The sequence below is a fragment of the Solanum dulcamara genome, chromosome 8 (genome assembly GCF_947179165.1).
Source record: "Solanum dulcamara chromosome 8, daSolDulc1.2, whole genome shotgun sequence".
NCBI lineage: Eukaryota > Viridiplantae > Streptophyta > Magnoliopsida > Solanales > Solanaceae > Solanum > Solanum dulcamara.
Genome location: NC_077244.1, coordinates 75,352,844 through 75,497,022, shown reverse-complemented (window position 1 = coordinate 75,497,022; position 144,179 = coordinate 75,352,844). Strand labels below are relative to the sequence as shown.

The 144,179-nt window shown below is 31.5% G+C and overlaps 13 protein-coding genes, 1 non-coding gene and 1 pseudogene across 15 annotated transcripts; 4 read left to right on the top strand and 11 right to left on the bottom strand.

Annotated features, from left to right (window-relative positions):
* Nucleotides 1-4,114: 4,114 nt before the first annotated feature.
* LOC129900188 (uncharacterized) lies at nucleotides 4,115-4,685 on the top strand. Its single transcript, XM_055975117.1, has 2 exons — nucleotides 4,115-4,372; nucleotides 4,491-4,685. Exons 1-2 carry the CDS (start codon nucleotides 4,115-4,117, stop codon nucleotides 4,683-4,685), a joined length of 453 nt encoding a protein of 150 aa, XP_055831092.1.
* Nucleotides 4,686-4,703: 18 nt separating this feature from the next.
* LOC129900187 (uncharacterized) lies at nucleotides 4,704-5,300 on the top strand. Its single transcript, XM_055975116.1, has one exon. The coding sequence runs from the start codon at nucleotides 4,704-4,706 to the stop codon at nucleotides 5,298-5,300; it is 597 nt and encodes a 198-aa protein (XP_055831091.1).
* A 1,562-nt stretch (nucleotides 5,301-6,862) lies between these two features.
* LOC129899464 (ABC transporter F family member 1-like) lies at nucleotides 6,863-12,156 on the bottom strand. Its single transcript, XM_055974442.1, has 6 exons — nucleotides 11,970-12,156; nucleotides 11,633-11,863; nucleotides 9,766-9,839; nucleotides 9,478-9,688; nucleotides 9,146-9,380; nucleotides 6,863-8,429 (listed from the first exon to the last, which is right to left on the bottom strand). Exons 2-6 carry the CDS (start codon nucleotides 11,861-11,863, stop codon nucleotides 7,369-7,371), a joined length of 1,812 nt encoding a protein of 603 aa, XP_055830417.1. The 5' UTR covers nucleotides 11,970-12,156; the 3' UTR covers nucleotides 6,863-7,368.
* Nucleotides 12,157-14,136: 1,980 nt separating this feature from the next.
* Nucleotides 14,137-15,777, bottom strand: LOC129901346 (heavy metal-associated isoprenylated plant protein 3). The gene is made up of 5 exons (XM_055976494.1): nucleotides 15,686-15,777; nucleotides 15,445-15,610; nucleotides 15,094-15,299; nucleotides 14,765-14,852; nucleotides 14,137-14,687 (listed from the first exon to the last, which is right to left on the bottom strand). The coding sequence occupies exons 1-5, from the start codon at nucleotides 15,692-15,694 to the stop codon at nucleotides 14,395-14,397; spliced, it is 762 nt and encodes a 253-aa protein (XP_055832469.1). The 5' UTR covers nucleotides 15,695-15,777; the 3' UTR covers nucleotides 14,137-14,394.
* A 15,783-nt stretch (nucleotides 15,778-31,560) lies between these two features.
* Nucleotides 31,561-33,961, bottom strand: LOC129900475 (transcription factor RAX1-like). Its single transcript, XM_055975459.1, has 3 exons — nucleotides 33,714-33,961; nucleotides 33,110-33,239; nucleotides 31,561-32,272 (listed from the first exon to the last, which is right to left on the bottom strand). The coding sequence occupies exons 1-3, from the start codon at nucleotides 33,847-33,849 to the stop codon at nucleotides 31,645-31,647; spliced, it is 894 nt and encodes a 297-aa protein (XP_055831434.1). The 5' UTR covers nucleotides 33,850-33,961; the 3' UTR covers nucleotides 31,561-31,644.
* Nucleotides 33,962-52,818: 18,857 nt separating this feature from the next.
* LOC129901013 (uncharacterized) lies at nucleotides 52,819-53,965 on the bottom strand. Its single transcript, XM_055976118.1, has one exon. It carries the CDS (start codon nucleotides 53,849-53,851, stop codon nucleotides 53,189-53,191), a length of 663 nt encoding a protein of 220 aa, XP_055832093.1. The 5' UTR covers nucleotides 53,852-53,965; the 3' UTR covers nucleotides 52,819-53,188.
* A 2,687-nt stretch (nucleotides 53,966-56,652) lies between these two features.
* LOC129899539 (uncharacterized) lies at nucleotides 56,653-57,673 on the bottom strand. The gene has a single exon (XM_055974541.1). The coding sequence runs from the start codon at nucleotides 57,569-57,571 to the stop codon at nucleotides 56,918-56,920; it is 654 nt and encodes a 217-aa protein (XP_055830516.1). The 5' UTR covers nucleotides 57,572-57,673; the 3' UTR covers nucleotides 56,653-56,917.
* A 1,342-nt stretch (nucleotides 57,674-59,015) lies between these two features.
* LOC129900186 (T-complex protein 1 subunit beta-like) lies at nucleotides 59,016-70,165 on the top strand (annotated as a pseudogene).
* A 235-nt stretch (nucleotides 70,166-70,400) lies between these two features.
* Nucleotides 70,401-76,628, bottom strand: LOC129900734 (sister chromatid cohesion 1 protein 1). Its single transcript, XM_055975756.1, has 20 exons — nucleotides 76,486-76,628; nucleotides 75,456-75,524; nucleotides 75,308-75,366; nucleotides 75,184-75,228; nucleotides 75,048-75,067; nucleotides 74,846-74,922; nucleotides 74,343-74,463; nucleotides 73,820-73,889; nucleotides 73,601-73,673; nucleotides 73,303-73,412; nucleotides 72,862-72,935; nucleotides 72,614-72,775; nucleotides 72,209-72,374; nucleotides 72,049-72,131; nucleotides 71,768-71,969; nucleotides 71,600-71,678; nucleotides 71,238-71,389; nucleotides 71,058-71,142; nucleotides 70,850-70,962; nucleotides 70,401-70,738 (listed from the first exon to the last, which is right to left on the bottom strand). Exons 1-20 carry the CDS (start codon nucleotides 76,536-76,538, stop codon nucleotides 70,656-70,658), a joined length of 1,896 nt encoding a protein of 631 aa, XP_055831731.1. The 5' UTR covers nucleotides 76,539-76,628; the 3' UTR covers nucleotides 70,401-70,655.
* An 886-nt stretch (nucleotides 76,629-77,514) lies between these two features.
* Nucleotides 77,515-81,370, bottom strand: LOC129901160 (serine carboxypeptidase-like). Its single transcript, XM_055976284.1, has 8 exons — nucleotides 80,884-81,370; nucleotides 80,196-80,364; nucleotides 79,688-79,807; nucleotides 79,421-79,564; nucleotides 78,685-78,835; nucleotides 78,490-78,578; nucleotides 78,024-78,282; nucleotides 77,515-77,947 (listed from the first exon to the last, which is right to left on the bottom strand). Exons 1-8 carry the CDS (start codon nucleotides 81,201-81,203, stop codon nucleotides 77,700-77,702), a joined length of 1,500 nt encoding a protein of 499 aa, XP_055832259.1. The 5' UTR covers nucleotides 81,204-81,370; the 3' UTR covers nucleotides 77,515-77,699.
* Nucleotides 81,371-89,291: 7,921 nt separating this feature from the next.
* LOC129899703 (vacuolar protein sorting-associated protein 24 homolog 1-like) lies at nucleotides 89,292-94,911 on the bottom strand. Its single transcript, XM_055974730.1, has 6 exons — nucleotides 94,527-94,911; nucleotides 94,293-94,369; nucleotides 92,766-92,868; nucleotides 90,384-90,505; nucleotides 89,826-90,017; nucleotides 89,292-89,743 (listed from the first exon to the last, which is right to left on the bottom strand). Exons 1-6 carry the CDS (start codon nucleotides 94,636-94,638, stop codon nucleotides 89,681-89,683), a joined length of 669 nt encoding a protein of 222 aa, XP_055830705.1. The 5' UTR covers nucleotides 94,639-94,911; the 3' UTR covers nucleotides 89,292-89,680.
* A 1,619-nt stretch (nucleotides 94,912-96,530) lies between these two features.
* TRNAY-GUA (transfer RNA tyrosine (anticodon GUA)) lies at nucleotides 96,531-96,625 on the bottom strand. Its single transcript has 2 exons — nucleotides 96,589-96,625; nucleotides 96,531-96,566 (listed from the first exon to the last, which is right to left on the bottom strand). It is a non-coding gene; the product is annotated as a tRNA-Tyr (tRNA).
* Nucleotides 96,626-108,757: 12,132 nt separating this feature from the next.
* Nucleotides 108,758-111,578, bottom strand: LOC129901207 (probable aquaporin TIP1-1). The gene is made up of 2 exons (XM_055976334.1): nucleotides 111,036-111,578; nucleotides 108,758-109,320 (listed from the first exon to the last, which is right to left on the bottom strand). The coding sequence occupies exons 1-2, from the start codon at nucleotides 111,516-111,518 to the stop codon at nucleotides 108,949-108,951; spliced, it is 855 nt and encodes a 284-aa protein (XP_055832309.1). The 5' UTR covers nucleotides 111,519-111,578; the 3' UTR covers nucleotides 108,758-108,948.
* A 6,070-nt stretch (nucleotides 111,579-117,648) lies between these two features.
* Nucleotides 117,649-129,253, bottom strand: LOC129898947 (uncharacterized). 2 transcript variants are annotated; one of them, XM_055973661.1, is made up of 7 exons: nucleotides 128,485-129,253; nucleotides 124,748-127,612; nucleotides 123,858-123,911; nucleotides 121,045-121,388; nucleotides 120,322-120,419; nucleotides 120,119-120,223; nucleotides 117,649-118,151 (listed from the first exon to the last, which is right to left on the bottom strand). In XM_055973661.1, the coding sequence occupies exons 1-4, from the start codon at nucleotides 129,019-129,021 to the stop codon at nucleotides 121,134-121,136; spliced, it is 3,711 nt and encodes a 1,236-aa protein (XP_055829636.1). In that variant the 5' UTR covers nucleotides 129,022-129,253; the 3' UTR covers nucleotides 117,649-118,151; nucleotides 120,119-120,223; nucleotides 120,322-120,419; nucleotides 121,045-121,133. The 2 variants fall into 2 exon arrangements, with proteins under 2 accessions (XP_055829636.1, XP_055829635.1); XM_055973660.1 differs by having other exon boundaries at nucleotides 120,144-120,223.
* Nucleotides 129,254-141,859: 12,606 nt separating this feature from the next.
* On the top strand, nucleotides 141,860-143,105 carry LOC129899353 (zinc finger protein ZAT5-like). The gene has a single exon (XM_055974293.1). The coding sequence runs from the start codon at nucleotides 141,972-141,974 to the stop codon at nucleotides 142,959-142,961; it is 990 nt and encodes a 329-aa protein (XP_055830268.1). The 5' UTR covers nucleotides 141,860-141,971; the 3' UTR covers nucleotides 142,962-143,105.
* Nucleotides 143,106-144,179: the final 1,074 nt, after the last annotated feature.

The window sequence follows — 144,179 nt, the reverse complement described above, 5'->3', positions numbered from 1 at the left end:
GGCTTAACTGCTCAAGGTACAGTCACTGTAAATATGTGAGGGATCCACTTATGTGTTTGGTTGTTGACATTCTTTATCACAGTCGATAAATATGATAAAATAGATGAAGTTAGTATTATTTTAATTAGAAATTTCGATTTTGAGTTTTGAATATGAAAAAAAATTAATAGCAGCGTTATTTTTGAATGAATCTTATTCGACATAAATTTAAATTAATCAGATTCCAATATGAATTTCGAAGAAAAACAAAAAAAACATATCTTTTACTTCTACACCAGTAATTGTTCCTATGACTATTTGACTTCATTCATTTAAGACATCTATAATTGTTGGCTCCGACATATTGGACTCTTGAAATTGTAGATCTAGTTTACGGATTTGATAAAAATTCAGTAATATTATTTTAAATTTTATATTTGTCTTAAGAAATTTATATATATATGCACGTGTTATTAATTTAAAATAGACACTAACATAAAAAAAATTAAAATTCTGAATTTATAAACTTCAAATCCTATACACAGTCTCCAGAGACTAGACAGACAATGTAAGAAGACAATTTGGCTCCAAATAGTTTTTGGGAAAAACTTGTGAACTAGTCTTTGACCATAAAATTTGCCATTACTTAACAAATTTATTTGGCAAATATCCCAAGTTTCCAACTTCTAGAAAAAAAAACTAGAACTTGAGCACTTTTAAAAATTTAAAAATTACCCCAAATTTTTATATTTTATAAAAATATCCATCATTTATTGTCGAGAAGAGATTGTTTGTAGAATGTGGGAAGATTTTATAAAAGAATAGTTTGTTATTACCTCCTATGGAAAATAATAGTTTAAGTGACAAGATTGAAAAAAAAGAATAATTTATTTTTAATTCGATTAATGTATTGCTATTTTTCGTAATGTTATTTTGTTATTGTTGATTATTATCAATTATGTTATAAGTTTTTTTTAACGGAACATGTTCATTATAAAATAATAATACAAATTTATGAATATTTTTAATATTCTTGAAAAAATTCATGGTCAAACACATGATAAAACTTTACCTCAAAATTATTTATCAAGAATATTTAAAAACTTAGGCCAAACGCTAGCTAAAATGTGGCTATTTGAAAAAGGGGGAAAAGGAGGAAGACATCATATATATTTTTTTCATATGAAGACATTTTCTGTACACGTTAGATTTTGAGTAGACAACACATATTTTGTCCTATCAGCATTATAGGATCCAATAAATATGTATTTGACCACTTTAATACTAGACCCGAGTGAAATATTAGGGTTTATTAGATTGGTGTAATAAAGATAATAATTTTAAAGTAAATAAATTAATTTACATTCTATATTGGTCATGATATTAATTAGTTTCAAAAGTTATTTTTTATTAAAATATTGAAATTAGCTATCTTATAAAAGGTATAATAGTTAATCCATGAAATTTCCTTATTTATCTTAGAGCAAACAATAAAAAATATGCCTAGTTCAAAAGTTGGTTGATGCATTTACTCTTGTTGATCACATAAAATCTAAAATGTGAACTCAAAATTCAACACTTCTTTCATTGACCACATCACATGTTGTCTTATCTCGTTATTTGGTACCCCTCTCCTATTTTATGGTACTATTATTATTTGAAGATTCAAACACATTTTATACTATTTTCTCCGTTCTTATTTATATGTCATTATTTTAAATTTTACGTGTATTAAAAAATTAAGTAAGTTTACTATTCTATCTTTATTTAACATTTTTAAGTCAAGCTTTCAATCAATAAACATAAATTAATTTATTTTGATTAATTAATTTCACCAATGAACATGAATTATTTATTTAATTTTTCTGTATTGGTCAAATATAAATTTTTAAGGCAGGCTTCTTATGTATGAACTTCTTAAGCATAATGTTTTAAAATTGAACTTATGTCCCAAGGCACAAGTTATACCTTACTATACATAAGTTCAGTTTAGAATTTTATACTTTAAAAAACCCGTCAATGAAATAATGAAATGAAGAGAAGGACTTTTCCCATTCTATGAGCCCTGCGAGCTCACGAGTCGTAGTCGTTCAAAGCGAAAGAAGTTTCGATCACAGACAGCTTTTAAAAGAAGAGAAAAGAGAAGAGGGGCAAGGGCGGATCGATCTGTTCCACCTGGCCACTAGAGTCGCCAGTTATGAGCGGTTGCTGAAAGAAAAGAAACAGAGAAGGACTTCATCCAAGGGCCGAATCAGTCGAACTCGAAGCCTTCGCTCTTATATTAATGGTTGGGATAGCTGGCTTACCTTCTTAGTTAGGACATTCAAGACTGTAAGAAGTTCATATTAGTAAATTTTTGCCCAAAGCACAAGTTATGCCTAAGATAAAATAAATTCAGAAGGCCTAGATTATGCCTTATTAGGCATAAGTCCAATGTATGAACTTTACCTTAAAGAAGTTCACGCACTAAACTTATATCTCATAAGGCATAACTTATGACGTCCGATTATTTTTTGCCTTGGCAAATTTTATTTGCCTTTCAATTTTTTTTAATTTTATATTAAAAGTATTTTTATTTGCATTTTTATTACTTAAAATATTGAAGAACAACAACAACAACAATCCAGTGAAATTCCACAACGTGAGGTCTGGAGAGGGTAGAGTGTACGCAGACCTTACTCCTATCAAGATAGGACGACTGTTTCCGAGAGACTCCCGGCTCAAAAAAAGCATAAAAAGGGGTCAGATATGGTTAAGAAATTCAAAACGATATAGGAAAATAAATAACGAAAGCGTCGCAGATAAAATAGAGTAATCAAAGTACAGAAAGTAATAAATAATAACAGAAATACCCTAATTAAGAGTTTTCTACCATATATTGAAGAAGATACACCTAGATACAAGTATTTTTGCTACTAGATACACTAAAAATAGGGAGAGAGGCGAGCGAGATAGTCATGTATCCTAGATACATGCAAATCACACTAGATACATTTATATGTATGTACCTGGTGTGATTTGCATGTATTTGTGATACCAGATACATAGGAGAGTGGCGAACGAGATTTGTTTGTATATCCAAATACATGCGAATCCACTTGGATGCAGTGTATCTATAGCAAATTACACCTAATTTTGACCTCATATATCCCGAGATACATGTATCTGGACACATCAAAATCTAGTAAGATTCGTAATATTACAAGTTAGAGTGTATCTAAATAATTAGTTTCTAAACTAGTGAGATTTCTGTAAATTTTCCTTTTTTTCTAGCATTTCCATCTTTTAGGAAGCAAGGCCCATATATAATGTATTGTAGGAGTAGTTTTCGTGGTTACAAGTTGGTTTTTTCAACGTACCATCTTAATTAGAAAACGAAGTTTAAAGCTTGTCATTTTGCAATAAAAGCTACTTCAGTCCTTCTCACGCAATCTTTCATTCTTCCCATTCCCAATACAGTAAACAAAATACTAATTTGTTAGTTTCAAATTTCATTTTCCAAATTCAGTACTTTTTCGTTCGTGGCCGGTGGCTCTGTTTCCTTTACTTGTTCAGTTTATACTTCGTACTACTTTTCTTAAAAAATACTATAACAACAATAACATATTCAATAAATTTCACAAACGCGATATGAACCATCAGCTCAGATGTAACAATTACATATGCCAAGACAAAATATAGCAAGTCACAAGGAAACAATGCAAAGTCTACGAACAACTACAACAAAATAACAGAGCGGAGACAACATAAAAACTGTGTGGCTCAATTTGAAGGCACTCAAACCTGTTTTGAAGCAACTGAACAACAGTAACTTTAGAGGGCTTACTGGAAAAATTGTTGGGATTAGAAATGAATTGATTGACAATCAGGAAAAGCTGACAGCGCAATACTCAGATAGTATGGCAGAAACGGAGAAATATTTATTACAACAGCTCGAGAAATGGCCTCTTATAGAAGAAAGCATATATCATCAGAAGTCTATAGCCATGTGGATAAAACTTGGTGATGCTAATACCAAGTATTTCACAGCTGTAATGAAGGAAAGGAGACAAAAAACAAATTGTCACATTAAAAGCATTGAGAGAAGGTGTATTAGGCAATCCAACGTGAGATAATCAGTTTTTACAAGTCTTTGATGGGTACTGCAGCTCCTCATATCACCACAGTCAATAAGCTTACTATGAGAAATGGTCCGATTATAAGTCATGAGCAACAGATTGCTCTTTGCGCAAAAGTGACTGATATTGAAATATTTGATGGATTAAGATCAATTGGTGATGACAAGGCACCGGGAGTAGATGGATTTAATGCCATGTTTTTCAAAAAGACATGCATAGTTATCCAACAAGATGTGTGTGCAGCTGTTGGGGAGTTTTTTTGCTATAGAGAAAATGTATAAAGCCATAAACTGTACTGCAGTCACTTTACTACCTAAAGTACCTAACCCTTCTAGCATCAAAGAACATAGGCCGATAGCTTAATGTTCAGTCCTATATAAATTGATAGCTAAGGTGTTAGCTAACAGGATAGAGACATTTATAGCCTCAGTGATTTCAGACATTCCAGCTGGATTTATACCTGGACGAAAAGGGACTGATAACATTATCCTTGCTCATGAGCTAGTTAAAGCAAATAGCAGGAAAAATATATCTCCCAGATGCATGATTAAGATAGATATCCAGAAAGCTTATGACAGAGTTGACTAGAAATACCTTGAGCAGGTGATGGATTGCATGGTATTTCCCACTAGATTTGTCAGATGGGTGATTGAGTGTGTCTACCCTGTATCCTATTCTTTGATGATTAATGGAGAGCTTACTCCATGCTTTGATGCTGCTAGGGGATTACAAGGGGACCCCATGTCTCCATTTCTCTATGTTATTGTGATGGAGTACCTCAGTAGAAATCTGAAAGAACTCGGCACAGATACACAATTTAAACATCATCCCAAATGTCAAAAATTGGACATCACATATCTCAGCTTTGTAGATGATTTATTGATGTTTGTCAAAGGGGATCTTGCATCAGTGTCACTACTTCATGAGAAGTTTGCAATCTTCACAGCAGCCTCACGACTTCAGGCAAATTTAACAAGAAGTGCAATCTATTACGGAGGAGTTGAATCAAATACAAAAAGCTTAATTCAAAATGTCGTAGGGTCCACTCAAGGTGCTTTGCCTTTTAAGTACTTTGGTATACCGCTAGATACCAAGAAGCTTAGCTTATTGCAATGGCAACCTTTGAATGATACTGTGGTGGCCAAAATAACATCTTGGACTGCAAAGAAACTGTCTTATGCAGGCAGAATTCAATTAGTCTAGACTATTATTTTTGGAGTGCAAACCTATTAAGGCGTAAATGTTTATCATTCCACCTAAAGTTATGAAAGCCATATAATCTTACTGCAGGAGCTACATATGATCGGGTACTAATGTCATTACCAGAAAGCCTTAGTGTCATGGAAAAAGATGTGTCTCCCTAAGGAAGGAGGAGGATATAATCTCATTAATCTCAAAATATGGAACAAGGCAGCTATACTAAAAATATGTTGGGATGTGGCTACCAAGCAAGACAAACTATAGATTAAGTGGATCTATAGTTACTATATCAAGGGGATAACCATGGAGGAACTAAGGGTGCCTCAACAGACAAGTTGGATGGTGAGAAAATTTCTGGACGCCAAAAACAATCTAAATCTTTTCCAAATACCAATTGACGGTAAAAAAATTATTATTGGGCAGCTTCAAGTTGCTAGGGGATCACCTCAAAGTACCTTGGAGAGGACTAATGTTCCACAATTTAGCAACTCCAAAGGCCACTTTCACTTTATGATTGCAAGTGCAAGGTCGACTACTTACCTTGGATAGGATGCTCGAATGGGGCTTGGTGAAGGATCCTAACTGTATTCTGTGCAAACATGAATTAGAAACTAGAAATTTCCTATTTGCAGAATATTCGTACTCATGGGATGTATGGACTAGACTACTACAATGGCTGCAAATCGCAATTCCACCACCTCAGACTTGGGATGCAATACACCATTGGATCCTACAGCATATTAAAGGCAAAACTCGGGAGGCCAAAGCTCTACAGATGGTATACACTGAATTCATTCATGCTTTATGGAAGGAGAAAAATATTCGAATATTTGAGAAGAAGGAGACCTCTGGAAACAACATAGCATGAAGTGTGGCGTGTGTCTGCAATATGCGAGCATCAACAACAGTTAGACATATGCTAGATAATTACAGATTTTAGAAGTTTTGGGTAGATAGGAGTTATAGCAGTAGTAATGTGTAAGGAAAAGTGGGTTGTGGTAGCCTGACTTCACTTTGTAAATACACACTTAGGTGATTAATAAAAAATTGAATAATTATCACAAAAAAAATACAACAAAATAGTGCAATAATTGAAACAAAATACAAAGATAGAGTATTGAAAACAATAATAAATAATGATGAACATTTAAAACAAGAACTACACTAATATAACTAGTATAATGGCAAACAACAACCACCTTAAGCAAGACAACACTACACTACCTACTAACCTTCTACCCTAATATGCGTCCGCCACAAGATTATGTATTAATTTGGTTTTTGTTGACTTAATACTCCTTAAGAGACTACTTACTTTTTCAAAATAAGTGATATTTTTAGTTTGAAAATATCTCTCCTTTTTGTCTGGTGAGTTTCCGAGTAAAAAGCGAAAAATACTTCCCCTTTTCATAGCCGTTTGCCTTCTCATAGTGTAGAAATCTACGCAAAATACCTCCATGGGCTGGTGTGCAAGAATATTCAGCAGAAACTACTATATATACTGTCTCTGCAGGTAAACATATATTGTAAACACCACTTCAATGACATAACTTGGCAAACATATGTAGTACTCTTAAAATGAAAAGGTAAATCTATAACAACAGTGAAATTCCAAATTCTTAAGAACATACAATAGTACAACATAGAAAACAACAAATAGTGATGTTTATGTAATGCATCAAGCTGGCTGCTGCTAGCTTGCTACTCCTCTCGCTTCATGAACTATGATAATGGAGAAAGGCCAGAATGAATTGGACCACAAAAACATTGCACCAAACAAAACATCAGCCAGTCCAGTCATATGGTGACCACGATCACTTCTTCTCTAAAGGGCAGCCCGGTGCACTTAGGCTTCCACTATGCGCAGGGTCCAGGGAAGGGCCCAACCACAAGGGTCTATTGTACGCAGTCTTCTCTATGGCATACAAAACTAGGCATGGTGTCACTAGAACTGTAGTTGCTGCTGGCCTGCTGCTGCTGATGACCTATTTCTCTTCGGCCTAAACTGTTAGCCAGGAGAAGCAGCCATATTATCACTTGTTAGTAGTACTAAAACTTTGGAATGCCGGCTTCACTCATCACCTAATCCAGCCCTCGCCTTCAAATGTAGCTTGAAGTCCATAATGTCACCCTCCCACCGTGTCACAGTTTGATTTTCACATACCCATATCTCGTGGGCAACCTGGTTTATGAGCCTGAAATCATGACTAACAAGAACCATGCCACCGTCCCACTCATTCAAAGCCTCAGCAAGTGAGTCGATTGTCTCAAGATCGAGATGGTTGGTTGGCTCATCGAGAAGCAGCATGTGAGGTTGCCTAAAAGCTAACCACGCAAATATTACTCGACTACGTTGACCGTCTGACAAGTTCTTCATAGGCATTACTTGAGCTTTACCAGTAAGGCCAAACCTTCCAATTGATGCCCTCATCTTCTCCTCCTCATTCCCAGGATACTCTTTTATCATGAATTGAAGAGCAGACAATTCCATGTCAAGTTTCTCAGCCAAGTGTTGGTGGAACTGTGCAATCCGTAAGTGATTATGCCGCCTAACCATGCCATCAAGGGGAACTAAATCCCCTGTCATCAGCTTAAGTAGAGTGCTCTTTCCAGCCCCATTAGGTCCCACCAGTGCTACCCTTGAATCAAGGTCCACGCCAAAATCTAGGTTCTTGTAAATGAGATTATCGGATGTGTAGCCAAATGTCACTTCCACAAACTGCAGAACAGGAGGGGGAAGTTTGCCAACATTAGGAAAACGGAAGACCAGGACCTTGTCCTTCGCCACCTTCTCTGTAAGCCCTCCACGCTCCATCTTAGCCAGTGTTTTCTCTTTACTTTGTGCTTGACGGGCTAGTTTGGCAGATCCGTGTCCAAAACGAGCAATGTACTCCTTCATTGAAGCAATCTGCTCCTGCTCCCATCTGTACTGTTTCATCTGATTTTCTTCCAGCTCCTCACGGGTTTGGACATATTGGTCATAATTACCGCTGTAGAGCTTCAACTTCTTATTTTGCATATGGATGATGTTAGTACACACACCATTTAGAAAATCTTGAGAGTGTGAAACAACAACCAGAATACGGTCAAACTTCTTCAAGGTTTCTTCTAACCAAACGCAAGCCTCCAGGTCTGCATTCAGGAGAAGATTATCATAAGCATGTCAAATTAAAAAAATCTGTGATTGAAGAATTTAACAACCCTTCCGTTAGATCCATTAATGTGAAGAGACAACATATATTATAGCATCCCTGTATTCCCTTTCAGTTAAGAGGGAACTTCGCATAACTACTTAGCAGAGTGAAACACAATGACACACCAGGAGAAATGCTGCAACCAGAGTGAAATAACACGTCTAAGGACCCATATTAAATACTGTAATGTCAGCTGTCATCATATTTATTTTTCCAGGATGAAATGTAACAATGAAATTCATTCGTCCACTTGGACCATTTAGAAGACGGAAGAGAAGATTCTGGGTGTGGGATATGCTCCATTAGCTCTAATGCAGGTGGTTTGAAGGGTGATGAAGAGGAAAGCTTTTGATGGAAATGAAATTAATATTGTACAGTTGAGGTTCTTATTTGTATTAAATTACCTTCGATGCTAGATTTATTTTTGGTGCACCCATGAAGTTTCTATTTTTATTGAAGGATTGGAGTCTTTTGTAGAGAACCATTCAGTTTTGTAGGCATACCTCTTGTATTATAAGTGAGTCTTCCCCCATTATTAATGAATATATTCCTTGCTTGATTGAAAGAAAAGCCAATGTAGGGATACACCAGACCAAGTATGTCACATATCGCGACACATCTTACATACCAGAAAAAAATGAAACAGAAGATTACCAAGATGATTGGTGGGTTCATCAAGCAGTAAAATGGTCGGATTCATGAACAGGGCCCTAGCAAGAGCAATCCTCATCCTCCAGCCACCAGAAAAATCTCGCGTTTTCTGTTCTTGCATTTTCTTGTTAAATCCAAGACCAAACAAGATTTCAGCTGCTCGCTTCTCAGCAGTTGATGCATCCAAAGCTTCCAAACGCTCATAAATGCGTTCAAGTTGCTCTCCACCACCATCATCCTAAACATAACACAAAACAAGTCATCACATTCGCCCAAAAAGTTAGAAGATAAAGCCCATGGAATGGAATGTCAATTTCTTGTTCATGGCACAATACCTGTGCAGCCAAGACTTCAACTTCTTTTTCCAATCTCAACCTCTCTTCATCGCAACTAATAACAGCTTGAAGTGAGGGCATGTCAGATGCTTCAATCTCTCGCGTTAGATGAAAGATATCCATATGATCTGGGATGGGAAGTTCACGACATCCTATAGCAGAAAGAAGAGTAGACTTTCCACAGCCATTAAGCCCAAGCAAACCATAACGTCTGCGAAATTAAAATCCCAGAATTTGAGCATCAGCTATACCAAGGAAACAGTCGTACAAAGAGATGACAAACCTTACCTTCCATAGTTGAGCTCCAGATCAGAATCAACTATAAGATCATGTCCGTGGAAAGTAAGTGATAAAGATTCTATCTGCAAACAAAGAGTACGAGAATAAATAATACTTTAGGTCATGCAAGAAAAAGAGAATTCCTGTATAATAATCTTTTTAATCCAAAAGCATGAACAGGGTGCTGCTAATATATTCATGAGAAATGAGAGCCATATGCAACTTCACCAATCAAGACCGCTGTTTTTTAACTCTGAAATCTCCAGGGCTAGTGGGGCATAGTTCGAAATTCAGCGAGGGCTCACTCCACTACTCTTTTCCACTTAAATACCTTGATTTTCTCTGAAGTAGACAAGGGCAGACCGATATATACTATAGTGGCTGCTTAAGCACCCATTGTTCTTCACCAAACATTGTGTATTTACATAGGAAACTAGTAAAAGAAAATGACAAATAGGTGCAGTGAGCACCACCCAATTTATAGAAATAGTATCGAGTGTTTTGGTTAAGCAGACAAAAGAGCTTTGCAATTCTGCAATAGGGTTTGAATCTGCTGGAACAAATTTTCCTATTGGCTTGTTGATTATTGCTTCTTCCTTTTCTTTTCTTTTTTCCTACAGAGACTTTATGCTTTTCCTTCTTCAACCTTTTGTTTTCCTTTTAAAAGAATTTCCCAGTTCCCCTGAGCTCACTAACCAAAAGCACAAGTAAAAGTAGTTGAGCACCTACAGTTCTAAAATTTTGGGTTCGCCACTAGATGCAAAGTTTGAACCCGTGGCGTGCCTCTAATCCACATAACATGTGCTGCACTCTTATCACTAGACCAATCCCTTGAGGCTTCGGTCATTGACTGATCGATGCACCACGATTTGGAATATCACACTACGCAATAAGACCCAAGTGAAGCAATTGTTCTAGTGCAAAGGAAATCAAAGAAACAAACAATCAAAGGATTGGAAGTGTAACTCGTTCGCAGTGAGGAGTACGGACACAAACCCATGAATGAAAAAAGATATCCCTGTTACAAGACATTATTATATCTATGCACAGACTAGTTATCAGGATTAACAAAATCCATATAAACTCTGTAAACACAGAACCAGAGCATGAACGAGCAAATATACAGTTCCACTTGATATTGACTTCTCATTTTGTAACAAAGCCACAACAATCACTAAAATTACCGGTCATCTCTTGCAGAGTAGGACCATAATTTCATTTATTTGCAAAAAAAATCCAAACCAGGCACTGGGGTCTCATAATTCAAGTTGGTTGTTAGATTTTTTGGGTGTTTCAGCCAGTCTTGCACCTCATTTTTTCAAAATTTTGGTTTTTCCATTTCTTTTTCTCATTTTTAAAATATCTTGTTTAAAATCTCTTTTTTTGATTTATAAATATTGAAGATGATATTTTATTGGCAATAAGATGACAGTTTCTACAAATTTAGTGCAAAATATTGTTAACTTGAAGGAATCAATTAGCAGACCGGGAAAAGTGGAAGCAACAAAACCAAACTGAAAGTACTACAAATCAAAGTTATTTAAAGTTAACATGATTTTTTAAAAAAAAAATTAAAATCAGCAGTGAAAGAAAAAAGAAACAGTTTTAGACTTTCCAAATAAGATAGCCATAGTGCCAAATAGAGAGAGACAGATAGCATCTTATTTTCAGAAATTGATTGAAAAGTCCGATTCATATATTTTCAATTCCCAACCTTCTTATTTTGGATTACTCTTAATTCCTGTACATATTTTCTACCATTTCATAAGCTCTTCCCCTACGAAAAATTCAAAGTCGAATTTTCCAGTACTTAAAAGGTTAAAAAATAAAAGATTACAATTATGAATTTCGGAACCTCAATTCCAGAAAAACTAACCCGAATATCTCTGGAAAGTGGATGTGAACACAAAACACCAGTACAAGTCCGATCAGACAACTGAATTTCTCCTATACCATTCGTCAATTCATCAATGCTATTACTCTCCGCCGGAGTAGCTGTTGCAGCCGCTGCCGCCTTCATCGCCGCCGCCTTAGACTTCCCTCCTCTCTTGGCGGCTGCTGCTGCCTTCTTCTGAGCCTCTCTCTTCTTACTGGCATCCGACACCATCTATCAATTTTCAGAAATAAATAAATACTTCCGATCAGAAAAAAAAACACAAAATATACCCAAAAAACTACAATAATATGTAATTCAATCGGAAAAAAAAAGTTACCTTGAAAAAGGTTAAGTTAATCAGAAGATCTAGCAATAATTAGATGTATAATAACCTCTTTTTTTTCTCTGATAATAGTTCTGAGGATGAGGGCTTCCGAGTGTAGAAGTAAATGTTGGATGAATATTTATATGGAAAGTGTGGGAAGAAGATGATACACGTGTCAGTTTTATTGTTGAGGTTCAGGAGAATTTGATCGGTGATGCTTTGAGAATTACGACTTCTCTTCTTATTTAAGTTGCGTAAATTGACTAGGGACTCCAAATGTCACACTGATTATTGACAAAAATGTCACGTGTCGCTCCATTTTTTTAAAAAAAAAATCATTGTGGGAGTAAAAATATTAAAAATTGAGATCATCGATAATTTAGGAGAATTAAAGCAAAATTTGCCAAATTTAAAATGGTCTTTTGGGTTTTCTGTCATTTTTATTTAGTTCGTGTTATTTTCCACCTTTCTACGGTAGTTTAGCATAATATATAGTTTTAAATATTTAAATAATAAAAAGAAAAACAAAAAAAAATAAGATTTGAGATAGTTATAAATTCCATTCAATCTCCTTTACCTGATCAAACAATCTCCAATTCAGTTATTTGAATTATATTAAATGATTTTTTAAATTGATCAAGATACTAACGCTTTATTAATATAATGAAAAGTTAAAAGCTCTTCTTTTGTTCTACGAATCTAACTAATCTATACTACTAACTATAACCAGGCTAAATTTCTCTTTTTTATGCTACTGCCTACTAGAATCATATTAGGGGTTCAACTAAAATACATAAAAACACATAATCGCATCATGTTGAAAATTTAATTCAAACTGATTCAATAATTGATATTTTCGCCAATTGTATATGATTTTATATCTAAAAATGATTATATTTGATTTCATTATAAAAAAGAAAAAGAAAAAACTAAAATTCAATCAACTGTATAGTATTCTCTCTATTTTATTTTTTAACTAGATACGAAAGGTAAGAACATAACATGTCGTTCGTTAATGAAAAAAAGAGAATGTTTGGATTAAAATTTGTTAAATAAGAAAACATTATCAAATATATTTGTTTAAGAAATTATATTTGCAACTTAGTTTCGAGTGCTGAAAATTAACTGAAACATAAATTGTTAATCTTTTCATAAAAAGGAAAATGCAATTTTATTGATAAATTTTGTTAGTACAATTTTGATGTTCTCTTGATTCCTTTCTCTGAAATTTTTTCTAAGTTTGAAAATTTATCAATAGCGTATTTTTCGAGTAGTATGATTTGAATCTCCTAGACATGTTAAACAGAACTTGACAGTTTCAGGTTGATCGCCTCCGTGACAGGTAAATTCGTAGAGAAAATAACAGATAAAAAATTTGGTGATTCAATTCCTGTGTACATTGAGAGAGTGGGACCATGAAAGGAATGCACAAAAAGAGGCCAAAGGAAAGTGGAAAGAGTCCGTCAGTCTGTCGTCTGTCTGAACCTATAGTCTGCAATGCATCTCAGTGTCTCCCAATTTTTGTCTACACAAAAGCAATTGCCTTCACTCTTAAAGGAGATTTCGGCTCAGGGTTATTTTTTTCTCTTTTCTATTAGGTGTAGTAATTCCAAAAATTTGATGGCTGCAATATGATAGTTATAGTCCTTCTCTCGTCACTTGATAATAACATCTCTGTTTTAATGTGAAGCAAAGCTTAAAGAAACTTGATGGGCAGAAATTTTTAAAAAGGTAAAAAGGACAGTCTGGTACACTAAAGCTTCTGCTATGCGCGGGATTCAGGAAAGAAGCTGACCGCAAGAGTCTATTGTACACAGTCTTACCTTGCATTTTTGCCAGAGGCAGTATTCGGAAAAAAATAATTGAAAATGATAGTATTTAAAAATTGAAGTTTTGTTTGGAGTTGTTTTTGAATTTTTGTGAGTGATTTGAAGTGAAATTATGAAACAAAATTATAAGAATTTTACGTCCAAGCAGTTTTTCAAAATAATGTTCCGGGAAAAAAAATAAAAAATATCTATAGCCAAACAGGCACCTTAATTACTTTAATTTGTATTATCCATAAGATGGAAAAAGAACTAATCCATCACCTTCTACCAAATGAATGGACCAATATACACCAATGACACCATAAGCAGACAACAAAACAGCAGTACTCTGTATATATATAATAATAATATAAAATATCTTCCAGTAGCCTCAATGACACTCACTAATTTTCATACACAAGTTTTACTAGCATAAAAGGGAATGGTACTGTTCATAGTTAAGCCAATTCAACAATAATTAATTAGCATCCCATAGGCTAATCACATATACGGACTATAGATAATTGATCAATATTCATCTCCAGCCTTCCTATTGTTTATGTACAATTTTCATCTTCATTTTTTTTCTTTCTAAAACTGTAAATTTTCCAGTATATTCTACTCCCTGATCACATAATAGTGCAAGCATTAACATTCTCATCACTGAAAAGCTGAGTAGCATGAATTGCAGTTGCATCCAACTCCGGATACTCATATTGGTCCTTCTTGTCTCCGCCGCCTGGCCCATCCTTCCCTTTTCCGTTTCCCTTCCCATCGCCGCCGCCGCCTTCTTTCTTCGGCGGGACAATTTGTACGTCTTTCTTCAGCTGTTTCTTCAGCACCTCCACCAATTCCTTTATGTCCATTGAACCTGTCACTGTCACCAAATCCTTTTCTTGGTCTATTTTCATCGCCTTGTAACCTGCAATGGCCGTGAATATTCCATTCAGGAATCGACTTACGATCGAATAAGAAGAATGTTGAATAATCAATCTCTACCTTTGTTCTTAGTGATAATTTTGTGAATCTTCTGGATACATCCTTCACAATGTAGATGCAATTTCAGTACCGCAGTGGTAACCGGAGGCTACATGGATAATTTATCAGTAAGTATATTTATCGGAAAACCACCATTAGCTATGTTTCACTAAAATACGCAGCAAGTGCACGTAAATTTTGAATAAATCCTGAAATAAAAGGCTAAACTGAAATAAATGCATTAAAAGACAGAAGAAGAAGAAAACAGAAACAGCATGCAACAGAACGAAAACGACGTAAACAGATAGGTGCAGAAAAGTGGGCAGAGAATATGCAGCGGGTAGCATTACCTCTTTCGCTTTGGTTTTCTTTTCGTCTCCGTTGGTACCCTTTGAGTCATTTTCATTCTGCTTCTTCTCTTTGTTTGGTAAAGGAGAGATAAGTTGTACGGGCCTGTTCGTCTTTCGCTCCACCTTCTCCTTTAGCTTCAACGCATCCACTACTCCGATTGCCGTCACCTTATTGGTATCGTTATCACAGGTCACCTTCTCCACGTCTTTTCAGTCGCAATAAACCAGATATTAAGAAAACAAATACTGACTCACAATAATATGTCTAAAATCTCTTGGAAGCAAAAAGAAGGAAGAAAACAGAGCAACATTATGATGAAGAAATCAAAAGGGCATAGTGATGGATTTTACCTTTAAAGCTTCGAACGGCTTTGAGAATCTTACGGACGCAACCCTTGCAATGAAATTCCACTTTCAAAACCACACTATGGTTGTGTTGTTCTTTCTTTCCTCCTTCCTTCTCCTGCTGTTGTTCTTCGCTCTTCGTCTCGCCTTCAAAATTCTTGCTGCTCTTATTCTGCAAACCCCACACAATGACAGTTAGCCTCAAATCATAGATACCAAACAATGAGAAACATCATCAAATCCTTACCTTCCCCATTGTATTCCACCAAAATCACTCATGGGAATCGGATGTTGAAGTGTATTTATATGGGGGGGGGGGGGCTAGGTATCGTGAGGACGAAACGGCGCAGTTGTGCGGGATGAGAGTGGAGAGTGGAGAAGTGGAACGGCAATGTACGGAGTAGTCATAGGCCATGTAATCATATGGTATACATATGCATATTATTTGTCACAGTTTATACCAAATTCAAAGGGCTAAAACAGGGATTTTGAACAATCAAAAGAATTTAAACATAATTATTTCAAAATTATTATAAAATAAATGAAATAATAACATTAAAAATAAGATAAATTACTTGTTAATTATTATACATATTAGAACTAAATCACCAACACTAAAATAATTCTCCTACTTCTCAATTTATATTACTCACTTTTTTTAGTCAATTCAAAAATGAATGACATATTTTTATATTTAATAATAATTTAACTTTAAAATGTCTATTTTACCTTTAATAAAATTATTTACAGTCATCCAAATATTTACGACTTATATTAGACCATAAATTTTCAAAAGTCTTTCTTTCTTAAACTCCATATTAAGTCAAACTACATCACTGAAATTAGGACGAACGGAGTACATAAAATGGGCTAGCTCTCATCTCTATTCGTGCCTCGATGAAATGTCACATTTTCATCTTGCATTAGTTATACACTCTATTGTGCATTAATATGTGTATTACTAAATACCATGGATTTCTAGGTATTAGTAATGCAAGAGGATCCGCGGATAAAAATTCAATTATCACGCAAAACTCTTTTTGCATCTTTTTCACATGTTAAAGAATATATTTGTAAATAAATAATTTTATGCAATGCATGTTATTTTTATGCTAAATCAAACAATCCATAAGAAATAATTTATGTATAATTAATGCAAGCATAACTTATATAAGTATTATTAATAGACTCTATTTAGCATATTTTTTTTTACACTCTACCAAATGACTATCATGAAGTTCGTTCCATTTTGCTCTATGTTCATCCTGAATTCATACCTTCTCCATCTTATATAATATAAAATAGAGTGAAAGTTTTTTAGTAGGTTACGTTGTTAAGTGATTCATATATTTATGAAATCTACTTTAATAGTTAATGGCGCATACAAAAGAACCAAGATCGCAAATCATTCATCGATATATGCATGGTCGGTAAGCGATCGATTCTTTAAATTATTATTTTTTAAATATCGATATGAACGGTAAACTTTTAAGGTACATAATAATAAAATGCCCTATCCGAAGGTCTTATCCATGAAATATTGTGAATCATCCTCGATGCGTGAGCCATTGAACTTCGGTGGATTTATGTTCAGATAGTGCTTAAGCCTTCCTCTAACTGCACACGCAGTTTCGAATCTTGCATGTTGATGTTGGTCCGCCATCCGGAGTAGTGAGCAATATCTGAATGACACTTCAATATATTTTTAAAAAAAAATGTGTATTGTTAAAAGGTCTTAGAAGATGAATTATATTTGAATTTGAAGCTAGACTTGGTAATTCAAATTTGAAGCATCTTAAAGTTTAACATTTTCGACTCAAACTTCAGACAAAAATATCTAAATAATAAAGCAAATTTTAGAATCAAGTTTTTTTTTCCTTTAGTCTCGCTAGTCTAAAATTGATTCTGAAGCAATTATATTTACAAAAATCTAAAAACTTTGATTATTCCTCGAGTCGACTATGTGACACTTCTCCCATAAAAATCCCAAACCAATATAGTTTGGTGTGAAATGGGCTGAGCTGAAGTAGGCCGTAAATAAACTGCTGGAAGAAAATCCAGTCTAAGAGGGGCATAATTGAAGTTGTTGGGCTGAACTGTTCATAAATTTGCACAAATAGGATTTTTCTGGTCATTATTTAATTTTTATCACCATTTGCACATTTTCAAAAGTAAATGTTAAGAAAAATCAAAACATCAATTTCATAATTTTTATATTGCATCATTTCTTACAAATGTTTTGGCTGTGCGTTAATTTAAAATGCTAAAGCATATAAAAAAGCGTTAAATCATATACAATTTATTATTAACCTACGTACGGCTTTTCTTCACATAAATTTTCCCTTTTTGAAAAATAAAATAAAATTTTATTTTAGTGCATCGAACTGTCCTTTTAAAAAAAATAAAAAAAAAATATTTAGTTATATATCAAAAAGATTTTTTTGGTTAATTTTTGCATATAGATTTTTAGAATTTGAAAAACTGCTTCTAACATGTTTTTCAAGTGTGTGTTAATTGTATATCCAAACACAATTTTAACTTTCAAATTTCATTTATAAATCATGTCGTATGTTGTTATAGTATCATTGATCGATTAGAAGTTTCACATTAAGGATTGAGGATTAGCTTTGTGAAATAGTGATTGTAGGCGATCATCAATGGATATGAAGTAATTTCAGGCTTATTCTTCTTCAACAATTTTGATTTGATTTGAGATTTGTGTAGAATCAAATGTTGATTTGAATTGGAGAAAAGAAAACATTGGGGAAGACAATGAACTGGAGAAGAGAAGAACTGGGAAGAGGAAATTTGGGAAAGAAGAAATGAACTAGAGAAGAACAAGAAGAATTGCGGAAGGAGCAAACTGCAAAAGAAGAAGAACTGGGATATAAATTGTAAAAGGGATATTTTATCTGTAATTAGTTTGCTTTTATGAGTACGTGCTTAATTTTTCCAAATATATATATACTAAATTTGGAGTCTGTGTTAGCACGAGCCCAACATATATTATTTTTTTATTTAATTTATATGACATATATAAATTTTAGAGTTAATTGAAATTTTAATATGATTTTTAGTACTTTTTACCTAATTTTTAGATAATATATATTACTCCCTTTGCCCTAATTTATGTGGTGTTGATAGAATTCAAAAGTCACACTTTTTTCATATGTTTTCTAAATTACTAGTTGTTAATTATTGTTATTTATAATACTTTTATGTTATTTTTAAATAATATATATTACTTTCTCTGTTCCAATTTATGTAACATCGATAAAATTTGAAGATCAATCAAATTTTTTGTATATCTTTTAATATTTTAAATCATTAATTGTTGTTACCTTTTACATAATTTTCAAATAATATATTTTACTCTCTTTGTCCCAATTTATGGGTTGCACCCACTTATTTTTTTAACTTATAAATTATTTTTAACTATTTAAAATAAGTTTATCCAAATAAGCTTTTATAGTAGTCTTTATGATATTTCAAATAATGTATATTACTTTTTTGTAAAGTTGCTGGTAAAGTTGCTGCCATGTGACCAGGAGGTCACGGGTTCAAGCCTTGGAAACAGCCTCTGGCAGAAATGCAAGGTAAGGCTGCGTACAACAGACCCTTGTGGTCGGGCCCTTCCCCGGACCCTGCGCATAGCGGGAGCTTAAGTGCACCGGGCTGCCCTTTTTTTTTTTTATATTACTTTTTTGTCTTTATTTATCTGATACTAATAAAATTTTAAAAGTCAATCAAATTTTTATATATTTTAACTTGCTAATTATTGTAATTAATAAAAATTAGTTTTTACGTAATTGTTAGATATATAATAAATAATTTGAAATGACAAAAATAACCCTCGAAAAGCAAGTTGTCGAGACAACCGCCAGCTACTTCCCTGGCCACTTGTATATATGGAGAATATAGACTATACAAAGGGCGTTTGAAATGTAAGAAGACGTTGGTGGTGGGCCTTCATCCAATTTATCCACATCTCTCTCTTTCTGTCAAAAACGAGTTAAAAGGTCTTATTGGACTTCCAAAAGGGACCCGGAATCCATAAGACCACGAGGTTCATCAGTACTTCTATCCACGTGTCAATATCTGGTTAGCTGAATCATCAAATCCCCACGAGGAGAGATGATATATATCACGTGGCTGCTGCATGCTTGATTGGACCCATATGTATGCCATGGATAAGGTGCACACTTGTTGTACTACTCTATTTTTTTTTCCTTAAAATAATAATGATATACTAGCTAGTAAAATGAAAGAAAATACGACTTTATGGGAATATCGAAAAAGGATCAAAATTATTCTCGAACAATGAAATTTGGACGCATATATCTTGTGTTCCATTTTGATAGTAAAACTATCCTTGATATATATATATATATATATATATATATATATATATATAGTGTCCTGACGAAGGGGAGCCTTGGAGTAACTGATAAAGTTGTTGTCATGTGACCAGGAGGTCACGGGTTCAAGCCTTGGAAACAGCCTCTGGCAGAAATGCAAGATAAGGCTGCGTACAATAGACCCTTGTGGTCGGGCCCTTCTCCGGACCCTGCGCATAGCGGGAGCTTTAGTACACCGGACTGCCCTTTTTTATATATAGTGTCCTGACACAAGTTGAAAGTTTGAAAAAATTATTTTAGTTTGTGTGCTTTACAACTGCTAGTGGTATATATTTTTTTATTTTATTTTTTGATATTATTTAATAAAAATTTTGATTCCGCGATTAAACATAAGATACCACAAATGCCAATAGGTCCTTCTATTGTGCTGATATGCGACCCCTAGTGCTAACGGGAAGAATAGTTTTGCTACCAAATTAAACGAAGGGTATATGTAGTCTAAATTCCATAATTTAAGGATAATTTTGACTCTTTCACCGGGGATAGCTACTATGTCTTTCCAATCATATCATTCCATATCCTTTATACTTTTACGAGGATAAGTTTGAAAATTTTTAATATTTGAAAACTGTACATAAAAAATAAGTATTATATATTGTCATCTTTTTCATATTTGTAATAAAAAATACAACTTAAAATGTTGACCAAAATTTATATAATTAGATTCTCGATAAATGAAACATGACAAATAAATGAAGAAAATAACTTTGTATCACACCTAAATTCGTTTTTACATCTTTCGAAATGACTTAATTGATTTGGAGGGTGATCATCTACACGGATGACCCGGGATCGATCTCTCCTCAAAGCTTTTTGAGTCAAGCCTGTCGCATGGGGCTTGCCTAGTGCATTTTACATCCTCTGTGTGGTTTGCAGGCTATTACACAGAGGGGAGTTTACCCAATGAGTACAAAATTCTCACCCGAAGGACAGAGGTTATAACGGCTGTGGATTATTCTGAAATTCTAAAAAATATAATTTAAAAATTGCTTTTACATGTGCATCATCTTATTTAAGGATAATTAAATCAACACGTGTGAATTTAAGGGTGACATCAAATTGAAAAAGTTGGAGAAAAAGATTTACATATCCTTTTCACAACTAATTAAGAGCCAAGAGGATGTCTTAATGGATGCCATCGATTCGATGGTGCGAAAATAATCGTTACGTCGTTTTGACCTATCTTAGGACAAAGCGAAGAATCCACGCAATTTAATTTTCAAAAACTCATTTATCTTACTAGACACACTAATTATTTATCCATATCATATATCGTACGTATAAGGATGTAATAAATATCTTAAGTAAATAGAGCAAAAATTTATATTCGCATATTAAATTATACTAATAACGTTGAAAAGAAACACCTGCAGTGTTTATGGTACTGATATGTAATATATATTTTTCTTTCATCTTCCTTACTCATCGATCCCTGCAATTAATTTTAAAATGGTCTTTCGAAGCATTTTTTATTTTTAGTTAGAGTTGTTTTCTTTGTTGCAGTTGACATGCTAAAGAGTTTTTCTTGCTTATTTGGTAAATTTAAGGTTTTGATCTTATTTTACATTCTAATAAATATTGGTAGATGATTGTGTAAAGATTTTTTATTATTTATATATTTCAATCTCTTATAATAAATAACTTATTTTATTTTTGAAGTTACTAATTATACTTATTATGAACAACACAAAAAATAATACTACATGTTCATGGCAGATTTACAAATAATGAGATGTGGAGATGGTAGAATGTACTCAAATTGTCTTTTCAATTGTGTTAAGGATGTGCAAAATTAAAGATATATTCGTAATAGCTAAAATTTAACCTTTGTATATCACATAATTTTTTTGACAAAGTGTTTTCACTAGACCATCCTTCGATTAAGGTGGCTCCGTCCATGTTTATGGCAGTAGGGACGGAGGCAAATTCACTGGCAACTTGTGGTGCACGTGTACCCATGATCTTTTGGCCAAATTAAAGAGCAAATGATATATGCACTTGATTAAATACTGAGTTATTTAATCAAAAAAAATTGTAATTCCCACAAAATATATTAAATATATTCCCCCCCCCCTCTTCTTTATTTAATGGTGCACCCATAACTTAAAAATTCTAAATTTATCCTTGAGACTGATTTAGATATACCCTCTATCCAGAAACATCATAATCAAAGCAGCGAATACTCAATAATACATTATCTAAAACATATCTTCTGATTGATTAGCATTTAATGGACTTTAATTATTTTTTAAAAAACAGCATTATTATTTAAAGTTAAACCTTTTATTTATTGAGTGGTCTAAAAAAAGGAAGACAGCTGGATAAGATATGACTATGAATCTTTCTACTCCTATATATAGCACCTGGCTCAGAGAGACCAAAGAATATACCGAGGTCTTTGAGGGAAAAAAATACTAAAAAAATGGAAAAGAAACCAAAATGTTTCCTTTATCTGCATTTGCACCTGCACCTGTTATATCTCTGCACTCTTTCTCTCTTGTTTTTTCTATATTCTTTTATATCTTAGTTTATGAAAAAATGAAAGTAACAAAGCTTGAATATTCCATTACATCTATAGTATTGTCGTTTGAGTCAATTGACATCCTTTCGTCAATTTTTATTGTTTATATTGATTTTTTATATATATTGAATTTCCTTGAAAAGCAAATTATATTTCAACTCTTTCTTTTTTCGTGTACAAATCTTGATCTCGCCATGAATTCCATCAAATCAAGAAAGGGAAGTTAGTTGGAGAAAAGAGGTGCAGGTCCAATTGCAGGCGAATGCCATTTTGGATGACCTTGAAATATTAACAGTGACGAAGCTAGAAATTGTAACAGGAGCAAGAAAAATGTTTGAGCGTCATACTTTGGACTACATGAGGTAATTCTTGAGCCACCTTTATGAATTATGCTTCACTAAAAAGGGGATTCAATCATTTTTATATGCATAGGAAGATTATTTTTAAAAAATCTATATGCATTACATGATTTTTCAGCGAATGAGATTTAATTAAACCCTATTCAAACCATACAGTTATGTCTTTCCTTGAAGTGAGTGGTGTGCCCTATATATGTCTTCAGCTTATGATATTTTTAGCAGGTTTCAATAAAAATATTTTTAGGCTGTTATAGCGAAAGATGGGTGATTTTGATGGCAGATTCTTGTAGATCGATCAAGCAAATACAATAATATATCCAATGTATCCCGAGATCAAACAAATGTAAGTACTAATTAAGGTTTTCACTATTTATAAGTAATTTAAAACAATTGATTTAAATTTTCCTTTGAAGAGTTAATTTCATGCTGAAAATTTGTCAGGGTTTCAAACAAAATTAAGGAGATCGACAATCAATCAGTATGTTTGATTTGTTTCTATAATGTCAGATAATTAAATTAGGGCAGAAATGTATTAGATCTGATTTCTCCTTTGAGGGATTGGGACCTAAAGTCATTAGGGATTTAGAGATCTAAAAGACTACTAAAACCCTCTTCTTTATTTTGCAACCATGTACAAGATCTCTTTATAATAACTATATCCTGTAATAATATTTCATCATAATGATCAGAAAAAAGAATTGAATCGACTTTTTATGTTTATATTATATATGTTTTCTATACGTAATAACATTTCACAAAAGCTAAAATATATCTGAACAAAATGATATTGTTATAGAGATTTTTGGTTCTATACAGGAATAGAATTTTTTTTGCAAAAAATGCTGAAGACCAAGAAAAGATATTTTGATCTTTGACAAATCTGCAAAAAAAGTTCAGTAAGTTGAGTAAATTCTTTTTTTTATCGCACAATATTTATGATTGATTCTTGTCTTTAATTATACATTTGCTTGATAGAATTAAATAAACCCTTTTTTATGTGATTAGATTAGTAGTATAAACTAGCTGCCGTTCATGTAAATTATTATGACATTAATCGAATCTGCACAATTTTATTGTTGATCTATTGCAGTGGTTAATTGTTGGGAGTTGTGGCAGATCTAAGATTTTTATTTAAGGTGTTTGAAAAATAAAAATATAATATCTAAAATTTAAATTTGGAACCTCAAATTCAATTTTGAATCTCCATAACCATTAAACCAACGTCTTGTGTTGTCTTCCAGAAATTCAAAACATATCTATATACATAAATATAAAATAAAAATATCTTACATATGTAATCTAATTTTTTATTTTTCTTAAAAATTCAGATGAACACTCCCCTCCCTCCCCCCCCCCCCCCCCACATCCCAAAAAAGAAAAAAGATAAAAGATGAACACTCCCAACTCTCTAGATCCTCCCCACTTGGGAGGGTACTTTCCACAATTACTGGTCACAAAGACCTAACAGTTTTCGTATTACAGGTGATTAATTCGTGAAAATAAATATTGTCTTTAAGTTCCTAATCTACAATACATAAATCTATTATTAATTAATTAATTATAAAATATAATTTTTAATTATAAAAAAATAATATTAAAGTGGGCCACGTCTTTTTGCTATTTTTTAAAATTTTGATGCTAATTTGGGAGTAGAAAGTTATTGACTAAGTTTCAGATTCCCAATGCACATTTCTTATTTGATATATTCACTTATGGAAAAAGATTTTTTCTCTTTCTTTGATTCTGTTTCAATTTTTGTGGGAAAATTTTACTTTTAATTCTCTCTTCACTTTTAATATCTTCTTTTTTACCAATAGTTATTCTTCATTGTTGCTTGTTTGAATATGTGAGAATCAGATTATATGTCATCTGACACTTTTTTATAGATGACATATAATCTGATTCTCACATATTCAAACAAGCAACAATGAAGAATAACTATCTGGAGTCAATTAACGTTTAAAATTAGTTTAAGAACATATAAAAGTGATTTGTATAATGGTACTAACATATTCAAAAGTGGTATCAATTATTATATAATATGGTTCCCTTGAATACAAAAATTGTGTTAATGTGGTATATGAGTTGGTTCCCAAACTTATACAAGTTGTATATAAACTGATGTTAGTTGTTTGAACATATTAAAATATTAAAAATTAAGCCTCCCGGGTGGCCTCTTCACATCTGGTGGTAACATTATATTTTTCAAAATGTGTATTGAAAAATTTTCATTTGCTTTCACAAGGTAAAGTTCAACCGTATCTTGAAATTTAGTCTTTCATATTGATTTCTATATTCGATATCAGCTACATCATGATCACAAAGTATTTCATCGTGTTGAAATCTTTCACAACTACATTTTTCATTACGAAAATACTGTGAATTTTTTGACACAATCGTTATTGAACTCTATCTATTTCAGTTTACGTAATAGTATTTACTTATTAGTTTGTTAAAAAAAAAAAAAACATTCGTGATCAGACTTTTTATTTATCCTAATGGCATATATATATCATCATAAATTTAAGACTATAAAATTTTAAAAGAAGAAAAGAACATTCCTGAATTTTGTATTTAGTTGAATTACGTAGTGAAATTGGAGACTAGTGTATGTAGTTGGTTTTCCTTTTCTCATAATTATGCTTTTCTTGACTAGCATGAATTGGGGGACTAGTGTATGTAGTTGATTTTCCTCCTCTACTTATAATTATGATTATGCTTTTCTTGACTAGAATTTTCATAATTATGAGATATTTTATAACTAAGTTTCTTTCGTCGTAATTAAGAGGACGCCACGTTCATATCAAATGAAAGCTACTTAAATTCTTGAAATTATGTTTGTTTGCTAATTATGTTTAAGGGGTAGTTACTTTAAAAATAATCATTGAAGGTAATTAATTAATGATAATAGCTTAATTGTTGTTAAATATATTTTTTTAGAGGTAATTACTAGTGACAATTACATTTTAGTACTCTTGGTAAATGCTTCTAAAATCTATAAAGACATTGAATTCAATGACAATTAACTAATGTCTGTTAAGACTTTCACTTTGTTAATGTGCATATTTATTGCCGCTAAAAGTTGTTTTTATTATAGTGGATAGAGATGGATTGAGGATTTAAATTATTATACGGATTTACACAAATCTCATAGTGTTAAGAGCTAATTAGATCATATTCATATTTTTTTCAAATTACAAAAATCCCTTAAATTTAGTGGAATCCGGAATGTATCCGACCGATACATCGCATAAAGTGATGCATCAGACGTCCTGATATATTACGTAAAGTGATGTATCCGATCGATATATTGCGTACAGTGATGTATCAGAGAATAAGATAGAGTAAGGATTTTTGTAATTTTTTCAAATGATAAGAAATTTTAGAGAATATAGTAAAATAAATTGTATATTTAGATAATTTTATATTTAAATTTCATAAATTCAATCTTTAAAACGTAAATATTTTAAAAGCTCTGAATTCATATATATTAATTGTTGCTATCTTAGTAAATTATACACATAAATTTATACTCCACGTTAAAAAATACTTATGAATTCCTCTGAACCTAGTACGCCTCTGTCAAGAAGTGGTTTTCCTTTCTAAAGGTAATTCATATATAATGCATAACCTATCCATTACTTGATAATGTATTATAAAAGTTATATCATGATTGGCTTTTACTTTCAGGTTTTGTAGTATTACTTAACACACTGTTTTTTTTTTGTTTTTTTTTTTGTGGAACTTTCTTATTGTGTGTTTACTTTCTAATTATCATCCCTTTTTGTTCTTTTTCTACCTTCTTTTACATTTAATTTTTCACCTTTTTTATGTAATCAGTCAATATATTTTGAGGGATTTAGGCCAATTAGTCCCCCACACCCCACACTCTCTATATATAGGTGAATATTAATGCAGTGCCCAGTTTGAATAGATATAGTCTTAGTTACGTAGTTCCTCGAAAATGAAAAAAAATAAAATCTATTAGAGCTAGGGAAATTAAATCCTATAAATGAAATTTTATATTAGTTGATTATTGTAGACCTCATTTTTATCTCACCCTCGCACCTCTCATCTCCACCACCTCACTCTCTTACCCTACCACTCCTACCTCCAGAGTATATTTCTTAGATTATATACAATGGTATTACGATAAAAAAAAAATCCCTTATGTATTGGACATAATTAAAAAAAAAAAAAATTACTTTTGTTTATTTGGGTTATCGATTCAATTTCTAATTTTATGATTTTTGGGTACTGATTAAATCAATAACCCAATAAAATTATATTAAAATTACTATTTTAACCTTTTATATAATAGTTATTTTAACATTTTACAAATCCTATTCAATTTCCTAAATTTTAGTATTACTTTCGTTCCAGAGCAATTTGATCAGACATGATAATTAACAAGTTAGCTAGAAACAGACTAATAATGGAGATTAAACAGCCTGTCTTATATGGCATTTTAAATAAGTCATGATAATTAGCAATTTGCTTCTGCTTGGGGACGAGTATGGATGATATACTGATGTTTGCCTTGAGATTTTATAGCCTTAAATAGTCTTTTAAACTCAACAGCTTTATTATTTTTTTGTACATAGAAGATTCAACAAAATAGTTAGTGAATATATATCGTGTATCAACAGTAATGCGAATTCACGCATATCTAATTGAACGGTTAAATAATCGTAGTCGATGATAATATTATTTTATCGATCATTATACAGAATTGTAAGTGAGAATTTTACTTATACGGCTCTTCAGACGTAAACAAATAAATCTAAAGATTCTGTCGATTCTTTTATCTTAATATGCTTGTCAAATAAAGTTAAAATCTGTAATAAGATCCCAAGTTGGACTAATAGAACTTTTATCTTCTATATTTGAAACTAATATTAAATAAGTACGTCCGAATTGATCTTTATCTTTAAAGAATTTTCATTTTCTTTACTATAGTAATTTCAATTTCATGTATTCTGATTAATCTTGTTGCTCGTTGAATACACAGAACGTATAAGAACTCAAACATCCTTTCTATTTTGGGTGTGGGTGGAAGGAGGCTACCAATCTAAAGCCTCAACAGCTGAACCAACAATTAGCCACGATATTATTAGAGGCGATTGCATGATTTAAATTTTAAACTTTACGATTTCAATAATAGTAACAGCATCTCAGTTTCAAATAAGTTAATCTCTTTTTTTTAAAAAAAAAAAATCATTTCACATTATCATCATGCTAAATAATGGTTTGGAGTTTGGACTCAAAAAATTCATTATAACAATTTCAAATATATACCATAAACTAATTAGTTTACAAAAAGGATAGCCATGTTTTATTTACATGAAAAATAGCCAAAATCATAGAAAATATATAGAGACTATACAATATAGCTTGTTAAAAGTCATAGAAAATATACACTGACTATACAATATAAATTACTTATACATGAGTTATACACTAAATATATATTATGATACACTCTATACATGAAATATATATAAATATACATCAAATAACTATTTTTTTTATAATTATTTTGGCCGAGCGACCCCATACTGTAATTATTCCTAAATTTAAAATGGAATTATGGATCATCGATATTGGGTTTGGTTGAGCCCATCTAAGGTATCTAGTTCAAGGTTAGAGTTTATTAATGGTATTTGGGCTAGGGCTGATAACCATCACGTAATTTTATTAGGGGAAACGTAGATAAATATACTATATTAAAAAAATATTTGTCATTTATAGTAATAATATTTTTTTTCACTGGACAGTTATAATACATTTATAATACAGTTTTAATACATATTAGCGAGAATAATTTATAAAATTCATATAATACAAGTTTTATTCATAAATAATATATTTATCATACATCAATACATTTATAATACATTGTGTCAATTTCTTATAAAAAAGTATAATATATTTTAAAACAATTATAATACATTTATATTGCATGCATAATTCACTTTTAATACATAACAGATATATCATAATATTGCTATGTATTGCTATAAATGATAATAAATAAAAATGTCGCTAAAATCAGTAATTATTTATTAAAAAGTGTTCTCCCTACTAATTTTTTCTTTTATTAATAAAATTTTGGTCCTTATTAAGTTGGGCTGGGCCCACCATCCATGACACTTTTGCACTCAGTAACAAAAAAAAAGTCAAGCGACAGCACTATTAGCTTCAATTGAATTCTACTTAACAAGTGCTTCCGAAATTTTAGGGCTTAGTTTTGTGAGGCTTACTTACTTAGCATTCGACTCTATTCTCTAAATACGTTTAATGTCTAATGTTCGGGGCATGTCTAACAAATTCTACATAAATTATATGTTAAATAATTTAGTTAATATTGTTGACTTCATAATTCTTTAATAAATAAAGTAATACTTAGTATGTTTTTCAATGATAGAAATAAGAAGATTGAGAGTGACTCAGATAACAAGTCGTAGTGTAACATATTTACTATTTGAGAACATCGTGAAGGGAAAAATTACTTAACATTTGTTTTAAAAAACAAATATCCAAATTTTATCTTTACTTATTATTGGTCTTCATGTTTTTGTCATATGTCTCCAAATTATCGTGATATATTATTTCGCGGTTAGAAATTAATTTTATTTTTATTCATGATGGAGTGATCTTTTTATTAAAATAGTCATAAAGTTTGTTGATTATTTTCCTTTGAGTAGGTAAATTGCATAGTATGATAGTATTATATCTTAAGAAATTGTGATTCTTTTGTTAGTTGAAAATTAAGATGTAAAAATTGATTTGCATCTCATAATAATATTTATATCATTGCATTATTTATACTTATAAAATCATGTTAGAAGTTTCTTTAATCATGTTTAATTACTAATGGTTTTTCTGAATAATTTTGTATCATTACATTATTTTACTACATTATAAATTTAAAATTTAAAGATTTATCATAACCGTCTATTCTAAACTCTATACACAAAAACTATAATGGATAAAAGCACTAGCTCCAATCTTTTTTTTCCTTCTTTAAGGAATGAGATCAAACACGTCTATGAATAAGTCCTAAACTCGTCTTAATGAGTTCTTTCCAAGAAAATACTTTCTATATAGTATTCCTATTAGACATTAGTGTTATAATTAGTAGTAGTTTTTTTTAGCGAATTTATGCTGCTGGATAAAGTGTGCTAGTGTTTTTTTAATTAAAAATGAACAAATTCTCAATAGAGATTAATACAAGCAGGGTGTTAAGTTTTACCTTACCCATTCTAACGAATAACAAACCGCTAGTTGTCAAACCGCTAGTTGTAGAGATACGTCAAATAAGAGTTATTTGTTACATATATAATAATATACTTTATAAATAAATATAAATTGACTCGTGTGTAAAAGTAATTGGCTTATGATTCCAAGTTGTTGTAGCGTTGACTTTATTCAAATGCCTTCTTGGAAATTCTGAAAAGAGTGTGTTAGGTTGTTACTCAATATTACTAATAAGGAAGATAAGTCTTTGACACTTAATTATATGACTGCCAAATTGTGGGTCAACTAGACTATTTAGTTAAATCCAACTATTAATTTAATATATTTTTTCAACATAAGCTTTATTATATGTAAGGTTTTATTTTCCAAGTGGAGTACTTGGTTTGTCTTTATTATAGACAAATATGGCTTACCTAAGGTGATACTATTGCTAAGCAATGTCAACTTTAATGGGGACACTTCAAATATTAATCATATCCAAAAAAAATAAAAAAATAACAACGGTCAATGATCAATCAATCAAATCGTAAGCCTTCCCATCATCCATTATTGGATCAATTGTTAAAAATACGAGAAATAAATTCTTCAATTCACTATCCTTTTACTTATATTAAAGGAAAATGAAGTATAGATCAGTCTTAACTTCAGCGGTGGAAGACAAGAAGCTCATCAAATGAAATTAGTCCCGAATCCCGAGGGTTCTTTTGTTTAGTTTTATATTTCTTTCTTTGAAGAATATGTGAGTAAAATTTACAAGTGTTACTAATCCGATACTTTTAATTAAATGTAGAAGAATCTTAATTACTGGATCGATCAATGTATATTGCATAATGCTTAATTTTATATTACACAAGTCGCATAGCAATTGATGCCAGTACCAACCAACGTGTTATATGTCAAACGAATATTATAAAATTACTTTTGAAGGTTTAATATTTGAATAAGACAGAGATTCTGATATTTTTTTTCCTGTCATTTTCGTATCTTTAGCTAAATTAAAATGCAACCTCTAAAGATTTCCTGCAGTAGGTATTGTTTATCTTCTTTTTGCTGGCATATTGACTCTTTAATTAATTCTGATTGTACCATGATATATCTTTAGTTTTCTATTGTGCCACAATATTAATTTGTTTTTATTGAAGAACGTACAGTGGATGCTTGATTAGTAACTTTCACTTTCTGACTCTTGCATCAATTCATGATATCATAGGCTTCTTGAGAACTTTCTCCATTAATTAAATGTACATATGTTTCAGAGTACTTCTAGATAGAAAGGATGGAGACAAAAAGTTATTCATCCCAATTTTTTGTTTGACATCGTTTGACTTAATACAACGTTTAAAGAAAAAAAAATTAAATTATTACATTAAAGATATAAGAGAAGAATTTTGCAGTTAGAATTCTTTTTAATTATAGTCATGTAACTTTCAATTTAGGACGGATTAAAACGAAAAGTCATGTGTAACACATCAATTGGGATAAATAAAATACTACTAATTAATAATGATCATGATATATTACATCATTACTACCAAAAAAAAATGCACAAAAGATAAAAGCTAGTACTAATTCAGTGGAAGCAAAATAGAAGCTTTCCATGAATCAATTCCATTACAAATACTCATATATAGATAGCTACAGAAATTAATTAACCCCAGTACCCTACATTGTTGCATCCATTGCCATTGCTAGAGCTACTACTAATTAGCTCTTTTACTTCTTCAATATTAGTATCATACTGGAATTGACTACTTTGAAAGTTGTTCCCAAAGTATCCATTTGACTTTTGATCATGATCAGCCCAAGTACTACAATAATTGTCAAGAGTAAAATTTTGGGTTTCTTCAAAAGGAATTTGACACATTATTTCCTCATTTTCATAGCTAATTTGGCTGCAACTAATTCCATCAGATGAGGAACAACAACTAATTGCTTGCATGGCATTCATTAAGCTCTGATCATGAAAATTATAAGAAGAATTTGTACCTAACTGAAAGTTCATCATGTTGTACATGAAATTTGGTTGGATTAGTGGAATGGGCTCTAGATATGAATCTCTAAAAAGACTTGAAATTGATGCTTGTGATTGGGATTGGGGTTGAAAAGTTGTTTGAAGAGTACTTGTAGGAGGAAATAATAAATTAGGTGATTTAATTCCCTGGTTATTAGATGATGACTGAATAAAACCCATGAACTTTTTCTTAAGCTTTGTGTTCCAATAGTTTTTGATATCATTGTCCGTCCTTCCAGGTAATTGAGCTGCTATAATTGACCACCTGACACATTAATGCACAACATTTTTAAGCTATATATATTCACGGTATAAATAATCTTACATAATTAATTTAATTTAACCATTTACAGATGGTTGTTATGCTATTTATCAGATTATAAGTATATCAAACTTGTTACTAAAAGCTACATGTTATTTTAAGTCACCCTAATATAGTGTAAAATAATTATAAAATAGATCTCAATATACGAAATTTAAACTCAAATTCATAAGATATACAATTAAATCTCTCTATAATAATGTTGTTTGTCTAAATATTTTTTTTGGTTGTTATAACAAAGTTTTGTTATAGATGATATATAATATAGCATAGCATAAAAACTCGATTTCAGATTAAAATATCTACTGTTATAAAATTAGATGATTGTTATAAAGAGATCGAACTATATCCGTCCAGAAAATTAAATATATAAGTAGATGAAAAAACTGAAGAAAGAAAAAGTTAAGAGTAGTTTAACATTTTTGGATTGTGTCCTAACAGCTGCATGTGTGTAATTAAAATCTTGATCCAAGATCTAAACCTGGCATGCATGCAGAATAAATGTCCATGGGGTAATAGTTACTTTTCTTTTCGAGTCTTAATATTTAGGAGTATCTTTTAATTTTCCTCTTTCTACACCATTGAAGTTCTGCTTTCAAATTTTTTTTAATAGGATTTTATTTATTTTAGTCTCAAAAAGATATATGCAACCACATGATATCTGAAGAAATTTAAGGGGCACCAAAGGTAGTAAATAATTAATTAGTGACCAAAACAGAAAAAAAGAAAAGAAAAAAGAAAGAGAATTGTTAAATAAATTTGACTTAAAAACTTTGTTACCTGCTTCCGATGCTGGCATATAAACTGCATATAACCCTATCTTCCTCATCAGAAAAATCACCATGTTTTATATTTGGCCTTAGATAATTTAGCCATCTCAACCTGCAGCTCTTTCCACATCTCTTTAATCCTGATCAAAAACATAATCTCATCAAATTATATAAAGAACAAATATAAATTAAAGAAATACATTTCCACAAAGTCATCAACACATAGTTGGAGTCAAGATTTGAATTTTATTAGTTCTAAATTTTCGGATGTACGTATATACCTCCTTATTCATTAGTAGTAATCGCGTAGTTTCTTGTTCATTACTGTTTGTTGCTTCATTTGCTATGTATCATGTTATTTTGTTGTCTTATTTTCTTGCAATTCTTCTTTCGTTTGAGTCAAGGGTCTGCTGGAAATAATTTTTCTACCCTACAAAAGTGGCTTAAGGTCATCGTATAACATCCTAAACTCCACTTGTGAGATCATGCCGATTGCCGAGTATATTATTGTGATTGTATTTTTAAATTTCCTAATACAAATACAAAGTGTGAAATATAAGCTATTGGGATGGACCGAACCCGTAAAAAGAAAGAATTTAATTCATTTTTCTTACCAGCTTTTTGAGGAAGAGCAATCCAATTTCCACCAGTTCCATTTTTATCAATGAATTCTTTAAGCTTAGCATCTTCTTCAGGTGACCATGGCCCTCTTTTCACATTATTCTTATCACAACAAGGAGCTCTTCCCATTTCTCTTAATTCTTCTTTTTTTTTCTCTCTTTGTTTCTAATTTTTTATTTTTTTTAATTGAGCATTTTCTTGGAACTTCTAAGGAGTTTTTGCTCTCTTTATAGCTGGAGAAATGGACAAGGCAGGTCTCTTGTTCTGTTATTTAATTTGTCTTATAAAGAGTGACTTGGGATTTAAAACAAAAAAAATAATGAGATTTAATTAATTAATTAAAAGGTACACAAGTCAAATGGATAGGCCTATTTCTAATTTCTTTTTCAAGTAGTAGCTGTCTAGCTGATAGAAGTTTTCATAAAATACCATTGGAAATGTCTTAATTAATTTATAAAACTTTTGCATTAATCTTTACCTTGAAGTCTGTGTATTCAAATAAAAGAAAGCTGACTGTACCTTGATTAATTTGACATGTTCCAAAGTAGTACTATATTATTTGTAACTATTTCTAGGAAGAGTAATCATATGCTAACAGGCTTTCTTTTGTACTTGTACATTAAGGGGTCGTTTGTATAAGCATTGAATTATTCAGATATAAAATATTGCATAAGTTATATTATTTTTGGTAGTATTTTTATGTAAGATATAAAATTCAACACACATAATATGACGTTTGAATAAAAAATTAGAAAATCACTAACTAATATATGTATAAGTTATGAGTTAATTTATGTATTATTTTATGCGGTATTATTTTATGCGAAATAGAAGATGGAATAACTAATAACGGAATAAAAATATAAATCGACAATTTTACCCTTCACTCTCAATTAAATCAGAAAAAGTAGCGGAAGAAAATATGTCTTGTACCGGCTTCTCTTCATTGCAAAGTTTTCAGTTCTTCTTCATCTTCTTCACCTGAAACCCTTACCCTAACCCACTCTCCTTCAAAGACCTCATCTTCTCTTTCTACTCCGTCATCATTGCTACGAATTCTTTGTCTTCAGAAACCTCCATAGAGTAACCTTATTAGAGCCTCTAATACTGATTGTTCTACTTCTACGGTTTTGAAGAGGAAGAGAACGACCATGTTGGATCTTCCGGTGGCTTCGATGAGTTTCGGGAATTTTCCGGTGACTCCGGCTAGAAATGTAAAATTTTAAAATTATCTCAGATTCTCTGGACTTTTAGCATCAAATTGAGTATCTTTGCTAGTGTCATAGAGTATGTAGTTGGAATGTAACTTTCAAATTATTGTTTTGTCTAGTCTGAGAAAATTAACTAATACAAATAATAACATATCTCGTGTAATTCACAAGTGGAATTTGTGAAGAAATTTAATAAATACAATCATCTCAAAAAAAATTATTAAATCCTGCATAACTTAATCTTACATAACTAAGCTCTGCAGTACTAATACTTGTATAACTAAATTCTACATTACTAATATCTATATAACTAATACATGTATTACTAATACCTGCATAACTCTAAGTCTCTAACCACTAACCAAACGACCCCTAATAAAATACCAAAGCTACCAAACAAAATTATAGGACACACATAAAAAAGAAACAGTCCGGTGCACTAAAACTTCCGTTATGCGCAGGATCTGGAGAAAGACCCGACACAAGTAAAAACTAAATATATGCAGCCTTACCTAATACACTTATCAGGTAAAAACTAAATATCTCCTTAAAGGGACAAATACAAGAGACACACTGTTCAAAGCGTGTGCGTGTGTATATGGAAGGGGGGGGGGGGGGGGGGTCTCATATTCATGTAAGATGGAGAAATGTGCTTCTCATGTGATTTTGAAAAGAACCTTTTTGAAGATGAATTAAGTTTAAAATTTATTTTTTATCGTGATATTAAAATTGGGATTTAATTTAATTTTTGTGTTGAACTTTTTATCTATGCACTATCAAAAAAAGGTTAAAATCGAGAATCAAAATAAAGGAACGACATGAATTTTTTTCCTAAAATTGATCCAAAATTGATGCATTCGACTATATCAAAAAATAACGTTTTATTTTTTGATTCTACCAATACACAATTGTTTTTGTATATTGATAATGTACTTGCTCCGTCTTTGTTGAGTACATGACATATTCAGTCGGCTGCTGAAAAAGCTCGAATAGAAAATCATTAGTGCCAAGAGTTCAAAGGTGAGTCAGTTCTTTGAGGCTATCATGGGCTCTTCTTTATCTTAGTCCTTCTCTCAGGACTTAGACTTTCAGAGTTGTCATTTTATGATTTTTTGGGGTTGCATCTCCTATCTTAGACTTGTTATTTCGTTAGAATTTTGGAACATCGATTTTCAGTTTCTAGGTGTTAAATTTCGCATGTTTGGGCTGTTTGACTAGACTATTCTAAGTTTATGGAACTCAGTCTTATTTTATTAATTAAACTTGCTTCCGCAACTTTAACTTGCTTATCTCTTGCGAATATTGTTAATTTTGCCTGTAATAGTGGTTCTTCCACCGGAGGGTTAGTGCGAGTGTCAATCATGGCGGGTCAGGATCATGACACACAATTAAAAGATACATCATGTCTTACTCTTTTTCATTAGTGTGCTGCATTTTTGCATAAAAATTATTTATAAAAAATAATATATATGTATATATATAATTATAAAAAATATGTATATAATTAATCAGTTAGATTTGTTATTTCTTGGAGGGTTTGAACAAAATCAAAATCAAACCTAATATTATTGTTTTTAAAAAAATTTAAAATCAAACCAAATAAAAATCGTCTTATTTAATTGATTTGGTTGATTTTTCGGTTAGGATTGATTTTTACCCAAGTGACTACCTTTTTGGCTCTTTTTACTACAATCCGGTATGACTCAGGTCTCAATATGTACGTCATTCGATCCTATTAATTTTCATTATTTTGTGTCCTATTATTATATCTGATCTTGGATATATCATGTTAAGTGTCCATTAGAATTAGGTGTTATTAAGCCAAAATAGTTTTAAAACAGTGTGTTTGGGTAAAATTAAAGAGTGTTTATAAGCATTTATTTTTTAAGTCAAAATAACAAAAATAATCTAAAAATCATAAGTTAGAAATATTAACTTATGGCTTTTGGCTTATAAGTCATAAGTCAATTCAAACAAGCTCTAAGTCCCTTTTTATTTCAAATTGTTTAGCATTTTTTTCTTTTTTAGTTTGTTTCGAAGAAATTCTCTTTATTTTTGTCAATTTTTAATTTTAACTTTTCACATCACATATTTACAGATATATAATTTAATTTTATTTATTTATTTAAAAAATAATTATATCAAATTAAAACAAAATAATTAAATTGAAATGGAGAAAATAAGAAAGTATGTAACAAAGAAGCACATGTCGAAATCTATATACGAATAAATTTTCTGCTAAACCTTTCCCCGTACTGTATTGTACATATTGTATAGTGACTTATCAAAACGATTATCTACGTCTTCGGTCTTCCTGTCTCCTTTATTATTCATAGAGATATCAAGTAAATTATCTTATTGGTTTTAAATGAATGTTCAGGTTCTTTCCAATTAATTGACTCATCAATAAACCTGATCTCTTGAATTGTCCCTTTTACACACACTACAGACAAATTTATATCTGATTTTACATATTACAACTCTTCCAAAAGCCAATTAATGAAGTTTACTATAATAACAAATTAAAACCAACTACAAGAAAGACTGGTAGAAAAAAGTTCTCTTGGATCGAAATAATTGCACTAAATTTATAAATCCAATCAAATTAAAAAAATAATAATTATGTTTTAATTTATTTGTTTGATTTTGATTTGACATGGAGTTTAAGAAAATTAAAAAAAATTATCTTAAATTAAATATATGTAGAATATAAAAAAATATCATTTAATCTTATAATTTTAAAGCATGTAATATAAAAAGTTAGAGCTAAAGAATTATCAAAAAAATATTTTTTAAAAAGAAATGAACTTAAAAGAAAAATAATTAAGACAAACAAATTAAAATACATAAAATAATATTTAAAATCAACGAGTATAATTTCATATGAAGAACAGAAAAAAAAAAGAACAAATAGATGAATTGTGACAACAGCATGACTGATCATGAGCAAATTGCAGGAGAGAAGTAGGTAAAATGAAAAAGACTCGCGTATGTCATAGAAAGAAATTGGTGCACACGAGAATTTTAGTAGCTCATTCGGTAGATTATCTGAACTTTTATCTTATTAGTGATTGTTTAATTTCCTATATTGTAGTTCTCATATTTTATCCGTTTAATTTATTTGTCATATTTTTCTTTTTAGTTCATTTCAGAAAGAATATTGTTTTTATTTTTGATAATTTGTTAATTTCAACTTTCCACGTGATATATTTAAAAATTAATACTACAAGATTAAGAGATATTTTCGTACATTTGACATATCTTTAATTAATTAAGATTACAAGATTTAGTTTACTTTATTTTCTTAACTTCTGTGTCAAGTCAAAATAGGACAAACAAATTGAAATGGAGGAAATGTGAGATTTCTATATTACAAGAAACAGTGTTGTGACAGTTAATGTATTTCAGTGATTGTTTAGTATGCGAGATAAGGTGGAATATCTCAGAATTAAAGCTGGGATAAAATGTATCTCAAGGTTAATCTTGAGATATAAACACCTTATCTCATCTCTCAAGTGAAATAAATTAGTCCAGAAATTATAATTTCAGGACTTATAATTTAGTCCGCATACCCAACGATCTCATTATCTTAGATTGATTTTTTTTTATTATCGTGGTATTCATGTCAATTTGTATTTATCATCTCCTATTAACAATAAATAACAAGTAAGTTCCTTCATATTATTATAATAATTTCAAAAATAGATATCTCAAATTATTTGTCATTTCAAAAATTAAAAATAAAATTTATTATTTTCTTTCCATTTTACCCTTATTAGACAGTAGTAATTGTTTCTTGAAGAATGCAAACACTTCAATTATAAAGTAAATACTACCTCTAGTTCATATTAAGTGAATTGTTGATATTTCTTTTTATACTTCAAAATAAGTGAATTATTCAAAGTTCAAGAAAATTATTGGGATTTTTTTTCCATATTTACCCTTCATTTAATAAGATTTTTTACTACTCTACATTTTTAAGTTGTTGTAAAGGACGAACAATATAGACAAAGATATGGAGAGCAGAATGTAGAAATCATCTTATTCAAATGTCTCCAAGTCTCACTTACAATAGTGAATGACAACCATATTTATAGGTTGGAAAATCACTCCAAAAGGCACTATGTTAATTGCCCAAATTAATGGATATATTTTATTACAAAATGGTTTATAGAACATAAGAAATATACACACATGAATGTAAGTAGTTCATGTATTAAGTAAATGGACAATCCACTAATTAAATAGATTTATAACACTAGTAGAATACTTTGGGAATAATCAAAAAGGTAATAGTGGAAACAACCTTTAATTTATGTTCTAAAATATTTTTCTTAAGAGATGTGTCATACCCCCCACAATTCATTTATTATGGACTAGAACGAGCATTCAATGAAGAATAATTATAAAAAAAATTATCAGGGAGAACACTTTTTAATAAATAATTACTAATTTCAGCTATATTTTTTATTTATTACCATCTATAGCAATACATAACAATATTATGATATACATGTCATATATTAAAAGTGAATTATGCATGCAATATAAATATATTATAAGTGTTTTAAAATATATTATATTTGTTTGGTAAGAAATTGACACAATGCATTATAAATGTATTAAAGTGTGTGATAAATATATTATCCATGAATAAAACTTGTATTATATGAGTTTTATAAATTATTCTCGCTAATATTTATTAAAGTTGTATTAACACTGTATTATAAATGTATTATAAGTGTCCAGTGGAAAAAATAATTATTTTTATAAATGGTAAATATTTTCTTAATATAGTATATTTATGTAAGTTTTCCATAATTATATCTTAGGACATAAATTATGGCAAAATAAGTCAAAAACATCTCCTAATTTTTTTTTTTTAAGGGTGTGTAAAAGAGAATTTGAGAAACACACAACAAATTACATCCCTTGGTTCCAAAATAAGTGTCATTGTAGCTCATTACACATCTATTAAGAAAAAGTACAAGGCATAGTTTCTTAAGTTACACTCATTTATTAGATGTTTCTAGAGAATTAAGCACTGTTAAGAAGAACTACACCCTCTATTCACTTTTACCTGCATTCACTATTCTAAAGTACATTTTCCCTTCTACTTGTCAGTTTTATCAAGAAAAGACAAATTTTTTTAATATTTTATCCTTAGCATTAATTATTTATTCCCCAAATATTTTTTCAAAACCTACTACGCAACATCAATTAATAAGGATAATATAATAAATAATCATATCAGTCATTATTTTCTTAATGGATACGTGTCAGATCAAAATGTGATAAGTAAAAATGAACGAAGAAACTAGTTCTTTAATATAAAAAATAATTGAAAATAATTACTGTTATTTAATTTATTTTGAATTTTTCAAACAATAATTATTTTTGAGACAATTACTTTTTGTTAAAGCGACACTTAATCATTTTGAAACGGATGGGTAATAATTTGAGACGTACGCATAGGTGAGTATTTAACTTCTTGAGTCAACCTTCCATGCATTTTGCTCACCAATATTGGTTGTAATGCATTTATTATAAGCATTATATTCTTGAAAGATATATAATGTAACACGTACACCATGAAATATATAAACTAATCAATTTAGTCGTTGGCATGTCAATAATTTCTAAATCGAAGTAAAGAAAAATTAAACCGATTTGGATATATGCTTCTTGTTAATTTGATAGATATAAATAAATAAACAATGTAATTCAACTTAATTATTATGACTAGAAAACATGGCCAAGTTGGAAAATTATGCATTAAAAGGTAGCATACTTGCGTTGCACTTTGTCTTATTAGTAGTGTGGTCCTAAATACTAAAGTAATATTATTATCCTCAAAAACAAAATGTTGATTTAATTTGTCTGCATAATAATTACACTTCATAGAAGTAGTGGTCCTAAAGACTAAAGTGCTATTACTAACCCTCTTATTCTATTTATATATTCTATAAATAAATTATAATGTTGCAATCATTATTTCACTTTAAGTGTCTTATTCATTGACAAAACCAACATGCATGCAATATGTAATTTTAATTTCCATGCACCAATATCAAGACTTATTAGTTGAGATAGTTCCATAAATTAACCACACCCACCTAGGACATGTGTCCAATGTTGAAAGATTGAAAACATAAACAATACTCCATCTATTTTATATTAACTGAATTTCACAAGCAATATACACATATTAAAAAAAATATTTAAGGACATAATTTGAACCATATTTTTTACTATTGACCTTTGTAAAATCATAAATATAACTTTGCAAGTAGTGTGATTTATCTTCTAGAAAATATAAAACTTCAATAAATGAAAGGAAAATATGAAAAAAGTTTCAAACATCCATCTTGAACTTTGAACAATTCAATTATTTTGAACAATAAAAAATCTCTCAAAAATTCAGTTAATATGGAATAAAGGGAGTAATTAATTATGAAAATAAAACCAATAATTATTTATTAAAATAATTACCAAAAATTAATCAATAATTTGACCATTACTGATTATTAGCGTCTCTACGCACTCTAAGGTTGAGTTAACGGCGTGTGAATTGTAAAAAAGAATGAATGACTGAAAGGTCCATGGATCATTAGTTAATTAAAAGCTAAACAAATATTTATTTAATCATACCTTTTTATATCAATTTTACTTTATAACGACATTTTATGACTATAGCAATCAAGTTTTCTTTCAAAATGGTCATTTTCATATCATGTTATTCGTATAGTATATGTTCTTTATAATAACATGTTATTATATATAACAATCAAAAAATATTCTAACGAATGAGGCCCTTATAGAAATGTTGATAAAAGAGAGAGTATAACGCAAATAAATATTTATTTTTTTGGTGCATTTTGCTTGTATGTTTTCCTTTGGGTATAAGTGTTGATTTTGAATGATTTATTTGCAATTGGATGTCCAATTTTACTCTTTAAATTTGGCAGGCACGTCATTCATATATAGTGTTTTTCGTTTTAGCCTCTATGCTATATCTATTATTTTTTTCTCTTACTTGAGCTGATATATTTGAGCTGAGAGTCTTTCGAAAACGGTCTCTCTATCTCCATAAGGTAGTATTAAGATCTACATACACTGTACCCTCTCCATATCTCACTTGCGAGATTTCACTGAGTATGTTGTTCTTCTCGACATCATTCATATACAGCATAATTTAACGGCGACCATTTCTTTGGAGCTTATAGAATAGAAGAACAGCTCAAAAGATAAATAGATAATTGTCAAAGTACACGTACGAAATAAATAAGAACATACATATCTGTCTTTTTTCATGCAACATGGAATCTTTTACTTGAAAAAAACATACGTATAAATATAATAGAAAGGGCGTTATATAATACTATGTGACACTGAAAACATATTCAGTAGTTAATAATGGTAGATGATCATATGTTAAGAAAATATATAGTATTAAAATAGGAAGGTGGAAACATATAGAAGTCTCCATTGACTCTGAGACAGTCGAGATGTAGACTTGCAATTTGCAACTTCTCAACGGTTGGCAAACTAAGGTGGAAAATTGTACTACGTAGGTTTTATTTTACTTGCCTCCTGTAATAGAAATAGATTTTATATCACTTATTCATTTTAGTAAATTAAAAGGGTTTTTTAAAACGATCCTTAGTATTGAATAACTATATAAAATAATATTAATCAAATTTAGAATTTCAAACACCATTATTAAGGTTGATTTGGTAAAATAAAATCTCTAATTAAATTTTTTTAAGGGGTATGTACTACTAAAAAAACTGTCAAAAAAAAGGATCAAAACCAACGGATTCGATATGTCAGAAAATGGCAGGTCAATTTAAGAAAACTGACAAACTATCTCAGTTAAAACCGAGGGACATCCATAGGTCTCCTTATTTAAAAAACAACGATATTTTTTAAAAAATAGACAGACTGCCTAAATTTTGATCGTTGATTTTTCATAAATATATATAAAAGAATGTAGCAATTTGAAATTGAACCAAAGTATTTTCTAAAAGAAAACGATGGAGTTCCTCGATTTTCATTTTTTAAAGAAAGTAAAAATTTGAGTGATCCATCGATTTACTTGTAAAAAACACTTGTTCATAATTTTTGCGCATATTTGTGCGGAAAATAATCGGCAAACATTTGTCGATTTGTTCTTTTAAATTTTTTTGTTGAAATTCTACTTAATCTGTCAATTTTTACATTTTTTTATAGTAAATATCAAAATTAATAGGAATCAAATAATATGAAACAGATGAAATATCAATTTAACTAGCTTTATTCTTACTTCAAATGTTGTTTTGTATAATTGTATGAATTGTGTTATTGCGGTACGAATGAGACACTTCAATGAAGAAAGTCATTTACCCACCAACTTTCAAGTAGATAAAAAAGAGTTAAAGATAGTGACCTCACCTATCGACTATTAATTGGCTTTTGTGAAAGCTCTTCAATAGGGTTAACGATGCCTTTTCAAGCCGTTTGGTACAAAAGATTACTAATAAGGGAATTAGTAATGCATCAATTAATAAAATATAGATTATTTTTATTAAGTGTTTGATTTATTTTTTGTCATTTAGTTAAAACTTTACAAAAAATTTCTTTCCAACTATGTCCTTAAATTGTTATGGGGTTTTCTACTTTATGTAATTGAGTCAAAGTAGATAATTATCGGACAATATTATTTTTTTGTGGCCTTCTAACTAGCTAGGAGAAGAACAATTTTATTGTCATGTTTGTTATTTTCTCACTTGAATTATTTGAGGATAAATAGTTATCATTTTAATAAATTGATCACTCACAAAACGTCAATTTTTAATGAGATAAGTGTCAAAAACACGTTTGAACTATCTTTTTTTTTAGTTTTATACTTAAACTATTGAGAGTGTGAGGTTCATATCTAAACTATCAATTATTACATTGAGAAACACATTTTTCTCTTTTATTACACTCTCATCATTGTGTGTACTACACTCTCTCTTTTATTTTTAAAAAAATTATCACATCACACTCCACATGAACAAAACATTTCACCTTGATAAAAATAAAATAAATTATTAGTATTAGTTAAAGTTAAATATTAAAGTATCTTTTACTTCTCGCAAGACTTTTTTAAAATAGAATTTTTATTTTTGTTATATTCGGTATGCAAGTAGAAAAAAATATTTTTCTAAAAATATATGTCATATCTAACACAAAATAAGAAAAACAAATTAAGAAAAATTGAGTGGAGGGTTAGATGGGGTGGGTAGAACTTTATTTTTAAATAAATAAATTAATATCATTTTTTTTAGGAACGAGTAGGGGCGTAGGTGAAATCAGAATTTTTCAAAAATATTTTATAAAAAAGCAGGGGATTGTCGGGGGTGGGGGTGGTGGAGGTTGGGTGGATGGGATAGGGGGGAGGTGGTAGAGTTGGGTGAGAAAAATATTTTAAATTTTATTTTTAAGAAAATAATTATTTTTAAAAAATAATAATTTTTTTTGTAGTAATACTTTAATCTTTAACTTTTAACTAATTTTAAAATTTTATTTTATTTTGTCAAAGTGAAATATTTTGTTCATGTGCAATGCCATGTAGCAAGTTTTTTTTTATAATAAAAGAGAGAGTGTATTACATACACCACTGAGGTGTGTTTCACTCAATTAAATTAACTATCAAAAAAATTTGACATGACAATTTTTTTTTTTAATATTATGTAAATATGAAATCACAAATAAATAAAACTTAAAAATTTGACATGGCAATTTTTTTTTTTATATTCTGTAATATGAATCCACAAATAAATAATTTTTTATAAGTTAATTTATTTAAATAAATTTACTAGTACAAAAAAAATATAAAACATAAAACCAAGAAAATTTAAAAAATATGATTTAAAGGATTTGAGGGGTATTTTTATTTTTATATATTTAATCCAGTGATTTTAAATCCTATGTATTACTAATATCACCAAATGAAAGGTATTAGTCATACGACCACCAAATGGAAGGTATTAGACTATTAGGGGTCGTTTGGTTTGAATAGAAATTATGATTTGATTAGTTATGATGTGATAAATTATGTTGGAATTTGTTATGATAGGATAAATTATATTGGGATTAGTTATGATGAGATAAGTTATGCTGAGATTATTTCTTATTGAAGGCTTGGTTTATTATATTCAAAATAATATGCATTACATAAATTTTAAGAATAGGTTATTTGTTTACAAAAATACCCTTCAATTTATTTAGTTTCTTATATTTTCTTTGCAAGCTTTAGTTATTCAATAATTATTCTTAAAATAAAACTTTCATCTTCTTTACCTTAAATATTTTTATGTGTGCATTTCCATGATGTCCGTATGTATTTAAAAATAAATCTTTCTACTTATTTAATGTAAAAATATAAGTTTCATTTTAGGTTTGTTAAAGTAAAAAATGATTTATGAGAAATCAAAATATAAATAGACATAAGAATTAGTCAACTAAATTTATAAATAAAAATTATATTATATAGTGTAATTTTTTAATAGAAAAATATGAAGAATTATCATAAAAATAAGGAGTGAATGTTGTTATATATGGTATTAAAAATAATGTAAATATATATATGAATGTGAAAAGTGAGGTATAAAAAATATTTAAAGGGATATATTTATCATTTACTTATTTTATCTCGGAATAAGTCATCTCGAGATTAGTATACCTCCAAGAGGAGGGATAACTTATCCCGATACTATTTGTTAATTACGAGATAAGTTATTTCGGACTTGCCAATAAAACATCAATTTAAGTGCCACTATAATTTAATTTCGGAATTATTTGGTGTTATTCTTCACCCCAAACGACCCCTTAGTTATACACACTGTAATACCGTGTAATGTGTATTACTAATACATGTATTAATTATACATAGGCCTAAAATTCCTACCAAACATAAAACTAAATAATACCATACTAATACATGAATTATTTATCCCAATACACCTTACCAACCCACCCCTAAGTTTAATCGAATACTAGAATTTGACCCAAATTCAAATTTTTTTCTAGAATATGAAACTTGACAACTTGAAATGTTTGCTAAATATATTTGTCAAGTAATAACAAATTATATGATCAAATATTAGTTCCTAATTTTTTTAAATTATTCCAAATATATTTATGCCCAAACGACACTATATATAGAATACTAAAAAGTCAAGAATAGGCAACTGACTTTAGAATAGTGTATCAAACTAATTGCTTCCTCCGTTCATTTTTAATTATCTAATATTAATTTGCACACCTTTTACATATCAATACATAAAAGGATAATTTTATTTTATAAAAGAATTACAATAAATTTAATATTTTGAAAAATATATTGAAAATGAATATAGTTGATAATAAAAGTAAATCAAAAATTAATTAAATAATTATCTTTTAATTTTGGTCAAAAGTTTTGTTAGCTATCGATTATTTAGTGACAAATTATTTTTCTTTACTCCTTCCTACTAGCTTTCTCACTTTTTATTTACTTGCATAACTTGAATTTACGAGCTCAAAATTGAATTTGAAGGATGTTCATCATTTGAGTAACTCTCCTTTGTCATTTAGCAATAAAATTAAATTTGATATAAAATGTATTTTGAGCTAAATTTATATCATTAACAAAATAAAGTATACTTCCTCTAAGACTCTAGTTTATATTAAGTAAATTGTTGGTGTATGAAACATTCTTTAAGAAAAATATTTAAGGATATAAATTAAAGGTTATTTTTTACTATTATTTTGTTGATTATTCTTAAACTATATTATTTAATATAAAGCAATTAAGAAGCTCATCAAATAAAGAATAAATATGAAGAATTTTTTTGAACTTTGAATAATTTAATTATTTTAGAAAAAATTACGCGGATAAGAAAACATATACTAGTTAATTAGTTAACATAACTATAATTTAGCTAATTTATAATTCACCATTAATATTTAACGTTAATTACGGCTTGAGTTTGTATAATTTGCACGTTTGTATTATTCAAAATTTGTATAATATAATTTATATAACTTTTGTATAATGTATTTTTATATAATATAATTTGAATAACTTTTGTATAATTTAATTTTGTATAATATAATTTATCTAACTGTTTAAAGTTAAGATGTTGTTTTTGTATAAGTTTATTATTTCGAGTTTATACAAAAATAGCTCAATTATTTATGAATTTTTAAACGAGACAACTTAAACTATAGCTATATTTACAGTCTACATTTCATAAATATGAAAATTCTAACTAATGAGCCTAATTAAATTTGTTGTATTAATTATTTGTGAAATTTCCTCATTATTTTAAACTATATATGTACTAAAGAGAGTTTAACTTTTATCTCATATTTAATTTTGAAATATCACGACTTATCGCGATTGTGAAAAATGTATGAAAATAGATGAGGTTGTGTGTACAAATAAAGGAAAGAGAAAGGGGAAAAGGTGTCTTAACTAAGATTTGGTGTCAGATGACATAAGTTGCGTGTTTTCGTTTACATCAAAGATGTGGTGTTTTATAAGCCTTGCGTTTGATTATATAATGCCTGGAAATATCGATATTGATATTCGTGTCAGTATATTACAGTAAGCTAAAACCTGCCCCTTGTTGATATTCGTGCGAGCATATTACAGTAAGCTAAAACCTGCCCCCTATTCGACTCACTGCCCTTTTTGTTGCTCTTACAAATATGAATCTCTGTTCATATGCCCCATATGTAAACCCCAACATCCCAGGGGTTATTTTATCCCATCTTGAAAAAACTTTTGATCTTTTAACTATTTGACGTTTTTTTTTTTAATTTTGCGTATACTAGAAAGAGGTGAGTACACAAGATATAAAGTAATTTTATATTATTGAGGATATTACTTTAAATAGAAATGAGTGAAGGTCACATACTAAAGTAGAGAGATAATAGTCATAGTACTGATCATATTCTTATAGTTCTTGCCAAATGTGATTTATTGTGTCTTCAATTTTTACACAATTTTTTATGTTTGTTAGTGTTCTTTTCTTATAAACTTTATGTACATTGCTTTTCTTATTAATGACTATACATTTTTCACTGTTTTCTTTTTCCTCAACTTGAATTTGATACATTTGAGCCGATGGTCTTTTTAAAATAACCTTTTTATTTTCATGAAATAGTAATAAAATATATATACACTCTATTTTTTTTCAGATCTCACTTAGTAGGATTTTACTGAATATGTTGTATATTGTACTTGTTCTATGAGCAAATATTCAAAATTAAAAGTGAAAACTTGTTAAACATTAAATTTTGTTCATGAAGTAAGTGAATCAAAAGTTCAAAAACACTTACCTCCAAATTCATTTTATAAACACCCCCTTGAAGAAGTGTTCCATTTCTAGCCTATTCGTTGTTAAAGTTACTCGATTTTGTCCTTATAAACCAATGGAAGTAGTTAAATGAAAAGGTAGATCATTCAGTCTAAAGGTAAATTTGACCTTTGAAATTTCACAGACAACTACTAGACATTTTGAAAAATGAAAAGAATTAAATATATGCTATCAAAAATAACTCCTTATATTTGAGATTTAAATATATTCATTTAATTCTATTTTGACATAAATTAATCTTTAATTTCAATAGATAAATATGTGTCAAACACAAAATCAATGAGTCAACCCCTTTTAAACATCCGATTATTTTAGAAACCCACACATTTAACTCGATCCGACCCATTTTCATCTTTTCTCTTTTGTAGACGGATGTATCTCAACCGATCCTTCATCTCCTTTCTCAAATCCCATCCGTATACACCAAAATCAGTTGTTTGAGTGAGAGCGCTTTAGCATCAAGCTGAAGAATGAAAGGCAACAAAAGCAGGGGACACAATGCTCTGTTCGTCACATGAAGCCAAGAAATGAAGGGAAGTAAGTTCACCATATAGACTATAGTGAATGCAAAACCACAAAACATAATTAGAATACAAGCTTTTACAAATAGAAAACTATTGTTGGCATAATTTGATGTTCACTATTCTGGGTTCGCCGGAGATGTCATTTTTCCGGCCACAAAAGAGTAGAAGAAGATGACCAAAAGAAAATGAAAATTGACCAGGTTAAATAAATAGGTTTCTAAAGTAATTGGAAATGTAAAATTGAGTGAGTTATTTGATTCTGAGCTTTAAGACAGGTCTTTTTTGTCAAAATAGAGTATAATGAAAGAGATATATTTGAATTAAGGGGTCATTTGGTTTAGCTATTCTGAAATAAGATGGGATAATTTATCTAATTATGTATATGAGATAATTTATTTTATCATTATAATGTAAATGACGGGATAAGTTATCCCAAACCAGTCAACCAAACAAGACATCAAAATTTTATCCTGGATTATTTTTTATCCCAAAACTATTTATGTTTATCCCTTATACCAAACGACCCCTAAAAATATAATAAAAAAATATATATTTGAATAAAAATATAACAAGAAGTATATTTAAAATATTTTTAATAATACATAAGGTATATTTAACCATATTCTATTTTGAAAATAGTATGTTTGTTCTTGTTATAAATATTTGTATTAATGTGGATATCCACTACACAAATATTACTCCTTCTAACTCTTCTCCATTATGTAAATATCTCGCACTACTTATGTTTCTTACTCCCACCTCTCATGCATGATCTTAAATGGGTCAATATCATATTTATGATAATCTTTTGTGTCACACAATTATATTATATAAATTATGACATTGAACACAATAATGTACACACATGTATACTTAAGAGACTTAAGAGACTGGACATGCTTCAAAGAACAAGAAAATCTCCTCATATTTACTATGTTTATGTTTCTTATTTATTTTGATTTTACCATACTTTTCCTAATCTAACATTTTATTTTACTTTATATACATTATTTCGAAGTTTCTTATTTACATGATAAGTACACAATAAAGAAGCGAATAGTGCAGAAAAATGAAGAAAGAATTAGTGCATAAAAATGAAGTGCCAGTTCAGAGTCCATCGACCTATTTTGAAACCAAAAATATTGTTCGACCATAATAAAGCCCAAGGACCATCAAAACTGAAACTTTCAGCAAGGAAATCAACAAACAAAATGGAAGACCCTAGAAGGCTAAAACTAAAAATGCCACTACGTCTTAGAAAAAGGTCATTCTATGTTGCGTTTCAAAATAATACTTATAATCCAATTTATTAAATACAGAGTAAAAATTTCTCTTCCGATATTTTTCTTGTAATACATTACTATGTGTGTTTATTCTTACAAGACAATGTAATTGCTGAAAGGCGAAATGCATATATAATCCCTTAAACTCGTTATCAATTATCAAGTAGAAACGGTTTAACTATAATAACCAGAAAAACACCTCTATTTGAGAGATAATTGGTGGCAAGTTTAAGGGCTATCTATATATTTCGTCTTGTTGAAACATAGCTGAAAGAAGAAGAAAAATGAGTGCAATTAGAATGGTATCTGGTTGACACTGCAGAAAAAATGACAAGATAAATAAAGAGAATTTAGCACTGTTTGGCCATTAGGCCATCAGTTCGGCACAAAATAGCCCAACTCCCATTTTATTGCCTGCTTTAGCCACACATTTTCAAACTACTCCAATGTCTTCAAAAAAACTCCTCGAACAAACTCATTCCCCCATTGTTGAGTACTTTATCTTTGCTATTAAGAAAACGAACGATTAACATCACTAATATAGGCATGTGTAAAAAAAATGCAGATCCTAAACCAAGTGCTAATGAGAAGGTCGGATCCTCACTCGGTAGAACATAGTAACAACTTCCTCTCATTACTAATGAACATATGGAAAACTAAGCTACTAACTGCAGTTTCTCATTACTAGGATACAGGGGAAGGCTTTTAGCTCACCCCATGATGCTTAGCATCGAATTAAAGCACATTCTCCTCCGAACTTATAACATTTGATATTATGCAGGAAGGGAAGGCAGAAAATAGGGGGAATCAACGAAGAAAGTATCTGAAAAAGGAAATTGTTTAGTCTTAGTTTACTGGAATCCCCTAAGAGTCAGGGAGAAACTAACATAACAGGTATGCAGTACATCATTTAAAAACTTATAGTAAGAAGAAGCAAAAAGATAGAGACTAATAAAGTCGCGATGCACCTCATGAAAAATATACTCAAAATGCTGGGAACTTATAGTACTTCTGTTTAAATCCTGTAAAGGAAATTAAAATCTCTGGAATATATTGACAAGTTCATTCCTCGTCTTGTCTTCCACAAACAACTAGATTTAATGAAATCTCAAAGAAGCCCACGGCCTATTAGACGATGAGGTGGGTTGAGAACCATGAAGTCTCAAGTTCAAATCCCACAAATCCCACAGAGACAAAAACACTAGATGATTTTGTCCCTTCACCCTTGATGGACAGAGTTACTTGGTAACTTGTTGTTGCTGGTGGGAGGTGACAGCTATCCCGTAACATAAGTCGAGGTGCACGCAAGCTGGTCCGAAGTTCTTCTATCTTTCTTTGCAACTCAGCAGCCATTTGCTCACATTCTACCTGCAATTTTCTTTCCATATCCGCTTGCATCTCTTGGCACATACTTCCTATTGCAGAAGACATACTTGCCTCTAAGTCTATAGGTTGCACGTAACTCTTTTTTGGAGGCCTCTTTCTGTAACCTTTTTCACAAACATAGCTAGTTCATTCACCAAGTATAGTGGTTAAAATCTTATCTGCACTCATTAAATGCTCATTCTCTTCTGATTGTTGTTGAGCCACAACTTCCTGAAGCTGGCCCTGCAAACAGTTTGTACTATAAAATAAGAAGCATAAACAAAATAATAAAACAATGATATCAGAAAATTACATGAATTTATTATGACTCTGGAGCCGACCACACCAATTCTTCTTATCATTCTTACGAATGTGTTGGAGTTCCCAAACTCGATTTGGTGCTACCTTTGTTCCATTATCAGGATCTCTATACGATATATTACAATAGATGAAAATATTTATATTATAAACTCATAATGACTTAAATGAATTACAAATAATTATATAGTGGTTTAGTTAATGCACTTGTACCATCGATTCCTTCACTTCTGCAAATGACTTTGAGCCACATGAGTGCTTAGTTATTTGTTTTCCCCAGTTAAGTTTGTTCCTCTCACTCATAACCTGCAATTAGATCAATATATTAAGAACCAACGTTTAAATAGTAATTTATCATGCATTTTTATTATCAAGTTACCTTGAATGCGGGACTTCTAAAAAGTCCTACCAGAAACATCCAATCATCAGGTATAACATCATCCAGTTTATGGACAGTCTCTCTTCATCAGTAGCATAGTGGGAGTAGCCAGCATGCAATCGAGTATTCCTTGCTCTAAAAAGCCTTTGCATAGTGTCCATCACAAGAGCTTGCAACAAATGTTCTCTCATACCACTAGTTTCAAGTTTACAATAAATATGTAAAGGTATTGAAAGTAACTAAAACATGCAACACAGAAGTCAATTTGACATTGAAAGTAAATTTTTACCTTAACCTTCAACTACATCGCTTCTCCATGTTTTTGTAAGTATTGCCTGCCAATTATCATCTCTGTGCACCACATAAATAAGCCACAATAGTTAACAATATCTCTAGACCCTGGACCTATAACTCTCACAATGTCATCTGGAATGACAATGGGAATTTTACTTCCATGCTTAGTTTTCATGTCCCCTCTGCCTTTCTTAGATTTGTTGCAAACTGTGAAGCAAAAGATCCACATGAACCCTTGTTAATTAACTGTTGTCGCTACTATTATCCCTAAATAGGATCACTTTAAGCATTTCAAATACCCTTCCTTTGTACCATTTTAATCAACTATCTTGATGCCAAAAAAACAGATGATAAGATATATCTTAAATGTAAGCAAACAAATGGAAGATTTTTATCTTTGTTTCAGTAAGAAGATAGAGTAATTGAAATTCAGAGGCTAGTTTCCACGAAAGTAATTGCTCAGCTGGTAAACTGGCCAAAAAAGCTTGATATTGCTCCAAGAAATGCCAGCTGAAAACATAAATTCAATTTCAATAGAGAGCTGAAAATCATGATTCAATTTCAAGTTTAACCAGTAGTATGCCAAACAGTAATAGATTTTAGGATCCTTCAGTCTATTGACCTCAGGAACTACTGATTCTATTCTAACAAGTCATTCTAAGATATTAAACAGTGAGAAAAGTTCACATCTTCTTCAGTGTGTTTAAGTGGTGGCTTCAGTTTTTGATTTTTCAAGCTCTAAGGTGGCATTGAATCCAAATTCAGTTCCTGGAGCAAACGATGACCTGAGTTGATCCGCAGTTTGTGTGGTGCTTATCTTGTTATCCTTCACTGCCAAATTCTCCTTCTTCACATAATCAGCAAGAGTTGAGGTAACAATTTCTCGTATTACGAAATTGGTAACTCGATCTTCACCAAGTATCTGCAGGAGAAAGTCCCTAGGAACCTTAGATGTTTTTCCTCCTTTTTCCCTGCGGAAGCCTGGAACAGGTGGCGCTGATTTTGCTAAATTTGTCAAAACTTTTTCGAAAACTATTTTCGTATCCTCCTCGCTCACATCTACTCTGACTTGTATCTTCTCAGCGTCTTCGGATTCAACAGCTATCTTTGCATTTTTAACGCGTATCAAAGATTCATCATCAGCCAAATCTGCCTCTAGCCCTGAAGTAGCAGCCAATACTGGTTTCACCAGAGATCTTACGCATCCTTGCGAGAATACACACTGCTTCAATAACCCCTGATTTGTAACTGCTGTTGCTGGGTAAATTGCTACATTCTTGGAGATAGTGCTAACGGCACTATATCGAGAGTCGATAAGAAGCCGGCGAGATGGCGATGCCATTGCAGTGGTCATCGTCATTGCCATGGTTTCAGTCGGAAACTATGAGAACCTTTTAAATTCTAGTAGTAATTTTCTTGCGAATGTGAGAAGAAGTCCAGACTCTAGAAATTCAAAGATAAGATAATGTAGGTCATTTGAATTTGGCCCGGGCGAAACTGGCGTGGGTCATTGGCACGAATACCCCTAAAATTTAGGCTGGTGTTCAATTTTCCCCCCTCAAACATGCTCTTTAATTATATTATTGGAATATAATAAAACTAATACTTTTTGGTAAATTAATTATAACTAAAATAAAAATAAGTTAGAAATTAAGTGATAAATTGTCTCTCAATTTTTTAATCCGAGTAAAAATGGACATTGTATACTAGACAAATAAAACTGGTTGGAGGGAGTAGTGAAAAAGTGATAAAAAAAAATCCTAATATAAAACAATCACAAAACATAATTTTATATTTTGTATCGTGATATAACACAAGTTATGTCTTGCAAGGAAAAAAAAGTTATATCGCTGAACTCTTACAAAATTTATGGCGTTGGAAGCATAAATTCAATTCATAACTCACACGACCAAGGGCGTATGCAGAGGGGGGTCACCGGGTTCATGTGAACCTATGCTCCCCTCTCGAGATCATATATAGTAGTGTTATATATTTTAAAAAAATATATTTAAATATAGATATGTGAAACCATACTCAGTATCATCTAATGTAAAATTGGGTGCACCTCTCTAAATGGTGTTAAAATTTTTAATCTTCTATCTATCTTGTTTTGTTTTTCTTTCTAAAATTAGGTAACACCTCTCTAAGTGGTTATTGGTAGCACTTTTTGCGTTTTAACTAATATTTTTTTTTTATTTTGCTTTAATCTTTCAAATTTTTCAGGTTTATCACATTGAAAATTACTATATTTTTAGTATTGTATAATTTGTGTATAATTAAACCAAATGTGTATATTAAAACTAGTAGTATTAAATGATATAACATACGATCAATGAGTTCAACTGATCTCAAAACCTTCGGCAGGGAATATAATTATCTATCTATCTCTATATATATAATACTATTTGAAATAGATAAGAATTAGTTTTGGACCTATAATTTTTAGATTTAATCAATTTTTAGATTCACATTTCGTAATAGTACACTCATCCTCTCGAAATCCTGAATACGACTTTGCACACAACATAGCTTAATTTCTACAGAATTTATGCTGATAGATACATAAATTTAGTTTTAGAATCACCAAGTTATGTGATAAGGTATTTAATTTATTCCTACAGAACTTATTTTGGACAAGACAACAATTTTTTAAATTTATGTCGAGTGAATTAAATAATACACAACTTATGTTGGATAATTTAATTTCTACATAATTTATGTCCAACAAAGCAAAGGTTCTTCAAACTTATGTCTTATAAAATTAGATCATAAATAAGAGTATTGGAAAGTCCATAATTTTTTACCAAATGAATAGTAGACACAAAAATTTTAAAAATATATTTTAAATAGAAACAAAAAATGAAAAAAGGCTAAAATGCCCTTGAACTATTAAAAATGGTACAAAAATGCCTCTCATTCATCTATTGGGCCTAAAATGCCCTTGACATCCACATTTATGTCAAAAATGACCTTTTTTTAACAGAAAAGGGCATGGGGGGTATTTTTGTACCATTTCCAATAGTTTGAGGGAATTTTAGGCCCTATTCCGTAATCAAAATTCTATAAAATAAATTTTAATTTATAATTAATTTTAAATAATTAAATTGTAACCAATAGATGGTCGTCACGTGTTTAAAAAATATTCAAATTATTTAATTAAAATTTCTGTTAAATAAATTTTGATTTATAATTAATTTTAAATAATTAAATTGTAACCAATAGATGGTCACCACGTGTTTAAAAAAATTATTCAAATTATTTAATTAAAATTATGTTAAAGAAAAGGTTATTTTTGAAACTAAATGTGGATGATTATCATATAAAATTCTGAAAATTAATGCACTCGCTATCCACCTTTAGATCAAAAAATGACATTTTCTTTAACATAATTTTAATTAAATAATTTAAATAATTTTTTTAAACATGTGGCGGTCATCTATTGGTTAAAATTTAATTATTTAAAAATTATTTATAAATCAAAATTTATTTAACAGAATTTTAATTAAATAACTTAAATAATTTTTTTAAACACGTAGCGGCCATCTATTGGTTACAATTTAATTATTTAAAATTAATTATAAATCAAAATTTATTTATCAGATTTTTAATTAAATAACTTTAATAATTTTTTAAAACACGTAGCGGCCATTTATTGATTACAATTTAATTATTTAAAATTAATTATAAATCAAAATTTATTTAACAGAATTTTAATTATGAAAAATTGCCTAATATATCCTCAAACTATTAGAAATAATACAAAAATACTCCTCATGCCCTTTTTCGTTAAAGAAAAAGTCATTTTTGGACTTAAAGGTGGATGTTAAAAGCATTTTAGGTCTAATAGATGGATAAAAGATATTTTTTGTATCATTTTCAATAATTCGAGGACATTTTAAACTCTTTATAACCCAAAAATAGAGTCAAATTCTTGCAAAAACTTCACTAGTATTTGGTCATAAATTTTCAAATATTTTTAGCAAATATATTTAGATGGAGTTTCAACATGTTCTTGAAAAACATATTTCACTTATTTTGTTTTAAAAATAAAATAAAATATGATTTATGGTCATAAATTCTAAAAACTATTAAAAATACCTATAAATTTAAAACAAAATTATCATTTTATAATAAACTAAATAATATTTTGTTCAAAAATTATGACACAATATTTTCAATAAAAATTACTAATAACACAATTATCTCACTTACCTACCAACTACAAAGATCATTGTTCCTAGTGCATTGTAAATTCTTTCTAAGCATTAACAGAGCCATTATAAAGAGCATTCAACAACAACAACAAAAAAAACAGTGATAGATTTTAGTATCCTTCAATCTGTTGGCCTCAGAAACTACTGATTCTATTCTAACAAGTCGTTCTAAGAGATTAAACAGTGAGAAAAGCTTCACATCTTCTTCTTCTGTGTGTTTATGTGGTGGCTTCAGTTTTTGCTTTTTCAAGCTCTAAGATGGCATTGAATCCGAATTCAGTTCCCGGAGCAAATGATGACATGAGTTCATCCTCAGTTTGTCTGATGCTAATCTTGTTATCCTTCACAGCCAAATTCTCCTTCTTCACATAATCAGCAAGAGTTGAGTTAATAATTTCTCGTATTACGGAACTGGTAACTAGATCTTCACCAAGTATCTGCGGTAGAAACTCCCTAGGAACCTTAGATGTTTTCCCTCCTTTTTCCCTGCGGAAGCCTGGAATAGGTTGCGCTGATTTTGCTAAATTTGTCAAAACTTTTTCGAAAACTATTTTTGTTTCTTCCTCATTCACATCTACTCTGACTTGTATCTTCTCAGCTTCTTCGGATTCAACAACTATCTTTGCATTTTTAACGCGTTCATCATCAGCCAAATCTGCCTCTAGCCCTGAACTAGCAGCCGATACTGGTTTCACCAGAGATCTCAGGCATCCTTGCGAGAATATACAGTGCTTCAATAACCCCTGATTTGTAACTGCTGTTGCTGGGTAAATTGCCACATTTTTGGGGATAGTGCTAGCGGTACTATGTCGAGAGTCGATAAGCAGGCGGCGGGACGGCGAAGCTATTGCAGTGGTCGTCGTCATTGCCATGGCTCCCTCGGAAACTATGAGAGACTTTAACTTCTACAGTAATTTGCGAGTGTGAGAACTGAGAAGAAGACCGACCAGACTCCACAAATTCAAAGATGAGATAATGTAGGGTATTTGATTTTGCACGGGGCGGAAGTAGCGTGGGTCATTGACACGAACAACCCTAAAATTTAGGGTGGTGTTTAATTTTGCCCCTCAAACATATGTACTTTGACATTTTAAGTACTCCCTCCTTTTAAGTTTTATTCGTCTTACTTGACACATTGTTAACACATTCTTTAAGAAATAATAAATAGAATGATAATTTTATTATATTATTATTTTAACTATAATAAAATTAATATTATAAAAAATGACTTTAGTTAATAATTAAAATAAATTAGAAATTAAATGATAAAGTATTTCTTAATTTTCTTAATTGAACAAATAAAAGTAAACATTTATTTTTAGTATACTCAACAAGTAAAAATAGATGGAGAAAGTAATTTAAAAAAATGGTTAAAAACACCTTTTATATACAATAAACTAAAAAAAAATTAAAACATAAATTTATATTTTTGTATCATAATATAAATAACTTATATCTTACAATTCATAATAAGTTATATCACTTTATTCCTACAAAGCTTATGCAATTATAGGCATAAGTTCAATTCGGAGCCACAAAACATAACTAAGTTCATAGATAATTTAATTATGCCCATAGAGGCGCGAGTTCAACTAAAAACTCACAAAGTTGCAACGTAAAAAAAGTACAAGCATCACGGCCCTAGCACTATAATGCTACTAAATTCTTTTTAAATAGGAAAAAGAATCAAAAATGCCCTTAAATTATTTGAAATGAATAAAAATGTCATCCGTTTATAGTTTGATCCAAAAATACCTTTACCATCAATACTTTGGTCCAGAAATACTCTTATTGTTATTTAAAGGATCAAAAATATATTTTTTTCAAATAAATATATTATTTTTTTTTCTTTTTGAACACATTTTTTTCCTTATGAGTGAAATGGATTCATGGTTTATATATGAAAGACACCTTTGATATTTGGACTCATACTCCTCCCGCTGATAGTAGTTGGTATTGGAAAAAAGTTGAATACACTTAAAAAGAAAATGCAAGACTGGTATGTTTAGGGGGAGTATTCACTAACCCCTGAAGGGGATTATTCAATCACTCTGAGCTACAATGCTTTGTTGGGAACTTGTGCCAGATTGAGGAATGCTGATTAAATTTGGTGTTCTATCTCTCAACCTAGACATAGATTTATTGTTTGGATGGCTGTTCAAGGCAGGTTGCTCACTAAAGGGAGATTGAAGAAATTACACATCCTCGTGGAGAATGATAGTTGTTGTTTATGGGATGAACAGGTAGAAGAAATTTCCGTACACATCTTTGCTGAGTATAAGTGGTGTTAGAAATGCACTATCATAATGGGCTAGAATGCAAATTCCATTTGGGGAGGTTCATCAAGTGCTAAGGAAGATAAAAGGCAAGCATTGGAAACAGATCGAAAAGGAGATCCTCACAGCAATAATGGGAGCTGCGGTCTATCATATTTGGAGAGCTAGGAATTGGAAACTGTATAGAGGAATTACTGTAAATAATGAATCCACAGTGACATGAATTAAGAGAGATTTTGTAAAGAGACTAAAAGTATCTAGTACCTCTAAAAAGGCCAGAGGTATAGAAGACTTATAGAGAGATTTTTCTCGTAACTAATTGATTGTTGGAGGTCTAATACTCACAATATCCTTCCGGAAAGTGATTGTGTTGAATTAGGAGCTCTTTAGGTGTATTGACTTTGTGTGTTAATGGTAATTCACAGTTGTTATAAAAAAAAGATTTGTTTTTTTAAAAATTATTTATTCGGAAAAGAGTATTTTTGATCTAATTTGTAATAATAGGGACATTTTTGACGCATTAAATAGTAATAGAGACATTTCTGAACTAAAACATTGATGATAAAGATATTTTTTTAACAAAATTATAAACAAAAAATATTTTTATTCATTTTAAATAATTTAAGGACATTTTTAACTATTTTTTCTTTTAAATATAAACGTCGCGTGCCCACGTATTCACAAAGATGAACAAAATTTTTATGATCAATAAACGCTCAGTAAACTAATAAAATACCGTCCAAGACCACTTAAACCTTCAAATTCCACAACTCCATTTTCGCAAACCTTCTCCCTCCTTCCAGATTCTTTTTTTCCCACTGACACTTCTCCACCAAGCAAGGGCGCAGCAGCTGCGTGAAAGTCCTTGCGCCTCTCTCAGTAACTTCTTTTCTCCGGCGCTGCCGTCGCAAGCGTTTGTTCTAGAAGGTTCGTCGTCCTCTCTAGTTACTCTCTTGTTGCTTTTTCATGAACTCTGTTTACATGCGTTTCACAAGTATAGTAGATACCGGACCGGATAAACGAGAAGGATTGTGGTAGATGGACGACTGGGTAAAAGATAATTAAATTATGACTAAAATGAGTGAAATGTAAAGAGACGATTCATATATATATGAGGAGTAATTGAGTTGTGTTTGTATTGTGTAGAGCCCTAGCTTCGGCTTTCGAAGGAAGAGAGTGATGGTTCAATGTAGCAAATTTAGTCATTGTTCGTTACCAATTCTGTAATTTCTGTGATAATGGAGTATTGATCAGCGTTTGTGACTCTGTGTGATTTGATATTAAAGGAAAATACTTACATATGTTTTTGTCAATACATTGATGTATGAAATATGTAATCTACTTAAACTTTTACACTTGGTTGATTAGTTTGCCTTGTCCTTATACATTGCGCTGTAAGTATTTTCTAATACTGAATATGTGAACAAACTACGGCTGTCATACTTTCCACTGAAAAATCATATTCTCGTTATATGACTATTCTTTCTTATGCTAAAGTTAATGCTCTTGTATGCTAAAAATTTTCATGATTCACTTCGTTCATGTTCTGTCATTTTGAATGGTACTTTTGAGCTTGATCATTTTAAGGGCTTATAATTGTTATCATTGCCCTTAATGTCTCTGCCATTTTTCTGATAACAGTCTGCTGCTTATTGCTTTAGTTATTCTTCAGCCTTTGGTTTTAAATCCACGTCTCAGTTATCTTTCTAATGGCAGTATGTTAGTGGGATTATTTCATTCCATTCCCTTTTCCCGTAATTTGTTGATTCTATAACTTACATTATAGTTTCACAGATTGACAGAATTCTTAAAGATGAAGCTACTGAAGAAAAGGGTGAGCGAGCTAGAATGGTAAGTCTCATGTAGGAAATAAAGATAGTTGATTGTTTATTAAAGGCTAACTTGTATGTACCTTCTCTATCGCAATTGATGTGACACACTACTTCCCATTTTGGGCGTTAGAAAATATTTGTTGTTTGTTGCAATTTAACAAACGGTATTATTTTATAGAAACTTTCTCAACTTTCAAGAATTCAAAATTATTCAAATTTGATGTGCTATTTTCTCTATGAAGTTGAATTTCAACCATTTTAAAAATAAAGTACGGAGTAATAAATTTTATTAAAGTTTGAACAAAGAATATGCCGCATTATTCAATAAGTATACCAAAAAATCGAAAACCTACAAAAAGAGATAGTTTTCTACTAACAACTCCTAATCTTCTACACATAATATGGGTGCACCAAAAAGAATTAAGGGATAAAATACTACTTCAACTGAACATAATTCATCTAGACTCCCATAAAAACTCTCATATTTCTTTCCTCCAAACAACCTGCATAAGAACTAACAACGTGAACTTCCATGCCATTACCTCTTTTACCGTTCTTGGCATCACCCAAAATATTCCAAACCATGTGAGAATCTCCCATCATAATCTCGATGCTAGCGGACAATGAATGAGGAGGTGGTTGGCATCTTCACCCTGAATTCCTACACATAAAGTGCCCGCTGATATAAGTTACCTTCCCCTTCCTCTAATTCTAAGACATTAAGATCACCCCTATAGTTGCTAACGAAGTGAAAAAACGCACTTTTCTTGATACCATTGGGATCTAAGTCGATCTATATGAAAAGACAACCTCCTCCCTATTGAGCAACTTCTTCACAATAGGAATTAACAGAGAACAATCCATATTTTCTACATAATTATTCGGAATATCACTAATAACATACAAAATTCAGATTAACTTTTTAAAAATTCTATGTCCAGTAAAATAATACGATGTAATATGAATCGTCCAAGATAGTAGGGAAAAGGTTATTATGGCTTTCTACCTTCTCTGTGAAAGAAAACATAAAGTATGTAGTGAACACTATTATTTGTCGCCTCTACTGAATAATTTACTGTCTTTAAATTTAGGCATCCTTCGTGGGGGAAATGGCAATTGCCGACTTGGTTAAGACAACCTTAGGACCTAAGGGAATGGTAAGCTCATTCTTAGAGTATGTAGCTCTCAGCTTTGCTTGAAAGGATGTTGGATTGTGGTTTGATAGTATCTTGTTTATGTGTTGTTTTGCAGGATAAAATTTATCAGTCAACCGGCAGAGGTCATGGTGTTACAGTTACAAATGATGACGCCACATTTTGAAGTCCACCATATTGACAATCCTGCTGCCAAGGTCCTTGTTGGCATCCTTGTTCTTTTTGCAGGGATCAGTGGACTCATTGTTTGTATTCGTGCAAAAGATTTTGGCTAGACACATCTCAAAGATTTAGCTTGCTTTTTTTGGATAATCGTGGTGTCCGAGCCAACTTGCGCCCACCTCGACTGATTCCACAGATACCTGCCACTAGCAACAGATAGTTGGTAACTCTGTCCACCAAGGCTAGGACTAATGGAAAGAAATCACCTAGTGGTTTTGTCAAACCTGAGACCTCATGGTTCTCAACCACTAGACCACACCCTTGGTTGCTTAGCTTGTTTTCTAGAAAAAGTGTTGCTGAATGCTGTTAGCTGTAGATCTGAAAAAGAAGAGGTCAATTTTGAGAGTTCTACAAGTCTTCAGTTGCCAACAACATAGCTTATGGTTAAATTTTTGTATAAGTGATGCACAAGCCCCATGTTGTGGGATTTCACTGGGTTGTTGTTGTTTGATGCACAAAAGATTTGTGTACTAAATTCTAAATCTTTATTTGGATGGGAACGACATGTCAATTAATAGATAAATACGTGTTAAACTATTTATCCATTGATTGACTTCTTCAGAAAGATATGCTGCAAATTAGAAATTATAACTGTCGAGATGCTAGATGGGTTTGTGGTTTTTCCATTCAGACTTTTGGGAGCAGTTGATACTTTGATAGGTAGAGGTTGACCACTGCTAAACAGGATACTGGGGGGGGGGGGGGGCGGAACTTAATTGGTTAGGCACTGAGTGTATCCGATCGTATTTGTTGTTTAATATTGTGAAAAGGTTAATATGGGTACTTAGAGTTGACAGGGCTTCTGTGGAAGGTTACGTCCAGACTTGTTCATTGTCTACTGTAGATGCAAAGTTTCGTGTATGTATGTTTCTGGAGAGCAACATGAACCGCCAGATTTGTATGTTTCTGGAGAGCAACATGAACCGCCAAAATCTGCCGGAAACTATTTTACTGGGAAATACTAAAGTATTCAGAACTGCAAAGTGTAGATATGATATAAAGGCCTTTACCTTAACTCTTTCATTAGACATCTCTAAAGTGCAAGATGACGAAGTTGGTGATGGAGCAACATCTGTAGTTGTTTTGGCTGGAGAACTTTTAAGGGAGGCAGAGAAGCTGGTTAATTCAAAAATTCATCTAATGACAATTAGTCTGTTCTATACTTCTATTCATCTTATGCCCCAGAATATTGTCTTATTGGAAAATCTGGGGTTTTACTTCAATTTTATGAAGTCTGTAACTTTTGAATATTAGTGCCTTCAACAAAGCTACTTTGCCTGCCTGCTGTTTGAAAATTATGTCGGTATTTTATCTTTTATAATTGTTCTTTTTTCAATCTGTAAATGACTTCTATATGTGGTGTATTGGTAGTCAAATGACAGTTTAATGATCTTTCTAATTTAACTAAGCTGTTTTTCTTTGTATTGATCTTTGGATGCCATCAGTCTCCTGAAAAGCTTACACAATCAGTTAGAATTTTTTGAGAATTAGTACTGTTCCACAATCAGTTAGAATTTCAGCTTCATACTTCTATATATTGTTCAACAATTGGGATGATATTGAGACCACTAATGGGGTATCTTGAAATTAAAACACCAGGGTGATTTTAATTAATTATAATAAACAATTTGGTTGTTTGAACTGTGTTTTGCAAGGATGGTTTTGTTTTGGAATTCAAGCTTTCTCTGAAGGAAATCATCAAGAGACATTGCATCTTTCATATACTGCCCGTGAAGGCAGTTCTATGTTTTACTTTATTCTTCTGCAATGTCATTTTTATAGTGGAGTCCTTTTCAGTTATTGATCATTGTTTACACCCATTACTTGATTCGTTTCACAATTCCCCCCACCCAAGGGGGGCTGGGGGTGGGGAGAGGACAGCAATGTGCCTTTGTAGTTGGGTTTTTAAGAATCAGTCTCAGGGAATTCTGTAGGACATTCAAAATTTGTCTGAATATCTGTTGGAATCATGGCTACTTTAGAGTTGTTGAGTTCTTGATGTACTTTAATTTGGTATTTCCATTTTTGGCGTACAATTTATCGGTCTAAGCTTTGGCTTCTCTAAACCAGTTTATCGGATGGCAGCTGAATGTGCATGCAATGCATTGCTGCCGAAGGTTGTTGATAATAAACAGGATGCAGGTATCTTTGCTTGAAGCTAGTCTCACTTTAAACAGAATAGTGATATTTCTATCTTCTATCAAATTTCTTCTTTATGCTAGTAGATGAGTTGTCTAAAAGAATTCATTCTGATATACTGCTCTGGACAGCAATAAATGATACTAATGGAAGCAAGGTTTTTTTTCTCATAATAATGTGCTCCTTGTCAATGTTTCTTATAAATGTGTGATGTTGCAGAGAAATTTAGGTCGGACTTGATGAATATTGCAATGACTACTTTGAGCTTGAAAATTCTGTCTCAGGACAGAGCATTTTGCATAACTATTTGTTGATGCGGTTATGAGGTTAAAGGTCCGTATCTCATTTACATTTAGCAGATCATCCATAACACAGGCATAGTCTAGGATGTACTTGGTTTGTTACTATTTTACTTCTGATCTCAGGTTTATCTGCCATCTGATTTTTCTTTATTTTTATCAAGTCTCCTATGCTGCAGTAATTAAGCGCCTTGACAATTTGATAATGATGTTTTAAAAGTTTTGATTTGTTTGAAATTTTTTTATTTTTAGTTGAAAGATGTTTAATGTTTACTACTAGAATGACATGAAAACAGTGAAGGGAGAAACTTAAAGGTAAATGTTCCTGTCTCTCAATGTGGACTTATTAAGTAACATGATGCAGGTGAAATGTGACATCTCTTAAATTTGAGGAAGACTCGAAGTCATGTTTCCCTGGTCAGATAGATAAAAAATTAAATACTATGAACTATCTTGCTTCGAGGAAATGGGAACTCTTTTTGCACCCATAATATGAATCTTTTGTTTTCCCTTATATGTTGCATGGATTCTGCTGTGTATTATCTCATGAATAAATTTGAGCACTTTTTGGTTTAAGAAAAAAGAAGAAAGAATGAGCAGGAAGTATATGTCTGCCTTGTGTCTATCGTAAAGAGAAAAGAAAAAAGCAACATTTCACTGCTTATTTGTCATCAATTGAATCTTTGATTTGTTCCCATGCGTACCTACTAATATCCCCTGTTAGTTGTTTATCTTTTTTATGTTTCCAATATTTGGTTAAACTGATTGGAATGACTGGGCGGCACCAATCTAGAGGCAATCCAGATTATTAAGAAGCCTGGAGGTTCACTGAAGGATTCATTTTTAGATGAAGGGTTGGTAAACAAACTTGAGAAGTTCTTCTTAGCCAATTTCAGTTTACATTTACGTTATTGGACTACTGTTGCATTTCCAGCTTTTCTTTTGTTGTACCTAATTTTTCATTCTCAAAGTCAATTTTTTTTGTCTTATGGCCTATTTGGAGGCTTTTGATAGATGTAAGGGATGTGTTTTGGGGGTTTAGATAGATCTAGTTGGAATTTATGTGGCTACTTTGGAAGGAAAGGAATAAGATAGCTTTTGAAAGGGTGGAGGTTGACTCGTTAAGCTTTGGGGCATGTCTTTATTTGTGAATAACTTTTGGTGCACCCACTAGCTTCCTTTTAGTATAGATGTTTATGACAGGAGGTCATTGTTTGAGAACCATGTTGTATTTTATTTTATTTTTGATCTAAAATATATGACTATATTGTTTTTTTTTTTGTTTTTCAACCGGTGTATGGTACTTGCATTGGAGCTCAATTAATCTAGATTTGTACCGCGTATAGAGTCCCATTCGGGGAGAAGCTCCCTACCAAAGATTTTTCCATACTCAGGGCTCGAACCCCGAGACCTCTGGTTAAGAGAAGAGCTGCCTCATCCAATGCACCACATTCTTTGGTGGTATTCGAGAACCATATTGTTCGTTAGGTTCCCTATTTTTTGGTATACTAGGTTACAGGGTTTTCTCCCATAACATCAATAAACTATTAATCTTATAAAAAAAAGGAAAAAAGGGTTATCTGTGGACCCTTTGTTTCAGTGCTCAGTTGATCTTTGTCCCAAAATTTGCCATACATCTCTTTTGTAGGATCCTAGATGGGGATATTTTGTTTGTCATCCTTTTTGTAAACCTCCTTCCTTGTAGTAGTTCAATTGCTGGTCCCAATACCCCCAAGCCACACTCTTATTGATTGTCGCGTTTTTTCCGTTTTACTCCATCAATTCCTAGATATATAAGTTCCTTCTCTCTGAACCATTTCTTTTCTGCAAGTTTATTTTGGATAAAAAGATTGGGGTTGGCCAACTGAAACGTATCGAAAATGCTAAGATCTTGGTGGCAAACACAGCAATGGATATAGATAAAGTTAAAATCTATGGTGCACTTGTCCGAGTTGACTCAATGGCCAAGGTTGCTGAGCTAGAAGCATCTGAAAAGGATAAAATGAGAGAGAAGGTCCAAAAGATCATCTCTCATGGAATAAATTGCTTTCTTAACCGACAGCCGATTTACAATTTCCGAGAGGAGCTATTTGCGGATGCAGGGATACTTGCTATCGAGCATGCTGATTTTGATAGTATTGAGCGTCTGGCTTTGGTTACTGGTGGAGAGATTGCATCTACCTTCGATAATCCTGAGTCTGTCAAGCTGGGCCACTGCATCTACCTACGATAATCCTGAGTCTGTCAAGCTGGGCCACTGCAAACTCATTGAAGAAATAATGATTGGTGAGGACAGGTTGATCCACTTTTCTGGGTGTACAATTGTCTTGAGAGGTGCAATGTATGTTTTAGCGTCTTACTCTGTCTTCAACTGCCATTAGTTTGGAGGAAGGATGGTTAGGGAGGGGTCTCAAAAATGGTGTCATCTCGTCTCCAGCTTAGTATCTGTTTGATTTTTGTCAAGGTTGTAAACTACTTGAAATCCACTTGGGGATTAACTATAATGCCTCAAGTAATTTTTGTTCCTTGGGAAATGAATATATATATCTATATATATATTTACACACACTATACTATACTAAAAGTGGGAACATCCTAAATTGAAAGTTGAATTACAAAAATACTCTTTAAATATCGAATGACCAATTTATCCTCTCCTAAAAAAAAATTAGCCCCATTAAATAAATAAGTAATTACTTGTATTCCATCAATTTGTGGTTTGTGGGTTTAATTATCTTAATTAAGCAGCCTTAATTGTTTGTTGTTTTATTTTCCATGAATGATTACTTTTAATTCCATCAGTTTACAAGACTATTCCTCTACCAAACCAATACTTACTAATGGGGAACAAACTAAGGGGAGGAGGTTAGGGATGATGCAGGATGTCAGTTGTTATTACTCTCAAGGGCAAAGAATTTGTAAAAACGCGTTCAATGGTTTTCTTAATTAGCATCACACCAAATTCGTCTTTGTAATTCCAAATTACATTGGAAAAGTTATTACTCACTGCTATCAATTAGGAACTTACCTTTCATCAAATTCCAAGTTGAGATGAAAAGGAGGAAGAAAGCAAAAGAAAAGTTGAGCGCAGGTGGAAAACAAAAAGGAGAACAACTTCATTACACACAGGAGTATAAGACTTCTATAGGTCTCTCCTTTCTTTGAGGTTCGAGCTATAACACATAATGGAAGTTGTTTAATAGTTATTTCATGCCGGAAGCTTTTTAATAGGATGTCTCGGTCTCCTTCCAGAATGGGAATTCTTGAATGAAAAAACTCAACATTTTCTGTTGTCTAATTGGTTTTTGATTAGATGTGGACAATATAGTTGAACATATCAGTCAAACAAGCTTTCTACTGTATATTTTTTTCTTAAGTAATCGTAATGTCGAATGATCACCCTGCAACTTTTGTTTACTCTTTACATTCCAAAGTTTCAGCGCTATATTTTCTTATTTATGAATTGATTTTATTGAGAAGATTGTTAATCATTGGTACATTAGTAGCCCTGATATTTAAGTTGTCACAATTGGTCATTTGAGATCACAAACAATGTCCAAGTTGATCTTACATTAAAGGTTTTCAACAATAAAGTCATAAATAACGAATAGACTGTATAATAGATATGGGGTACATGCACAAAGCGCGTGCCCAAAGACTAGTATATAATAAAGATGTGTGTTAAAATCAAATTCTCTTTGGTCACCGTGATGGCCCCATGCATGTGCTGATGTAAATCTCATCTTTAGTGGGTTGAAAGTGAAGTCTGTTTAATTGCGTGGTATTTTTTCATATCAACACCTTCTCTTATTCTTTTGGCAGCCCTCATGTACTGGATGAAGCTGAAAAATCTCTGCATGATGCCTTGTGTGTACTGTCTCAGACTGTAAATGACGGCAGGTTTCTACTTGGAGGCGGATGGCCCGAGATGGTGATGGCAAAGGCTGTGAATGAACTGGCTAAAAAGACTCCTGGTAAAAGGTCTCATGCAATTGAGGCTTTCTCCCGGGCACTTTTGGCATTACCGACCATCATTGCTGACAATGCTGGTCTGGACTGTGCCGAGCTGGTTGCCCAGCTTCGTGCAGAACACCACAAGGAAGAAAGCAATTCAGGGATAGATGTCATCACTGGACAGGTGAGTAGACCCTCTCAAAATGTTGGAATAATTAATTATGCTATCTTTCGATGAGTTTAGAACACGCTGTGTCCATGAAATCAGCTTTCTGAATTATTTTGCTTGCTCAAATTTGCCCTTGCTTTTCTGCATCAAAGTCAATGCAACACTGGTAACAAACTTAGCAGGAACCCTGATGGCATTATCTGAAATGAATATGTGACCGCTTCATGCTTTCAATGGATATGGCCTTCATAATAAGGCACCTCTGTTTAATGTTTTCTGATCAGCATCTTGCAATTTCATTGGGAGGAAAATAAAAGGTGGTGCCCTATGGATGCATTTTGAGTTAAGAAAGGCAAAAACTTAATAGTTTTTTCTGGGGAAAATTAGTACCCAAAAGGAAAAAAGAAATATGATTTATCTTGTGCGATATATGATCCCTTCTTTCAGCAGATTTCAGCTAAGAGGAGACTAATTTCATATGTTGCGCTCGAGTGTTGGTCATCCACTTGGGGTTTAACTGAATCATACTTTAAGAAGAAAAATTAATGATTTGGGTTTGAATGAAACATCTAATACTGAAACAGCCAATCTCTGGTGCCAAAGTAGGAAATGGAAAGATTCATAAAGGCCATTACGGAAAAAGTGGAGACAAACCGATCTTCTCTTTCCTTTGTTCGGTTTAAGAGGACTCTCTGCAAGGAAGAAAACATTTTCTTTTCTCTTCTATTTCTTCAAGAAAAGAAAAATGAGCATTCCATTTATTTTGTTACTCTTTTCTTTTTAGCAAGTCAAAGTGAAGTAAGAAAACCAAAACTTTTCTTCTCTCCGTTTCTCTTTTCTCCAAGCACAAATTAATTCCCATGTAAATTGTCGATTCTTGTTACTTATTGGGAGTTAGTATTTTGTCAAATCTTATCATCCTTATCTGGCTTTTATGACAGGTTGGAGATATGGCAGAGCTAGGAATATCGGAGGCATTCAAAGTCAAACAGGATTGTTGTTCTCTGCAACCGAGGCTGCTGAGATTATACTGAGGGTTGATGAAATCATCACATGTGCCCTACGGAGGAGGGAAAACAGAAAGTAAACCTATGTTTAATCTGTTGAGATGTTTGTATTCAATCATGTAGTTAAGATTTTAGGTGACTGTAGATGAGCGAAACTATTGAATATTGTTCTTAGTCATGTCAGTGTAAGTTTTGAAGAAACATGTCTTGTTTCTAGTTAAGAGGTTTCGATCTAAGATTTGCCTAGAACTGAACATTTTTTGTACTGGGCAGTTTTCACTGCACTACAAAGTTTTGAAGAAACATGTCTTGTTTCAAGTTAAGAGGTTTCGATCTAAGATTTGCCTATAACTGAACATGTTTTGTACTGGGCAGTTTTCACTGCACTACATAGTTTTATTCAGATTAATAGATTTCGAGACATCACTTCAAAACCAACAATGCACCATGAGTTAGCCCGTCTTGGCATTACAAGCATGATGTCGTCGTTATACAAAAAACAAAAGAAAATAATGTTGATAACATTGCAGAAAAGCTGTCCAATGAATCCGTGAACTGTTTTGATTTCTTTTTTTTTTTTCTCAAGTGGAAGTCCATAGCACTTCCATGTGTCACTATTTGAGTGCTTTAAACCTTAAGAGTTGATAGCTGTCACCAAATGCTAGTACAAAATATGCAATTAGCTAGTCTCAGAAATCAGAATGACCAATCATATACTATCTATATTCTCTTGGAGATAACTATGCTTCTACAATTAAACACTAGATAGGTTAACAATAAAAAATACTCTCCTAATAATTCGAGCTATAAACCTGTGCCTGAACTCTCCAATACCTTAATCAGCTATAACAATAGATGAACCTACAAGACTTGTGAGGGCTTAGCATCTTCTCGATTTCCGTGGTCACATCTTTGCACCTCTGGAAATGAGAATGTTTCCATATGGAAGCTCCTGTTTGACTTTTATGAAGTCACCAGTAGCCAGAACTGCAGAGAGAATGGAGCAAGTATTAATTCTCTCTAATGAGAAAAGCTGAAAACTAGGAAGTTTCTCTGAGCTGCAATGCAGAGTAAATGATATGAAAGAAATATGCATACCACAAGTCTGATAAAAAAGACATGCTGCTTGTTTCTTTGTCATCCCAAGAGTTAATTCATTCAAACATTCTGCTTCGGCTGATCCAGGAGTGTCAAAATGACTCTTTAGCTGCCTGTAGGCATCAATGTATCATGTGAAAAATCAATAAGTCGGATGATTCATAATGATACTGGAGGAAGTTTTAGGAATTAATGAAAAAGGATTTACATCCTGATAGAGTCGGTCATCATGTCAAGAGGTTGAGTAATGAATGGAAGTTGGGTTTGGGTTGGTCCAGTTTCCATCAATATCTCTGCAAAAAGAGTAAAGGGAGGGTCACAACAAACTAAATCACATTAAAGAAAATGACCAGAACTAAAATGGGAAAGTTATTGACTATTCACAAACCGTTATCTTGTGTAAAACCATTTTCGGATAGTTCAGATAATCTAGTCAACTTGAAATTTGGAGTGGGATCGTGCCATGGGTTCTCTTCTGCTACCGGTTGTAGGCCATTGCCACTATGCTTCGATGAAGAATGGGGTCTTTTCTTGTTGGACCTGAAGAGTTAACAATTTTGAACAATGTAACCAGATGCTGCTATATGACAAGACCTTCGTAATTGAAAAAAGAAGCAGCAAAGATTTAAAGTTTCCTATGGTACAAAGATCCATGATATTCCGTCTTTACTTTTGTTAATGTATGTATGATTCAAGTAGTTCATCTTTAGAAAAATACCCGCTCAACAGATATCTACAAGTAGTACTAACCGGCTTGAATTGGTTACAGAGTTCTGTGATAGTAAACCATGACCAGATCCTGAGCTTGGAATGGATCTAGGCTCATCACCTATAGATTCAAAAAATATTAGTTATACGACCAAAACAGATGGCCCAATAAATGATGGATTTTGGGATATTCATGAAAAATCGATATACCAGAGACAGGTGTGGCCATATGATCAGTCTCTTTCACTCCATTAGCCTCTGTTGGATGCAGTCCCATGTTTGTAAGATTGGTTCTGAGGTCCTCCATGAGAATTTCAGGTGGAATCTTGTTATTGTTGAGATTTGCCCTTTGTTTCTCTATAGAGATTCCTACCGATGGGGAGCCTACACCGCTTTGGAAATCTTCGAAAGGCTTCACATTCAAATGCTCAATCAGAAACAAATAAAGGTGGTTCTTATTTAAAACTAATTGAGAATCATAAGTTCCTTACATATCTGACAGGTTCCACATTGCCCATCCTTTCACCTGGAGATGTGTAGGATGGTTCAGGAGGGTAGGGTGCAGAGGTGTTTCCTGCATGTCAAATGGAATCACCATCTGTTTATAGTTTTGGCAACTAAGAGTCTAATATCATGGATGAAAAAACAGACCAGAAGGTGAATCATGCGGAGGTTGGGTACTCCTCATCCACAATTTTAGGAGTGGTGCTGGATAGTGAACTTCCTTATTTCCATTTGTGAGCAATCCTTCTAGTAATGCAATGGGAGGCACCTCCATGATTTTGGCTATCTTCATAGAAGATAAGACACTCAAAGTCTGCACAGAGCAGGAACTTAAGGTTACTAATAAATGATGCTGCATCTTAGTTTAGTTAAGGTTACCTTCCAAAGAGAGATGCACTTGCCATTCTTAGGATATTCAAACACTAGCCATTGATGACAAAGATAAACATGCTTTATTGTAGGATAAGACCCTAGTCAAATTTTAATTACTAAGGTGCACAGAACGGAAAAATTGAGATGGGGAATATCTAGACTTGGGAGGTATGGGAGTACCTTTCTCTTTTTCCTTTTTCTTGATGCAATATCTGAAGAACTCTGAAGCCAGGATTGATAGATGTCACCAGAAATAATAGTTTGCTCATGATCAATTGCAAGACCAGCGGCCTTTCTTGCTCTTCGTCGAGCTGGCTTTGGCTTTTGTTGGTCCTGCCGCTGCTACAAAAGCGTGTCAAGACATAAGATTAGTGCTGACAGTTTTTCTTTATATTATTTTCTAGCTCGGTTGCTTGTAGAGTGTCTACCTCAAAAGCTTCTTCAGCTTCATCAGATTGTTGCTTCACTTGGTCCTCTGGATGTCTGTCAGGGATCTCATCAGCTACAAAAACGTTTCGCTCCATTCAACCAATTTTCGAAAATAAGTAATTACCTAAGGAAATCTAAAGACTTTTACGAGCTAAACTCAATCCAAATAGAGCTTTGTTCTTGAAGGAACTACATATGTAAACTGGAAGTTTAAAGATAAGCAGCCAGGTAGTCACAAAGTATTTTAACTGATCTGATAGTAGGTAAGTACGACTTGCATCCATTTTTCTCTTTGAGAGGAAGGGTTTATTGCCATGATGTCTATCAGAAAAGTCTCCCTTAAAGTACCAAGTGAAAAGTGAATCATCTTAAGTCCATCTACTATTTACATCTCAAAGAACTTCATTTATCTAAAGTAGAAGATAGTAACACATTCTTACGTTGATGGGCTTGTTTTTGAGGTGGAGATGGCACAGGAATACTTGGGATTTGAGCATCTTCTGGCTGGGTATAATTCATTTGCGTTTCTTCATCCCCTTCAATATCAAATCTGCGGAGTAATACATGCTTAAAAATTAATAGGAGGATAATAGAGGAGAGGTTTTGCAGTTAAATAAAAATGAGGATAATTAGTCTCGCGTGATTTAATGATGGATAGTTTGGTTCACGTGAAGTCTTTATGCTAACTGACCATATAAACTTAGAAATACAGAGCCTATTAACTGTCATTCATGATACCTCTCAAAATGATTGAACATATCTGTATTATGGGATTCAAAATGCTGAGCCAGGGTGATATTATCTGGATCAACTGCAACAAGGGTTTCAGGATTGTTTAGAGATGGCACAAGAAGACAAAAATGGAAAACAAAGTAGCATTGAATAGGATATAGTTATATATTCTACTGTGGTGGTGAAATTAGCATAATCTATGCTGATAGGGGGATCTAGGTATACCTTGATGCAAGTCCTGGGCAGGTTCCTCCTGTGCATTGGGTTTATCATAGAGATCAGCATTATCTAGTCTCTGCACATTGAACATCCGCGAGTTTAGCTGTACTCTTATGTAGAAATTACTAATTATGATGTTATTTTCACTATGTATTAGGTATCATATAAGATTGCCTGCTCAACAAGGTCATGAACACTGACAAAACCCAAATAACTTTAGATAGTCTCTCAAAAAGCTTAAAACAACTCAAGGAAATAACAAAGAACAAATTACAAAACATATAGAGTAATCAGAAGAAAGCAAAGGGAAAATCAAACCACTTTATCATTGTTAACTTCCTATTGATTGAGCTTGCAATCTTTCTGAACAATGAAATACGACTTATTCAACAATCTAAAGCAAACTCAGTAGTCTAATTAGATCAGTTCCAACCTTCCATCAAAATAACTATTTTTCCTAACAATTTTTGTTTCTGCTTTTGAAGTTATTTTGTGGATTGAGGAGCTGACAGTGCTTTACATAATTTACCATCGTGAAATAGGAGGTTTGTTCGAAATCCATCATTGTGACAGTGTCTGGATTTCGTAATGTCTGTTCAATCTCAGGGAGTTCTTCCTCCCGATTCTCTGGCAGAGTTACAGCTGCATACCTACAGGAATTGTGATGAGCCATGAAAAGTTAAGTATCAACCTTAGGGAAAACAACAAGAGGAATCAGAATTTATCTTTTGCAACCACTTCATCACTAAACTAGCTATTTTTAAGTACCAAAGTCCTTAGGTATAAAGGACTCACAGCATAAGCTGGCCTTAAATAATCCATTGATGAAACTGACCCAAACATTGAGTGAAACTAACCATAATAAATTGAGTTATTAATTCAACTAATTGGTGGCCGTTCATACTTTAGTTGTTAATTTACTGAAGCACTATCGAGGTAACTGAAACTATTAGACAGTTGCTAAAATTCGCCATTAAAATCTCTGCTTCTCGACAAAATACTGCGACCTCAAGGTGGAGATGAGTTACTCACTTGGCTTGCAATTTTCCCTTTGGAAGTAACGTAGGATCAGTAGCTGCTTTGACCTTCCAAGCTTCATTGATTTGCACCTGGAAATACCAAATCATACATTATGTAATCTCCACAAATTAAAGGACAAAGAAATGTTGAGTTTAATGAAAACAGAGCAAAGAAAGAGAATAAGTTGATTGGGATCGAAGACCAATGTTACTACCATGAGACGAGTCACATCCTCTGCAGTAAAGGAAAAAGAAAAGTTGAAGCAACATCGAAGGGGGGAATGGGAGTAAAATTCGAACAAATTGACGTGAAATTCAAAGAAATGATGAAGAAGTCATGACAATTCATACCGTAGAGGAGTTTCACTTTTCGTTCGTAAACAATGACTACTCCACCTGAGATAGAACTGACGATTAGATATCCAAACGGAAGCTGTAACACAATTGCTAACAGTCATTGGTTTTCGAAGCATACCCATAAGAATCCCAGAGAGCCTCAGAGCCATCGGGACCGATGGATTTAAGATTTGTTCACTGTGACAAAAGAAATTGTAGAAGATGATTACTCAAATCAACAAGGAATAAAGTGCAGTTCAGCGTAGTAATGGAAGAAAACGCCTCACCAGATGTTAATAATATTGAGTTTACTAAGCTTTTTCCGATTGAGTTTCGAGTGCAGAGTGGCCGCCATCCTTCACGGCAAAGAGAAAGATCACAAACAATTTCAATTTTAGCATTCTTCGTAGCCAAATTGAAATGTGAAAATTTAACATATACGAAAAATCGTATGAAGGAGCTTCAGAGAATACTGAACATCATTAGATACAGAAAGCGAAAGAAGAAAAGAAGATCCACTACATGAATTACGATATATGAAATTAAAAAACGCAGAAACTCAAAAAATGTAGCTTATCTCTATGTATTAAAACGAATTTAGAATAGAAAAATCGAAATAAAAGTTGTAGCTAAAAATATCCACCATATCTGAACGGAGCTTTACGAGAATCTGGATCATTACATTAATAAACAATTTGAGTTTAAGCATTTTTAAACAGAAACAGATCCTATTTGAACTGTGACTACTTAACATATAACTCGAAGTTGAACTTTGGATTACGAAATAACGGTGAAGGAGCTTCAGAGAATACTGAACATCATTATACAGAGAGCAGAAAAGGAAAAGAAGATCCACTACAGGATTTACAATATATGAAAGTACAAACGCAGAAACTCAAAAAATGTAGCTTATGCATATGAATTTAATGAATTTAGAAACGAAAAAATCGAAATAAAAGTTGTAGTTAAAAAATTTCACCATATTTGGAACGGAGCTATACGAGCAAGAAACTGGATCAATACATTCATAGACAATTTGAATTTAAGCATTTCTCGAACACGAAACGCGTCCAATTTGAACTGTTACAACTTAACATATAACTCATCTGGAACTTCAGATCACGAGAAATAGTTTGAAGGAGCTACTGAATATCATTAGACAGCGACCAAAGAAGGAAACGAAAATCTAGCTCAGGATTGACAATATATGCAAGTAAAAAAACACAGAAACTCAAAAGAATGTAGCTTATGCATATGAACATAACGAATTTAGAAAGGAAAAAAATTGAGATGACAAGTAACAACGACAATTTTCACCATATTTGGCCTAGCGGAGCTTTGCGAGCAAGAAGCTGATGAGAGTAGAACATATTGCCGTCGTGAAGAAGGAAATTTCAGCACTGAATTTGCAGAGAATTTGAAGCGAGAAGGTTTTGTATATATATAGTTAGAGAGAGAGAGAGAGATCACATGCAAAGTGAGAAAGGTGAAAGTGTGTGTTTTGTGCCTGTGCGTCTGCACTGCGTAACTGTATATAGAGTATACCCGCCATAACAGATGCGATTTCGATTGCATTTTTGCAGAGTCTATGGTGGGGCCCGCACCCTATTGAAGAATGACTGTTTGATGGACTCAAGTCACAGCTCAAGTGATGGAATTTTTGTGCTATCGTTCCTGAATGGCTTCCACGCGTCCCTAGTGCTCTTGTTCAAGGCTTAATTTAAATGTTACTAAATAGAGTTAAGTGATTTACACCGAATCATAAAAAGAACACAAACAGTGACCATGAAAAAATCGAAGCATTTCATCCTTCATTTAAAAAAAAAAAAAAAGGAATATAGTCTTGGTTTTCCGCCCGACATATTTGTAATTTATCTTTGGTTATGCCTCTAAACCATTTATTATATTTTATTATTAGCAAATCTTTTTATTATATGCATTAATTACACACTTGGATATTGAAACATAGTGATGTGCTGCCCTAATGCATAATGCTTGGTAGAAATATAACGCATCTCTTGGTGGTAGAAAATGCTAAGCGCTTAAGCACAATCAGTGGATTATATATCTCCAATGCTATCGTTGATCGACAGGGTGAAATGACTAGAAAAAGAAGTAAACTTAGAAAGTGAGACAAAGATGATATGAATTCATTAAGCATGTCAGCCCTGGACCTTGTGTTTTTCTAGGTCGTAGGCGGGAACTTGAAAGTGAATCACTCAGAAAGGTCTATCTGATTCAGTCCTTTTTTCACCACATCACATCACGTATAATGGGAGTCGAACCCCCTTTGTTGCTGGTGGGCAAATATATAATGTACTACTAAGATGCAACAACTTATTAGGAATAGTTTTTTCAGAACGTTATTTTCCTCAAAGTAAAATCATTTCATTGATAGATTGTAGAGTAACACGAAACTGTGATTTACATGATTACTATAATTAATTTTCTGGAGAGATATATGAAACCTTTTCTTTTTTTTTTGTAATTATGTCTCAGTAATGTTTATGGCTCTAATTTTTAAAGCTTGTTCACATAGGAGCAAGATGATCTTCTTTAGACAGTTTATTTTGCATCCACCTCTGAAGCATTTCCAGTGCTGCTTTGGGCTGATCCATTGGTACCATGTGACCTGCATCATGGACCTTAAGGAAAGTTAAAGGCCCATGGTTCTTTTGAACTCCTTTTTCTACACCATCTACTGCAAAAGAAACTGATGGGGCTTTTCCAAAGGCATTTTGCCCTGACCATTTCATTGCATGCACCCATCTTGAATTCCCTGTCCATATAATAAACTAAAAGTTGAATGACCATACATAAAATTATCGCTAGGTGAGGGATGAAATGAATCTTACCGAGCCAATTGCAGATAAGGTCGTATTCTCCTGCATATACAAGTAGCTTGATACCATCTTCAAGAAGTGAAGGAATGCCCACTTCAAGATTCTTCATCCAGTCTAATTGCATTGCCTGGTATACTTCAGAACTACATGAAACAAATTCAATATCCCCAACACCAAGGGCCTGTCTAACTTTTTGATCATTCAGGAAAGTTTCCATTTTGGAGAAGTCATAGCACAGATCACCCACACATCTCTTCCGCACATCATAGTACTGCACCTCGGAAATTATAAAATCCATATGAGTTCAACTTAGGTACACTCATAGTACAAGAATTTTTACACTATCAGATCACCTAAAAGATACTTACATGTAACCGTTCATAATAAGTGAGATTAGTAATTAACCGAAAAATAAGACAGATAACCTGCTACAACAAGTTAAAATTTACCAATAGTATTAAAATGGAATTGCTATTACGTTTTTGTCTCCAGCAATATTCATAATCTTGTTGAAGATGCTTGTACATACAAGATATGCAGCCATACAAGCAACTCCGCTACCTTTTCCTGATATTATTTGCACAAAAAACAGCCAATGTCAACACTAGCTGTTGTGTTGTATAAAGAAAGAACTTTTGAGGATTTTAAAAAAATAAACAAAAGAAGGAATTACCACAAAGCTTAATTGCCTGTTGACATTTTGGATATGTCTTCTCTATGACATTGTAATCAGATTTTTTGATCAACTTCATATCCAGAGCATAGTCAGTGTAGGCTTTGTACTGGATTTCTGGATCAGTGAGTCCATTACCAATGGCAAATCCCTACACAAATGTATTTTGCTCAAGTTAGCATGATAATTAAGAAAAAAACAAAAGCTATCTGGCTTTAGCAAAAGGGATGGTATAATGAGACATTCGTTACTTCCTCTATCACTAATTAGTTACACGTTCGCTGCTCGAGAGTCGAATTGTGTCAACTTTGATCAACATTTTAAATGTATTTTTTCATGAAATTGACATGGGAAAAATTGTAACTTGCAGTATTTCTCATAGTATTCCCGTTGTTCCTTTTTACTTATCACAGTTTTCTTTTTGATAGTCAAACAATATGAACTTTGACAACATTTTAAGATGTATTTTTCATCATATTGATATGAAAAAATTTGAAATTTATAATACTTTTTGTATATTGTTTAGATATCTAAATTTTAATTTTAAAATATCAAAAATTAATCAAATTGACTCTCGAAAAATGCAACGTGACAACTAAGAAGGAACGGAGAGGCGGTATAATTTATTAATGTCTAAATTTTATTTATAAAAAAATTAGTTGATTTATTCTAATTTAGCTTTGAAGAATAATTATACTAACTTTCGAAAAACAAAAGACAAGGGAGTGAATAATACCTTGAGATTTACGTAGATTCCTTCTTTGTTTTTGTTTCCTTGGTGAACCCGAGAAGCAAATGCAGGAATGTAATGCCCAGCATATGATTCTCCAGTAATAAAGAAATCATTTTTTGCATACTCAGGATGTGACTTGAAGAAGACCTACATACATATCATCAAAAGAATGATGAGCACTTAGAATTTTGAATTATTTCTAACATTAATATAAGTTAATTATAAATTAAAAGATTTAAACGAGCTAAAAGAAAAAGAATAGGAAGGAACCTGTAAGAAGTCATAAAGATCATTGCTTACGCCCCTTTCATCGTGACGAATGTCCTCTTCATTTGAACTATAACTAAATCCAGTTCCAGTTGGTTGATCAACGTATATAAGATTTGAAACCTGTCAATTTATAATTTAACTCATGTTATCGAGCAAATAACTCTATCCGTATGTTTTAACATATCGTAATAGCTATGTTATTTTTCATGTTATTAGTCCCACCTAAACAGAGACGCTAGTCATTAATGTCAATAAGGTTGAACTACTTTTGAATTTCCAAAATTCTAAAAGTCACAACAAGAAGTGTCAAAAAAAATTAAAATATGCTAGTAGGTGAAAAGGTACTTTGCATGATGGAGAAAGGTTGAAAATAATAATAAATTTTTAAAAAAAAACATGGAGGGAATTCTTTTATACCATCTACAAAAGATCTAATCAACGTTTTGAAATTTAATTGGGTAAAATCTCAATTATTATTTTTTTTTAAAAAAAAAAAAGAGAGAGAAACCTTGTCCCAGCCAAAATCATTCCAGACAAGAGACATGTTGTCTGCAATTTTGAAAGGTCCATTTTCATAAAACACAGCCAATTCACTACTACATCCTGGCCCTCCTGTTAGCCATATAACAACTGGATCATTCTTCCTGCTCCTCGATTCAAAGAAAAAATAAAACATCCTGCAAAACAATTTTTTTAAAAAAATAATTTAGCATTAATTAACAATACCCCTGATTCTTTTTTTTTTTAACAAAATGAACATTTAATCCTATACAAACAGACAGTTTAGCATTAATTAACAATACCCATGATTTTTTTTTAATCAAAACAAACAACAACACTGTAATCTCATTGAAAACGGTGGAATGTACGCATATCTCATCCTTATCTTTATGAATATAAAGACTTTTTCTGATAGACTCTTGATACATTTATTGTAATTCAAATAGATAATTGAGCACTAGTTAACAATACCATGATTCTTTTTTTTATCAAAAGCGAACAACAATATGTACAGTGTAATTCCGCAAGTAGACTCTGAGTAGAGTGAAATATATACGGACCTTATATTTACCTTTGTAAGTATAGAGATTATTTCTGATAAACTCTCTGTAGATTTAATATAATTCAAACAGATAATTTAGCATTAATTAACAATACACATGATTCAATTTTTGAGCATTTAATTCAATTCAAACCTTGCATCTTTAGTGTGTGGAAGACGATAATAACCAGCATGATGACCCAAATTCTGAACAGTGGCTCCAGAATCACCAATATAAGATAAATTCAATTTCTTCTCAAAAAGACCCTGTTCAGTAGCTGCTCCAGAATCCTCTGTTGCCTTGTTGATTTCATGTTTAGGGAATAAATTAAGCTGTCTGATTAACTTTTCCGCCATTGTAATTGGAAATTTCGGATCAGAAGATAAGAAATTATCAGCATCATTAGACTTAACAGTTGATGACACAGATACAAAAAACAGAGTGAGAAAGAGAAGAGAGAAATACGAAGGCATTTTTAGAGATTTATTTTTCTGTCAGTGAAGAAATGGATTTGTATGCAGTTGAGATTTATAAGGAGGAAGAGGAGTGTGAAATGGGCATAAATTGGTGAGAGAGAAAAGTGGGAGAATGAAACGGGCTGTTTGGACAAAGTGGTCAAGTGCCAATTCTTCGGAGGGAAAAAGGTCGAGAAGGAAGGATTCTTTCTCTTTTTTTCTTTTTTCTTTTTGGTTTGTTTGTGTCAATTTATTTTTATTTTTTAAAAAAAAAAAACTAGCCCAAAATGGTTCACACATGTTCCCTCTGCTTCCTTTTATTTGTAATAATTATTTTTTACAGTGATATTATATGAATTTTAACTAATATTTTAAGATGTATATAAAAAAATATAATTTATATTATTTGTTATATAATTTTTAAATATTAAAATTTTTATTTTAAAATGTTAAATTAATATAATTTAATTTAATTTTAAAAATTAATCAAATTTACTTTTAAAAACGTAACATGACAATTAAAAGGAACAAAGAATGTACATAATCCATGCATAACAATGTATGATATATGTATAACAACTAAAAAAAAATAATTTAACTGACTATTCAGATAAAGATTTTAATTTCTTTTATATTTTTCTCATTTTAATGGAATACAAAATTTAAGACATTAGTTTGACTTATATGTCCTTTATTACTTGCAGTTTAGAGTGTTTGGATATCCATATTAAAAACTGGTAGTTAATAATTCTTTTGTTCCATATTAATTTATCACTATATTAAAAATAGTTATCTCATATTAGTTGGATTATTTTACTAAATCAAGAAAGTATTAATTAAATTTTATTTATACTGCCTTGCAATTAATTTTTTCTGAAAGTGTTCACATTTGTTTATAAAACTCCCAGATATTTTTTAAGGGGTAAATTAATAAAATTATCTTTTTATTTATAATTTCTTAAGTATAATTCAAAATAAAAAGTGATCAACTAACGTGGGAGGAGGAAATATCATTAGTTATAAGAATGTTTGACTAAATTATTCAAGTAATCTCTTCATTGAATAAGTAATTAATGAATATATACCTTCTTGGAGCACAAATGATTAAATTGGGGAAAAAATAATTGATGTTGATTTGACTGACTTTTTGACAAATATCATGGACCTTTATTTTTAATAAAAATAAAATGACAGCTGAAACATTTAGAAATGAAAAGAGTATAGTATAAATTAATAAATATAAGGGAAACTTACATAAATATACAATATTAAAAAAATATTTATCATTTATAGCAATAAAAAAATAATTTCACTGAACACTTATAATACATTTATAATACAGTTTTAATACATATTGCAGAGAACTATTTATAAAACATATATAATACAAGTTTTATAGATGGATAATACATTTATCACATATTTTAATAGACTTATAATATATTATGTTAGTTTCTTACTACACAAACATAATATATATTTTAAAACACTTATAATACATTTATATTGTATGCATAATTCACTTTTAATACAAGTGTAAATTTATCATAATATTGCTACATATTGCTATAAATGGTAATAAATAAAAAATATCGTTAAAATCAGTAATTAATTTTTAAAAAGCATTCAATCAAGTAATTTTTTCTAAATATAAATGAATGAGGTTAATTACCTAAAAGCTCATTATAATATTTGCTTATAGTTTATAGTAAATCATTACAATGGGTTGCACTTCACTTAATTGACAAAACTAACCCTCGTAATAGTAAGTATATTTTTTTATACGTTGTATAATAATTATATATCATAATTCAATAAAAAATAATTCTTATATTTCTAATATCTACAGTATTTTTTTTGGTAATAAAATGTGAAATATTATCATACCAAACAAATATTTACACCTGAAGAAGCTTCTAATAGTGTTTTCAGTCACCTTCTAGGAAGGTTACTTCATAACCACGAGTTTATCAAGAAAAAAACAAACATCTAATTATATAAGTTTCAAAATAAACTTTTGACATCTATGAGCTCTCTTTGAATTTTTTATCATGTGTACTCTCTTTGAATATCTACGCTATTATAATTAAACAAGTTCCTATATTAATAATTATTATATTGTTAATTCTTGTATAACTTGTCACTAAATCAAACGACCCATAGTTTCTGTATTCTTTACACTCATTCCATCTTAATCACGCATTTTTTTTAATGATGAAATTAAACTTTTACGTTATCATTATTAATAAAAAAAAAGAACACACCTACCTCGGTCCTCTCCTTTTTCCGCCTTTTATATCAGTGTTCCTTTGCTAAAGAAGAGTATTTATTAGCCTACAAATTAATCATATGAATTTGATTAAAGAGACCTCTTTTCATCAGTTAATCACGGTCCGTGAATCCATAGACCTCGTTTTTTGTGCTGAATAAGAACTACTTCGTCCGATCACTTTATTTGTTTATATAATAAATTTCATACTTTTTAAAATTTAATAATAAATAAAATGTAGATTTTATTATAATATTTATATTAATTGGTGTATTGTCTCATTCAACTTGGATAATGACTTTAGGAAAGAGTAGTTAATGTTAAAAATAACACAGTAAAAATGAATAATAAATTGTTTTTTAATATACTAAAGTGGATAGAATAAATAAAAATAAAAATTTATTTTTAATATAGTAAATAAATAAAGGTGAACGGAGTACAGCTTTCTTATTCAAAATTTTCAACTCTTTCAAGCTGATGGATATTTGTCTTCTTTTTTTTTCTGTATTAAAATATCATCATAACTAATCATTTCGTTAGTTAATTCGTCGAATGGTGCCAAATTTTGCGTGACAATGACAATCGACAAACAATGGGGTGGTCATTTCACCTGTGAAGGCATATTTAAATACAATATAAAATTAGTTGAGGATTAAATTAATACTATGTTTCTTAGTTTTAAATGACGAAAATAACTTTTTGAACACTTTAGTTGCCAAAATGGATTTTACAAAACCATTTCTGGAAAAATCGAAATGAAAGTGGAAATTATATTGTTAAGGACTATAATATAATTTATGGCAAGCGGTTAGTGTTTATCTAAAATTTGTTTATTAAATCAATCAGTCAAGTTATTTAGAACAAGATTATACGGAACCTAATTAGTCCAATTTGAATTAATCCTTGACTGTGTGAAAATTATGAGAGCGAAGAAATTAAGTAATTTTTAAAAAATAACGATTCTCTTTAGATAAGATTTGATTGGTTTGGCAATTACTTTTCCAATTCATTTTACTTGTCGTTCTTACTAAAATTAGATAGTTCAAAATAATTTTTATTTTAAAGCATCAAGGTATAATTTAGGGCTGTACAGGGCAAACCGATAAACCGCACCAAACCGATAAACCGAACCAAACCGGAAAAAAAACCCGACTAGTGGTTTGGTTTGACTTGGTTTGGTGTTTGGAAAAAAAACCCGACCATTATAGGGTTGGTTTGGTTTTAACTAAAAAAAGTCAAACCGAACCCAAATCGACCCGATTATAGATATACTACTTTTAAATTATGTTATACATAAAAATATTTATTAAAATATAATTTATAAATATTTTTTAAAAATTTTTCATAATTTTTGTTTTCTTTTTTACATTTAGATTTGGACTTGAGAAGCTCATCTAAATAATATACAAAAAAAACATCTTAAAAAGTTATATTATAAAGTTAAAACTTCAAACAGTGTTCTGCCTCATTTTTATGTTGATATTTTTATACTAGAACTCTTTTTAAGAAGCATTGCTCTGTGCTTTTTATTAGATATTATGAAAATTACGAGAAACTCAAAAAAACCCGAAAAAACCCGAAAAACCCCAAAAAACCCGAAAAACCCGAGAAAAATTGACATCGAAAAACCCGACTTTTATTGGTTTGGTTTGGTTTATAGATTTTATAACCCGACACAAATGGTTTGGTTTGGTTTGTAAAAAATCCGAACCAACCCGGTCCATGTACACCCCTAGTATAATTAGTTGTTTGTTTACACCTTTATCCTTAGTCATAAATATAGAGAGACATTAATATGGTGCAAAAATAAATAAAAAAATATTCCCTCTATTCTATATTAATTAAATTTTCACGGTTTTTTTATAGTTCAAAATAAAAGAATTGTTCAAAATTTAAGATAAATGTTTGAATTTTTTTCCATTCTTTCCCTTCATTTCATTTTCTAGGTGATAAGTTCAAGAGAATTAATTGTTTATATCTATGATTTTACTTTAATTTTATTTTTTTTGAGAATAGCTTGACAATTACTAAAAGGGTAAAAGTGAAAAGTGATGTTCAATTTTATGTCCTAAGCTTTTTTTTCTTAATAAGTGTGCAATATCTCATAAATTCAGTTAATATGAAATAGAAAAAATAATAAATAAAAATAATTTAGTCTAGTTAATATTTTATTAAGATGTGTGCAAAATAAAACATGATAAAGTAAACTAGATTGAGGAAAATAGTTTACATAATTATTTAATAATAAAGATAATATTGAAAGAAAATAGTAAATCTCATTTGATCATTAGAAAAGAAAAAATATTTTAAAAACATAAGAGTCAACGAAAGTAATTATTGTTCTTCTAGGAAACCACTCCGAAAGTGATGGAATTTAATGTAGTTCCCATGTCTTTGGGGTGAAGGTATCATTTAGCACTGAAGTTTATAGGGTGCATAAGTTGATTTGATTTGATTCTATCTATGGTTTGGTTTATCGATTTTCAACTTTAAAATATGTTAAATTAATAATAAATTAATAAAATATTTTTTTATTAATTTTAGTTCTTAACGGTTCAATTTTTATTTTAATCAATAAAAAAATATTCATAAAATAATTATAGGACTTCTCCAATAATTTGGCGCAACAAAATAATAATATAACTTTACGAAATGCTCATAAAATATAAACAATAGTGACTAACATGAAAAGAACTCTACAAGTGCAACACAAATAAAAGAACTAGGACAATAATGTGAATTGAAGGCTAAAGGACAAAGGTAGTAACCAATATAGTATTGATATGAATATTTTATATTTATTTAGAGATAAGGTAGTAAATTACTATTGTCTTAATGAGTTATTGATTTATCCAATATTAAAAATCAATATCGAACTAATAACCTGATAATTCATTTTATAAAACTATTAAAAACCCATTAACCTAAAAAACTAATAGTAATAACACAATAATATTTTTTTTAATTTGATTTATTGATCGATTTGATTTTTGCACGCTCCATAAAAGTTTGTGTGTTTAGCTGTAAGAAATAGGGATCCGGGCTTTGAAACATGTTACTTGAAAGGGAAATATTGGTGGCCCATAGGAAACGTAAATGCAAGGGCTGTTTGTTGTGTCCCCATTAAGTCTAAAACTTAATGTGTGGTATATATAGCTAATGGTTGGAACCGAAATACACAATTAGGTATGTTCCAAAAGATTTGTCACTTTCCGCTACATAAAAATAAATTTGACTAGTATTTTTAGAGCGGGAGTTGTAAATATGAACGAGAGATTGATCTTTAACAAGAAATTTGTGTATGATTAGTACTCACGATTGATGTGTGGAGTGAAAAAGACGTACAATCATATACTCCATTCATTTTATATTAAGTGAATTTGTGAGGCAATACACACATATTAAAAAAATATTTAAAAACATAATTTGAACCATATTTTCCGCTATTGTCCTTTGTAAAATCATAAATATAACTTTGCACGTAATGTGATTTATCTCCTAGAAAATATAAAACTTCAATAAATGAAAGGGCAAATATGAAAAAAAATTCAAGCATCTATCTTGAACTTTGAACAATTCAATTATTTTGAACAATAAAAAATCTCTCAAAAATTCACCTAATATGAAATGGAGAGAGTAATATGTTAAAATGGATTTATGACTTTGTTTTCCGCTAAAAGTTTTTACACACTTGTCAAGAAAACTTATATAGCATTGATTACAAAGAAAATTTATTTTTAATATAGATTGATAAGTAAAAAAATGAATGGAGGGAGTATTTGACTAAAGTAAACTTATATATTCCTGAAATGAGTAATGAATGATTGATTACTTGTCTTCTCGTAATATCAGATTTCGTTTGATGGAATTACACTTGAAGTTGTTGATGCCCTCCTTTTAATAAATGTAGAATTGGAAAGAGAAAAAAACAGTTAATACTACCTTTTTGGTTTTCTAAAGTGACGGAATTTTTGGAACAAATTTCTTTTGGCTAAAATAACAAATAAAAAAGGACCAGAGAAAGTATTGATCCCGGTTTAACTTAATCTCATCTATAAGATTTATTTTATAATTGCACTTCCAATATAGCCAAAGCAAGTAGAAAGCCACATGTATCTTTCAAATGTAGCTTCAATTATTTTGATATAAACTTTTTATATTATGGAAATTATACTTCAGAATTACAAGTTGGTATGCCATCATTGATCTAATTAGTAGTAGTAAGAGTTAAGATTGGTGCATGATTATTTTACGTCACTGAACTCTCTTGTGCGCAATGTTCTTCGTGTAATGCACGAAGGAAACTAATTAAATACCAAACAAACAATAGCTAGCATGACAATTGACAAAGCGTGGAAATGTGTGAAGTACAATATATATGTATATATGAACATATGGATATTATTATAACAAAGGTAAGATAAGGAAGTACGATGTGATCTATCCAAAAGTATGGAAATTTTTCACACCGAAGAAACAAAAAGTGACTTTTAACAAACTTATTCAGAATTCTCGAGTGAGAATAGAGATATCCCCTTAGATGGTGTAACATCAAGATTAATCAATCCAATAATTGACTAAATAAAACAGAAAAAGAAAAAAGGATTCCGCGGAGGAGGAAAGGGAAGATAGACTTTTTGTTCCTACTATTGTTGACATTGAGGACAACATTGGAGTTTCCCTCTGTAAGTGGTCGAAAAGGGAGTGTTTTTCTGTTGTTGATAATGGTAGTGCCTGGTTGTGCAAACCTCAACTATCAACCGAGTTCTTACTACATTTCACTAACACAGGTATCGAAGAACTCTGATTACCAAGAGTTAGACAAATGATAAAAAATCACCAAATCTTTTTTTTTTGTTGGGATCTAAACTCTGATCTCCTATAATATTTACCCACTTCATCGACCACTAGACCTCACACTTAGCTGCAAAGGCAGCATTAAAAATGGCAAGTGATGATTCCAAGTGTGAGTGAGTGGTCTCAACCTTCATTCTCCAATATAAGAGAGTTCTTCATCAATTTCTCTTTTTACGCTTGATTGAATAAAGATAAGTATCCACAGAATTAAAATGGTCAATCAAATCCCTTAAACATAGCTCTCAGTTTGCAAAAGTTTCCAATAAACAGTATATACTTTAATCAAATAGAACAGGCTCCCACAAAATAATCTTTTCTTCTTCTGAAAATGGTAACAGTTACCCACAAGAAGACTCTTTTCAAACCAGAAACAGAGAGAGTGCTATCAATAGTTCCTTAACATCCTTCGACTGTTTAAAACTTCCAAGCCAAATTCTCTAATCCATCAAAATACCTGCAATACTTGACCAAGAAACTAGAACAAGCAGCTTCTCTAATCCATCAAAATACCTGCAATACTTGACCAAGAAACTAGAACAAGCAGCCGCATATCTTTCCAGTAGGTATTTCATATCAAGAAATGACAGATTCATAGGGCATTAAAAGACGAAGAGTGCACATTCTTCTGTCAATATTATACCGGGGTCATCCGGACTCTAGATTTCTTCTATCTGAACTTCTAGTAGGATTCAGTTAAAATGATTACACCGGCAGATCCTACAAATTTAACTAGGAACAGTAGCCAAAACATCATGCTCCACAACCCACAGGTCACCATGGGGCTAGGCACGGACTCGAAAGACAATGACTAGTGCAACATAAAAATAATGTATATAGGCGATATTTTCAATCCATGGGATAATCATCACACGACTAAAATCAGGCTGGAACGTATTAACAAAATATTCCACTAAATCCCGAGTTAAACGAATAGAAGGTGATGGAGAAAAAAGAAATTGAACATTTCAAGATCATTAAGATGACTAATCAACAAATAAAATATATGAAGCATGAAAGTTTAAAAAAGAGGAGCAGAACTCCTAAGTAGATTGATTGAACTGCCAATTCTGCTAGACAGCAAGTGTAAGTCATTAACATAGTGTTTCACTCCATACATTGAAAAGCATCACATTTCCAATCACACATAACGTGAGAGAGTAAAATCTTGGATTTGGACAATAATTACATGGTATCAAGAGCCTGTTATGACATCACGGAGAAGTTGATACTAACATACAGAAAGTACTCTACTATTTCCTCAACCATAAAGAAGATGCAAACACAGCAGAACAGACAATGAGTCTGCCACTTCACATACTGCCCTTTTATAGTTGAACCCTCAGGAACTGGAAGTCAGTTGAAGTATCACTTACGATCTTACTTTAGCAAGACGAGCCCTTAGTTCTTCTAGATCTTCCTCGTCATCAGCATCCTGAAAGAATTACATATCACCTTATTTCATCATCGATGAGATCAATTACACTTCTATGCAACGGATTATAGATGTGACATACCTCTGCATCTCCTACTGCCTGAGCAGGTTGCTTTAGCTTCTCCTTTCGGACTGCTTCAGGAAGTTGCGCAGCAGTCTCACCAGCAAGTTCAGTTAAGACCCTGTCAACTTCTTCTTCAATCTCATCTTCTATGTCTTCTGAATCCAATGCACTGTCCACTGCATCATTCACAATTTCTTCAATGACACCAGCCTGCAGCAAAGTAGAGAGAGTGAATTCCATTTCAAGTAGAAAGACACACAAAAAGAAAAAGTGGAATAAATATTCCGGTTTCTTTCCTCCCCATTTTCTCTTGTGGTAGAGGCTGGCTAGTTGATTCAAAAGTTAAAGTGCAGAATTTGTCCTCATTTTCTCATAGGAAGGCAGGCTAATCGATTGGAAGGAAAATAAAAGTGCAGAAGAAGCAAGAGTAGAAAGAACAAAACATGACCATGGCGCGTCATAGAACTTAACAAACTATTTAAAAATCAGACACATACAAATCCAAAGGTGATTCACCAACCAAGAGAGAACTCAGAAGCCTCTCCAGAGCTTAAAAATCTAATGCCAAATAGATACCTTGGTCATCTCTTTATTGAATTCCTGCATTGTAATAGCCACTTCTGGAGCCTTCATAAGATTATTAACGAGCTTCATGACCTCAGCACTCTTGGACAAATGCCCCACTGTGCGAGCGATAGCTGCAAACATGAATAAGAAGATTATGAGATACTTGAAGGCATTCAACATACAAAATATGGTTGTCTAGCTGCAGTTTAAGACAAATTTACATCACTGTTAGTTATCTCAAGGAAAGTATCGCTGTAACATGTAATGGAGCAGAAGAATTTCGATCAGAAGTGTCTTAAAGATGAGATTCAGCCTTTAAAATGTGCGTACAATCAGTTTTGCTAGATATCTTAGCAAAATATGAGCATCCAAAATCAAAACTAAGCAAGAGGAAACAATCTTGGGAAGTGTTAGACAAAGCTAGGTGTACGATATGACAGAAATGCCGGGATATAAGGTGATAATGTAAAAAAAAATTCATTTCTAGCATTAAAAATTCCAAATGTCTGCTATAAACCTTTACTTGCCAAATGTCTTACCGACACTAATAAAACTATCAGAAACCACCCTTCATAGAAAAGTTCCTTCCTAAGCATAAAGATAAGGCTTAACTCACTATCTTAAACTACACTAAAATCTTAATACAATAAAATAATTCTAAGTTACTCGGACTCTTCACTTTCGATGCCGTACCCGGGTCGGATTCTCCAAAAGTACACTACTTTTGGAGAATCCGACGCGCACCCGCTGACATTTTTGAAGAGTCCGAGCAACATAATAAAATATCTCTATATATGAAAAACGCGACATGCTTCCAATAATTATAACAAACTTACCAAAAGTCCATTCTAGTAACTAGAAGACAAAAGATTTTCTTTTCCTTTAGAACAAATAAAAATGAATTTAGTTGTGGAATTTCAGAGAAGAGTATGAAGGTGATTGCTAACTTTATTAGTTCTTACATTACTAGTTCCCGGTACCTAAAAAATCTGTGGGCTAACACACACGAAAAACTTGCAAAATCGCCTAATTCCTGTTGCGTTGCCAATAAGATGCTCGTAAACCCCTCTAAAGCGACGTCGGGGCTACTGGAGTCGTTGTCTGGGGCTACAGATTAGACAGTTACTTCTGTCTCCTATCTAAATGCTCCAGAGTTGCTGAGTATATTTACTCATCAGTGGTATGTACAAGGAATTAGATATTAGTGATGCAACTAGACTATACTGAACTATTCAATCTCCTCCGGCGTATGGGAAGAAAGTAATGCATGATTTCATGTTTTTCTGACATTTTCTGGATCATCAAGAGTTCCTGACCCTTTAAGCGATCAACAACTAGGACTAAACAGAGGTTCCGTAGGAAAGAGTGATTATGAGACAGGGACTCGTGTATTCCCTCCTCCTTGTTTACTTACAAGTTACATCTCAAGCTCTTTCACAATTGCCATAACCAACTATAATGGAAGCCAAAGGGTAATTGAGGACCAAACAGGATAAAAAGTGAATATATTATGATTGGATAGAAAGACATGATTAGATACAGAGATTAGTTAGAAGCTCCCTTTCCAATATATATTTTAACAGTTCAGATAAAACATGGCGGGCGATGGAACCAGAAAGAAGTAGCAAGAACTAGAAACTCAAAGTGGGGTCAATGGATCAATCATTACTCTTTTCACCGCTGTCCAGTTTCTCCTTTCAGTCGTGATGAGCACGAGGCAATCTTTAAAAGATAATGATGATAGGAGCGAAGAGAGCAATGCAGTCACACATAAAAAGGAACAGGAGGGAAGAGAGCAATGCAGTCAAACATAAAAAGTACTCCTTTATATCAACTCAAATGAGAGTCATAGTTTTGTTTACCAAATATTTCCAATCGTCTATCCCCCAAAAAGAATATTTCACCTCTTATCATAGAACACCAGAAATATAAGAAATTTTGGGAGTCCTAATTCTAACTTCCCCACATCTGCAAATCAAAAAGTAATCTATTACATCATAATTAATCTTCAAGTCAATAGGCTACGCATCTTGAAACTCCAACTCAATAAATTATGCAAGATATATTTTTCCTCAAGAGGGGGCAAAAGTAAAACGGGATATTTAGTTTGAATTGAGGGCGTATATATGGTGACACAATTAAAAATTTCCTGAAACAATACTTGCACCCAGGAAACTGAGAAGCCCGTAAGGAGTGAATTTGACAACATCCTAAAATGTTAAAGAGTCAGATAAGAGAGAACACATCACTTCATCCACATCAAGAATAATTAATACTTCATTTTCAGAATACAGTGCTTCCAACAATTTGCTCATCAGAGATCTTAGAGGAGCGATTACACACTTGTCAATAAATAACGACAAAATACAAGATGGAGTAAGAGTATCATACCGACACTTTCTCCAAGGTGCATGGATATCGAATTCAACTGCGCCTTGTTCTCATACAATCGGTTCACAGTTCTTTTAGAGCTCACGAGCTCTTTGGCTAGTGACTATGAAAAAACACAACACTAAAATGTGAATAAGCAATAGAAAATAAAATTATGAAATCAGAAGGCAGAATAATTGTTGATGATTACCCTGGAATACTGGAAAGCCCTAATATGTTCAACATAGACAAAATAACTCTTTAATCCCAGAAATCAGAAACTAGTGTTTTCTCTATGACAAACTACCAAATAAAGTTCCAGATAGTGTGCTTGGTTCTTGAATAAATACCACGAAGAGAAAACCAAACATCAATAAATAAAGATGAAACATTATTCAAACACCTGGAACTCCTAGAAAAGACCCAGACAGAAATGCACTTTTAGTCCTCTGTGTATGATGCAATGCTCCAAAATGCTCAACTTATAATGTAATTCTGTAAAATATCAACGTTAACAAATTCTAAGATTGCCATTCGTTTAGCCATTAATTTAAAATTTTCTTACCTCAAAAAATCAAACTTTCAGCTACTATTTTATACTTCCTTCAGTTGTCACTAACTTAATATGCCCATCAAGCTCTATCAAATAACATGGGATGGAGGAAGGGGAATTCGGCCCATGCTTCTCATTCTCATTTCAACAACTCTATTCCTAGGTCCAAAATAACAAAAGTTTACAAGATCTAGCTTAACAACGACAACGCCCATCCTTCTCTTTATCATTTCACCAACTCTATTCAGAAGTTAGGGTTGGCTACACAAATTCTCACTGAGCATTTCACTCCAATTAAGCTCATCTAATCCTAATAAATTCCATAATTCTTCAGCAAATGCTAGAGAATGTCATTCATAATATATATATATATATATATATATATATATATATATATATATATATATATATATATGAATAAACAACTTTAACAAAATATAAAATATTAAATGAACACCACAAAAGTATTATGATATATAGTCTAGCAATTTCCAACATATTCCAAATAGTAAATTAACTTTCTGATATTATTTGGACATTCCCCAAGAGGCAGCAGAATGACATAGGTCCATCTAGCTAACAAACTACAGCGAAAAGACCCTTAAATTTTGTTAACCAGAATGGAAACCAAGGAGGAGGGGAAAACAATATCAACTACAAGATGAAATGCTTTTTGCGAATGCAGAACTCTTAAGACACGACCCCGAACTTCAAAATACACCAAATACAAGTGTGCTTCATGCAAATTCTCTCATTATAAGTGGTAAAAAGCATCACAAACTAAAACACAAACTTCCATCTCACATCAACAGCCTTATTCCTGAAACAACAAAATTTTCTCAAAGAGCATACTTAACAATACTTCTCAGTTGATATTCCTTTATCAAAGTATTACAAAACTAAAAAAGCAATCATCAGCATTCAGCAGAAGACTTGAGCCAGATAAGCAAATATGTTTCAAAGTGAAAAGTTCAATTATAGCAGTTTTAAATTACCTTGGCAGAACCCATGTCATTTCTCTTTGCAGCTTCTTTAATTGATTTCTGTACAATCTTCTCCTCTCTCTGTATATCTGATGAAACCCCCAAATTACATGAAACCAAACAAAATGAATCAATATCCACCATCAATAATCATCAAAAGTTCCAAATCACCCAAAAAAAAAACCTTTTCTTCCTTAACTTGAAAATTAAACAGAAAGGGGGAAAGGGGTGCAGAATTTGTTTTACCTCGAATTTGGCGTTCGATATTTCGGCACTCTTGACGGAGGCGACGTTGCCAATCTCTCAAAAGCTGTTGAGGGTTCGGTTTCGGCTTCAATATATTCTTCACTTTCTCCATTTTCCCCTTTAATCAAAGCACTCAATTGAAGATCGAAGAGCAATAAATCCAATTCTCGAATACTTTTATGCTGATGATGGTCCACTTTCGAACCTAAGAAAACCTTACGACTTATCTATTCAACACGCTAAATTTTCAGGAAAAAAAAAACGGAAACTTTTGATCAATTGACTTGGATGAGGAGTGAAAAAGAAATATGATCAGAAAGGTGCGTAGGCGACAAGCAGCAACAGCCAGATTACTAGTTTAAGTCTGACATGGCGGATTCCCTTTTTATTTATTTTACTAGGAGAAACCAAATAATATATAACAACAAATATGTTAATTACATACATAAGAACCTTAATATTTTTGAGCTGTGATTCATTTTAGGAAAAAATATCACATATTATTAAAAAAAAGGTTGAAAAATTATTAGGCCATACATGTCCAAATATGTCAATAGTGTTTGGTTATTGTAACTTCCCCATTTCAGATTGTTAACACCATCATCTTTCTGTTGAGTATTTGGAGTAGTGTTCACTACTACCTGTCTTCTTTCGTCACCACTCAGTCACCAACGCCTTCAATTCGCCATATATACCATTACCATCAACATAAACTATTTATCCGTTTTTTGTGGATGGTTTATGTTGATAGTAATGATATATGTGGTGAAGGTTTTGATGACTTTAGATGATGGTGGAAGAATTTGAAGAAGGATTGGTGTAGTAAATTGATATGTTATCTGATTTAAATGAATGAGACTAACGATGAATGACAAATATGAATCACTTTATTAATGATTGAGGTATATACGGTCTGATAATACAATGAAGGTTAATATGAAACTTTTTTCAAAGTGAAAAGGTAAATATAACTCTTCTTCCTTCATTTTATCCTCCATTATTGGAGATTCATTCGAACTACTCCACTAAGTGTTTGATGTGACAAGAAATATATATTAGAAAAATACTTTTGATAAATAACCTAACTTTTAATTAGACTGTCGTAAGATACTTTCAATAAAATTATTTTTTTACTAGAATTAAGTATTATTATCAATCTGCAATACTCAAAAAAATCATAAAAATACTATCTAGCTTGTTAATATGAGAATCAGTACTTAATAACTATTGTTTCCGCTCTCAAATTGAATATAGAAAAATTATTTTTTAAGCAATGTCATGTTTCTGCCACCACCTTGAAAATGTATTTGAAATGCAACTTGAAAGTGGTGTGAATGATCTTGATACTAGGAGAGTTGCTATGTATGTTATTATTATATGTAAAAAGTTCTAAAAACTTCATCAAATTATAAATTGAACACATAATATTTTTTAAAAAATAATGAATGAAAATGGAAGAATCTAAAGGTGAATATCTATTATGTATTTGCATCTGTTATTGGTTAGAAGTTAGAACAACTCATGACCAAAAAAAAAAAAAAAAAAAAAATTGGGATGGGGAGATTTGGTAGTCTTGCAAATCTCATCCTATGCTACTTGAGAATTAATGGTCAGAGATGAAAATCTATGAAGTTGGGCTTTGGTATCTATATGTTTTGGGCCTATTGTTCGGCAAAACTATTTACGAGTTATTTATTTTCAAACGACCAATGCAAAGGATGAAGCTATTTCTCCACATAGATTATATGCGTAGACATTTATAAAGATAGTTCATTTTGAGCCAAGAGTCTATGGCTATCGGAAAAAACTTTCGACCTCACAAGATAAAGGTAAAATATCCTTATCAGATCACATTGTTTTGTTGATATTGTAGCTTTCAAGAGTTCAGTTCGGAAGCAGTTGTCCTTTTGTATTGTATCTTCTATTTACAAGTTTTTTTCTTAAAGAAACAAACAACTCTTTTATTTGAAAGTTGAAAAAAAAATAGTGTAACAAACAAAAAATTCCGACCTGCCGGATTCGAACCAGCGACCTAAAGATTGTCTGCCAGGCATTTCACCAACTACAGTCTTCCGCTCTACCAACTGAGCTAAGGTCGGTTGTTGCTTTGGTAATCACAAGTTTAGTTTTATTAAATGTTTTCTCTAGGCTAGTCTTACTCCCTCCGCCGTATATTAGTTTGTCCACTTTTTCCTTTACATATTTCTTAAGAAATGATAAATAAAAAGAATAGTTTTATTAATTTACCCTTAAAATTAGTTTTTGTTGAAACTTTACAAATTTGATTGTACACTTTCAAAAAGAATTAATGGTAAGATTAATGGAATTTTTTCTTTTAATTAATTCACTTTTGATTTTGTAAATTTACAAACAATTTAGATAACTATCTTAGTAACGTGGATAATTAATATGAGACGGTGGAGTAGTATTCTCTTTAGTAGAATCACAGTTTTAAAAAAATGACACTCCTTTAAATTCTCATTCAAAATGATCTATTTATATGAAACACGTACTATTGTTATATTTTTGCCCTTAAAAGATATAAGGATATTTATTTTTAGAGCAAAAGACGATTAACATTTTGATTTTTGGTAATATGATTTAGTAGTAAATAGATATTGGCAAAGAGTTGAACCTGCTAGTTTCAGAAAGAGTCTGATCTCGACTTTAGTTCAGTATGGCCAACTCAATCTTGTTCAGTTTGGCTGGCTCGATTAGTCGTTTTCATTTTTATTTTAAAATTTCCTTATGCTTGATATATTAATTTAATAATTATAAATTAATAAATTCTCGCTTTTTTACTCAAATTATGAAGTAATTTGTTCAAGAAATTAGAAAGGATGAAGAAAATGCAGATTGTAGAGAGAGAATTAAGAGCCTAGCTCTTAACTCTTAACCTTTCTGACAGTTAATAAATCAAAAAGATTCGGCAAAAGTATCTGCATTGGAATTCGATTATATTCGGATTGCATATTGTAAGGCCCCATTCAATCATTACACCACAATTCATATTAATGATATGGATATAATTAAGGGTGAGCGTTCAGTTCTTCGGTTCGGTTTTGCTAAAATTCAATTCAATTCTTCGGTGTTCGATTTTGAAAAAGTGTGCACCGTATTCCGAATCAAACTAGATCGGTTCAATTTTTTCAACTTCAATTCAATTTATTTCGATGTTTTTAAAACTATTTTTCCATGAAAATTAAGTTTCTTTGTCGTGTCTTATGGAGAAGGGACAAAAAAAATAAAAGTACATACATAGTTTCACAAAACTATTTCATAAAGACTATTTGGCAAACACGCTGATGCAGCCTTGTTATATATCAAAGCGTTTAAGTGATAGTACTGATGCATCCATTACATCAGGATGATCATTAGTGATACCCAGAGAATTCTCAAAAAGATTGTTAGTGTGTGAACATTTTAACATTTTATTAAATTGCAATTTTAGCAATTGTTCATTGATGACATTTAATGTCATTTTTATTATTCTTTCTTTAGTGCATAAAAATGTCTTTCATTATCATCTTTATTTAGTGCAAGACTAAATCATTCCATTATGTATTTTTAATTTAATTATCACTAATAAGTGGTGCACTAAATCATATTATTATGTATTTTTAATTTAATTATCACTAATAAGTGGTGCACTAAATCATAATGGTGCACTAAATCATAATGGTACACTAAATGATGATAATGATGGCATTCTATTATTTTTTCATCTTTGTATGATTTTCTCTCCTATAAATAGAGAGGTCTTCTTTGTTTTGAAGGGATAATAAGAGAAGAAAAAATTGAGAGAGTTAAGTTTATATAAAAAAGAGAGTTCTTATTAGTTGAAGGGAGGTGTTCTTTGTGTAGAGCTTTAAACTCAACTCTTGTCCAGAGTTTGTTGAGTTACATTTTTGTGATAAGGCTGTTGTATCCTGGAGGGGACAAGTCAAGAGGACTACTGCTGGACCAGTGAAACGATTTACTGCAGTGGGCTTGAATCTCCTTAAAGAGAGCGAGATATCCGCGCCTCAGCCAAGAAGTGAAGTTAATTTCTTCATTTTATTTTTTAATTGTAATTTGTAATCTTATAATTTCTCCAATAATTTTAAGGAGATTCAATATGGCTACAATTGAAAAATCCGCGGATATCAAGATGGAAGATCTAAACAAACCATTTCGGTTTAATGGTAATCATTTCAAGAGATGGAAGGGTAAAGTACTTTTCTACTTAAGTCTTCTCAATGTTTCATATGTGTTGACTCAAAAAAATCCTAATAAAGTTGACATCCTCTCCATGGATAACGATGAACTAATTTCTCATCAAGAGAAAGTGGAAAAGTACAATAATGATTCCTACAAGTGTCGGTATTATATTCTTAATTGTCTATCTGATAATTTTTATGATTATTATGATAGAACTTACTCTAGTGCAAAGAAAATATGGAAAGCATTGCAGAGTAAATATGATACCGAAGAAGCTGGAGCGAAAAAATATGCTGCTAGTCGATTTTTTCATTTCCAAATGGTGGATGATAAATCAGTGATAGACCAAGCTCAAGATTTTATAATGATCGTTGGAGAGCTCAGGTCTGAGGAAGTCAAAATTGGAGACAATCTTATTGTTTGTGGCATAATAGACAAACTTCCACCTTCATGGAAGGAGTTTCAAAAAACTATGCGCCACAAACAAAAGGAAACCTCTCTTGAGACTTTGATCATGAAAATCCGCATGGAAGAGGAGGCAAGGGGCCAAGATGCACTTTTACAAAATGAAGAGAGCAACATCACAACGAAGGTAAATTTAGTTACTTCAAAATATATTACTCCTGAATCTAACAAAAATACTCTTTAAAGCCTAAGAAGAAAAAGTTCAAGAAAAATAATGGTAGACTTTCCAAGAAAAATAATGGTGAAAATAGCCAAGCACAAAATCAACAAGTTTATGATAAAAGACCGTGCTTTGTCTGTGGCAAGAGTGGGCATATTGCTCGATTTTGCAGATACCGGAAACGTGGTCCTATACCTCAGGCAAACGTTACCGAAGAGCCTTTTGTGGCAATGATTACAGACATAAACATGGTTGAGAATGTTGATGGATGGTGGGCTGATTCTGGTGCAAACCGTTATGTCTGTTATGACAAAGATTGGTTTAAAAAATATACTCCTTTTGGAGAGCCCAAAACCATCATGCTCGGTGATTCTCATACTATTCAAGTGCTTGGAACGGGAGATGTCGAATTGTGTTTTACCTCTGGAAGGATATTAACTTTGAAAGATGTACTTTATACTCCTTCCATGAGAAAAAACTTGATGTCTAGTTTTCTTCTTAATAAAGCAGGCTTTAAACAAATTATTGAATCTGATCAATATGTAATTGTGAAAAAAAGTATTTTTGTGGGAAAGGGGTATGCTTGTGATGGGATGTTTAAACTGAATGTTGAAATGAATAAAATTTCTACTTCTGTTTACATGCTTTCTTCTACTAATTTTTGGCATGCTCGTTTGTGTCATATTAATGATCGTTATGTTGGAATCATGAGTAATTTAGGATTAATCCCAGTGATTAAAAAGAATTTTGAAAAGTGTGAAGCTTGTAGTAAAGCAAAAATCACTAAAAGGCCTCATTTTAAAGTTGAAAGAAAAACTGATTTATTAGAATTAGTTCACACTGATATTTGTGAACTTGGAGGAATTTTAACTCGTGGAGGAAATAGATATTTTATCACTTTCATTGATGATTTTTCTAAGTTTACATATGTTTACTTAATGAAAAATAAAAGTGATGCTTTTGAAAATTTTAAATTTTTTCTCCATGAGGTTGAAAATCAGTTTGGGAAGAAAATAAAAAGAATTAGAAGTGATAGAGGCCGTGAATATGAGTCAAATGAGTTTAATTCTTTTGTTAGATCATTGAGAATAATTCATGAAACTACTCCTCCTTATTCACCTTCATCTAATGGTGTAGCGGAAAGGAAAAATAGAACTTTGGTTGAATTGACTAATGCCATGCTTATTGAGTCAAATGCACCTTTGAATTTTTGGGGTGAAGCTATTTTGACTGCGTGTTATGTGTTAAATCGAGTGCCTCATAAAAAGACTAAACTAACACCTTTTGAGTTGTGGAAAGGTCATAAGCCAAATTTGGGATATCTAAGAGTTTGGGGTTGTCTAGCCTTTGTGAGGCTAATGGATCCCAAAGTTACAAAATTGGGTAAGAAAGTTACTACTTGTGCTTTTCTTGGTTATGATTCAAATAGTACAGCCTATAGATTTTTTAATCTTGAAGATAAAATTGTAATAGAATCAGGTGATGCTATTTTTCATGAAAATAAATTTCCTTTTGATTCTAAAAATAGTGGGGGTCAAAGAATTGAACAAAATATTTTATCACTACCTAGTTCTTCTTCTTCCATTTTAAAAAATAAAGAAATTGATGATTTTGAGGTAAGAAGAAGTAAAAGAGCTAGAGTAGAAAAAGATTTTGGGCCTGATTTTTATGTTTTTAATGTTGGAGATGACCCTTTCACTTTACAAGAAGCTTTATCTTCGTATGATTTTATTTTTTGGAAAGAGGCTGTAAATGATGAAATGGAATCACTAATTTCTAATAAAACTTGGAAGTTAGTTGATTTACCACCAGGTTGTAAAACAATTGGTTGCAAATGGGTCTTACGAAAAAAGTTAAAACCAGATGGATCAATCGATAAATATAAGGCTAGACTAGTTGCTAAAGGGTTTAAGCAACTAGAAGGCCTAGAGTTTTTTGATACTTTTTCTCCGGTAACAAGAATTACATCCATTAGACTTTTAATTGCTATGGCTGCAATTTTTGATTTGCATATTCATCAAATGGATGTAAAAACTACTTTTTTAAATGGAGAACTTAATGAAGAAATTTATATGGAACAACCTGAAGGTTTTGTTGAAGCAGGCCAAGAAAGCAAAGTATGTAAACTTACTAAATCCCTATATGGCTTGAAACAGGCACCAAAGCAATGGCATGAAAAGTTTGATTCCTGCATGATTGAAAATGATTTTAAAACAAATGAGTGTGATAAGTGCATATATCATAAGTCTTGGAATAATACACATGTTATTATTTGCCTATATGTTGATGATTTATTGATCTTTGGCTCGAATATGAATGTTATTGATGATACTAAGAACATTCTTAGAAGCCATTTTGATATGAAAGATCTTGGTGAGGCAAATTTTATTCTAGGAATAAAAATTACTAGAACATGTGATGGAATTTTCCTTGACCAGTCACATTATGTTGAGAAAATTTTAAAAAAATATAACTTTCTTGATTGCAAGCATGTTTTAACTCCTTTTGATTCAAATGTACACTTGTTTCCTGTTCAAAGTGAAATTGATGTGATAAATCAAAAGGAATATGCTAGCGTAATTGGAAGTTTGAGATATGTGACTGATTGCACTAGGCCTGATATTGCATATGCAGTAGGAGTACTTAGCAGGTTTACTAGCAAGCCAGGTAATGAACATTGGCATGCTATAACAAGAGTTATGAGATATTTAATTGGAACAAAAATTTGTGGTTTGTTCTATAAAAAATATCCTGCTGTACTTGAAGGCTTTTCTGATGCAGATTGGAACACTTTAGCAGGTGATTCCTGTTCTACCACTGGTTACATTTTTACATTGGGTGGTGGTGCTGTTTGTTGGAAATCAAAAAAACAAACTATAATTGCTAACTCTACCATGGAGGCTGAACTAATTGCTTTAGCTTCAGCTAGTGAGGAAGCGAATTGGTTAAGAGATTTATTATTTCAAATACCTTATTTTGAAAAACCAATTCCTCCAATTTTAATTCATTGTGATAGCACTGCAGCAATTGGTAGAGTTCAAAATCGTTATTACAACGGTAAATCCAGACCTATAAGGAGGAAACACAGTAATGTAAGATCATATTTGACAAGTGGTACCATTAATGTTGATTATGTCAAATCTTGTGAAAATCTTGCAGATCCTCTTACTAAGGCCTTAACAAGAGAAAAGGTCTGGAGCACATCGAGGGGGATGGGATTGAAGCCTATAAATACATGAGTCATATATGAGGAAACCCAACTTGGAGACTAGAGATCCTATAACCAGGTTCAATGGGAAAAACGAATCATATGATGACTTGTTGTGAAAAAAATGCACTATTTTTATTCCCTCTCTATGATGTGAGTGCATTGTTTCCTGTAGTGAATTGAGGAGGTTGAGTTTAAAAAACTCTTAATGAAAATCTGTAGCCCGTATGGGTGGAGTGTTAAATTTACAGGAGCACTCTTGATAGATTTCACCTATGTGAGTATGGAAGTAGGCCGCTTCCTATGAGAATTAGGCTTATTCTCAAAAGCACTCATAAAACCGGGATAGCATAAGGCCGTAATGTGCTGGCTTTTAAAGCTCGTGACAATACCTTGATTACTATGTGTGAGCAGTAATATTTTATGTCCCTTAAGCAGTCATAGTTCAAGTCTGAGACCACTATGACTCTGGAGTAAAAGTTATTGTTTCACTAAGTGGAGGTTCAATGCAGAGCACACCTTCATTATGTATAGTAATCTTCCTTCAGCTGATAAACTCTCTTATACAATATTAAAATGAGTGGGGGATTGTTAGTGTGTGAACATTTTAACATTTTATTAAATTGCAATTTTAGCAATTGTCCATTGATGACATTTAATGTCATCTTTATTATTCTTTCTTTAGTGCATAAAAATGTCTTTCATTATCATCTTTATTTAGTGCAAGACTAAATCATTCCATTATGTATTTTTAATTTAATTATCACTAATAAGTGGTGCACTAAATCATATTATTATGTATTTTTAATTTAATTATCACTAATAAGTGGTGCACTAAATCATAATGGTGCACTAAATCATAATGGTACACTAAATGATGATAATGATGGCATTCTATTATTTTTTCATCTTTGTATGATTTTCTCTCCTATAAATAGAGAGGTCTTCTTTGTTTTGAAGGGATAATAAGAGAAGAAAAAATTGAGAGAGTTAAGTTTATATAAAAAAGAGAGTTCTTATTAGTTGAAGGGAGGTGTTCTTTGTGTAGAGCTTTAAACTCAACTCTTGTCCAGAGTTTGTTGAGTTACATTTTTGTGATAAGGCTGTTGTATCCTGGAGGGGACAAGTCAAGAGGACTACTGCTGGACCAGTGAAACGATTTACTGCAGTGGGCTTGAATCTCCTTAAAGAGAGCGAGATATCCGCGCCTCAGCCAAGAAGTGAAGTTAATTTCTTCATTTTATTTTTTAATTGTAATTTGTAATCTTATAATTTCTCCAACAGATTTGTTTGTTATCTTCGCATAACTAGTTCCTAAAGTGTCTGCTTTCATTTTATCTCAAATAAATATCAGAGGAACTATCAAAATGGTGGGTATATCAAACACAACCTTCTTATTTATTATACTCCAATAAGATATAATGAGTGACACTTTATTGGACTTTTTTTTATATAATCTATTGGTTTGGACTTATTTTTTATAATACTAAATGAAAGTAACAAAAAACCTAATTTGAACTTATTTTTAATTCACACTGTATTCATTTTGGCGTTAAACCTGGTTAATTAATATTCCACTGGTTATGTAGGTAAATAACAATTTAATAAAATCATACTACAAAAATGGATTAGAAAAAAATATACTTTTAGAAGGTATTTATTCGATCTTCCAAAAAAAATATATACTACAATATACTTTTTCAACGGCCCATTTGTTTTTCCACACTTTCACGGCCCATTCATAATTAGTCAAAGATCCAATTCTATTTCTATCCAAGTCCAGAATTTAAGCCCCTTAATGGTACGATAGCCTCTAGCAATACAATTTGGTGTGGACACAAAATTTAAAACATTTTTTTCTACATTATACATATCATATTGTCAACAATAGGACAAAATAGTACAGCTAAAGCTAAATTTACAGCTTCTTTTAACATCAAATTTCAAAATTTATTCTACGCGTTTCTAAAAATTGTATGTAATAATTTTAGAACGTTACATTGACACTAATGGTAATTGGAAATGTGAAATGAGCATGTTTGGTTATGGCCAAAAATGTTTGGGAAAGAATAACAATTAGTAGATATAGTAAAGATGTTTGTCTGTACCTAATTTTTTCTTATTTATTAGCTACCAACTTTATGTTAGCGACGGATGACAGAGGAAATTCAAATGGACATTTTGTACAATTAAAAAGGTTGTTTTTTTTAATCTTTGAAGTTAAAAATATAAAGGCTGCCCCACACCATGTGAACTGTGAAGTAGTAAATGACAATATGATTTTCAAGCATGAACATTGAACTGGACAATCACGTTCCACTGCGTACTTCAAGTAGGCCCCTCAAAAGATTTTATATGATTTTGTGGTCTTTCTTTAATAACTATTTGGTGTTTGGTGTTCGATATTTATTTGGAAGTTTTCATAATTTGAATTTGCATTGAGAAATTTATTTCAAAGGATTAAATGCTCTTATCAAAGAAGATTTTATATTTAGAGCTTGAATTTGATCGAATTTTTCAATTAAAGATGAAAAAATACTTATCACTCCATAATAGTGTCTAGTTATGATCCTTTTGTATTGCATAATATGTTCTCCTCGATTTTAGTTTTTGAAATGATAATTTCAAAATAAATTAAAAAGGATCGGATAAAAGGGACTATTAATACAAATAAACAAAAGAAATATAATTTATAGCTTTCAATAATTATTTGCAATCTTCGATCATAGTCCTTAAGTAAGAAAAATATAATTTTTGAGATTGAAATAATATGTTTAAATAAAATTTTAACTTCAAATTAATCTGATTTTAGATCATAATTTAAAATCATGGCCAAATAAACTCTCCTTTTCTTTTTCTTGTAACTTTGAAGAGGTAATACACATTTTCAAATGTTAAATCGTTCAGCTTTACATAAACAAAGGGCCAATTTATAATACGAAAATGTAGCTTATGGATTAACCTGAACCTATTATTTTTGGCTCAGATTATATAATTTGTCTTAAAATTTCATCTAAAATCAAATGGGTTATACTAAAATTTTAAATTTGAATTCAAAATATTTAACAAATAAATCCATCTCTGATTAAAACACCATTTTCACGTTAAGATTCCTTATGTGGTCGTTCAATTTGAAGACGTATACTTAATTAGTTCTTTACAACTTAATAAGAAACAGACTTAGGATATCTAATCATCCTCAAAATTAATTAATGAATAAAAATTGAACAATATCATATGATCAAGTACATCATAACTTATCAACGTGCAAGCCTAAGAATGGAAAAAATGAAACGTGAATAATATAAGATAAGGAGTTCGTAAACAATGGATTAATAAGACCCGATCTTTGATACCATGTTAAATCATGACAGAGACGCAAACAGAAGAGGAAGACAAAAAAGAATGCAAAGATTTTTGAAATTGTGGTGTTAATTACTTCAAATTTTTGACAACTTTTTTTGCAAAATAAGTTTTTGAATTTACCAGAAGAACTGCATTTCAATTAAATTCATCCCAAAAAAGTTGGTATAATTTTTTTCAAAACCTCAACCATTCAACTTGAGGAATTTTCCATTTTTCTTTTTTGTGTATGAAAATAGTTTGAGCCAAGGGTTTAGAGGAAATAATCTATTCAATTTTCTTTAATATAAAGATAAAATATGCATATATTCTATCATTTTCAAATTTCATTGACGGGATTACACTTATTTTTTGTTATTGAGAAAAAAAATTATTGTTCATTTTTTAAAAAGAAGACACTTACCATTTTCAAATATCATTTTTTAATTTGAAAACCAAAAATATTTTTCTCAATTTTTCTTTTTGATTTCTCATTCAGATCCAGGATCCGCATTGGAGTAAGATTAAATTCGAATTTACATCGAAAAGCCCTACATTAAAGGATAAAACAATCCTTAACAAAGGCGATTCCATATTAAAAAAACTCAAATCCAAAACTTTTGATTAAAAATAATATAATATTTGCCACAACCCTTACTAATTAGTTCTCTTTCCTATTTTCATTTCACAGAAGCTCCAACGGGAAAAGAAAGACGAAAAGTACAACAATAAAGACAAAATTATACCACGCTTAAAAGGGAAACAAATTGGGTGAGTGAAAGAAAAGTTGTAGAGAAATACAAGTTCCAATTTATTTGAACTATTTATTAATTATATATTGGATAAAAACAAAGCAGCTTTTTAAAATATCCAAAAATGTATGTGTGGCTGTATATAAGTGGTCCAGAAAAATGTACCTGAAAAAAAAAAGCATCACATGTAAAGTGACGAAAAAACTAAAAAGACAAATTATTTGTACTATTATTCCAGCTGTTAACTATTGCCTCAAATGTACTTTGGTCAACTTTTTCTTCCATTTCAATGACCAGACTAACTTATTTAAGATTTTTAATACCAAAATTGTTATAATTTTAAAAATATGAGTTTAAGACTAATACTATATTTTTAATTTTTTAGTAAAATTTTCACATGTATATGATTATTTCTTGCATCGAGAATACTAGATTATGATGAATCCAATATAAAAAAAAATTGTATTTGCCTCTAACATTGTATATAATTATGACTTGCGTCGTAAATTTGGATTATGACGACTTCATACAAGAGGATAGCCTTTGCCCTGAAACCTAGTGGCTATGAATATTTAATAAATTAAAGAAATGCTTCTTACATGACACAAATTAACTATAGGAGAATAATTATTACTTGATAATAATTTAATATACTAGAGTTAAATACTAATATATTTTAAGTAATTAAGTTAGTTAAACTTTTTGCTCTGATCTCACATACAAATGATTAATTAGATAGTGGCATCGACAATCATAGAGAATCTTTGTTTTTCTAGGGTTTCTATGGGCAAAAATTCTTCAGAAATGTTCACTGTTACTTTTTGTGACTAGTCAAAATGTTCAACGATCATTATATAGTGACCTATAATATTAAGAGTTTTAAGTTATATGACTGATACGTATAAAATATTGATATAATTAGATCATTTATAATTTGTAATTAAGGTAATTATACGTAAATTTTTTTATATTAAATATGAATTGAATGATAACCAATCTATTATCTAAGGTTAAATTACGTAATGAAAATATATTTTTTTCACTGACAATTTGGTCTAATATTATATGATTTGTTTTTTAATTATTATTTTTGTTAATTATTGAATATTCCAAATAAATAATTGTATGCTTGAATTTGGTTTGATTTTCGTTATCTCGTTCTCATTTTGATTTAAGTTTTAACCAATCCCATCAAGGATCGTAATGGGGCAAATATGATCCTCCATTCCTAACAATAGGTTTCCGATATCTTTGAAGAGGTTGTATTTCCGGGTTGAAATGGGATGATGTTTGAACTCCAAAAATGCAATCTAGACAACGGGATGATGTTTGAACTCCAAAAATGCAATCTAGACAACGCCCCCTCCCTCTCCGATCATGATTAGACTCAGATTTCAAATTCTAATAAATTCTGGTAAGGAGATTGATTTTTCCCTCCTAAATTTTAGGTGACACGAATTCAAATTATGAGACAAACAAAGCAACAATCAAACGCCTGGTGCGATGCTGACTCGTGATTTCTTAAAATGTTCTAGTTCGGATACTAGCAAACGAAATAAACTATCATTAAGGATAACAGAAACTGAATAATTGTTTTTTCCTTCTTTTTAAGTTTTCTCTATTACATTATCATAGAAATGAAAGGTGAAACAGGGACTACCCACAGTTACTGTGCCAAAAAAATAGGTTATTACTAATATCATTTGACTGTAAATTAATTTTGGTGGTTATACGTCACCAATTAACTTTTGAAAAGACATAGCAACTCCACATGGATTTCATATTATTTAAGAGGGTCCCTTATGTTGGCAATAATTAATGTAATATTCTGTAAAGGCACTTTATAATAAGATGATCACAGTGACATTTTTTTGATGCCTAGATAGAAGATAAAATTTAATAGGGATTCTATGTTTTTCGTCTCCAATAAAACCACTTTAGAATGAGCCATTTTCTCTTGCAAAGAAAAGATTTACAATGATATTATTTCACCATCACGTCACATCCTTGCGTTTATATTAGTGTATATCTTTTTTAAGTTTGCAATTATATATACCCGTTGAATAAAAAACTTAAAATAAAAAAAATAAAAATGGGTGCAATATTTTCGGAAAATTCAAAATACCTTATTTACCACCAACAAAATAAAGAAAATAAATAAGGGAAATAACAAAAACCGTCGGATCAAATACACAAGTACGATTCAACAGTGCCTGATAAACATAGACACAAAACAAGCAAGAAGTTTACGAAGAGAAGAAAACTAAACAAGAAGTTGATAAAATTTCACATTACTTAAAAATCTCCACTTGGGATTTGCTCATGAGAGTGGCTAATGAAGATGAATTCATAGATAAATCCAGCAAGCCCACCACCAATAAGTGGTCCAGCCCAGTATACCCATTGGTGAGTCCAGGTCCAGCTAACCAAAGATGGCCCAAATGAGACAGCTGGGTTCATTGAAGCTCCAGTAAATGCTCCACCAGCTAGAATGTTGGCACCAACAATGAAACCAATTGCAATTGGTGCAATTACTCCCAAATCTCCCTTCTTTGGGTCAACTGCAGTTGCATAAACAGTGTAAACCAGACCGAACGTCATCACTATCTCGAATACAAACGCGTTCCATACTGATACACCTTCGGACAATGCAAATGATCCAGTGCTCTGCGTACATATTTAATCATCACAATTGTTAGTATCGTATAAATATTTATATATTATCAGGTTAAGTTACCCATCATAATAACATGTTAGAATAATGTAAATTGAATTTACTTTGATGGTGTGTACAAAATCCCTTTTGAAAGAAATATGTAAATTAAATAGGAATATTCTTTCACTATATTTAAAAGAAAATGACAAAGACACCCAACGGACATGATAATGTTAGGTGGAGTAATTAAATTGGCTCCCATAACTAGTATACTATACAAATTTCTTTAATAAAGTCACCACTCACTATCATATAGAGGACAAAATAAGTCCCTTTCAAAGGATATACAAAAAGATTTCTAGCCAATCAATGACTTCCGAATTTATGCATTATAAAATACTCTCTCCATTTATCTTTACTTACTTGTCCGCTACATTATTTTTAAATGTCTAATAATATTTGTTCAATTTATTAAATCAAAAGATAATTTTAATTTAATATCTAATTTATCATTATCATTAATTAGTAATTATTTTTCTATTATATTTTTTAAGATATTACATTTATTATATTAAAAAAATATGATTAAATTATTCTTTTATTTTTATTTTTTTAAGAGTTATGCAAAATCAATAATAAATAAATACTATTGGACGGAGGAATACGTAAAAAAAAAACTTGGTAACAGTATTATATTTGTCGTGAAAAAATATTTTTCAGAATACTATAGGAATCAGATATGTGACACATCAAACAATGACTAGAACCTTCCCAAAGATAAAGCCTTTTGGCACCAGCCAAAACTCCAACTTTCATTTATCTATTTAAGATATACTTTATGGTATAAAAGTATAGTTTAATGTATTCTACTAATTCCACTAGAGTATATTTCAGTAATAGTATTTGTTTTACAAGCTAGGCAAATTTTCCATGCAAAAAAAAAGTACTACTCAATATAATACAGAATAATTTTAAAAAGGGCATATATAATAACATTACATTTCTATGGCTGAAAACAAAAAAGTGTGTAGCATTTTCCCTTTATACTTTTCAGAAAATAATAAATTACTATTAAATATTGCAGCTGACACAGGTCAGCATTAGTAAAGTAAATGACTATACTGTCCATACTAAACCCTAAATAAATAGCCACGTGGATAATTTTTCCATCACTACTTTTCAGAAAGGTTGAACGAATGGACGTACTTCCTAGAAGATCTGCAAAAGCTCGAAAATTCTCTCAAACTTTTATTATTCATTATCCGATCAAGATTAAAAACTAAAACAATAAATTATTTATTGTTTGCATCTCACACATTGTTACACATGGTATGTTGGGGTTATATCAAACAGTGACACACATGTAAAGTAAATGACCATACAGTCCCTATTGACGCTAAATGTGTAAAAGTCAATAATTAATTGTCAAGCCTAAAGTCTTACAAAATTAAAAGCAATAATAACACAACTAAGTATCTAGTGAGATATGTATTTGGACTCTTAAAAAGGTCAGTTCGAGTACATAGCACAAGTACAATAATATCACTCTTCCCGTCATTAATTTGTATTACAGTTTAGGAAATTTTTTTATTTCAATTTTCATATAATATATTTAAGATTTTAATACATTATACATATTTCAAATTAAAGATCACAAAATTTATTTTTTACTTTTTAAAATTCTGCGTACAATCAAAATAATACAAGCGAAGGTAAATATACTTACCATGCCACCAGTGGCAAACTCAAGGAGAGCGCAAGCAGCAGTGGATCCAAGCAACTGTGCAACGATGTACAAAATCCCACGGAACAAAGTGATGTTTCCACCAACAAAAGCGCCGAAGGTAACAGCCGGGTTGACGTGGCCGCCGGAGATGTTAGCACCGACAGCTACGGCCACGAACAACCCGAAGGCGTGTGCTACAGAGGCGGAGATAAGGCCAGCGGGGGTAGCTACACCATCGGTAAGCTTGTTGAAAGCCATACCAGAACCCTGACCTGCGAATACGAAGATCAGGGTACTGATGAATTCCGCCAAGGCCGCTTTAAGCGCCCCTGGATGGCGGAGTTCCTCATGGCTTCCAATAGCAATTTGGTGGATCGGCATAACGGCCAACAATTGAAAAGAGAAAAAAAAAATGAAAATATTTTCTAGCGTTAGTACTAAAGGGCAAGATGGGGGAGTGATGAAGTTAGGGGAATTTTGCATGGATTTATATTGTGAAATTTGTAAATTACATGAGGGGTTAGGTACCGGCTACAGCAGGTAGTCGGATACTATTTGGACCATATAATAAGATTCAAACTAAAATTTGTGGGAGAGCGGTCCCGTAGAGGTCGAAAGGCCTGCATTGACAGCTAACAATTCACCTCCAATTTGCTGTGGTGATGACACGTGGAAAAGACGACAAAGAGACACGTCATGTAGGTTCTGTTTGATAATGACCCTTGTTATTGCTTTCGGTCGGAGCAATCATGCACCTTGGAATGATCTGGAACTAGGGCTCTTAATTTATTTTTTTAATATGTTATTAAAGAATTAATTAATTTATATTATATGGCAATTATTGCTCAGGTTAATCACTAACTTTTGTGGTGGAGCTGTCAAAATTTTATTTCTTTTAATTTTTTTTTATGAGGTACGTGTATAAGTGTAAATGACTGCAATAAAGGATTCTAAATTTGTATAAAACAAAGAAGAAGAAATTAGTTTAAATTTTTAGAATGGGATTAGATTCAATAACAATCATGCACATGGGTGATCTGGAACTAGCTAGGGTTCTTAATCTTTTCTTTAATCTTTCATTATAGATATTTCTTTTCTTTTCTTAAATCCCAATTATTTATCCGGCTAAATCACAACTTTCATTTGTATAAATCACGTATGTGTGCTGTTCGAGTTAGATTATACAAATTTTAATTAATTTCATGGAGTATATGCTATTCTTATCAGTGCAGTTATGAAAACACTCATTTATCAAAACCTAATAAGTAAGAAACAGTTACTTAATATTTTTATTTCTGTTGTATTTTAACTTTAATATCATAATTTTTAATCTATTTTTCTCTGATAGATGCCCTTGAGGGTGTGGTTAAATTACTAACTGTTGTGGTGTCGAATCACCATTCTAGTTGTTTTTGAAGCTTTTGTGGTACGTGTACAATTGTAAATGATTGCAATAATAAGAAAAGAAATTAAAAATAAAGAAAGAAGCAGAAAGGTGTAATTTAAAGGAATCCATTAGGTCGATGGGAAGAAATGACAAAAAAAGGAATAGAAATATGATATCTTTTGTATAATAATCAAGATAATGGTTCTAAACTCTAATGATGAAAGTGGTGATGAGATAAATAGAAACTTTCATTTTTGATTAAAGAATTTAAATTTATATTTAAATATTTAAAAAATTGTTAGGAAGTGTTTTTTCTTTATATGTATGCAAAATAAATTCATATAAATCAAGATTTTAATGGGCAAAAAATTTAACTAGACAAAATAAAAATCTAATTAACCCATACATAACAATATTTTTAGTTTACATCAACATGGCAATAGATTTTTTTAAAACACAAAATAATTTTTTTAAAAAAAGAAAAAATTTGGTAAAAAAAGGCGTAATAAAATACTGCCCACACGTTTTTTGCAGTTAAATATATCATAATCCCTTAAATTCCTCCCTTATTTACCTTCTACATTTATCTCAATCATTTCTTAATGTTTTCTTTCATATAACTAAAAAGAAGTATTATAACCAAAATAAAACTCTTTACCTTCTCTTTTCTAAAAATCATTTCATAGCAGATATGAATTATTTATCAATTTTAATTCATCACGATGGAATATGGGATTTAACATGTATGTATTATGATATACGTTTTGATTTCTGATACTGTTATAGTATCTTTTTGCTTGTATTTCTTGATTAATATTCTTGAATTAACATCAATTGATAGAGATAAAAATAAGTACCAATTATAAAGTACAGAAAATTACAAGAAAATGTAGTTTAAGAGTCTTATGCCAGTTTGTATGATACGAAGATTTTTTAAGGTAACTATTATTTAAATTGAAAAAAATATTTTATTAGTTGGTGCTTTGTTAGTTTGAACACTGTATATGTAATGATTTCAATTTTTTTATTTATTCTTAACAAAAGCATACAAATACAAATGGAATACGATCAACAATAGACATTTTTAAAAATTATAATTTGGTTGATATTATGAATTTTTGGTATTTTTCTGATTTATTTGTGATCACAAATTCATGTATACTTAATTAAAATAGTTAAATTCATGGTTTTTAGTTAGTGTACTTCTTGATGTACATGTTGACGGATTTAATTTGGTATTTTAACGATTATTGATAAATACACTTTTATGATGGTTAAAACATGGATTTTTTGGTGTACATGTTGGAGAATTCGATAATGTTATAAATAATACCTATGTAGTGATGAGGTTGATAATTCTTTTTGATTATATTATGATCTATGTGTTTATGATTGGTGTTTTTTTTTATTATATACTGATGAACAAATGGTGTATAATGATTTATAGTCATGGTTTATTTTTAGTGTGCGTGTTGATTCATTTTTTGGTGTACGTGTTGGTGTATTCAATAAATATAATAAATAATACATATGTACTAATGATGCTGATAATTATTTAGATTATAATAAGGTCCAAATGATAAATGATTGATGTTTTGTTTTTTGATTATATATTGTTGAATACACCTTTATAATGGTTAAAATCATATTTTTTTTGGTGTACGTGTTGATGAATTTAATTTGATGAATATGAATTTAAAAAAAATTAAATAATTGATTCTCTTTTTGGTGTACATGAAGGTGTATGTAATAACTGTATACTAATACATGTGTACTAATGATGTTGATAATTTTTTTGATTATAATAAGGATCATATGATATATGATTGTTGATTTTGTGAATATACTTTTATAATGGTTAAAAAATTTTTTGTGTGTGTACGTGTTATTAAACTTTAAACATAACACAATGTAATTGCCAATTTGATATGTTTTTGATTATATATTGGTTAATGTGCCTTTGTAACATCAACTTGTAATGTGATGCAGCTAGCTATATAGATTATACGTAATAAGAGGAGAGATAATTTTTTTACTTTTGATATAACTAATGTAAAAGACATAATTGAGACTACATTAATAGGCCGCTATTAATGTATATAAAAATAAAGAGAAACAAAAGAGTTTTATTCTGATTGAAAATCCAAAGAATCATTAATTATCAAACTCCTAAAAATTAGCACATAAATTAATAAAAAATGAAAAAATGGAATTAATAAAAATATACAAAAATAATTTCAAAAATTAATTTATTGTTAATTTTGTAATTAAAAACTTAATTTTATAAATAAAATAAAAAAATATAAATATTGTTAATAAGAATTTTAAAGCACATATTATTATAATTTTTCCGATTTTAATACATATATTAAATATCGAGCAAAAGAAAATGGGATAAATGACTATAGAGTGTGCCGACCTTTTCAGTTTGATGATGAATTTCCGATAAGGGTATGCCGACCTTTTCAGTTTGGCCAATAATTAAATTATTAATTTGAAAAACGTGCACATTATTTTTCCCTCCACAAAGATGTACATCATTACTGTTTCTTTAATTTATTATACTCCACATACAACTGTAGCTTTGACAAATAAGCTGTGATTTTATTTTATTTTATTTTTTAAAAAAGTACTCCGAATATGTAGTTGATGTCGACCTTTTGTCACAATTTGATTTATAGATGAATTTTAAATTATATTGATTTATTTTATGTACACTTCAAAGTAATTATATTTCATATATACCTTTTTCTCAAATTGAATATGTTATTGTTGTTGTTAATATCACTTTAATTGGAATAGTTAATTTTAGAGGATGATTCAAAAAACAAATACTCATTTAATTTGCTTCTCCGAAAATGACAATAAATTCGTATCCTTATAAAACTATTCCTTTTTCTTATGATTTTTTATTATATAACAAGAGATCGAAGAATAAGAAATTAAAAGGATACAAGTAGTCCACATAGTGTCCATCTCCTTCTTAGTCGATGGAGCAAAATAAATTATATATTTTAATAAGAAGATAATAACACATTTTAGATAATCGAAAGCATTTCTTTTGGAATAGACAATACAAACTGAAAATAAAATTATATAAATAGCCAAATTAATCCATAAATATTGTAGATTGTAAACTTTGGTAGTTGTTACTAATCTCCCTAAGTCATGGATTCCTTCATAATACACAACTACCCTATTATTGTATACCTTTTATATTAATTATGTGGCTAGACATAGAGGTTGCATCAATATAAAGCACTATATTTTGTGAAGAATACCTAACACTAATAACTTTTTTCCCACATGTTCTTATTTTTCAGCTGGCTTTAAATTGTTTCAAATGTTAAAGGAAAAAATTGTTTTCAAGGTACATGCATCCCTTAAAATTTTGGATTCTTATACAGTACTACGTACACAAATCACAATAACCCAACAAAGTCTAAAATTTTTAAGAAAAAACAATTCTAATCTTTATTTTAATTACAATTTTTAGCCGAGATAATATGTATATAATTAGTGTGTATTATACACTTGTGTTTTATGTTATAAATTCGAATTTGTTCATACTGTTCAATTGAAACCTTATAATGCAATCAATTGTATTCTCGTGTCCAATTGTTATTTTTTCTTGTATTTCTTCTCCATTCCAATAAATATATCATGAAAAAAGAAAGTCATTTGCACTAAATACACTGCGCTTTTCCTTGATATTTGCCTTTTTAAGTCAAGTATCGACAACAACGACAATTGATTACGGCTAGACGAGTAAAAAATTTCAGCTACATGACCAAAAATGTAAAGATTCCTAAACTTATTTGTAGTTACTAAAATGAAGTAAATGCATACTTCTACCATATATAATCAAACTTAGCGTTTAAACAAACTTTTGAAAAGTGTTACTACGCGTAATTTTACAAAAACATCAACAACAACAAAAAAAACTTTTGTGGAAAAACTGTTTTTTTAACTATTGAAAAACAGTTTTTGTTTCTCTCTATCAATACTTGTTTTCTCTCAAAAACTTGATCAAACATGTCATCATTTAAAAATAAGCACTTTTGATCTAAAAAATTTGGCCAAACAATATTCAATTCATCGAAAAGCCAAAACTTATTAAAAATGAAGATTGAACAATCGGTTCTCATCCAAATCAGTCTATTTCAAAATTTTCTAATGAGTTGTCCAGAAAAAAAAAATAGAAGCAGAATTCATATATGTGCCAAAGAAGTGGACTAGTCATTCAAAATATAACATGCACATTTCTGATTTATGGGGTCATTTCCAAACTGTCATTGAAATGTAGGGTTGGAATTTTCATTATTGTCCTCCCATTTTCTTTCACTTCATCCTCTCTAAACATGACCCACTTAAAAAGATATTTTTTAAAAAGAGAAATTATTATTTTTGGAAAAAAAAAAAGTTATGGGAAGTAATACTTTCATTGGAACAGGGCATACCCTACATGATCCAATATTTAATGGAAAGGCAGGCTGGATGATTCCTATTGCCATGTGACAACCTTACAAAATGGGATTTTGGAAAGGGGCAGATATCTACAATTACCATTTCTCACATCACATGTTAGGCTGAATTTTTTATAATAATAATTTATAACGGCGATGTGCAGATCAACTTATGCATACCTCAACATATTTGGATTAGCTTGCGTATACTTTGAGGACTTGGTGAGGTACCTGCTGCCTTCCACCAATACAGTAGTATTCAAGTCAAATTGAATGCGCTTCAACTAATTTCACTGATATGTATTATTTTTCACCAACACAGATATTAAGAAATTCTATCCATCAAAATTAGATAATGAAAAAAAAACTAATATTTCTACACTGCTAAATTAAACCTGAGATGTCATTATTCTCAATTCACTACATTAATTAGGTTAAGTAGAGCCACACTTTTCACTCCCCCTATCCTACTTCAAATTTGAAAATGCAATTGCCAGATTTTTATGAAATTAATTCCCACTTCTCTACAAGCATATTGCATGTTTGAAAGTCTTTTACATGTATACAAACATTACAGACTCCACATTTGTGAAAAAAATCAAATAACTTGAGCAAGAATATTTAGAAGTTAAATTACTTTTTTTCAAATATTTAAGTTCAAAATTTACAAAATACTGGCGATCAAACTAGTATTCCTAATATCGAGTACATAAAAGCTATAAGTTATGTACAAATATCAATTTCAGTTGCAACATTATCATTTCGTAATAAATAATATAATACACCCTTTTCATAAAAGTCATGTACGATTTAGATTACATGTTATAGCTATTACCCAGCTATAAGTTTCCAACTCTTCTACTGGCTAACAAAAACAGCACAAAAATTAAAATGCCTGTGCTGAATCAACCTCAAATTAAGTAGCCATATACAGAAGCCATAACGATGTAATAAACAACGTTTAATTAACTTATAATGGAATTTAATCACCATGCGAATTAAAGCTCTACTAACAGGTCACAATCCTAATATTTTCATCTCACGCCACTGTGTTTATTCTTTCTAACAAGCATTTGTAACAGTGGTAGGACTTCATGTATACATAGATCTCTGATTGTTTAGAGATCCATTCTTCAAATAATTCAAAAGAGCAGTATGGTGAATTCTTCCTCTTTGCTTACTACAGTTGAACCCAAAGCAAAAGCCCGAGATAATCGGATGCCAGTGTTGAATAGACACTGCGCAGTGATCCCGGTATTGTAACTGCAAAAGAATTTGAAAGGAGAACATTACTTATTACTACTGATTTTCCTTCTTATGACAGCGGATTTAACTCAAAGCATGCATGGTAACGAATGAAAGTTTTTACATTGTCAAAGGAAGTACAGAGACAACTACAGTATCACATTCCCCATAAAACTGAAAAAAGCAAACCACAAGCAGCACGATGATTAGCACCTTAGCTTAGTAGTTAGAGCAGACAGTAATATCAGCTCCTAAGTAGATGGATTAATGACTTCAAACTGCTTGCTTCACATTTAAAAAAGTTACAGAGCCGCCAAATAAAAATTGACTGTTACGCTCACTGGGGCTCTTTGATATGTCTGGTATTCAGCAATCTTGTACGGAGTTTTACCATAGTTAATCATTCAATGAAAGGAATAAACCAACCAGAACTCTCACAAAGAAAGTAAATTCAACAAATATATATCAATTTTTTTAAAAATAAATAGAAAGAATGTCGACTAAATTTAAATTCCTATATGATAACATGAAAGAAGGATAACTATTTTTGTTTTCGTTTTAGGTAACCACCTAAAGGAGTGACCAAGGCTCTTTGATTGCTACTATATATTGTAGATTTCATGTTAAGAAGACAAGTTTAATTCAGTCTCTCAATGAGCTAGGACTCAGCTATGTAACATGATATTTTCAATATTTAAACCATAGAATATCTTACCCATCTGATATGGGTGCATATAGGCAAGCAAAGTGAAGAGTTCATTTAACGTGACTTAAAGCAACCAACAAATGAAGAATTAGTGGTTTCCTAACCTAAGAATCCAAAAACACACAAGTTTCAACTTAACTACCCAACCCACATTTTAAAAGATATTGCACACTCTAACCCAGCTCCCCTACTCCCTCACCTCCCGCCTGCCACACCTAGGGATAACTCTACCTTAAGGAAAGATTCTCCTTTGAAGTACAAATATCTCTTGGCTATCGTTTACCTTTTTGAATCATATCAAATGTTAATTTTTCATCTTTATGAAATTTTGTTTGCTTATTTTGTCCCCAAATTGCATGCACCATACTATTTTTTTTGTCTGATAAGTAATTTATTGTACAACACTATTACTTATTGAACCTAACTATATCTCAAGCCAAATTGTTGATTTGTTGTATACACACCATGTTGGGATAAACGTTGCCAGACCACTTGGTACTGCCTCGCAGTCGTTTTCTTATCACAAGACTTCAGTCTAAATTCCAATCCCCTTAACCCTATGATTTATGAACTGAATAAAAAATAGGGTTAATAGCACTTTTGGTCCCTCGGTAATTAATAAATTCTAATTTTAGTGCTTGTGATATTTGACAAAGCAATTTTTTTTAATAACCGGGCTGTCTGGGTCAGCTTTCGCTTACCTTAACTAATTTAATGGGATACCTGCCACCTCCCGCCAGCAACAGTTATCAGGTAACTTTGTTCACTAAGGCTAGGACGGATGGGAAGAATCACCTAGTGTTTTTGTCTCTTTGAACCTGAGACCTCATGTTTTCAACCCACTTCATTGATCACTAGGACACACCCTTGGGTGCATATTAGACAAAGCACATTAAACCTTCAATTAACAGAAATGTGCACTTTTGATCCTTTTGATTGTGAATATTCACAATTTATGGAATTATTAATCGTTTCACCATTAAATCGTCCATGTGTTGCGTTAGGTTTGTAATGTTATTCCATATTTGAAGGTAATATAGTCCTAAAAATAGTTTAAATATAACAAAGTTCCTACTTAAAAGAGACCAAAAGAACACAATTTAATTAATTGAAGGTTAAATGTGTTAAGTCATATATCACAAGGACCAAAATAAGAATTTATCAATAACCGAGGAATCAAAAATGTATTATCCCTAAAAATTAAATGCAATATCATCATAACACTAAGTAAAATTGTAAAAACCCCTAAAGTTTCATATTGCATTTGTTTGATGCACACCTTTAAAGGATGAAAAAGTGCATACCAAAAAGTTCCAAAGCACCTCCCGCTAATGATGAACCAGCTTATCACCAGGTCTGCCAAGCGATAACCTAATAAACCCACCTGAGCACAAAAAAGACATGATTTGGTGTATATGAAATACCTTCCACAGGCATTCCTGCCATGAGAAAGATAAAGAGTAATCAGTCACAGTGCCTCACCTAAGTGGAGGGAACTTTCTCCTCTCTTCCCATGTATTTGGGCAATTGCCTTCCCAGCTTTACAACAAATAAAACTTAGATGGTTATCCTGCAAGCATCTAACAACAAAAGGAAACAAAAAAATACTAAGTTTAGACCTTTAAAGTTCAAACAATTTCATGTAGGTCCCCAGAAACAAATGACCAGGTATTTGCCATTAGCCATTACTCCCTTGGAAATCTCTTGAAGTTGCATCAATTTCAATCAATATTACTCAGCTAGGACTCAATACCAAACTAGTTATTGTCGACAATATGAATCCTCTATGTCTGTTCCGCTCTATCCGGGCCCATTTCATCCACTAGTAAATGATTTGTATATAAAAATATATTTTTTACAGATCAAAGAAGATTTTACATTTTATACGATGATTACTTTATAATATCTTTTACAGCTTTATGTTCCATGATATTTTATATTTATTACAAATATCAAAATCCTTGGTCCCTAACACAAAATAAGTAGTACACTTCAAAATGCAATAGAATACACCAACATGCATTTAACACACTTGCGTCAATTATTAAACATCATTATTTAAGAAAGGTGTATCATAGTTCTTCCTTTTAGGTTTCTAAAAGCCGCAGCAAAAGATGCTTTTTCCGTCTTGCCCTTCTATGACCGCAATCATGAAATCTCATCCTATAGAAAGTAAAACTGAAGCATGCTCGATCAAATGCTTACCTGATGGCAGAGAACTGTCCGAGAATTGCTGCTCAAGATGCTTAATAAAATTCAGTCAGCACCAACTAGATTAGACCTTATCCACTGGACTATGTGAAAAGCTCCTCATGAATGATATCCTTGGATACAAGCTGCAATGTTGTGCCTTTGGTTATCCAGGCAGTGAGTTCAGGCTGCTGTTCAAAAGGCATGAGAGGATGGAGGTTTCCATTTTCCAGCTGTACACCATAAATAAAAGGTAGTCTAAGTGACAGAAAACTCTCTGGGGGTAAAATTACTCGACATCCAAGACAAAATTGCAACTTCTTTTTACGGTCTGGCACAGATGGAGGGAGACATGACTCCTACAAAGTCAAAATAGAAAAAATATCAGCAATTGAGAGAATAATTTGAAAGCTTATTTCCAAAGATGCACCAACAAGGAAACAACACAAATATGCTAGAAGATATGACAAAGTACAAGTAGTCAAGCATCCCAATGAATGGGGATCCGGTGGGAGAACTCCCTCCAACAATGGCAACTACATTGAGAAAGGAGGAGCTAAAAACCTTTTCTGCCTTCATGTAGTTTATATTGTGGTGAGTGCTGAAGATATAATAAAGTAATTAAAGTGCACTTTCTCTAACAGCTTAAGTTTTTAGATGAGGTGTCACACAATTCAACATAGTTCAAAGTAAGCAGAGGGCTTGGGCTCAAATTTCACTGCCACCAATTATCGGCAAAAGAAAAGGGATAATACACCACATGGCCATTCGGCAAAAGTAATTACCAAAAAAATGGACGTTCGTTGTCTAGGCATGTATAGTCAGTGTATATTTCATGTATAGTCAATCTATATTCAGTTTTTGAGTGTATCATAATGCATATTCAGTGTATAGTTCATGTATAAGTAATCTATATTGTATAGTCAATGTATATTTTCTATGACTTTGGGCAAGCTATATTGTATAGTCACTGTATATTTTCTATGATTTTGGCTATTTTTTATGTAAATAAAACATGGCTATATTTGTTGTAAACTAATTAGTTTATTGTATATATTTGAAATTATCCCAAAAGAAAATCTACGTGCCTGGCCCATGAAAAGAATCAAGCCTGCACATGAGGAGTGTTTTGAAGATATAATTATGTAATAAAGTGTGTTATCTCTAATAGTTTAAATTATAGATGAGATGGTCAACAAAAATTCAACAATAAGATCCAGATCCTAACATTGTTGGCAAGCACCTCAACCACCTGTCCATCGGTGAAATATTCAGGAAGTTCACTTCACTCTTTGGCAGCTAGATACGTCAGTAAAAGAAGAACGCAAGGATGTTACTGCTTACTACACTAGAAAATTCATTTTTTCTGGGAAAATCTGTTTTTCTTGCTCTCTTCAGTGTAAAACATTTTTTTAATCTGCAAGAATAAAGCCAGTGCAACGCAACATGCTTTCTGAGAGAGTAGCAGTTATAGTAATAGCTTTAAGGGAATATGTTTTGAGATTGATAAAGCAAAATGTGTTCTCAAGTTTGAGCTCCAAAACTCAACTTCAGGACATGCTTGAACTTACACAAAGAAAAACAGTGCCTCCTGGAGTTCAACTTTAAAAAAAACAAACAGATTTCTGACACTCATATTAGTTGTGGATACGTACTTTGTACATATGTATCGCATTAATTAATAATAAATGTATCTAAAAGAATAAATTGTTGTGTGTGCGTTATATTATTAACTACAAAACTTCTTAAAGAAATAACGTAAATTTTTTAAGAAAAAAGTGTACTTATCTAGGAATATGATAACTCACCGTCACACTAACAATTAATGAGCAAAATCAAATATAGTGAACAAAATTTCGATAGTTTTACCACAACATCAGTATCACAATGTCAATATTTACTTCAGAATCTATTTCCACACAAGGAATTATTATACTGCCAAAATATGTCTAATAGTGTTTGCACCTAAATTGGTATGACGAAGTTAATATTTATTAGAACTCTATTTCTACGTTAGAGTTTTTCAATTAATTAAAAGATCTATTAAAACAACAACAACAACAACAACATACCCAGTCTAATCCATAAGTAGTGTCTGGGAAGGGTAAAGTGTGCGCACACCTTACCCTACCTTTGTGGGGTAGAGAAGTTGATTCCAATAGACTCTTGGCACAACAATGCATTACCAAAATAGGCTAGAAAGCAAAATAACGGTGGCAAAGTGGCAAGATAAACACAACCAATGAACAACAAGTAACAATAGAAACCGAAGTGAAAAATACTACACAAGTACTATATATACATATTAGAGAACATTTTCTATGTAAATACATCAAAAGGCGCACCCAATGCCTTCAAAACCATTTAGAAAAAAAAGGAGACAAATTACTATCGTGAATTATGATACATAAATTCTGATACATAGATTGTGAGTTTCTAACACCAATCTTCGAAGTGTTCCTCTAGAGAAACTTGTACAAACCATTACAAATTCTTACTATATAATACCATCGTGACCTTTTTTTATTTACTAAAACAGGGCACCTTATTTTTAGGGTAATTTTGCCATTTTGGGTGCTCTTACCCAATATCCATTCTTATTCCCCTTTTATCCCACATAAATAATACATACGTTAAAGATGGTACCAAATAATTTATGACTATTGCACAGTTTTTTTATGAAGGACCAAAGGTTATACGAGTAATGCAAAATTCCGAGATCATAAATGATCCCAAAGCAGCGTCATAGAACTAGGTGAACAAAGATAAGTTAATTCAATGCAGAAAATGGTAAATGAAAACCAAAAGTTCCAGTAAGTAACTCATACCTCAAACTGTATGACTGGGTTTGCTGCTAAAATGATAGGGAAGTGAGGTGTAACCTGCAAGACAAAGAGCATACTCATTACACTGGCAAAGAAAGTATATTTAATTTTTCGGGATTCACAAAGATTATGAATTACCAATCAAAAGAAAACAAAGATTATAGATTAAATAAAGGCAAATGTGGATGGTCATAAATATACAACTTGAATATCACGTATATAAGTACCCAACGGGACAGAAACATACAGCAAATTTGCAGTTCAATTTTGAGAAGTGTCCCCATCAAAATAATTTCTTTAACAATTTAACTTTCAGAAATATGGAAGGAAGCCTTACGAGTTGAGAAATATGCAGAAGAGGTACCAATTTCTAATATATGTTATTTGCAAGTAACCCACTTCTCCAGTTACCCACAATTTCAATGTACTAGCTAACATGGCACATTTCACTGTATTTCACTAGAAATAGGTCCTTTAAACAGAAAATATTAAACAGTATCCTACTATAAGTTGAATAGAGAAGACCAAAAGATCTCTAATATCCTATCTTTCCTTTAAATTTCCTCATACGCAGCCTTGGCCATGAATAAACTGCTGATATGTCCACGAAGTTGGTGAAAATGAGCAAATGAATTTACAAAAACAGGTTTAAGTGCAGATATCTTAAAACACATGTTATACATTATGAGTTGTCTCTTAACCCACTCATAATTGGTTTATGCACTGAACAACATAAAACCATATCACCTAAGCCTATTCATAACATTAGTAGAAACAACGAATCAGATAAGCACTTAAAAATGACATCACATAAACAAAATAGTTCTTTAGGAGGTCATAAAGATTCAGGGAAGTTGAGGAAAATAGCCAAATATCAGAAGTAAGACTCCAACCAGAAAGATCCTCTGGAGCTGTGAAATGGTTCCTGCAAATCTCACATCTGTTTGGTCATTCTTACTCTTCAATTCCATGCAATGGGGGCAGTTCATGTATATGGGCAAACTTCTATCTAACAAGGAGGTAGTATAGCCAGAGTCATTCAGATTTAGAGATTGAAGACCAGTTTCAAGATCTTTTCCTGGTACAGCATGTACTGGATGCCTGGAAAACTGAGCTGGCCCTTCTAAGTTTGAAATTCCGTCATCTGACCCCTCATTTGACTTTTCCAGATTCCTGAGCTTCCTAGAGGAAGTAGAAATCATCCCATTTGCCAGCCGGCGACCTTTGCCATGGCCACCATTCTTACCCCCTCGGAAGGGACCTACCCCCTTATGATCTATATTTTCCGAAGATGAAGGGGCGACAGATTCTATGGGCAATGCATAAGGAGAACCAAGTCTATTGAGATGGTCTGCAGTTAATATAAAACGGTGCCCACGGGGGCACTCATGCTCAAATCCAATGTAAACTGTTGCATGTTTAAAAGAGGTAACTGGTCTGGTCTTCTCAATTCTATTCATCTTCATTGAATCCAAATGTGTGCCTATCTGAAAAATTTGATTACCTTTAGTAACATCATTAGAAACAATAGTACTATGATTCTTAACTTCATGAATAGCAGGAATTAGAGCAACTTTTTCCGATACTTGTTCATCACTAATCCCATTAACCTTCTCTCTACCTCCTTCTCTTGCACTTTTTGGCTTAATACTCTTTTCTGAATTTGACATAATTTGTCTATTTGATTGTAGCGGAGGAAATCCTGAATTTGCAGAAGTTGAACCAGCTACCACCTCAGAAAAAGCTTTTCTCATATTAAAGTTGGAAACTCCTTTACCTAAATTATTTACTTTATCATCTGGTTTGATATTTCCTGCAGAAGACTTCTTTTGCATTTGATATCCATTTTGCACACTCAAATCACCAGCCTTCTCTATGCCTGAATTTGTGTTAGGCTCATCCCTGGCATTGCTACTAAACCTATTTATATTTGCTTGCTCTGAATTGCTTGATAGTAAATCATTCTCATATTTAGGCTTCTCAAGGAGGATAGTCCACCTTAGAAGAAACTTTTGGGTAGAACCGAAGCCACTCTGCATCAAACCTTTAGACGGTTGGTAGTATCTTGCATTCCCAACTCGGATTAAACTCCAAGCTGGGGAATGAATGGGCCCACTTGTATCACTTCCTTGGGGTAACTGAATTGTTGGAAGAAGCTTGTCACAATCCATGGAACGGTTAAAAGTAACATTTGCTGTTTCAAAATCAAAAGGATCTGGCCGCAGGAGTCTTGAACGACCACATGCACATGCATGGAGGAAGACGTACCCACTGGAATGTATCTTAATCTCATCACTTGAACATAAACCACCAGTTTCTACATCATGCCTTTGGTGCATGCATGGTTTTCCTGTGAGGCTAACAGCATCACATAGTTGCCTGCCAGAAGTCCAGATGGATGTGCATTCCTCTTCCAGTTTCTTCAAGTATAACTGCACAGCAGGTCCCTTGACCATTGAATTGAAAGCATGCAGAGCCCTCTCCAAATGGGCCTTATGCTGAGAAGTTGGGTAGCACGGAGGCAACTCATTTAAATATGTCTCCTTAGCTATTGGAAGGGCCTTTTGGCACCATAAAGTAGAAAACCTAGTATTTATCCCTCTACCACTCGCCAAAAAAGACATTGCAATTTCAAGTGGATCTGAAACTTTTGAAGCATTTCCTTCAAGAGATGGTGAAACAGAATTTCTTTGCCTCCTCTTACTAATTTCAGTCTCGTCTGCAATGGCATATTTTGCTGACAGGATAGCTTGCAGAATAAGCTGACTAGAAGATAACCATTTCTCCAAATGTGGAAGTTCAGGAGAAGTAAATGTCTTTCCAGAAGCAGCAGAAGCAGCTGCTGCAGCTGCAGCAACAGCAACCATGCCAACACCAGAAGCTGGACCACTGTTAGTATTCGAAAACACACCCCCTCTTCCTCTTAATATATCAGTCTGCCTGCAGATGAACTCATTGATAGAAAGTAAGTCTTCTCTATTTGCACTCTGGCTATGACTTTCAAATAGCAGAGAATCTGAGGTCGCTTTTCCATTCAGAACATCTTCCACAAGGCCAGTGGCAAATTCAAGGGATTCACCTCTCTTATTAGAGGTTATATCTAAAAGTGCAACAGCCTTTGATGCATCCAGGGAAAACAGCATTGCCGAATTTGACACACCCCCACTTCTTGAACCTGTATGACCAGTTTCAGAACCTGACAGTGTCCGGCATTTCTTAAAGGAGAATCGAATCTGTGCCTCCAGAGAAGACTGCAATTTCTTCCTAAACCCACCTTCAGATTTACTCATAGGGCGTGGAAGCACAACCACAGAACCAGAACCTTTTGGAGCCAAGCTTGGCCGAGCCGAGGCACCAACATTTGATGATTGATTCGCTGAGGAAATATCAGCTGGCTCCTCAACACTAGAACTAGGATAATCATCAGCAAAATCGTCAAGAAAAACAAAAAGTGTAACTGGAGTACACTGCCCGGGTAATAAAGAGGATGAACCTAAACCTGACATCAGAGTAATTGCTGAATTATTTCGGTTGAAAATGCCACGGCTTTTCACAGGCGAAGGATTGTTAGATGATCTTCCTGATGCAGCTCTACGTGATGGAGATGCAAAAGGTGAGCCAGACAAAGAGGATGACAGAGATTGTGACTTAACAAATGGAGTCATTGCTTGTTTAGCTGCTTGCAAGATGCGAAGTTTCTTCAGTATCTGGGTGTCAAAGCGTGGCCCTTCTTGGATAAATACTACAACATGACAAACCTGCATAGCTAGGCATGGTTGAGTAACATTCTACAATTAACAAGGGGAAGTATGAAATATGAAATGGAAAGCCCCAAAAGAAAATTCTATATGGTACACTCCACCTCCCAAACCCATACCCAGGAGCCCAATGGTGTCCCTCCCAATTTGCTCCCTGACTAAAATCCTCAGCCTTATGGTTGGAGGGGAGGGTCCGTACTGGTCAAATAAGAATATGATTAGCACTATAATAATAATTGGGAAAGACCTTTAGGCACACGTAAGAAGAACAACTGGACACATTAGTAAAGAAGATGTCAACTCAAATTGACCACTAAGCAACAAATTTTACAGGCTCATTTTGATGCATGGAAACGATACAAAACTATTCTACACACAGTTCTTCTATACAATTGCAAATCCAAAACCATGCCCAGTTACAAGAATCAACCTTTCCCGAGTAAAATAAGTGAGAGTCAGATAACTCATTTGGGTTAACACTATAGACAGCTGCCACTCAAACAACTACATCAATCCGACTCATCCACTTCTCAGTTAGCTTTATTGATCAAGTCTCTGTAGAGAAAATAAATTGTGTTTAAGCGATTCATGCAATGACAAATAGCCTCAGTCTTGTGCTTGTTTTTACCACTTTTTATTTCCCAAATGAATGAAAACAAGTCCAAGTAGAGTGGAATAGACATTGATAATTCATTCAACCGACATCAACTATTTGAGGTTGAGGACAGACGACACCTTACCATCTTGTCTCATTAGTCTTTAATGTACAACCAATAAATAAATCTAAGATAATGAGGAACAAAGAAGCCATTTTGGCCACACAGATTTGTCAGAAATTCCAAGATAAAGTGAAGAAGAAGAAGAAAACTTACAGAGAACATAAAGAGCATAGCTTGGAGATCCCCATATTCGTAGTCTTCCAACAGTGAATCAAATCCCATCTTAGACTCCAAATTGTCTTCCATCAGAGGGCATCGAGTTGAAGTAAATTGCAAAAACAAAATCCCCTTTTCCTCGTCGTGATAGTAGCTTATATTCCTACACTCAAACCAACTCTTCATGTCGGCGGTTACAGCAAAATCCGTCTTTTCATCCGGTTTATCAACAAACATTGGCTTATCTAAACCCCCGGAGCCAAACACATTAGAATCGATAATCCGGTTCATTAGGTAAGCGACGTCATCGTGGCGTTTTCCGATGAAACCAACCACAACGACGCCGCTTTGAGGGTTTAATGGAGAGAGGGAGGTGGGTGGTGCTTCCGATGAGGTTGATGGAGGAAGGTGGGGAGAAGGGGCCGGAACTTGGGCATGGCTAGGGGGTACGGGGGGAGTTTGAGAGTGAGAAGGTGGAATTGGAGGTCGAATTAGGACTCGCATGGACTGAGGGTTTGGTTTTGAGGAGTCCATTGAAACCGACAGCAGACAGAATCACCTGTGTATAACAATATCTTCCATCAGAACCCAAATTCGGCAACCAATAAGTCCTCTGGACGATGAATAAGAAACAGTGCTATGTGGAAATCGACGGCGATGGTCGGAGGTCGGTTGTCGGCGGTAAAAGTATCGGTTGATAATTTGCCGTCAAATCCGTTGAAACGGAAGACAGAAAGTACGGAAAGCTAGTCAGAGGTAAAAATTATGGACTGGGCTAAGGTTAAGGCTCATAATGGGCTAAGCAATTCAATAGTCCAAAAATGAAAGCCCATTCCCAAAAAAGTTGAGATTTTTTGAGGCCCGATAAGAATGTGTGGGAAATACGTGATTGGTGATCCAATTATGCTTTTGCACTGTTTGGTAAAGAAACTTTGATTAAAACTGAACTCATGCCCAATACAACAAAATAATTTCAAACAAATACCCCTTTACAATTAATATCCCCAAACTAATTATAATTAATATCCTCTTACAAATATTGAATGATACCATAATAGTGTGTGTGTATATATATATATTGTGATGGGTATCATAAAGGTCCCGCTCCTAAGTCATTCGAAGGTACATGAATGATACTACCATAGTACATTCATATATTATCATGATATTAAAATGGTATAATTGAGGAAAAATCACTATTTCACAAAGTCAATCCTCAATTTTAAATGTGAAACTTCTAAATCCTCAATGATATCATAATAGTATATGACATACTATCATGGAATCATTGAGAAACAACCGGAACATTCAAAGAAAATGCATAAATACTGAATGATACAATCATAATATATATATACTGTGATGATATCATAAAGATGAATCGGACCTAGGCTATGAAGGAGGCATGCAGGGTAATTACATTGGATCGATAGGACATAAAGTAAGTTAAACAAGGATGGCGATGGGAGGATAATTAGTTTGCTTTGTATGTTCAATAAGTTTACTTTTCCCTACAGTTAAAACTGCAAAATTAAACTAACTTACCTTAGATTTTGAAGTGGACAAGGTGATGACTAAGTAGCATTTCATTCAAGTCTTTACATAAATTAGTATTTTATGTTTCTTACAACTTTTACACTACTTCAGAACATTTTTTAAAAAAAGTTTTAAGTTCTAAAGATTTTTATTAGTACTAGAGTAAAATCTCTATAAATGCACATACTTGGGATCGGGAAAAAATATTTTTTTATTGAGATTATTAGTTTATCGATAAATACATAAAATATTTATTTATCGATAAATAAATATTTATAATTTTAGAGAGTATTTTGCAGTATGTTCCATAAAAAAGAAAAAAATAATTGAATTAAGAAATTCAAAAGTTTAAATCTAAGAAACTAAAAAGTGTAGTCTTTGCATATTTATTATTTAAATCTAGAAAAGCTAAACGAGTTTAGTAAAGTTTAATATTTCTAATTGTATTCATGTATATAGAATACGAAGAGATTTTATGTTAACTATATAAGGAAAAAGCTAGATGTTTAAAAATCATAATCCAAGTATAATGTTTTCTCATCATTTGAAAGACGTACAAAAATCAACTTTAACCAATAGCTATTGGTCTAGTATTATTGACTGATTAAATATATATAAATTCTTGATGTATTCTAGTAATTATTACTTTATATTTTTTCTGGGCCTTTAATACTTTATTTTTAATTATTATCTAATGCATTTAGCGAGAATATTACTTTAATATAACTGGCTCAAATTAGAACCGAAGAAAAATATTCATTTAGCGAGATTATTACTTTATCGAATATTATTTTATCGAAGCTTTACTGTATTATTTTTGTAAATTTTACCTAAACCCCATAGTGAAAAAGCTCAATTACAATGTATCCCTCATTTTTCTTAAATTACCCGATTTCCCTTTTTTAAAAAATTTCTGATACATTACTCACCTTTCTGAAACATCAGTTTTTGGGTGTAAAATAATTAATGCTAGTGAGTTATTTATGGATAGTAACGTAATTTAATTTATGATTGGTTGTTTCAATCAATTAGAGTGCTAAATAAGGTAAAGAATCTTTTTAAGAACAAAACAGTTATAAAGATCAAGGAAAATTCTAAAAACAGAGCATCAGTGCGGAAAAAAAATTCAATCCAAATTTTAATTTTCATCAAGTGATTCAAGATGAATATCGCGACACTACTGATTACATGTTCTTTACAAGATTAATCATTCAAAATTTCCCAAAACATCTTAAAACAAGAGGGGCAGAAAAAAATGCATTTTTTTCTAAAAATAATTTGCGAGTCGTGCAAGGATCACAGATGGTATAATTTAAAATGCCTAACAATGTCAATGCTCTATGAGAAGTTATGGTATCAATATCATCAGACCATTTTTGTGACTGTAGGTAATGTCTTCAGAAGTGACGGGGAAGATCGTCGCACAGTGTGATTGAGCAAAATCATGAATGTTAAAATAGTCAATGCTCCAGCCTGATGAGCAATTCCTGGAGAAACTGGAACATCTTTTTACAGTTTTAAAGGTTGTATTTGATACATATTTCAATTAATCAGAATAGTATTTGAATATCAATAATTGATATATGGATGGTTGATAATTATTTTCATCGTAAGTTACTTGGTAGTGATGTAAATTCAAGTTCGACAAATGAGGATAGCTGATACATAATCATTCGACATATTCGACATATAAAGGGTTGATACATTGAAGATTGTTTTATTTTTTTCAACTGAATTGTGGCTGATATATAACATGTATTGATATAGGTTGTATATGTATCAGAATCATTAAATATAGATACATGGGATGCTACTACATAGACAATATGTATCAGAATAATTAAATATTGATACATGATAATCCGATATATATAATCAAGATGTATCAGAAGAACTAAATATTGATACATAAGATTCTGATATATAAACAATATGAATTGGAATAATTAAAGCTTGATTTATGAGATGCTGATACATAAACATGATGTATCAGAATTATTACATTTTGATACATGAGAATTTAATACATAAACAAGATGTATCAGACACACTAAAGATTGATACGCGAGGTGTTGATACATAGACAAGATGTATCAAAAATATTAAATATTGATACATGATAATCTGATATATAATCAAGATGAATCAGATTCATTAAAGCTGATAAATGAGATTCTCATACATGAGAATCACCAAATTTTGATACATGAGATGTTGTTACATATACAATATCAGAAGCATTCAAGTTTGATAAATTAGAATCTAATACATTAACAGTATGTATCAGAAACAGTCAAGTTTGATAAATTAGAATATGATGCATTAACAGTATGTATCAAAAACAGTCAAGTTTTATACATTAGAATATGATACATTAACAGTATGTATCAGAAGCAGTCAAGTTTTATACATTAGAATATGATACATTAATAGTATGTATCAGAATCAAGAAACAGTCAAGTTTGATACATGATAATATGATATATAAACTTTCATCTTATATTAGAGTTTCATACATGAGAAAAACTTAAAAGTCTGATAATTGTACATTCTTCTAATACAATTTTTTTTTAAAAAAAAACTACTCGACGTCTATCGGTTCTCCTTGACTAGGAGATATGAAATCTCTCTTACATTTTTTAGGATCATCGTTATCGCTAACATAACCATCATTGGCCTTCCGACAACCATAATTCCACAATAGTGTGGCATATTTTGAACGGAAGAATTCAACATGTAGTCTAGTATTTGAAATAGAAATTTCATCACTAAGATATTCAGCAAAAATAGCCATGAAAACACCACAATCCCTGCAAAAAAATAAATATACAACTGTAAAAAAATTAAAATTGACACAGTAATGATTTAAATATGCATATTTGTTAATACTCACAAGCTATCGCTTCCTTATTACGCAATTCCTTCAACGTATTCAACTGCAAATGGGTGATGTGCTTCAAGAATGTTACCGGTTGATTTATCCTTGTAAGAATCAAGCGATGACCAATCAGTATGTTCAGTCTTCTCAAAAAAACCACTATCGTGAAGGTATGTTGAAGTCATCAATAAAATTAATCGTATATGCAGTGCCGAATCTCAGGAAGTGTGAGGGGATCTTCTTGATGACGTACTTTATTCCCTGCATTGACATGACAAAGTGATTAAATACAACTTGAATCTGATACAAAAAAATGATATATCAGAAGCATTAAAGCTTGATACATAAGAATCTGATACATAAACTATATGTATCAAAAGCAGCAAAGCTTGATACATTAGAATCCGATACAAAAATATAATGTATCAGAAGCATTAAAGCTTGATACGTAAGAATCTGATACATAAACTAGATGTATCAGAAGCAGTAAATCTTCAGAAAAACGATATTTAAAAAAATAATATAAAGAAGATGTATCAGACACATTAAATTTTGATACATTAGAATTTGATACAAAAAACACGATGTATCAGAAGCATTAAACCTTGATACATAAGATTCTGATACATAAACTAAATGTATGAGAAGTAGTATATATTTTGAAAAAATGACATTTAAAAAAAATAATATAAACAAGATGTATCAGAATTAGTAAATCTTGATACATGATAATTTGGTACAAAAATACTATGTATAAGAAGCATTAAAGCTTGATACATAAACTATGTGTATCAGAAGGAGTAAATCTTCCGAAAAACAACATTTAAAAAAAACACATCTTAAATGAACTCATGCCTTTGGGAGACTAGGGCGTGTTGTAACCCCTTCAATCTTCTTATCGGCTTTTTTGGGTGCATGTTGAACTTGAGATTTTGACTTCGATTTCTCACGTATCTTATCCATCACTAAAGGCTCGTTACGATGTTTGGATCTAACCTCGTCCGGTAAAACAAGAATTTATTGATTTTTATTCAACTGAGTGAGACCAACAGTAGAAGATGGAGCGGATTCCATTTGTATCAGAGAACAATATGAATAAAAAAACACCAAAAATTACAGAAGAAAACAGAGGAAATCGAAGGAGGTGAGAATGAAGTGAGATACCAATTAAGGAAACCTTGAATATACCTTACTTAGAAGCTTGAAATTGAGTAATAGATGGACTGAAATTGAAAAAAAAATCTGCCGACGACGAGGCTGAAGATTAGGCGTGGATTTAGGAAAACTGATATAAGGTAAAAGTGATGTATCAGTGAAAGATTGAGAGAGTAAAAAAAAGAGGGATTTTTGATATTTTTTCAACGGGTAGGGAGTATTAGTAAATATGATAATATAATGTGTGTAAATGAGTAATTTTCCCATTATTTTTAGAGTTTATGCAGTTCTAATACATACAAAGAAATGAATTGGAGAAACTGAACAAAGAAGTTGTCCTACAGGCCCAATAAAGAAGGAAAAAGAAACTTTACTAAACAGTCTGCAGTTGCACTAAAGGCCCAAAATAAAAACTAAAGACCCGAAGAAACTTAGTAAAGCAGTTGCACCAAAGGCCCCAAAAAAGAAAAAAGAAAAAACTCAACTACACCCAGCCTGAAATCCTTGACTGACATGGAAAATTCCAGCCAAAAGATAAAAATGAAGTAAAACTAACCAAAAAAAAAAATTAAAAAAATTAATCGGGTAGTCTGGGGCTGATGGATGCGGGCATGGGTACGAGGCATTCAGGTCGAGTTAAAAATTTGCAAAATTAAACATAACCCGCCCGCTTGTCATCTCTAGACCAAGGATAATGACATGGTATACGTTGGCTGCCTGGTCTATTCATTATTTTTTTTTCCATTAATTGATTGGTTTTGTTTCTCAATTTTATTACACTGACTACCTATTAAAAAAAAGGGGATACGAATATTTATTTAACTTTAGTTAGACAAATATTTGTGGAGATGACTATTTCCTCATGTGTTGGATATAAATTATGAATATTGGCTTACTTTGTGGGGTATAAATAGTTTTTATTCAGTGGTTGAAAAGAGATGATCGGAATCTCAAGATTATTTAGGTTTCTCTTTAATTTGTAGAGCTTCCATATTAAGCAAGCTAGGTGCCTTTATATTTGAAAGCAGATTTATCATTAAGGGTGTATTTAGGTTGGTCAAATATTTTGAAAAACTATTTTTCTCTAAGTTCTTTAATGAAAATAGGGAAAATAAGTTGTATTAGTGATATTAGTTAATTAATGATGCATAGGAGCATATGGAACTTAATTAATCATTCATGAGTTCAAGTTATATATCATCAGTATAAAGATTTTTTTACTTAAAATGTTATATTTGTAATTTTAAAAGTAAGACTGATTACCCAATATAACGCGTACAAGTGATGTCATACTATAAAAAATACTTACACTGGTGATGATGGTGTATACAAGTATATATAAGTATATAAATTAAACTCATAACACAAAATGGAATTGGTGAACTATATACTTATTCAGCTGGACCAAGCCACTAATCTGTCATCATTATTTGTGGATTAATTATTAATTCTATGTTAAGTTGTTAACCATATTGACAATCTGTAGTCAAAAGTTAATAGATTTAGAGCCCGTTTGGATGGGCTTTAAGTTGGTCAAACCAACTTATAAGTCCCTTTTTAGCTTTTGGACGTGTTTGCCTAATTCTAACTTTAAGCCATAAAGTTCTTAAAATCAGTCAAAAATGAAAAGTTAGGATTTCTAACTTTTTTTTTCTAAGTGCTTAAAGCCATTTTGTTTGACCATGAAAATTACTTTTATATCCCTTATATTTTAACTAAATTCCCAAACTACCTTTTTTATTCTTTTAACCCTAAAGTTCAAACACTTATTTTCAACATAAGCACTTTTATCCAAACACTCAACTGCTTATTTATAAAAATAACTTTCAGCACTTCAAAATTCTAAAAGCACTTCATATATAAAAATTATTTTTTTTTAAGCCTATCCAAACGGGCTCTTAGGTTATTTGGTTTATGTGGACTTTGTTGTGGTAATATATCATCATAACAATCATATTTTAGAACCCAGGGAATTATAAACAGGAAGAAAAAAAAGAGAAACAAAACAACTAACGACCAGTTTATGCATTATTTAAATAAAAATTCGTACTATCCTGCTATTTGAAATGAGTTTAAGTTTTAGACATTGATAGAGTATAAACTTTTTATATCATCAAATTTAGATGGCGGATTCAGAATTTTCATTAAGGGGTTCACACGAACTAGTCGAAGGAAATTCAACATCTACTATATATATATATATATATATATATATAAAATAATTTTGATCATATATAAATAATATAATATTCCACCGAAGGGGGTTCAAGCTGGCCCCACCCCTGATCAAATTATGTTAATCTATAATAACAAGTATTCTTCATAACAAATATGATATGATACAATAAAATTTAAAAAATTAATATGATACGATAAAATTTTTAAAAATTATGCTAGTAGAATATATAACTTAAATTCTCATGAAACAAGTCTCACATATGTACTGGAATATATATATATATAAGAAAGAGTGTGGAGGTTGTCACTTTGTATTCTTGATTGCAACTTGTAACAGAAAACCAACATGTCGTTTTGAGTAGTTCAAAAGTTTTGCAACTCCAAAAGGGGAAAAACAAATAAAATAAAGAAAATGACAAGAAAAGTGACTAGTCCTTCATATAGTAAATTAGAAGTATTCTCGAAGACAATGATTATTATGCCTTTATTAACTTTTGAAGAAATGAAAGGTTGCTACCTTATAGGCATTCATATAAATCAAAGTATGCTTTGCTATCCCTAATTCCCTATTAATCTAGCAAGTTGCCTTCACTATTGTGCTAGCTCCAAATGAATACTAGTCTATGTTCAAACTTCAAATTGGTGCCAAATTAAAGAACATTGACTCTTTGCAAATAAAACACAAATATATATATATATATATATATATATACTCATCAAATGACATTAATCGTAAGTTGTACTAGACGGGAGATTTAATTTTATAGTACTTCGTTGCAAACTTATTTTTAGTTTCATGTCTTTTTTTTAAGAGAACTGAAACAGTTATTTTCTTCTATTCAAATTTGTAAGTGGTCATAAGAGATCATTTCTTCTGATAAGACAGTCATTTTTTAGATGGATATATAATTTTTAAAGTTAGGGAGAGTTACCTCCTTCCCACTCCACTGCCCACAGAATTAAACAAATGTTAGAGAAATAGTATTACGTGCTTGACATAACCAACCTAGTTAGCTACTACATTAATTTGTTACGCCAAGAATCCGCCGTTAGCAAATTTTGCTGACTTTCGGCTGCCCATTTTCAGAACTCTCTTTGCCTTTTTGTTCCTCTTTCTTTACTCTTTCTCTTCTCTCTTTTGCAAGACACTTGTCCTTTGGTGAATTATGGGAAGTCAGAAATACGAGAATATTACTCGATAGAGCAAATCTATGATATGTATTTATCTAGCTAAAATAGTAAGATTTTAAATTTTTTTACCATGCATAGAAAAAGTTTTAGTTTTATTAGTTTTATTTTGTATTTGTTCGCTTCGCGAGTTGTATTAATTTGTAAAGTATCAGTGTATCAATTCACCTTGTATCTGTTAATTCTTATATAGAATAAATCGATACAAAGCTAACATATACAATATAAACAAAGAGAATCATACGGAACGAATTATTACATTGTATCATGAGTTATTTTCAAGTAAATTATATATTTTTACATTTTGATAATTACCCAAATTATCAAAATAATTGATAATTAAGACTCAAAGTATCGTTATCTTTTACATTTGCTCAAAAAAGATTTCCATAATGATCAAATAAAACGACACCAAAAAGAATTGAGTTGATCAAATACACACAGAAAGACAGAGCTTTTTCCCCAATTATGTCAACAAACCCATGGCCCCTAACGGATTAAAGTGAGAAACTCCAGAAAGTGATATAAACTTTATAATATTATGATAGTCGTTTCAAGTGTATATATATATATATAAATAAGAAGTAAAAGGATAATTGCATTTTTGATTCTTCATAAATTGTTTTGGCAACTCTTGATATTTAATTTTGAAGTAATTACGGAGTAGTTTTGGTTTTAATCCTTAAGATATTCAATTAAGCACATTGAACTTTCCATAGTTGAAGTGATGCACTTTCATCCTTATGCTTGCAAATTTTACCAAATTTACCAATTGTTAGACTATTTAATTGGCTGTGTATAACGTTAAGTACGTATATATTATTTACTAAATAGTTGAGGATAATATAATTTCAAAAATAATCTAATTTGTATAGCATATGTTCTACATATAAAGAAATTAAAAACACATATTTTATTAATTGAAGGAAAAATGTATTATATTAGCCAAATATGATCACAAAAATTAAAATCAAAATTTATTCATGATATTTCAAGGACTAGAAGTTCAATTTTCCCATTAAAAAGAAAAAAAGAAAAAGTGATCAAATTTGGTTTACACCTTTGGAGAGCTGACTTCCAGTTTGTGTTATTCAAAGTAATAAATATTTAAATAACAAGGGTAGAAATGGCATGGGAATATATAAAATAGAAAACACAGCTATCATTGATAGAATCATATTATTGGATATATATCAATATGTTTGGAGGAAATGATCTGCTAAGCACATTCTTTCATTTGGATTTTGACTTTTGACATTTTCTTAGGGATCTTTCCTCACACTTTTTTTTAAAAAAAACAACAACATAAGCCTTAAAAATATTTATTTTAGTTGTATTCTAAAGTAATTAGTTTTCAACTTTAAATAAGAAAATTAAATATATGAAAATTATTCACTTTTTTTTCAATCAGTATTCAATTTGCAGAATTTAAAATCTATGGTCAAACGCCTATTTATAATAGTATCTTCCACCTTAGTAATGAGAGTTCAAGTCATAATCTTGTAATCACTTCTACATTTCCCCTTCCTTCCTCATATGTCATTTTTTATTTAAAAATGAAGAGTAAAATTAAAATACTACTTTAGCATGATTAAAACCACCTCAACAACATGAAAATTCATTCTAACACATTAATTGCTTCTTACTTCCGTCTCACCAATATATTTTCAACCTATTTTAGGTAAGTTGTTCCTACTTTGTGAAGTCGGCTATCAATTTTTTTCATAGTAACATTTTAATACAAATTAGAATGTTTAAATTTGAAATAATCTTTCCATTCACTCTCAAATATACAATTATATTTATACTTGTCTAGATTTTTCTAAAAATGATTATCACATATTATGCTACAAACTTTGAAATATGTACAACGTAAAAACTTAATCTATATTATGAGACAACAACTAATGAAATCAATAATAACGAATAGAAAGAATACACAATTTTACATGGAAAATCCTCAAGAGGAAGAAAATCCATGGTCAATTACCAACTTCTATTATTTCTTAACGAAAGTTAATATAACTACACCAAATAAGCCACATTGTTTATATAGGCTGCAAAAAAACTTTTAATCCTAATTTTTTTATAATATATGGATAATGTAATCAATAGACCGACCAAACAAAGGAAATTTCTTAGTAGTTTAGTTGGCGAGAATTCGATTCCTGATGGATCTAATAATCACATCTTCATTTCACCTGGACATCGGAGACACTGGCCACTCTCCGATGTCCGTATAGTTAATTAATATAAATTCAGAAAGAATATTAGACCAAACAAAAACTAAATTAAGCATTCTACCAAACAGGTATCGAGGATTATTAATTGTAGTAAGCAAACTGTGAACATGTCAGCCAATAAGAGTGAGTGAGCACTCATTTAATTCATACTCACGAGCTTAAAATTTGTGTCCATATATGAATATATAAGAAAGAAAGGTACCTGTATGGTCTATAGTTCTCTCATATTCGTACACTATATACTACTACTTCAATCCCACTTGACATGGTCACCACTCCACTAGTGTCCCTACAACTCCTTATTCTTGCTTTACATATATCTGTATTTCTAAATGTTAGACAACAAAAGTGATAGAGACATGGACATGTGGAGCTCTAAAGGTTTCAATAGTCACGACTCCATCAACATCTTTCCCATTAATTTTCCTTTTACTTTAATTTTATTCAAGAAAAGGCACAATTAGCTACTAATTATTTTCTATCTATCCATATATCCCCAAAAAATAAATTTGAGTATAACGTACTTGAAAATTTTAAAATACTAAGAATGTCTCAAGTATCAAATACCTTGAGCTTAGGGTCTGTCAGATGAGATTATGTACACATCATCCTTCTTATAATTATGAAATTACACTTAATATATTATTGTTATTGTCCCAAGTATCAAATACCGAACAAGAAATTTAATTTAAAAAAGAAAGAACAATTGTTCAAAATGAGTACAGCTTGAATTTGTCATGCTTGAGTGGCCAAATAGTGGAGGACCACAATTTATGTTTTTGAGTGTAAGGGGGAGAGTGGGTAAAGCAAGCAAGCGAGAGAGCAGATGGCGAAGATTCACTATTCTTAATTAATTTAAATTGTACATATTATATACTTATTCTTACGTTATAAAGAATTTTAAACTATCAATATAACTCATTTTACTAACGATAACATACGTTACCTGTTATTGTAAATCAGCTTAATTAATTAAAACCTCGTGATGTAAAAAAAAATGAAGTGTTTGCTTGAAAGGCAATGGAATTTAGGTAGTTTGGCTTACTAGTTTATTAGTTGCATCTCTTCATCTACTACTACTACTTTCCTTTGAGTCTAAGAAGACTTATATGGAATAAGTGAGACGGAGTGTGCTTTTGACGTGCAATCCTCATTTGCTTTGATACTCGAATCTACTTCCTGACTTTCGCTGGCAAATTAGTTAGTTAGCCATAATAAATTGATTAACAAAACCAAATAAGAAATATTTTCTCCGTTTCAATTTCCACGAGACATGCTGAAAATCAAATAAAAGGGTATTACTGGTACATATGACATAACTTTAATTTAAAATTATAATATTTGATTTTTTTTTTACTTTCTTAAATTATGTGTCGAGTCAAAATAAGACAAATAAATTGAAACGAAAGATGTAGTACAATATTAAAAAGGAGAGTAATGTGGAAACTAAACTTCAAGTTATCACCAACTTTCCTTCATGATCTGTCTGTATTTTTACTTTTCTTTCCTCTTACTTCTCTTTATTTTGCTTTTTTCTTTTCAGTTATGACACCCTTTTTAATTCTCAACCAATTCATTCATTCACCTTATTAGTACGTAGTAAGTATTAATAACACTTGAAATTATGTCCAAACTCCAAATTATATACATTTCACCTCCATAAATATAATTTGGTAAAACCTTTGTCTCCATACAAGGCATTTGGAGCACCACTCACCTTTAGTAAATTACATTCAATTAATGCTATTGTGATATTTATAATCATAATTATACCTAACTTTGACACCATAAAAAAGTGGATATATAGAGAAAGTTAGGAAATATAACACTTTAATTGCTTGCCGTATGAGAGATATCAGGTTCGAGACTATGTATTAAATCACCTTAAATCCTGATCTAGTTGATCCCTGGATGAAAAAAAAAATAGCTTATCACGCTAAGATAGACCAAATGCAGTGCAAAGGAGGATAATTTTGCATTAGCCCATTTGGAGGAACCGCAAGGATACTACCATCTTAGTTAAAACACTTTTTTTCTTGGTAGGACATTAGGCAAAATTGGTTGGCCAATAGACTTGAAATTCATTCATTAATTTCATCCACTAGTTTAACACTTGGGTGGTATTTTGACTCTCCAAAACAATTTTCGTATCATTCACTACACACACAATATATATATATATATAACTAACTAAAGCACTTTGGCTATCTCACCACTTGTTCAATTCCTTCATCACTCTTCTCTTTCTTTTTCATCCACTTCTCTCTGTCACTTGCTTCACTACTTCAACTTTTTTTTTTCCTCTTATGGAGTTCTCTGAAGACTCAATGGATAGGACGTTGGTGTTCAAAGGAAAGCGCAGTAAGCGGCCACGGCAGTTCATGGCGGTGGCGATGGTCACTTCCACGTCATCAACCGCCGGCGGTGGTGGTGGAAGTGGTGGCGCCGAAGGCGGTACTAGTGGAGGTGATGATGTTTATAATTACTCTTCATCGATTCAGTATTCATCATCAACTACTTCAACTACGCAAATATCGACAAGCAGTACAGAGGAAGATGAGGATATGGCCAATTGTTTAATTCTATTAGCACAAAGTGGCCGATGCCAGAAATTACAAGTGGAAAGTACTGAACGTAAGATGGTGAAAATCAGTAGCCGGAAATTTACAGAAATGGCTACAACAACTACCGGAAAAGCAGGGTTCTATGTGTACGAGTGCAAAACTTGTAACAGAACGTTTCCATCTTTTCAAGCACTTGGTGGGCATAGAACAAGTCACAAAAAAATCAAAACCGTAGCCGAAGGGAAAAAATGTACTGCTGATTCTGTTTCATCGTCAGTAGATCAACACCAACAACAACAACAACAAGAGGAGAAAACCAATCGGATTATTACGGCTTCTGTCACTTCTACTCAAATAGTCAACAAAGGTAACTCGAATTCACATAGCAATTTGATCAACAACAAACCAAAAATTCACGAGTGTTCAATTTGTGGTGCGGAATTCTCATCGGGTCAAGCTTTGGGTGGTCACATGAGAAGACATAGACCACCAACAATTACAGCAACACACACTAAAATTACTGTTGATGAAACAAGCGATACTTCAGATAATTCATCACACGATGATGATCAGAATTCAAAGGAGAAGCCAAAAATCTTTTTATCGCTTGATCTGAACCTGCCGGCGTCACCGGAAGATGATCATCACCGAGATACTAATAATTTTGAATTTTCAGCTAACCAGCAAAGTCTCGTCTTCTCTGCTGCGGCTTTGGTGGATTGTCATTACTAATTAAACCGAAATGATCCGTTTTACTTTTTTTCTTTTTGTTATTACTATAATTTTTAGAATTATTGTTATTGCTATTTATAATTGTTACTACTATTCTTCATAATTTTATTGTAGATTGTGTAGATATCCTTTTCTGGAGAACAAGTTGTTTTCACCAATGTTGATCATCTACCTTTTTTTGTAGTGTTTTACTACTTTTAAGTGGTTAGAGTTCACAGTTGCATTTCATTCACGGAAAAAGGGGAAGTGACGGGGCATCTTTAAATTTACAACCAAAAATATGTCATATAATTTCACGAATAGAATTTGGAGAGGATGCAATATATGCAGCAGATCCTATTCCTATTTTTGTTGAATAAAAAAATTATTTCCGATAATACTGATAATAATCAGAGAAGAGCATCTTTAAATTTACAAATACAAATATATAGCATAGAAGTATTTTTCATAGTTTCCTTTAATTTTTTTTCTTTACTTATTTCTTGAGTGGAGAGCGATGTGTAACACATTGACACACAAGAAAAAAGAAGAAAAAACTAGGGGTATAGAGTAGGGGGGGAGGGGGGTTCAATAACATTTATAATATGATCAAAACGGATTTAAGATACAAACTTGATGAGTTTTATTGGCATTGAAACGTATATTAGTTAAATTTAGTGATTTATTCAGTATATTTATATTTCATGAGTTTAGTGGAATACTTTAATTTGGTGTGTGGAGTATGGCCAACCAAAAGTTTGTGGATCGGGTTATTTTTGTGTGTGTTGTTTTGTGATTACTACTAGCAGAAAACAGCTAAAATAGCGTGAAGCTCCTTGTGTGTGTTTTTCTTTTCAATAAAATTAAATAAAAATGGATAGGGTGAGTAACTGCCAATACCGTGTGGATGCCACCTGTACCATTTTCTTGTCTTTGTTTTTTTCATCAAGCTAAGAACCTACTTAAGTCATTTATATATTTGTTTCTTCTTCTAGTACTATGATATGATCTGTCTCTAATTTTTTGCATTCAAATTTGGTGTCAAAATTAGTGCTCACAGATTATTATTTTTTGTCGTAGTGTTCATTGTTCAATACCTTTTCTCTTAATCTTTTTATTTTGAGATAATCATAATTTCATCGCTGTCCTATCACTAATTAGAGACATAATGTCATTCAGTGTATAAAGGAAATAGATGCAGCAGCTCTTAGCCAACCCATCACACCTAATTTTTAATCT

Coding starts and splice junctions, on each gene's coding strand:
- LOC129901013 (XM_055976118.1), bottom strand. CDS start 53,851: ATGGCAATGACGATGACCACTGCAATGGCATCGCCATCTCGCCGGCTT.
- LOC129899539 (XM_055974541.1), bottom strand. CDS start 57,571: ATGGCAATGACGACGACCACTGCAATAGCTTCGCCGTCCCGCCGCCTG.
- LOC129898947 (XM_055973661.1), bottom strand. CDS start 129,021: ATGGACTCCTCAAAACCAAACCCTCAGTCCATGCGAGTCCTAATTCGA. Junction 127,613..128,484: donor CTATGCTCTTTATGTTCTCT/GTAAGTTTTCTT, acceptor CTAGCTATGCAG/GTTTGTCATGTTGTAGTATT. Junction 123,912..124,747: donor AGCTCCAGAGGATCTTTCTG/GTTGGAGTCTTA, acceptor TTTGTCTTGCAG/GTTACACCTCACTTCCCTAT.
- LOC129900188 (XM_055975117.1), top strand. CDS start 4,115: ATGGGTACTGCAGCTCCTCATATCACCACAGTCAATAAGCTTACTATG. Junction 4,373..4,490: donor TTTTTTGCTATAGAGAAAAT/GTATAAAGCCAT, acceptor TTGATAGCTAAG/GTGTTAGCTAACAGGATAGA.
- LOC129900475 (XM_055975459.1), bottom strand. CDS start 33,849: ATGGGAAGAGCTCCTTGTTGTGATAAGAATAATGTGAAAAGAGGGCCA. Junction 33,240..33,713: donor TGCTCTTCCTCAAAAAGCTG/GTAAGAAAAATG, acceptor GTTTTTGATCAG/GATTAAAGAGATGTGGAAAG. Junction 32,273..33,109: donor TATGCCAGCATCGGAAGCAG/GTAACAAAGTTT, acceptor TTAATGTGTCAG/GTGGTCAATTATAGCAGCTC.
- LOC129899464 (XM_055974442.1), bottom strand. CDS start 11,863: ATGGTGTCGGATGCCAGTAAGAAGAGAGAGGCTCAGAAGAAGGCAGCA. Junction 9,381..9,477: donor TTGAAGTCTTGGCTGCACAG/GTATTGTGCCAT, acceptor TGTTATGTTTAG/GATGATGGTGGTGGAGAGCA. Junction 8,430..9,145: donor TGAACCCACCAATCATCTTG/GTAATCTTCTGT, acceptor TCCTGAATGCAG/ACCTGGAGGCTTGCGTTTGG.
- LOC129899703 (XM_055974730.1), bottom strand. CDS start 94,638: ATGGAGAAAGTGAAGAATATATTGAAGCCGAAACCGAACCCTCAACAG. Junction 90,506..92,765: donor GCACCTTGGAGAAAGTGTCG/GTATGATACTCT, acceptor TCATGTTTGCAG/CTATCGCTCGCACAGTGGGG. Junction 90,018..90,383: donor TCAATAAAGAGATGACCAAG/GTATCTATTTGG, acceptor ACTTTGCTGCAG/GCTGGTGTCATTGAAGAAAT.
- LOC129901160 (XM_055976284.1), bottom strand. CDS start 81,203: ATGCCTTCGTATTTCTCTCTTCTCTTTCTCACTCTGTTTTTTGTATCT. Junction 78,579..78,684: donor ACAGGCAATTAAGCTTTGTG/GTAATTCCTTCT, acceptor AAATAATATCAG/GAAAAGGTAGCGGAGTTGCT. Junction 77,948..78,023: donor CCTTATCTGCAATTGGCTCG/GTAAGATTCATT, acceptor TTATATGGACAG/GGAATTCAAGATGGGTGCAT.
- LOC129900734 (XM_055975756.1), bottom strand. CDS start 76,538: ATGTTCTACTCTCATCAGCTTCTTGCTCGCAAAGCTCCGCTAGGCCAA. Junction 73,674..73,819: donor TGCCCAGGACTTGCATCAAG/GTATACCTAGAT, acceptor CCCTTGTTGCAG/TTGATCCAGATAATATCACC. Junction 71,143..71,237: donor TGGTTTTACACAAGATAACG/GTTTGTGAATAG, acceptor CTCTTTTTGCAG/AGATATTGATGGAAACTGGA.
- LOC129901346 (XM_055976494.1), bottom strand. Junction 15,300..15,444: donor AGCCGTTCGAAGCTTTAAAG/GTAAAATCCATC, acceptor GCGACTGAAAAG/ACGTGGAGAAGGTGACCTGT. Junction 14,688..14,764: donor AATTATCACTAAGAACAAAG/GTAGAGATTGAT, acceptor CGGCCATTGCAG/GTTACAAGGCGATGAAAATA.
- LOC129900187 (XM_055975116.1), top strand. CDS start 4,704: ATGGATTGCATGGTATTTCCCACTAGATTTGTCAGATGGGTGATTGAG.
- LOC129901207 (XM_055976334.1), bottom strand. CDS start 111,518: ATGCAAAATTCCCCTAACTTCATCACTCCCCCATCTTGCCCTTTAGTA. Junction 109,321..111,035: donor AGTTTGCCACTGGTGGCATG/GTAAGTATATTT, acceptor ATATGTACGCAG/AGCACTGGATCATTTGCATT.
- LOC129899353 (XM_055974293.1), top strand. CDS start 141,972: ATGGAGTTCTCTGAAGACTCAATGGATAGGACGTTGGTGTTCAAAGGA.